The 144,179-nt window shown below is 45.9% G+C and overlaps 1 protein-coding gene across 2 annotated transcripts; it reads right to left on the reverse strand.

The window, feature by feature from the left end:
* Nucleotides 1-35,653: 35,653 nt before the first annotated feature.
* Nucleotides 35,654-72,041, reverse strand: Galnt15 (polypeptide N-acetylgalactosaminyltransferase 15). Of its 2 annotated transcripts, XM_028891265.2 has the most exons (10): nt 70,784-72,041; nt 54,533-54,699; nt 51,743-51,947; nt 47,447-47,614; nt 45,800-45,917; nt 44,298-44,492; nt 43,044-43,175; nt 42,548-42,652; nt 39,593-39,736; nt 35,654-35,841 (listed from the first exon to the last, which is right to left on the reverse strand). In XM_028891265.2, exons 1-10 carry the CDS (start codon nt 71,320-71,322, stop codon nt 35,695-35,697), a joined length of 1,920 nt encoding a protein of 639 aa, XP_028747098.1. In that variant the 5' UTR covers nt 71,323-72,041; the 3' UTR covers nt 35,654-35,694. The 2 variants fall into 2 exon arrangements, with proteins under 2 accessions (XP_028747098.1, XP_037064629.1); XM_037208734.1 differs by lacking the exons at nt 51,743-51,947; nt 54,533-54,699; nt 70,784-72,041 and adding an exon at nt 47,725-47,886.
* Nucleotides 72,042-144,179: the final 72,138 nt, after the last annotated feature.

The raw sequence follows: 144,179 nt of genomic DNA on the forward strand, positions 1-144,179 counted from the left end.
GCTAAGGAGGATTCCCTAGTGTCTACTCCACAGGTCTGTGCCCACCAAAAACAGTGATGATGGTTCTCCTGTCTTCAGAACATAAATTCTTAATCCTGGTGCCTGTTACAATAGAGGCCAAAATCACATCATGAGCGTTTTTGAGGATGGGACTCAACATTTTTAAGGATAAACTCATGACAGCTATATAAACTCTCCAAGGGCATATCTATATGGCACTAAGGTGCACACAGGCGGAACTGGAATGATCAAAGTGAAACTCCCAATGCTCACCACAGGTATCACCTGGGAACTGTGAGACAGGCAACTTCTCATGTCCAACCACAGACCCCTGATTGCAGGGTCTAGGGGAGAAACATGCACAAATGCACAAACACATAGACAGACACACAACACAAAAGGTGTGTGTGTGTGTGAGAGAGAGAGAGAGAGACAGAGACAGAGAAAGAGAAAGAGAGACAGAGAGAAAGAGACAGAGAGAGAGAGAATGCTGCCATTGTGATGCTAAATAAATGCATGCAGGTGTGTCATCTCAGAGAGGACCAAAAGGAGCAGGGATCAGTCCCAGGCTTTGCAGCCATACCCTGAGATGTGGGAACAGGCCTCTCCAGCTGATACTTGGAGCAACCAGCACACCATGTTTGCCAGGTAAGTAAAAAAAAATAAAATTACAGCAACTAACATCTCACATTATTCACCACTTGACAGGATCTCTCCAAATGCATGCTGGGAACTCACACACTACTGCATTGATCCCTGAGTTATGTGACTCAGGCCACAGGCTCTGGTTTTCATTTGGAATTAGAAGAATAGTCTGTGTCCCTATCTCACTCTTGCCCAGGTTTCAAGTTCTGCTTTTGGGAAACATTTAGAGACATGGTATTGAACAAAGGGACACCCTGAAGCATGTTGTTTCTTTGATTTCTTTCTCAATCCATTTATCATTTGTATATAGAAGGGCTACTGATTTTCTTGGGTTTGCTTTGTATCCAGCCACATCATTGAAGGTATTTATCAGCTGTAGGAGTTCCCTAGTGAAAATTTTGGGGTCACTTATGTATACTATCATACCATCTGCAAATAGCAAAAGTTTGATTTCTTCCTTCCCCTTGAATTTATATCCTCTTGATCTCCTTTTGTCTTATTGCTCTAGCTAGAAGCTCAAGTACTACACTGAACAGACATGAATAGAGTGGACAGTCTTGCTTGTTCCTTGTTTTAATGGAATCACTTTGAGTTTCTCTCCATTTAATTTGGTGTTGGCTGACAACTTGATATATATTGCTTTGATGGTGTTTATGTTCCTTGCATCCCTGATCTCTTCAAGACCTTTATCATGAAGAGATGTTGGATTTTGTCAAAGGCTTTTTCAAGAACCAATGAGATGATCGTGTGGGGTTTTTTTTCCTTTCAAGTTGTTTATATTGTAGATTATGTTGACTTGTTTTTGTATGTTGAACCATCCCTGCATCTCTGGGACGAAGCCTACTTGACCACAGTTGATGATTTTTTTTTATGTGTTTTTAGATTCAGTTTGCCAGTGTTTTATTATTATTATTATTATTATTATTATTATTATTACTATTATTTCAGATGCAAAAGCAAGAGGGTTTATTAGATACACGGGTACCCGGGGCGAAGTCTCTAGGAGGACTTGCGCCCCTTCCTAGGGCAAGGGGAACTTTTTATGGGATCCTAGGGGCAGAGGCGCGGTTACAGAAGCGAGAAGCATAGTTACAGGGTCCCTATTGGTTGTTTCAAAGAAGGCCAGGGTGAACTTGGGGTCGTATGTGTGTGGCTGATTTGGCCTTGCCCAGGGTATAGTGGGTGTTTTTCCAGCCCAGCTGCTTATTCCTCAAGGCCAGGGGGCCAGTCATAAAATATCCTGATTTGACTCAACTGTTTTTCTCTCAAGGCCACCGACCACAGTTATCTCTCTCCCAAGGCTGGATGGCTGGCCATAGTTATCTCTCTCAAGGCCGGGTGGCTGGCTATGGCTGTGAACTCCTGTTTTTTTGATTCCTTCAGAATGGCGTTTCTTAGGCTAAGTTATTGGGACCGGGGAGGGGGGGCATTTCATCGGCCCAACGCCCCATGTCCTCATAATGGAGCAGGGGTCTTTCATTCCCCCATTTTCTTTTGTACCAAATGGAATCTTTCATTTTAGGATGGAGAATAAGGGGTCAGCTCCATCTCTGACTGTCTGAGCCTCTGATATTGCTGGGTTAGGATCAAAGCCTGGACAACAGAAACCCTATCCTTGATGAATTGCACCAATCTGTTGAGGATGCATGGCCCAAACAATAAAATGAGCAGGGGGATGATTAGGGGGCCCATAATGGTGGAGACAAGGGTCGTAAACCATGGTGACCTTTGGAACCATCCTTCAAACCATCCCTGTTGAGACTCGAATAATTGTTGTCTTTGTTTTAATCTTTTTCTTAATTTAGCCATGTTGTCCCTGACTACTCCAGTATGATCTGCATAGAAGCAGCATTTTTCTTTGAGGGCAGCACTACTTCTGATAGGGATGTCAAGGATTTTTTTAACGCACTAACCGATTCCTCTAGAGCTTTGATGTCTGTATTTATGGCTACTTGGAGCTGTCTGAATTGGCCGGTCTCCATAAGGGCTGCGGTCCCTGTACCTACCCCAGCAGCTATTCCGCCCATGGTAATTCCTCCCAGTAACAGGGCCAGCGTCAGGGAAACAGGCTCTCTGGTGATGCCCCTCTAATGTCAGGAGGACTATGAGGGGGATTAAGGGGGCCCCCGGGTGAGTCTTATCTTTAGTGGGTTTGGAGAGCGTTGAACTAGATGTCTCGGTGCTCTCAGCTTCGTCGGGTTCCTTGGCAGCCTTTACATGCGACGCGTGGACCCAAGCCGCTATCCCGTCAACCTTGAGTGCGGTGGGAGTAGTTAACAGGACGGTGTATGGTCCTTTTTATCTCGGCTCTAGGTTCCTGGATTGATGGCGTCGGACCCAGACAGAGTCCCCAATCTTGAATGGGTGAGGCACCACCTGGCGGTTCAGTTGCTCCCGGTAGGCAGGGGTTTCCACACCATCTTTTGCACCAATTGGAGGGCTTGGAGGTGCGCCTCCAAGGTAGGGCTAGTGGCAAAAGAGGAGATATCAGGGTGAAGGAAATTTACAATTGGTGGGGGAGCCCCATACATGATCTCAAACGGGGTTAGGCCATGAGGCCCAGGAGTATTCCAGGCTCGGTAAAGGGCTAGGGGGAGTAGGAGCACCCAATCTCTAGTGCCAGTTGCAAGCGTTAATTTGGTTAAAGTCTCCTTAATGGTTTTATTTGCACGTTCTACCTGTCCTGAGCTCTGGGGGCGGTATGCACAATGAAGTTTCCAATCAATCCCCAGTAGCCTGGCCACCTTCTGACTTACCTGGGAGACGAAGGCGGGCCCATTGTCTGACCCCAATATCTGGGGCATTCCATACCTGGGAAAGATGTCATCCAGGAGTTTTTTGGTTACCACGTTAGTGGTCTTCTTCTTGGTAAGGAAGGCCTCTGTCCATCCATGATGTAAGCTTGTCACTCGGGGCTCTATTTCGCCCCCATTTTCTTTGCTAGTTCCTGGTCCTCCGGGCTTCCGCCATCTGGAGGGCATGGGTCAGCGCGATCAGCTCTGCCTTTTGGGCCGATGTTCCATGTGGCAGCGGTGAGGCCCAAACTACCTCCGATTGGTGGTGACAGCTGCTCCGGCCCTCTGTTCTCCTTCTTGGAGGAAGCTGCTCCCATCCGTGAACCAGATAAAATCTGAGTTCAACAGCGGTTGATCTGTTAGGTCGGAGCGGGTGCCATGGGCCTCCGCCAGAATCTGGAGGCAATTGTGCTCCTTGGATAGGTCTGGCAAGGGCAGCAGGGTTGCGGGGTTGAGGGAGACAACTGGTCCGAACACCACTCGGTCTGTGTCTAACAACAGAGCCTGGTAGTGGGTCATTCTGGAATTTGAGAGCCATCTATCTGGGGCTGTCGGACCAGAGCTTTCACCGCATGGGAGGATAACACAGTTAATGGCTGTCCCAAAGTCAGTTTCCCTGCATCCTTGAGTAAAACAGCAATGGCGGCTACCATGCGCAGACAGGGGGGCCATCCTGCAGCTACCAGGTCTAATTTTTTGGATAGATAAGCTACAGGTCTCTTCCATGGCCCCAGTCTCTGTACCAGCACTCCTTTTGCAAAGCCTGAGTTCTCGTCCACGAACAGTTCAAAGGGCTAGGACTTGTAGGGGGGTCCCTTTGGGTCCTGTCCAGATGCCAGCTGAACCTTTCTCTCGGTGGTCCATCAATACCTCCTGCTACCTGTGGCCCCCTGGACCAAAGCTGTGCAGTCACTGAGAGAGCCTCCGGTATGGGTCAGGACTGAATGTTGAGCCCTGGTGTCTACTAGGAAGGTCACTGGCTGCCCCCCAATCTTGAGAGTTATCCTAAGCTGGGGGGGGGGGCTCCTGGCCGTGACCTCCCTAATCCTCCAGATTGAGGAGGTCCTTGGCCCTTGGCTTGGTTCTCCGAGACCCTTGAGGCTTCTTTGATCAGTCACGAGCCCAATGTCCTCTCTGTTTACAGTAAGCACACTGGTCTTTGTCAGGCGGTGTCCTTCTTTGATCTCCCGTCCTAACTCCCTCTCTGACCTGTCCCTGAGACATTACAGTGGCCAGGACTTTTTTTTTCTTTTTTTTTTCAGATCTAACATCTCTTTTTTTTTATTTTTTTTCTCCCTCCGTGTCTCTGTTTCTCGCCCTCCCTTCCTCCTGCTCGCTCTCTGCTCTCGTTCTCTCGCTCTCTTTTTTTTCATTTTTTCTGTCTTTTTTATTAAACATTTTCTCTGTCTCTCTAAGTCTTTCCAAAAACACTGCCGGCATCTCTTCCTGGTAACCTGAGCCAAATTGGTAGGGGGCCTAGCGGCCCCTCGGAGACCCGCTAAGAGCAACTGGCGATAGAGACATAGGTGCTCCCTACCTTCGGGGTCGCGGAGTCCCAGTTCGGGCGGGTGAGGGGAAAGGCTGCATTAGGCAATTGGGTGGGTCTTCCATTGTCTCCTGGAACCTCCGAGCCTCCAGGAAGACTGGCTGTCTTTGGCTGGTTTGTCACGCCTTCCTCGTAGGCGACCAGCGCCTCATCCTCCCGCTCCCGCTGTAGAAGCTGTTGGGAGGCTGCGGCGGGGGCTGTCAGTCCCTCCGGCGCTGTCGGGGGGGCTGTAACACTCGGGGCGGGGTGACTCAGCATCCACGGGTGACGCCGCCCCCGAGCTACCTTCCCCACACCCGGCCCTCCCAGCCGTCCCGGAGCCGGTCGCGCGGTGCCCGGCGTGCCGCCAAGGTGGAAGTGCGCTTGGCGGCTGATTGCGCGGAAGTGCGCTCGGCGCCGGTCGCCGGCCGGGGGGCAGTCCCCCGCCGACCCCATCCCCGGCCCCGCCTGCGCGCCCCCGCCACATCCCGCGCCCGCCGCTGCCGCCGCGGGCCTTCGCGATCGGATTCCCCTGGTCCGCACCAGTTCTAAGTGGGCTGCTAGGTGCCGGCCGAGGTGAGGCGCCACACAGAAAACCGCGGCGGGGGGGGGGGGGGCAGACCCGGCGGGGGAAGACCGGTGTGGCCCCGACCCTCCGCCCGCGTGGGAGACGCGGACGGCCGGGGAGAGCGGGGAGCGAGTAGGGGAGGCCCCCCCAGCGCCGCCCCGGACCCCCGTGACCGCGCCGCAGCCGCGCGGACAGGAGGAGGTGCGGGGCGCACAGGTGCCCGCCGGGCTCCCCGGGTGCGGCCGCGACGTCTGCCCCAGCTGGGGCGATCCACAGGAAGGGCCCGGCTCGCGTCCAGAGTCGCCACCAGAGCGGCGGAACGCGGGGAGAGGAAACAACACGCTGGTGGAGGGGTCAGGAGGAACGGGGAGTGGGAGAGATCCGCCGATCCGGCTTCCTATGACTGTTTCTAGGAGGAGAACGGTTAAACAGAAAACAAAAAAACAACAGACAAACACAAATGAGACTAACACACGCTGCGCAGCTTCGGTTCCAAACCGAAAGCAAAACCAGAAAAACCGTGCCCCAGAGGGGACTTCAGACCGTGCCCCAGAGGCGACTTCAGAAAAACCGTGCCCCAGAGGGGACTTCAGACACCCGTGGAACGTCTTCCAGGGTCACGGTGGCGAAGTCCGAGCTCGTCAGCTCCTTCAGCTCCACTGCCACAGACAGATTCAGGCACGCAAACAGACAACACTCAACATTCAGACAAACAGACAACACTCAGACAGGACAGAGATGACATACACCAAGGCCGGCCGGCTTACCTCCTGACGGTGGGTCGGTGGTCCCAGGGAGGGGTCTCTTTCCCCGTACGGGCCACCAAATGAAAGATTCCCAGGGGAGATCTTCCTTCAGGAGAGACCCCAAACCCAAGGAACACACCAAAACCACCGATCAGATGCAAAAGCAAGAGGGTTTATTAGATACACGGGTACCCTGGGCGAAGTCTCTAGGAGGACTTGCCGTTTTATTATTTTTGCATCAATGTTCATGAAGGAGATTGGTATGTAACTCTCTTTGTTTTTTACACTTTTATGTGGTTTGAGTATCAGGGTAACTGTAGCCTCATACAAAGAATTTGGTAATGTTCCTTCTGTTTCTATTGTGTGAAAACAATTTGAGGAGTATTGTTATTAGCTCTTCCTTGAAATTCTTGTAGAATTCTGCACTGAAACCAACTGGTCCTGGGCCTTTTTGGTTGGGAGACTTTTAATGACTGCTTCTATTTCCTTAAGGATTACAGATCTATTTAAATTGTTTGTCTGGTCTTTATTTACTTTTGGTATTTGGTACCTATTTAAAAATAATTATCCATTTCTTGGATATTTTCCAATTTTGTGGAGTATAGGTTTTTGAACTGTGACCTAATGATTCTCTGTTAGGTCCCCCTTAGTGTCTGTTATGGCCATCTTTTCATTTTTTTATTTTTTTTAATTTGGATATTCTTTCTCTGCCTTTTACTTAGTTTGAATAAGAGTTTGTCTATCTTGTTGATTTTCTCAAAGAACAAACTCTTTGTTTCATTGATTCATTGTGCTCTTTTCTTTGTTTCTATTTTATTGATTTCAGACATGAGTTTGATTATTTTCTGCCATGTACTCTTCCTGGGTGATGTTGCTTCTTTTTGTTCTAGAGTTTCAGGTATGCTGCTAAGTCACTAGTGTGAGATTTCTCCAGATTCCTTACGTAGGCACATAATGCTATGAACTTTCCTGTTAGCATTGTTCTCATACTGTCCCACAAGTTTGGGTATGTTATGTATTCATTTTCATTGAATTCTAGGAGGTCTGTACCTTATTTATTTATTCCTTCACTCAGTGCTAATTCAGTTGAGAGTTGTTCAGTTTCCATGAGTTTGTAGGCTTTCTGTTGTAGCTAGAGTTTTCCTGCCTTGCCCACAGTCAGGACAAATCTCTGTCATCAGCCAGTTCCACAGCCGCTCAGACCCAACCAAGTAAACGCAGAGACTTATATTGCTTACAAACTATATGGCCATGGCAGGCTTCTTGCTAACTCTTCTTATAGCTTAAATTAATCCATTTCCATAAATCTATACCTTGCCACATGACTCGTGGCTTACCGGCATCTTCACATGCTGCTTGTCATGGTGGTGGCTGGCAGTGACTCCTCCCACCTTCCTGTGCTCTCAGTTCTCCTCTCTTAGTCCCACCCATACTTCCTGCCTGGCCACTGGCCAATCAGTGTTTTATTTATTGACCAATCAGAGCATTTGACATACAGACCATCCCACAGCACTTCCCCTTTTCCTTTTTTTTTCAGAAAGGAAGGTTTTAACCTTAACATAGTAAAATTACATATAATTTGGGAATTTGGGCATAGCTTCTCTTACTACTTCCTGCTGGAGGGGGGCACTGTATCTTATGGGGACACAAAGAAAATTTTAGGATCATGGAGTAGTTTGTCAGACTGTATCGTCTGAGCCAGTTGCCTTCAAACCATTCTGGATGTTGGACCATCTGGGTCATGGTGTCATCAGAGACCTTTCAGGGGGTCTTGGCTAGTCAAACCTGATGTATCTTAATCTGGAACAAATCCATTGCCTCTTGCTTTCTAGCAAAGGCCAAATCCACCACGCAGCTTAATGTACCACTTGCAGAGGCCTCATTCCCACCATACTGCAGGTCAAGCATGCACACCAGGAACCGGCCATAGTAGCTCAAACACACAGGCTGCCGCTAACTTGAGAGAAACAACTAGGAACTGTTTTTAGCTCCATTTTAGAATCTTTTTTCTCAGGTTTATGTGGAAACTCTTGCCACCACATTGGGTGCCATTTGTAGATGTAACCAACTGTCTTATTAAATAAGAAACACAGAACCAATGCAAAGGAGAAAGCCAAGAGGTCAGAGCTAAGAGCTAAAAACCTTACCCTTCCTCTTTCGGTGGTCCTACCTTTCTGAAAAAGAGCTACTTCCTGTGTGTTTGTCTTTATAAAGACTTTCTGTTCTGCCTTCTCATTGGTTGTAAACCCAACCACATGACTGCCTCGTCACTGCCTGTCTGTTTGTGTTGTTGAGCTTTAACCCATGGCGATCCAATAAAATACAGGAGGTTATTCCAAATTTTGTATCTGTTGAGATTTGCTTTGTGACAGAGCATGTGATCAATTTTAGAGAAGGGTAAATGAGGTGCTGAGAAGAAGGTATATTCTTTTGTGTTTGGGTGAAGTGTTCAAAAGATGTCTATTAAGTCCATTTGAGTCATAACATTTGTTAGTTTTCTTGTTTCTCTGTTAAATTTCTGTCTGGCAGACCTGTTCATCAGTAAGAGCGGGATGTTGAAGAGTCCCACTATTAATGTGTGGTGTTTGATGTGTGATTTAAGCTTTAGTAATATTTCTTTTACAAATGTGGATGCCCTTGTATTTGAGGCATAGATATTTAGAATTGCAACTTCATCTTGATGGATTTTTCCTTTGATAAATATGAAATGTCCTTCTCCATCTCTTTTTATTAATAGTAGTTTGAAGTCTGTTTTGTTAGTTATGCCAGCTTGCTTCTTAGGTCCATTTGATTAGAAAATCTTTTCCCAATGCTTTACTCTGAGTTAATGTCTGTCTTTCAAGTTGAGGTGTGTTTCTTGTATTCAGCAGAAGAATAGAACCTTTTTTTCACAGCTATTTTGTTAGCCTGCATCTTTTTATTGGCAAATTGAGTCCATTGATTTTAAGAGATATAAAGACCAGTCATTGTTAATTCCTGTTAATTTTTGTTTTGGTGGTGGTAGTGTGTGTGTGTGCTTCCCTTCTTTGGGTCTTGCTGGTGGGAAATTATCTATTGCATGTGTTTCATGGGTGCAGCTAACTTCCTTGGGTTGGAGTTTTCCTTCTAGTACTTTCTGTAGGGCTGTATTTGTGGATAGGTATTGTTTAATTCTGTTTATGTCATGAAATATCTTGTTTTCTCCATCTATAGTAATTGAAGGTTTTGCTGGGAAATTAGTCTGGGTTGGCATTTGTTATCTCATAGTGTCTGCAAATGTCTGTTCAGGACCTTCTGGGTTTTAGATTCTCCATTAAGAAGTCAGGTGTAATTCTGATAGGTTTGCCTTTATATGTTATTTGGCCTTTTTCTTTGTAGCTCTTAATATTCTTACTTTATTCTGTATGTTTAGTGTTTTAATTATCATGTAGCAAGGGGACTTTTTTTTAAGCTTGGGTTTTTTTTTTCATTTTTTTATTGAGAAATTTTCTACTCACCCTACATATCACCCACAGATCCCACCTCCTCCCACCCCCCAGCCCTCCCTTCCAAGCCATCCCCCATCCCCACATCCTCCAAATCAAGGTCTCCCATGGGGAGTTAGCAAAGCCCAGCACACTGAGCCGTCGCAGGTCTGAGCTCTTCCTCACCACACCAAGGCTGCGCAAGGTGCCATACTGTAGGCACCAGGCTCCCAAAAGCCTGCCCATGCACCAGGGATGGATCCCGATCCCCCCACCTGGGTGTCCCCCCAACAGTTTGGGCTAAACAACTGTCTCCCATATCTAGAGGGCCTAGTCCAGTCCCATGGGGGCTCCACAGTAGTTCCACTAGTAGGGGACTTTTGGGGGGGGGTCCTATCCATTTGGTGTTCTGTAAGGTTCTTGTACCTTTATAGACATGTCCTTATTTAGACTCAGAAAGTTTTCTTCTATGATTTTGTTGAATATATTTTCTGTGCCTTTGAGCTGGTGTTCTTCAGTCCTTATTATTCTTAGATTTGGTCTTTTCATGGTGTCCCAGATTTCCTGGACATTTTGTGTTAGAAATTTTTTGGATTTAACATTTTCTTTGATGGATGACTCTATTTCCTCTATCGTATCTTCAATGCCTGAGAGTCTCACTCCCATCTCCTGTATTCTGTCAGTGATGCTTGCATCTGTAGTTCCTATTCATTTACCCAGATTTTCCATTTACAGAATTCCTCAGTTGTGTTTTCTTTGTTGCCTCTATTTCAATTTTCAACTCTTGAATCATTTCTTTCACCTGGTTGATTGTTTTTTTTTTTTTATTTTTTTATTTTTATTTTTATTTTTATTTTTTTTTGCTTTCTATATGGGATTTATTGATTTTTTCCAATTTTTTGTTTGTATTTTCCTTGATTTCTTTAAGGAAAATTTTCATTGCCTCTTTAAGGACCTCTATCATCTTCATAAAAAAATTTTTTTTGGTTGTTTTCTTGTGCTTCAGCTGCATTGGAATGTTCTGATCTTGCTGTTGTAGGATTACTGGGTTCTGGTATTGCCAAATTGCCCACCCTAGAATTGAATGTATTCTTACACTGGTGTTTACCCATCTGGATTTCAGGTGATTATAGGTATGAGTGTTGTTTCTTTATTATCTGCTTCCTTTATTGTCTTCTGGATTGAGTAGCCAAGGGTTCTGGCAATTGGCATGTCTCCACGTCCAGTAGGATTGTCTCAGTTGAGGTTTGTGGAGGTTTGGGAGCCTAGATCTTGCATATCCTCCTGTTCTTCTGACTGGTGTGGGTTGTGCCTCTGCCTGGCCATGGGGAGGCTGATGAGGTGGGTGGGTGTCTTAGTTAGGGTTTTTTATTGTTGTCAAGAGACAACATGGCCGTAGCAACTCAATTAAAGTAAACATTTAATTGAGGTGGCTTGCCTACAGTTTCAGCTGTTCATTCCATTATCATCATGATGGTGTACAGGAAGACATGGTGCTGGAGCGAAGTCAACTTAAACACTAAGTAAAGCTTGAGAAAAGGACCTCAAAGCCCACCCACACAGTTACTTCCAATAGAAGGTGTGATGTAGGAGCCCACAAAGGCTTCCTGGTGAGATCTGAGCTTGTTTTGCACAGCAGGGCTGCATTTAGGTGATAGCTTGACCATGTGCATAGTCACCAGGTGTTTGGGGTGGTCTGCACTTGGCTGTGCTGGGGGGGGGGTCTTTTGTTCCACCCCTTGGCATTCCTTTAAAAGCCCTTTAGCAGAGACAGAAGGGGCTGGTGGGTTTTGACCCAGGCTCTCCCAAGGCTATCCTAAATTTCTAACTGTCTCTCTCTATATTTCTATCTAAATATTTCTCACTTCTCTCTGCTCAAGAGTACCCTGGGGGGAAAAGTGGGGGCAGGCTCCCCACGGTATGGCCCAGATTAAAGGTGTGCCCTCCAGCCTCAAGTTCTGGATTAAAGATGTGTGTCATTCAGCTTCCTCCAACAAGACTATACTTCCTTCGACCAGGCCATACTTCCTAATAGTGCCACTCCCTATGAGCTTATGGGGGCCAAATACAGTCAAACTACCACATTCCACTCGCTGGCCCCCATAAACCTTTAACAATATCATAATACAAAATGTACTTAGATAAATTTCAAAAGTCCCCATAATCTAGCGCATGCTTAAAGCCCAAAATTCAAAGTTTCTTCTTAGATTCGGACAATCTCATAACTATAATCCCCCGTAAAGCCAAATCAAAAAGCAGATCACATACTTCTGACATATAATGACATAGGTTATAAGTTACCATTCCAGAATGTAGGGAGGGAGCACAGTAAAGAAATATTGCACCAAAGCAAGACCAAAAACAGCTGAGAAAACTCCAAACTCTGCATCTCCACATCTGATGTCAAAACACTCAAGTCTCCAACTCTGTTCATCTTTGTTGACTGAAACTCACTCTTTTCTCTTGGGCTGGTTCCACTCCCTGTTGGCAGCTCTCCTACACATGTATCCCACAACTCTGGCATCTCTAACATCTTAGATAATTACAAAATTCCAATCATCCAATATCTGTGATCCACTCAAGATCTTCTGGACTCCTTCAAAGGGCTTTGGTCACTTCTCTGTCTCTGCCCTCTGGAGGATTTGCAGCTCATCTTCTATTCTCAGGCTGGCTCCACTCTATTGCTACTGCTGTTCTTGGTCATCATCTCATGGTGCTGGTGTCTCCAAAACACTGGGGTCTCTGCAACAACTGGGCTGCGCTTTCACCAATAGCCTCTCATAGGCTCTCCTCATGGTGCTAAGCCTTAACTTCTTTGCATGACCCCTTCAGTCCTCAGCCTTCAACTGACTGTACTGAGGCTGTACCTTCATCAATGACCTCTCCTGGCCTCTCACAGTTCCAAGTCTCAGTTGCTCTCCATAAGCCCTTCATGCCTTCAAAATCAGTACCACCTGGGTGATGCTTACACATTACCAATTCCAGCTGCCAGGACAAGGTACAACCTTGGCCACCTCTGGAACACAGTTTCTCTATGCTCTCAGGAAATACTTCCCAGAAAATTTCACCTCAGTGATGCTGGTCTCTTCTTAATCACTTCTAATTTCTTAGCTCCAACTGACCAGCATCAAGTATTCCAGCAAAGCAAAACTTTGCTTTGGTTGTTCTGGTATCTTGTTAATCACAGTTAATTCTTCAGCTCCAGCTAACCAGAACCACAGAATCTTAACTCTTTTCTTCTATCCTTAACTCTAAAGCCAGAACCACATGACCAAAGCTGCCAAGTTCTGCTGCTTGCTGGGGCTGGAACATGGCCCCCTTGTTTAATTACATCTTTACCAGTTTTCTGTGTTTCACTCCATAAGTTTGGATGTCCTGCAACTTTCTCTGTAGACCATGCTGGCTTTGAACTCAGAGAGATCTGCCTGCCTCTGTCTCCAGAGTACTAGGATTAAAGGTGTGCGCCACCATCACCTAACACCACCACCCCCTTTATTCCATTTCTTAATACGTTTATCTCCTTGAACAGAGCCTTTGGCTCCATTCCACTTTCTGGCTCCCCTTTTTTCCTTAAGTGTTTTTCCTTGCTTAGCTTGCTCCTTTCGTTATATATCTTTATTAGACTAACCACTAATATTCACAGGACAGAGTCTATACGAGGCTGTACTGAGATTTCTTCTGCCAACAGAATTAATCCAAAACTCTTTACTTTAGCATCAGGCAGACTCTTCAGACAAAGGTAAAAGGCAGCCACTTCCTTCACCAAAATATCACAAGAATTATTGGAGGTAATATACTAAAGTTCTTCTCTGAAACCTCTTGAGCCAGCTCACATTTGAAATCATTATCAGCACCATTGTCTTCCATGTTCTTTATAGTATGCCCCATTCAGCAGTGCTTAAAGCATTCCACTGCTTTCATAACCCAAAGCACCAAAGTCCATATTACTCCAAACAAAAACGTGATCAGGACTATCACAGCAATACCCCATTCCTGGTACAATTTTCTGTCTTAGTTTGCAATAGCTATGAGGAGACACCATAACCACAACAACCTTTATAAAGAAAACATTAAATTGAGGTGACTTGCTTACAGTTTCAGAGGTTCAGTCAGTTATCATCATGGCAGGGAGCATGGCAGCATGCAGGCAGAGGTGGTACTAGAGTTGAGAGTGCTACATCTTGCAGGCAAAAGGAAATCATCTGGCTATCACACTGAGGGAAACGTGAGAAAACGACATGAAAGCCTACCCCCAAAGTGACATACTTCGAACAGAAGATGTGGCTCAGATTAAAGGTGTGCCCTCCGGCCTTGAGGTCTGGATTAAAGGCATGTGTCATCCAGCCTCCTCTAACAAGACCATGTTTCCTTCAACAAGGCCATACCTCCTAAGAGTGCCACTCCCTGAGAGCTTATGAGGGCCAAACCCATTCAAACCACCACTTGGGATGCTGGGGATCAAACTCAAGCCCTCGTGTTTTGATGGCAAGTGCTTTACCAACTGAGCCATATCCCTGCCCCCTACAGCAGTAGTGCCCAACCTTCCTAATGATGCAACCCTTTAATACAGTTCCTCATGTTGTGGTGACCCCCATCCAAAAAATTATTTGGAGACCAAGCTTTCAAATATATGAGCCTCTGGGGGCCATTTTCATTCAAACTACCACAGAGAAGGATGGAGAAATAGATGAAGGTATCACTTCAGTTCAAGTTCATTAAGAATATATTATGTCTCTACCAAGGGCAGAAGAGGAGGCAGAAAGATTGTAAGCGCCAGAAGATGGGGAAATCTGCTGTGAGATTGTGTCTCCTAGAAAAGATGACAAAGTTGCACCTATGAAACCTCTACAACATGGTTGTCTAAACAAGACCCAAACAAGGATAATACCATAGACATGGTAATGTAGAAGCAGTGAAATCTCACAGGGCCCCATAGACAAAGAACTATAGGCAACTATAAAATGTTGGGAGTGAGAGAAATAGTCTTTCCCACAGATGAATTTCTAATTTATTATCCAATACCATATATAATTAACCCTGAAGTCATATAGACACAAGCAACACTAAATGGCCTTAGCAGTTTATATGTATAAGTTATGCATATATATGTATGTATGTATATATATATATATATATTATGTGTGTGTAACAATAACAATTAAAGTAAAAGAGGCCATGAGTTTGAGAGGGATCTAGGTAGGGTATGAAAAGGGTTGGAGGATGTAAACAGGAATTTCTCTGGTCCTGCCTTGCCCAGCAGTCTCTTGCCCAGACGAATCTCTCCCACCCACAGTCCCGCAACCACTTATAAAATAATTACATAGAGGTTTATATTAACTACAAACTGTATGGCCTAAGGCTTCAGCTTCTTGCTTGTTAGCTTTTATAACTTAACTCAACCCATTTCTATTAATCTATGTATCGTCACATGTTCTGTGGCTTATCTATGTGCCATTACGTGCTGTTCCTTGGGCAGTGGGCTGATGTCTCTCTGCACTCCATCCTTCTCTCTGTATCTCTGCTTGGATTTCCCACCTGGATGTAAGCTTTCTTGCCATAGGCCAAAACAGCTTTATTTGTTATCCAATGGTAGTGACACATATTCACAGCATACAAAAAGACATTCCACAGTAACCTGACAGCTACATTTGGTGCCCACCATTAGACATTGATCCACATAGACCTGAAAAACCTTTTTAAAAAATTATACACACAGAAATGGAGCCAACAGCAGCTTTCTAGTTTATGTCTCTCATGTGGGCTGGGCTGTAAGACAGAGACACGGAGGCATTCAAGCTTGAGCAAAGCATGGCGGATTCCCCTGCAGTACACTTTGTGGTGGACCAAAAAAAGAAAAATGTTTCTGGGCTACTTGCTCCTTGATGGAGGCATAGACCCGCTGCTTCCCAGAATTTGTGGTAAGCATGGCTCCCAGAGCTGGAAGTAAATATATCTCCTCCATGTTGGAAAGCTGAATGGGGCAGAGTCAACAGCTGAAGTCCTAGCCATGAAGCTTAGCAGTTTAAAATCTCTCATGGTCAAAAAAGGATTATAGATACACAATAAGACCAATTCAGATGAAATAAAACTAAATGGTTTATGTTATATGTAAAAAGGTACATAGGCTTGAGAGAGAAAAGAAAAAGGATATAGATAGTCATAAAAATAAACTCTTAAAAAATAAAATAATATATAAAAATATAATAAGCCACATAAAGTTGAAAATTACACAGAGAATCTGGATTATGTTGTCTTTGGGATTTTTAACTGGAGAGAGACATTTGATTATAAAGGCTGCTAAATTAAACATATATATATATACATATATATATTTAAAAGTATCTTGACTTCAAAATTTGGATCTAAGGATACATTGCTTTGGAAAGGAGGCTCTGCTTTTATTTCCATAGGAAGCAAGGGGTTATGGATTCATTCCAGGTTAAGATGGATCAGATTTGATCAAGCAAGACCTCCTGAACCTTGACAGATGATATTTATCAACAAAGGTTATAGCCGGTCTTCCCAGGACTTGACCATTATCTAGAATTTTCTCAGGATTCCCATAAGATTAACAGCACCCCCAATCAACAAAAAATAGCCTAGAGAACTACACCCACATCCCCTCAAAAAAAATGGATTATGGATGCTTGTCTTTATTAGACGTTTGGTTATAAATTGGTATTCGTCATAGTCAATATCTTTCTAAAAGAAGAAAGAAGGATAGGATATAAAAATGATGAGAAAAAGGTAGATTATTGAATCTACTTTAATCAAAAAAGCAACTGTTAATCTCAAAATACTTTACATTGGTATGGATTTTGGTTTATTAATACAAATTTAAGGTCAATTTTGTTATAATGTATATATATATATATATATTTCTACTCTTAAGATATTATGTTTAGGCAACTCATTTAAAATTGTAATGTATCATTAAAAAATACAGATTAATAGTCATCTATAATAATCAAACTTATAGTCTTGTTAAGATTTTTAGGTATATAAAGATATATTTCAATTAGATAGATAATCTCCAAACACTTCAAGTCCTACAAAATATGGCACTTAAAATGTTTCAAAAATTTAGATTTTTCTGAACAATGAGCCATGTCTGCTCCTGGCAGCACCAATTACTTCCAAAAGGATGATGAGCATCAAAGAAACTCATTATGGAGTTTGCTTTCTTTGTGGCAAAAGTTAGCCACTAGGCAAAAAGAAAAACATTGTCCTTGCCTCAACTGTTTGACAGGATGCTGTATAAACTGAGTATACAGGACCCATTAAAAGGTGACCATTGAACTTTATAAGGTGAGATGGTCCTTTAGGCTTTTGCTTCACAGAAAAAAGTGCCAGACCATTCTATAGGACATGGGGAGAAGCAACTGATGAACTTTGCCAAAATGGGTGGAATAGCCCTTAAAATTTCCCGCTTCACTGAAAGTTATGCCAGAGACACTAGGCCTGTAGGCTAAAGATAGCTGCCCCAACATTACAGAGGAACTTTGGATGACTGTCCAGGCAGCCAAATGTCTCTGTTATTTTTAGAATTATGGAAATTGCTTATAATACACTTCTTGCTTACTTAGGTAATATTATATTATTCTGGGGTCTTTGATGGAGTTAAAGACTAGATAATTATAATTTTAAATTATAATTATAAATTTCCTTAGTCATGATAAAAGATAAATTAGTTATAAAATTTTAGACTCACAAAATAAGATAGATGATAGAATATTTTCTTTAATTTTGCCAAATACAGACTAGATATTACAGCTGTAATTCTTGCTTGATAACTGTTTTGTTATATATAATTTTACTATGTTAAAATTAAAACCTTCCTTTTTGGTAGAAAGAAAAAGGAAAGTGCTGTGGGATGTCTTTCTGTATGCTGTGAATATGTGTGCCTCTCATTGGATAATAAATAAAGCTGTTTTGGCCTATGGCAAGAAAACTTACAGCCAGGTGGGAAATCCAAGCAGAGATACAGAGATAAGAAGAGCAGAGTGGAGAGAGACAGTTTATAATTAATAGATGCTTCTATGTAATTAAAATTTATAAAGAGCCACAGGAACACAGGTGGGAGAGATTCATCCAGACCATGGGGCTTGGTGGGACACAGAGAAATTTCCCTCTACAGAAGAGAGGAAAGGAAATGGGGAAAGAATGTTGTAATTACATTTTAATTAAAAATAAAATGTAAAAGGAATCATGCAAAATGTGTTTAAAGTCCAGTGGAGGAAGCACAAGTTTGATCATTCTAATACAAAATGGTGTATATGAAGACAAGGATATATACATAGTACTCTAGGAATGGGGCACTTGACACAGCCTAGGGGCTTAGGGAAGACTGAAAAAGACGAGGCATAGATGGACAACATCTTAGATACTTTTCTACTGCTGTGACAAAGCACAGCAACCAAGACAACTTACAAAGACATGGTTTCTTGAGGCTTACAGTTCCAGAGAGCGAGTCCATGGCCATCATGGTGGGAAGCCTGGTGACAGGCAGGGGCGGCACTGGAGCAGCAGCTGGGAGCTTACACACTGAAATAACAACCACGTAGTAGAGAGGGAGAGCGCTGAGAATGGTGTGGGCTTTGAAACCTCAAATCTTGTCACCAGTGACACATCTCATCCAACAAGGTCACTCCTCCTAATTTCTCCCAAACAGTTCCAGTAACTGGAGACCAAGGATTCAAATATATGAGCCTCCGAGAGTCATTCTCATTCAAACCACCACAGAGAAGGATGGAGAAGGAGATGGGGAAGGAAGGGAAGGACGCTATGGGCACAGGATACAAAACAGCGAGAGAGACAATGTTAAAATGGAAGGGAGTTGGTGTTCAGAAAAAATGCCATGAGATCAAGAGGAGAGTAGATATTGGGAAGATCTTACGGTTTGAATGTGGAATGTCCCTCTTAACCTTTTATTTTTGATATGTGATTCCTAACAACATATTCCTTTAGGAAACTGTGAGGCCTAGCAAGAAGTACGTTGTAGTAGGCTTTCTTTTGGGCCACCAAGCAGCTCCCAAATCAGGACACAAAGACTTCTTATTAGTTATGAATGCTCAGCCTTATCTTAGCTCTTATTTTAACCTGTTTCTATTTATCTACAGTTTTGCCTTGGGACCTTTTATCTTTCTTCCCGTATATCTTACTTTCCTGTTGTCTCCATGTCTGGCTGGCTGCTGCCTGGATTCTAGCCGTGGGTGTGCCCCTCTCTTTCTCCCTCATTCTCTTCTCTCATTCTTTCCAAACCTAGATTTTCCCTCCTATTTCTTATTTCTCTCCGGCAGTTCTGCCTATCCCTCTCCTTGCCTACCTATTGGCCGTTCAGCTCTTTACTAGACCAATCAGGTGCCCTAGGCAGGCAAGGTGAAACAAGTGCAACACATCTTTACATAATCAAATACAATATAAACAAATGTAACGTATCTTTATACAGTTAAAGAAATATTCTATAGCATAAGCAAATGTAATATATCTTTGCCTAAAGTAATATTCCACAATGGTAGGTTACTGGGAGCATGTCCTCAGGTGTTGTATCTTGCTCTGGTCCCCTTCTCTACCCCTTCTCTGATTCCTGTTTGCCATGAGGCAAACAGCTCTCCTCTGCCCCATGCTTCTGCCATTATGATGTTCTGCTTGAGAATACAGGACCAAGCAACCATGTGCTAAATAAGCAAAATAAATCCATTCTCCTTTAGGTTGTTCCTGTTGAGTGTTTTGCAATAAAAATTAGCTAATGCAGAAAGGAAGAGCATGTAGGAAAGCCAGGTCAATGAGCCCACACTGCTCTGACTGTGACGGGGAGTCATTAAAGACGTTTCAGCAAGGAAGGCTTCAATAGTCCATAAGGGGTCTACTCAAGAGTGGGGGTGCTTCAGCATGTGAACCTGAGGTTCAAGGGCAAGGTCCAAGCAGTACCTAGGAGCAATCAGCACTCAGGTAGACGGTTACATCACAAAGGCGTGCTTTAAGGCCACTGTACCTACGGGACATTCCCTCACAGTAACACTGGAAACATAATCGCTGTTTGCAAATCTAGAGCTACTCTCCATCTCACTTGGCAAGTGCATCAACATCCTTACTCATTGGCTTTCCTGGAACTGTTTTTGAAATGGCCCTTCCTTCCCAGAAACCAGAGAGTACACATTCAGCTCTGACTTTGCGCTGACAGAAAATGCAGCGAAGATTGAGATTTCACAATTTTCTGATTTACAGGTTACTCATTAAGTTGTCTAAGCCAATGGCCCAGAAAATACATAAGGCAGAGACCAAGGATCACCATTGGTACATAATAGACTTTCATAAACAGCTGTTGCTTTATAATCTGGAAAGCCATCTCAGAACTAGAGTTCATCCCAGAAAAACATTATAATCAGGCTGCTAACATTAAATATATCTAGAGTCCCGGCTTTGTGCTCTACAAACCGCCAAGTCACACCAGCAGGACAATTTGCACATTCCCAGGGGACTGGCCAGATGCTGTGTGCCCTGCAGTTCATGACAGTGACAGGGCTGAGAAGGGGAGGACTAAAATCAAAGGCTTGGAAGATTTTGTTTTAAGCAACCTGTCTTGTGTGAAAAACCTGAGAAAATATCAAGGCCCCTGGACGCTGTCCTGGAATGGCTTTCTCCACTGATGGATGCAAATTGTCCAAAAGGTTTGTCCTCCTCGTTTTAAACAGAATTCTCAAGTGACTTCCCCAGTCATTTGCTGTCATTACATACTTCTAAGGAAGAAATCTGTAAGAAATCCCAGTGAAACTCACTCACTTTTATTTCTTTTTTTTAATATTTATTTATTTTATTATGTTTACAGTGTTCTGCTTGCATATATTCCTTCAAGCCAGAAGAGGGCGCTAGATCTCATTACAGATGGTTGTGAGCCACCATGTGTTTGCTGGGAATTGAACTCATGAACTCAGGACCTCTGGAAGAACAGTCAGTGCTCTTAACCTCTGAGCCATCTCTCCAGCCCCTCACTTTTCTTTCTTAAATTTTATTTGATTTTTAAATCATGTGTACATGTAAGTGCAGGTGCCCTCAGAGGCCAGAAGAGGGCATTGAATGCCCTGGAATTGGAGTTACAAGTGTCTGTGAACTGCCTCATGTGGGTCCTGGGAACCACATTGGGTCCTCTGTGAGAGCAGCAAGTGCTCTTAACCACTGAGCCATTGCTCCAGGTCCTTCCCTATTTTATAAGCCCCTATTGCTTGCTTTCTATGTATCTTTTTAGACTCATATAGAAACAGGAATAGAGTTTGCCCAATTTTCATGTTTGGATTATGTCTTAGTTATGGTTCTGTTGCTATGAAGAGACACCATGACCGTAGCAACTCTCAAGAAAGAAAGCACTTAATTGGGGCTGGCTTACAGCTTCAGACATTTAGTCCATTATTAACATGGCAGAGAGCATAGCAGCTTGCAGGCAGACATGGTGCTGCAGAAGTAACTGAGAGTTCTACATCCAGATTCAAAGGCAGCAGGAAGAACCAGCCACACTTCCTCCAACAAGGCCACACCTCCTAATCCTTTTCAAGTAGTGCCACTCCTTGATGACTAAGTATTCAATATCTATGAGCCTGTGGGAGCCATTCTTAGTTAAACCACCCTCAAAGCAAAAGCTAACAGGAGGGGTGAATGGAAGGTTAATTGCCTAGCTAGGTACAGTGGCTCCTGTCTATATTCCAGCATTTGGGAAGGATCACAGCAAGTTAAAAGCCAGCCTGAGCTACATACTAAATCTCAGGCTAGCCTGAGCTACAGAGGGAGACTCTCAAAAAAAAAAAAGAATAAAGCAAGCCTAAATCACAGGTGTTGGTGAACCACTGAATGGAGTATACGGTTACTTATCTTTAGATTGATTGTGGTTAGGCACTGGTATTTCTGAAGCCCAGCTAGCCATTCTGTCACTTGCATCTAAACTCATCCAAATGGATGCACCTAATTTTGGCAGGCCCTAAAACAATTAACAGAAAAGGGGAAATGCTGTGGGATAATGCCCTTGTACACTAGTTTAGTAAAATGCTGATTGTCCAGTAGCCAGGCAGGAAATATAGGTGGAGTGAACAGACAAGGAGAATTCTGGGAAGAGGAAAACTGAGTCAGGATGTGGGCTGAGTCAGCCCACATCCAGGGAGCAGCATGTAATGGCACACAGGTAAAGCCGTGGAACACGTGGTGATATATAGAGTAACAGAAATGGGCTGAGTTTAAGTGTAAGAGCTAGTCAGTAGTTAGCCTGAGCTAATGGCCAAGCAGTTTTAATTAATATAAGCTTCTGAGTGATTATTTTATAAGTGGCTATGGAATCCATGGGGCTGGGCAGGACCAGAGAAAACTTCAGCTACAAATGGCCCATCAGCTTGAATTTTCACCTAAAACCTGAGAATACTTAATAAGTGATTCTAAATAGAGCCAAAAACAGGTTCCTGTTTCATGTCTCATGCAGGCAGCAAGACACCACAGCATACAGGCTTGAGCACAACATGGCGGATTTCTGCTGAGTTACACAGAGGTTTCTGCAAGCCATGCAACATGGTACGTGGTGAATATAGCTTTTACTAATACAAGGCGGGGGGGGGGGCTGGGCTACATGTTGCTTTAATGGAGGCATAGACCCCCTGCTTCTGAGAGTTGGTGGTACACATGGCTCTCAGAGCCAGAGCTGGTGGTAAACATCCAACCGCTATGTTGGAACACTGAGGCAGGCAGAGCCGGCATCCAAAGTTGTCATTTCAGTCCTAGTAATGCTGCAGTTTAAAGCAATAGATTCACAGTAAGGCAGATTCAGATAGAACAAGACTTTAAATGTTTTATAGTGTGTATAAAAATGGATGTAGGCTTAAAAGAAAGAGGAAAGGGAATATAGACAGTTACATTAAAGAAAGAGTTTTAAAAAATAAAATCTTTAAAGAGACAGTAAAGGTAATATAAAAAATAAGCCATGTAAAGATGGATATTACACAGAAAATCTGGATTATATTGTCTTTGGGATTTTTTAACTGCAGAGAGACATTTGATTATAAAAGCTGCTGAGTTAAATCAATATGTATATTTTAAAGATATCTTGATTTCAAAATCTATGTCTAAGGATATGTTGCTTTGGAAAAGAGGGTCTGCTTTTGTTTCCACAGAAGATGAAATCCTGTGGATTGCTTCCAGGCCAATGTGGTTTGACCAGCCAAGAACCCCTGAAAGATCTCCGATGACACCATGGCCCAGATGATCCAACATCCAGGATGATTTCAAGGCAACTGGCTCAGACAATGCAACAGACTATTCCAGTCAGGACTTGACTATAATTCTTAATTTTCTCAGTATCCCCATAAGAATATAGTACCCTAGCCGGGCAGTGGTGGCGCACGCCTTTAATCCCAGCACTCGGGAGGCAGAGCCAGGAGGATCTCTGTGAGTTCGAGGCCAGTCTGGGCTACCAAGTGAGCTCCAGAAAAGGCGCAAAGCTACACAGAGAAACCCTGTCTCGAAAAACCAAAAAAAAAAAAAAAAAAAAAAAAAAGAAGAATATAGTATCCTTTATCAGCAGGAAATAGCCTAGAAAACTATGCCCACATTCCCAAAAAATGGATTATGGATGTTTGTCTTTGTTTAGGTTGTTGGTTACAAATTGTTATTGGTCATAGTCAATCTCTTTCTAAAAGAAGAAAGGAGGACGCCGGGCGTTGGTGGCGCACGCCTTTAATCCCAGCACTCGGGAGGCAGAGCCAGGCGGATCTTTGTGAGTTCGAGGCCAGCCTGGGCTACCAAGTGAGCTCCAGGAGAGGCGCAAAGCTACACAGAGAAACCCTGTCTCGAAAAACCAAAAAAAAAAAAAAAAAAAAAAAAAAAAGAAGAAAGGAGGATAGGATATAGAAATATAGGATATAGATATGATAGGATGAAAGGGTAGATTATTGAATCTACTTTTAAAAGGCAACACTTGTTTGAAATGTTTTACATTGCTATGGATTTTAGTTTATTGATACAAATTTAAAGTTAGTTTTGTTATACTGTATGTACAGTTCTACTTTTGTTTAAGGTATTATGTTTGTGTAGCTCATTTGAAATTGTAATGGATAATTAAGAAGTACAGATTAATAATTAGTCTTCTATGATAATCAAACTTATAGCCATGATAGTTAAGTTTTCTAGGTAGGTATACATAGTTATATTTCAATTATGTAGGTAATCTTCAAACACTTCAAAGACCTATAGAACATGGCATTTAAAATGTTTTTAAAACTTAGACTTTCTGGACATTGAGATGCGTCTGTTCCTGGCAGCACCAATTTACTTCAAAGAGAAAAATGGGCACCAAAGACACTACATATGGAGTTTATCTTCTTCTTGGCAAAAAATAGCCATTTGGACAGGAAACTGCTCTTGCCTGGACTGCTTGACAAAATGTTGTATCGACTGGACATGTAAGACCATAAGAAGATGACAACTGAATTTTGCAAGGTGAGATGGTCCTTCAGGCTCCTGCTTTACAGAAGCAACTGCCAGACATTCTATAAGACACAGAGAGAAGCAATAGAGAGACTATAGACCTATGGGCTGAAGATGGATGTCCCAACATTGTAGAAGAACTTTGGGTGATTGTCCAGGTATCCAGCTGTCTCTGTCATTCTAGATTTTTGGAAGTTGCTTACAATGCTCTTCCTGTTTACTTAGGTAATATTGTATCCTTCTGAGGTCTTTGATGTTTGTTGAAGACTAGGTAGTTATAATTTTCCTTAGTTATGATAAAAGATAAGTTACATATGAAATCTTAAAGTCACAAATATAGTATATATAGAATATTTTCTTTAATTTTACAAAATACAAATAGACTAGATATTGTAACTGTAATTCTTGCTTGATAATTGTTTTGTTATATGTAATTTTAATAGGTTAAAGTTAAAACCTTCCTTTTGCTTAGACAGAAAAGGGGAAGTGATGAAGGAATGTCTTTCTGTATGCTACAAATATGTGTTTCTCTGATTAGTTGATAAATAAAGCCATTTGGCTTAAGGCAAGGCAGCTAAGAGGCAGGCAGGAAATTCAAAGGGAAAGACAGGAAGAAGGAGGGGGGGGGATATCAGCCCGCTGTCAACTGAGTTTAAGTGTAAGAGCTAGTCAGTGGAAAGCCTGAGCTAATGACCAAACTGTTTGAATTAATATAAACCTCTGTGTATTTACTTGGGGGACGCAAGTAGAAGGGATTTGTCCTGACACAGGAAAACTTCCAGCTACAATATGAGCCTTATTTTTGCCCATTTCTATTTGGATGGTCACTGTTCTGTTTTATTTTCAGATTTTCTTATATCTGAATGCAGAGGAATCATTTGAGTATGCAGGGTGTGCATAGTGTCCTCTGTGGGTGTCCTCACCACAGTGACAACCAAAGCATCAACTTTGATCTGTTAGTGCAATTCAGTCCCTTTGGCTTGGCTAAATGCTGACAGTTACTCACTGCTTCTTAGAAACACTTCCTTGCTAATGCTGTTCCTTGATATGCTGTATTTGTTTATTAGATAGGAATGCTAATCAGGGTTCTCTAGAAAAATAGAACTGATAGAATAAATATATTTTACAACGGTGATTTATTTATTAGGGGGGCTCACCAAGTATGGACTGTGCAATACAGAAGTGGCTGTCTATTCATTCATGGTGCTCCATGCCTCAGCAGTCCTAGTCTGGCACCAAAAGCCTAGATAGCTGCCACGGACTGGCCCACCGGGAGTACCACGACCGTAGGAGAATCAGGGCTTGGGTAGTCAGGAAGGCAAGGATTCGGCGACTGACAGACAGACAACACACTCAAAAGTGGTTTGAATCTGCTGCAATTTTACTTCTGCAAATCAGTAGTTTATATACAGAAAATAAAACTATCAAGTCATACAGGGAACAACAAGAGCTTGGCAATAATTCAATTACATCATCTTTAAAAACAGTAAACATATAATTATTAATCGGCGCTAGACATATCCCTTTACTCACAAGAACTTTATGACCCAAAGAGCAGTCTGTGTTTTTTAAACTTAGTACAGTTCCTAGACTTGTGTAGGCTTCTTGCAGCTGTGTCCTTCATCTTTATCTCAGCCGCTCGCTAGTTTATTATTCATTTTTACTTTTCTGGTTCTCATGACCCATTTAGCCAGTTTGGATGCTGCAGATCCTCCCTAAGTATTTCTTCAGTTCTTTACCATATATCTCTTCTAATATAAAACCTTTTTACCTGCTGGAATATGGACTCTTGTACTTTTACACCTGTAAGGGGAAGGGGTTCTGCTGTAGTCCTTAAGTTTTCCATGCTGAACTTCCTCAACAGAGCGGCCCACCATCTGCTTCCTATGAGATTATGTTTTCTGCCATAAATCACTTTAGCTGGGATTCCTAAAGGATTCCTAGTGAGTGAATGTTCATTCCCTTGAAGTGCCTGAACTATATTATACTTTCTATTATCTAGTGGCTTGAGGCTTGAGGTCTTTAAGGAATAATTCATTCTGCTATATCTAAATAAGGTCCATGTCCAGCTTCCCCTTTCCTCCATAGTTCACAACCCAAGCATTCATTAATTTTGGCTGTGTGTGGTGGTATTGAGGTGAGATAGCTGTGGCTTGTTCTGTCTCTCTGATCTACCAGCATGGACCCCAATAACTCGCCTCAGGTTTGATTTTATTAATAAGAACTTTTAAGATTCCTGCAACATCTGGCGCCCAACGTTCGTGTTACGATTTCATGAAAAAGCTGTTTGCCTGTGGCCTTGTGAGCCCCAGCTCAGGCCCAAGCTACACTCAGGTGGTTGTGGTAGCGCACGCCGGTAGGATTTGCTGAAGGAGGCAGAGGCAGTAGGATCCCGAGTTTGAGGCCGGCCTAGGAGGCTTGGGAGAAGCTTTGGCCCGGACTGAACCACAAACAGTGGTGGGACCATGGAAGCAGTGGCTACTGCTCCACGTTGCCAGCTCCTTCTCATCCTGTTGGTGACTGCGGTGATGCTGCTACCTGGGACGAAGGGTTTACTGCTGCTGGTTCAGAGAAGAATTGCCAGGACCATCATGTTACAAGAAAGCATCGGCAAAGGTCAGTTTGGAAAAGTTTGGCAAGACAAATGGTGGGGAAAAATTGTTGTGAAGATTTTCTGTTCTAGGGAAGAATGTTCATGGTTCCGAGAGACAGACATTTATCAGACTATGATTGCTCCAAACCACAGAGGAGGCAAAAAAAAAGTTGTTTTTTTTTTTTTATGACCATGCCTAACAGTGACTTTGAAATCTTCAAAAAGATGACAGGATCCTACAAAGATGATTCCACATGGACTATGATAAAGCCATTAAGCCAATTAACACCATGGAAAAATTGACTTTGGACTATAAACTGGTCAGGACAATTTCGAGAGGACTAGCTGAGATGATACAGCCTGACAGACTACTCGAACAAGGACTTGAAACAAGCCCTGAACTTTCCTTTTATGCAGAGAATGGACAAATGATACAGGACTTGACGATTAACCCAAAAATTTTCTTTTCAAGATTCCCTAAAGATATCTTCACCCCTAGAAAGCAAAAAGAAAAAGAGAATATAGATATGAGATAGATCATCGAATCTACTCTGAGAAAAAAGATAAAGAAATAATAGGATAAATAGGTGGATCATTGAATCTACACTGAAGAAAAAGGGGAAGATATAAAAATGACAAAAGGTAGACTACTAAATGTATTATGAAAAGAAAAAAGAGAGAATATGGATATGATAAGATAAAAAGGGAGATTATGGAATCTACTTTTAAAAAGGAACTACTTGTTTTAAATAAGATAAGTAATGAAAATTTTTTGGTCTGAGTTTATCAGATGTTACTGGACTGGACATTGTTAATATATATAATGGAGTTTTTTGTCTGGATCTGTCAAATGTTAATGGACTAGACATTGTTAATGTAATCTTGACTATATATTGCATATACTTATTGAAGATAGTCTTGTATTAGTTATAAGCTTTTTTAATTTTAGACAAAAAGAGAGGAAATGTGGTGGTATTGTGTTTCCCAAAATATTGTGTATTCTAATAAATTTATCTGGGGTCAGAGAACAGACAGCCACTAGATACAAAGGCTAGAAAATGGTGGCACTCACACCTTTAATCCTAGCATTCCAGAGACAGAAATCCCTCTGGATCTCTGTGAGTTCAAGGCCACATTGGAAATAGCCAAGCATGGTGACACACGCCTTTAATCCCAGAAAGCCAGCCTTTAATCCCAGGGAGTGGTGGTAGAAAACAGAAAGATATATAAGGCGTGAGGACCAGAAACTAGAAGCTTTTGGTTGGTTAAGCATTTGGCTGGTTAAGCATTCAGGCTTTTGAGCAGCAGTTCACCTGAGAGCCATTGGGATGAAGACACAGAAGCTTCCACTCTGAGGAAACAAGACCAGCTGAGGAACTGGTGAGGCGAGATAGCTGTGGCTTGTTCTGTCTCTCTGATCTACCAGCATGGACCCCAATAACTCGCCTCAGGTTTGATTTTATTAATAAGAACCTTTAAGATTCATGCTACAGCTGTGTTTTATAGATTAATTAGAACATTATCAGAAAAGCAGTTATACAGAACCCATAGCTCAGAGAGCTCATGATCTGTGAAGCATGTCTCCTTCGAGAAGGAGGCATAACACGGGCACTCTGCCAGGGACCTCCAGGGAGCTTAGTCCCGTGGGACACGTATCTCCTGTCTGCTATTATTGACATAATTGTTCATGTCACACGGATGACACTGGAGTTGGTGTGGCAGATAGCCACAGGTTTTGGGCTCATGGTGGAAAACTAAAGAAGCTAGGTTTTGATGGATGCAGCAGTGGCAGTGGCAGCAGCATCGATGTACTTACCAGCAAGAAGTGAAAGCAAGCAATCAGCTCTGCTTTTTCTGTAAAGACCAATGAAAGCCTTCACTGAAAATCTAGGCTGTGACAGAGGTGTTAACCACTCTGGTGGAGGGGCTTCCCCACTCAATTAATCCTTCCTGGAATTTCCTCAAAGATCTTCCCAGAACCTATCTCTTAGTTAATTATATATCCAATCAAGTTGAAAATCAAGAATTGGCTCTCACAAGTTGTTCTCTCACCTCCATACTTGTGCCATGGTCCACTTATGTGTGCCTGGGAGCTTGAACACACACACACACACACACACACACACACACACACACACACACACACACACACCAAATAAACGTAATAGTTTTAAAAGGTCAACTATCACAATGAGGTTCTGCCATGTAGCTCAGGCTTGACTCTACATTCAATCTTCCCTACATCAGCCTTCAGAATACTGAGGTCACAGGCATGGACCACTCTGTTGCCAGATGTTTCTCTAGTCCTGTCTGCCCCAAGGTGCAGATGAATCTCTCCCACCTGCAGCCACTTATAAAATAATTACTCAGAGGCTTAATATTAATTACAAACTATATGGTCTATGGCTTCAGCTTCTTGCTAGCTATTTCTTTCATCTTAAATTAACCCATTTCTATTCATCTATATGTTGCCTCATGGCCATGGCATTACCGGTTTGCTGGCATCTTGTTGCTCCTTGAGCGGTAGGCTGGTGTCTCCCTCAACTCCATCCTTTTTCATCTCCAGTTTGAATGTACTGCCTAACCTTATGCTGCCCTGCCATAGGCCAACACAACTTTATTTATTATCCAATGGGAGCCACACATGTTGATAGCATACAGAAAGACTTCCCACAGCACCACTCACTGTCATAGTTAGGTTTCTATTGCTGCAATAAATACCATAACAAAAAAGCAACTTGGGGAGAGGACAGTCCATCATGCAGGAAGGTCAGTGCAGGAACTGAAACAGAGACCATGGGAGAGCTCTGCTGATTGGTTTGCCCCCCATGGCTTGCTCAATGCTTTCTTATGCTTCTCATGATCACCTGCCCAGGAGATCACGATCACCCACTGAAAGTCCCAGAGTAAGTCTGAACATTAGCCCACCTTCCCAGCTTCTCCTATTGCTTGACCCTTGCCCTATATTCTCAGTCACAGGAAGAACGGTTGGTTAAAAATTAAGACAAAACCTCAGCTGTGTCAAGAGCTATGTTAAGATAACCACAGACTTGAGTAAGCAATCCCCTGTTAAGCTTATACAAACACTATGCTATCACAAGTTGTAAATTCCCAAAATGTAAAGTCGCCCAGGACTTAACCTCAAATTGTAAAAATTCTTATATTACCCCTGACCCCCGCCCCCACTTACAATTTTTGTTTTAAAAAGGACCTACTTCCTCTATTCAGAGTCACAGTGTCAGCTCCTGACCCTGCCTGTGGCCCTTGCTAGTTAGAAGTTCTGGTACCCCATGGTGATGGAATAAAGTTTACTTCTGGTTAATAGACTTCAGTGGTCTGTTCCCCAGTATTTGCACAACCCCAGGACCCAACACTACAGTGGGCTGGGCCTTTCCACATCAATCATCAATCAAAACAAATGCCTCTCATTAGGAAAGCTTGTGTTCCTTAACCTCTCTAAACAGAACCTGGAATCTGAAAGTCTTCTAAAGAAAGAAGGAAAGACATCAAGCTTCATTATTTTGATTTTTTAAAAAAAGATTTATTTGCTTGTTTCCACTTTGTGTGTGTGTGAGAGAGAGATGGTCATATATCTGAGGATGGCTTCAAACTCATGAGCCTAGATGATCTAGAACTTCTGATCCCCTGCTTCTATTTTCCAAGTGTTATTCCTGTATCTAAAATCAGAGTTCCTTGTAATGAGAAGAGTGTTCCCCTCATTATTGTCTTGTTGCTGTTTGTTCGGCTTTTTTGTTGTTAATAAGAACCATTTTAGTGCTTTTTCTTTTTTCTTTCTTCAAAGGTTTTTGTTTTTCTAATAGTTTTATTAAGGTAGAACACAGCATCCACATGTTTAAAGCATGAAATCCAGTGGTATTTTATTTATACCTTTTTCTCCTTCCTTTCTTCTTTCAGTCTTTTTTCCCTTCCTCCTTCCCTTATTCCTTCCTTCCTTCCTTCCTCCTCCCTTTCTCTCTTTCTTCCTTCTCCTCCTCTTGGTGTTTTTAAGACAGGATTTCACTCTGTAGTTCAAGCTGGTTTGGCCTCTCAAACACTGAATTACAGTCATGAGCCACCATACCCAACTCCATTCATGGTTTCTTTGGTAACATTTCTTGGTTTCATTTTTTAAAATATACATAATCCATCTTCTTCTGCATCTGGGTTAAATACCCCAGTTCAGGAGACAGCAAACTGCATGGGTCAGATAAGTCTGACCAACCAACTGTTTACACAAAACAACCCTGGTCACTTGTTTATTTTCATCCATGGCCCTTTCTGCACAGCAGTGCACAGCTGAGTATTTATGAGAGACCACGACCCTACAAGACACGATACTGCTATCTGCCCCGGTACAGAGAAGTTTCCAGCCCCACCTTGTCCACAGTCTAACATAAAGTTATAGTATTGGTTTACTGAAGTGCTTTATCCCAATTGGCAGCATTTAATAATATGTGGAAGGAACCTGTATTAATTCTCCCCTGTCCCTCTGTCACAGACTTTGTGGTCCTGCTTGCTCAAAATACTCAGTCTCACTGGTGTTAACCCAGTCTGCCCAGCTGCTGTCTTGCCTCCATGTCCTAATTCAGTCTTGGCTGTCACCACCCTCTCTATATAAGTCAGGAGGTCTGGGGTAAAAGTAGACCTAATGGAAATACAGCAAATAACTCTACAGAGAGGATCAGCCCCTTACTCTGAAAATTCCCATCCCAATGGCCTCTCTCTAGTTCTCTGTCCTAGGGACCATCCAGAAACTCTAGGGTCACAAGTTTCCACCTTGTCTCTCAGGTCTCATAGAGAGACTAATTTCTTACTAACAGAAGTCATAGGGAATGTGTTGATTAGCTCAGCATGGACCAGGTGTTCCCCAGGCCAATTTGCTGGAGAAAGGGGGGAATCCTGTGTTGGGAACAACCAGTCAGCACTCCCAATACTCACGTGGTTGTCACGTGGCCAGAGCTGGAGAGGACTGCAGGATGGATGGTGCTCCTGGCTAGCTGCCTCCTAAGACTTTCAAAACAGCTGGGCAGGATCTTCTGGATCAAATGTAGCCTGACATGACACCTACCATGCTAATGGCCTGTGCCTGAGGGAGCTGTAGGCAGCAGTACCTTCCTGGTGACCTCTCATTAAGGTCACACTTTGCTGAAAAGCTAAGAGCCTTTTCTAAATGTGAGCTGCAGTAAGACTGACCTGTCTGCTTTGTACATATCTACTTACTCCTGATGATCTATTAAAAGATGTTTTTTTAAAATGTGTTTTATTTTATTTTTAATTATGTGTATGTTTGCATGTCCGGGATGGGTATATACAGATACCCAGAGGCCAGAAGAAGGTGTTAGATTCCTTAGGGTTGGAGTTAGAGGTGGTCGTGAGCTGCTCAATGTGGGTGCAGTATATACTCTTAAACCCTGAACCAGCTGTTTTCCTTGCTTACCCAGCTCTTCTTATTATGGAAACGGCGTGTTTATTCTTTCAGGGCCCCTTCCAAGAGCAATCTGTTTGCATTTCTTTTGTCTAGAATTGGTGGGTCATTTAGTTAAAAATAGAGCTCCTTCAAGGTGAGTGTGGCTCCTTAAAAAATGCGAGTCCTGGTCAGCAGCAATATCCTTATGGATCTGACTTTGCTGTGGGATCAATGACATTGAGGCAAAAGAGGAAACACATCAGGCCCCTTCTGCGACAAGACAACATCTGTTTTCACTGTTGTCTCACAGAGGAGAGACTGCAGTCTGCTGGACTGGGTGTCTCTCCATCCACTCCAGTGGGATCCTTCATAATGGTGGTGGGCTTTGAGAGACAAATCACAACACCACCCCCATTTTTAAAAAAGTCATAAAATTCAGACAGACAAGCAAAATCAAACTGGGGAATCAGATCCCTCGACTGCCAAGTTTCTCCTTCTAACTGGACCACTGATAAGAATTCAAACACGGGCTAGAGAGATGGCTCAGAGGTTAAGAGCACTGACTATTCTTCCAGAGGTCCTAGGTTCAATTCCCAGCAACCACGTGGTGGTTCACAACCATCTGTAATGAGATCTGGTACCCTCTTCTGGCCTGCAGGGATGCAGGCAGAACACTGTATGCATAATAAATAAATAAATGTTTAAAAGAAAGAAAAAAAAAGGAGGAAGACATCCTTTCTCACCAAGGGAAGAATTTTCTTACCAAAAAAAAAAGGAATTCAAACACTAGTTACACTGTAAGAAGGTTGTTTTTCAGAAGCAAGCAGACGTGTCTGTGTAAGACAAATTGCTAAACGGTCTTATTAATAAAAACAAAAACAAAAAATCTGGAGCCAGATATTGGGGTAAAAAACTGAGAGATCAGAGGAACAGGACAAGCCACAGCCAACCTCACCTCACAACTCCTCAGCTTCCAAAGAGACCTACTTCCTGTATACCCATGCCTATATTCCTTTCTGTCCTGCCATCTCACTTCCTCTCGCCCAGCTACACACTTCCTGTCTGTCTTTACAGACCTACAGACCTACAGACCTCCGTGGTTAGTGCTGGGATTAAAGGCGTGTGCCACCATGGCCTGGCTCTGTTGCCAGTGTGGCCTTGAACTCACAAAGATCAGGATGAATCTCTGCCTCTTGAATGCTAAGATTAAAGGCATGTGCTACCATTGCCTGACTTCTATGTTTAATATAGTGACTGGCTTTTTCCTCTGATCTTCAGATAAGCTTTATTAGGATGCACAATATATTGGGGAACACAATATATCACCACATGTCTATTTTGTTTAAATTAAGGGTTTGTAAGTACCAGCCAGGGACTGAGTTGACAGCCATTCCTGTAATAAAATAATGAATCATGGGGATAGTCAAGGAAACAAGAAATACCACATTCTTTTTTGTTAGAACAATTAACCAATAAGCCATCTGGGTCCTTTTGTTAATCACCATGAAATATAACTCACACAACAAAATCTAGTCTTTTATTTAATTATATTAATTTATCCCAGTGGCTTCAAATACTCAAAATACTAATAACAGAGTTCATTTCAGAATAGAGATCTTTAAAAATGTTTGCTCTTCAATCATTACTGCCCTTTACAAGCTGGTCATTTGAAAATTTTAAGATCCATCCCTGCCTCAACATGTTAGAAGAATTTGTTTTTGTTTTTGTTTTGTTTTGTTTTTTTGAGACAGGGTTTCTCTGCATAGTTTTGGAGGCTGACTTGTAATTTACTTTGTAGACCAGGCTGGACTCAAATTCACAAAGATTCGCCTGGCTCTGCCTCTCGAATGCTGGGATTAAAGGTGTGCAGCACCACTGCCCAGCTAGAAGAATTGGTTTTAAATACAGACAGATCTGAAGTAAGAAGATGGTGGCTAAAATCTCTTCCCTACACAGGAATGTGTCTAGCCAGTGCTATTCAGTAATACTTTTTGTGTCTGTGGGATATTTCATAACTGTGTTCTCACGTTGGGTAGCCATTAGCCACAGGTGACTATGGAACTCTTGAAATGTAGCCAGTACAATCAAGGAACAGTTTGAAAATTTCCTGAATTGTAGTGAATTTCCATCAAAATGGCCACACTGGGTTTGTGGTCATCATACTGGATAGCGTTAGTCTAGAGCAATTCTAAGGCACGAGAAACACATGGGCAATGTGGGCATTGACGTGGAAGTTGGAGAAGGAATACATATTATGTCGGATATTTTAGGAACACAAACTTATTCCCCAGTTCTTATTTAAAACAATACCCCAAAGATCAAAGGCATCTTTAATGCAAAGTCTCTAAGCTTACCATAGAGAGAGCTAATTCCATCCAGAGAAAAATGAGCAAGAATTTTTTGTTTTTTCCTTAACTGCATCCTAACTCACTCAGCAACCCTTGTGGCCGTGCCTTGGTTCTGCTCTGCTTGAGGTGGATTTCCCTCAACTGTGAGCACTTAACTGGAAGCCACATTTAGGGGGCCCCTGACAATCTTGGTGGGTTCATAGATGGCCCTGGTAAGCATCAGGAACATTTAATAACCAAATCTATTTTGCTTTGTAAGGATGTTGGCTTTGATGCTGGCATTCCCCTCAAGAGAGGGTTGCCCCTTTTCAAACGTTGTTATATCTCATCAAGCCAGCATAGCTCTCCTAGTAGGGCATTAAGAGAGTTTATCTACCCTGATACCTTTGTTCATGAGAATGTGCAGATGTGTTGATCCTTCCAGAACTAGTGACTGAAGAAGGGCTACATTGAGAGGAAATCTGCTTGTGGAGGAAGAATAAGCCAGAGAAGGCTAGAGCAGGTGAATGGAGGTAGAGAGTTCCAAGACAACTATCCTGAAGATGCAAACGTCTTACCTAGGTCTGTTGACTCATCTGTGGGCCAACCGGAGCTGAAAGTGGGGACAAATCTCTCTTCCTTCTTCTTCCCATCCCCACCCCATTCCTCTCCACTCCCTTCTGCTTCCTGTTGAGCTAGGGTTCAATGAATGAATACAAAACATATTCTAGCAAGCCTAATCAAAATGTTGGGACTGCCAGGCCATTAAATACACTGTGCTCTAACTTTCATGACTGGCCACATACAGCATCAGAGTAAGTGCTGCGTGAGATTGAAGAAATTTATCTATTGCATTTGATGTCTCCGGGAAGTACTGTCAGACAATGCCTAGGCCTCTTTCCCCAGTCAGGGATAAAAGCAAGTGTTAATGCTCAGTAGGCAAAGAAAAGGCCCTGTACTACTTCACGACGATCATGTCTGGTGATGAAGACAATGAAGCCATTGCTTTTCTTTCTAAATAACAGCCAACAATCAGTGCCATAAGTTACATGGAGAAATGTTCTATGCTTTCTTTTATGGCACTTTCTTCTCTCCGACACCAGAAGCCCAGGCACAGGGGACTGGCTCGGGACACACAGAAGCAGAATGGTGATGCTCAGTGTTTATTTTGCTCTTCATCACTGTTACTCATCGTTCATCCACAGGGTGGACCTGGTCGAATCGCCACAGCTGGCTGCTTTTACCATCACATTGACTCAAGTACAGATTCATATCGTCTGGTTGAACCCCAGCTTCCATGCATTTCCCAGAAAGAATGTGGATGATCATTCCATCCTGAAAAGAGAAAGAAGGAGCCAATTCCTGACAAAGTCAGCAAAGGAGGACATTTTTAAGATTTCTGCTGAGCACTAAAAAACTAACAGAGGTGATAGGAATTAGCCTGGAAGGAATGGTAGGATTTTTAGTTAATAGAAAAATATAATTTAAATTACCCTAAAATTTGGATGTCATTCAACCCTAAGGAATCATAAACCCAATTATTTGTATTGCTGGTGTCATTTCTTGGAATGTTCTGGTCAGGTAACCCTGGATAGGGTGTGTTCACTTTTTGTGATGTATTGTCAGAATCATTATTATCACTGCATTCAGGAATCTCTGCTTTCAGAAGGGTTTCATTAGTGCCACCCTCTGCTAATCCTGCAATTTGAAATTGTGGCTACTGGGATACAGTAGAGAGCAAGACTGAGAGGCTATCCTAAAGATCTAATCAGACCATCCCTATGAAAGGTATGACTGGACTCAACCAGATTCAATACTGACCATAACATCTCCTTACAAGAAAAAATCTGATTTCATTACAAAATTAAACATCGTTAGCCATAATGTTATAAATTCCTGCTCATTATTGAGACATTCCAAAATACACACTGCTTCAATACACAAACTAGTTGTCTTTAGTCTATTCCAGAGCATTTCCATCACTTCCCAAAGACATCGCTACCCATTAGCAGTCATTTGCCCTTCCTCCCTTCTTCTGGCCACCCAGAATCACTAGCCTCCTTTCTGAGGTCATGCACTCAGTATTCTAGACATTTCATATAAACAGAATTGTGTAGTATGGTCCCTTTATAACTCTTTCATTTTGCATGTTTTTCAGATTTATTCACGTTGTAGTAAAAACTAGTAAGTCATTTCCTTTTTTTTTTTCTTTTTACTATGGTAAAAACACACCAAAATGTGGCACTTTTAAAGCATTTTCAATTATAAAGTTTAGAAAAGTTGAATATATTAGTTTTCCATAACTTTTTTATTGTAAAAAATACTTTCTACTCATTAAACAATAATTCCCCTTTCTTCTCCCCCCAGCCACTAGTAACCACCATGCATCTATGGCTTTAACTGCTTTACATAAAATGCATTAAGTGGAATGATACAGCTTTGGGATGTGTTTATGTGTGTGTGTTATTTAATCTAGTTTAATGGCTTCAGGGGTCACTCTTGTACCATATGACAGGACTTCCTTCTACTTTAAGGCTGAGTAATATTTCATTACATGGGATTACTTCTAGAAAGTAAGTAATTCTAAGTGAAAAGCTTTATGATAGTTGTGTGTCCATGTTTTCCATTTAGCTATAGAGAGATGTTCAGATTGCCTGTAATGCTTTTATATTATAAATGAAAATAGTGCCTCATTCTTTTTCTGGCTGAATGATTCCTTTCATAGATATTCCTCCTTACGCATCTGGACACCAGTCCCAGGGCCTTGCATTCAATGGGCAATTGCTCTAGATCACTGAACTAAAGCCCCAGTCTCATTTCATTTATTTTCCTTTAGTTTTTTCAAGACAAGGTTTCTTTGTGTAGCCTTGGCTATCCTGGAACTCACTCTGTAGACCAGGCTGGCCTCAAACTCACAGAGATCCACCTGTCTCTGCCTCCCCAGTGCTAGGAAAAAAGGCATGGGCCACCACCACCTGGCTCACATCTCATTTCTTAATGCCTGGAAATAGGCCATGTGTGTCTTACAGATCTTTTGGTTTTGGTTGCTTGTTGAAAATTCAGCTTAAATTTTCCATGATGAGATTTTCCTCTTCTCTGCTCTATGAGTCACCTGTACAAAGTTCTACTAATTTTACCCTCTTTACTCCCAATCAGAATTTGAAGAGAAGAAAAACTGTAAATGAGTCTATTTCTTAGTGGTACACACAGCTCAGGAAGCATGCGAATGGAAGAAACTGTATGGACACATATTGCAGATATGGTGACCTGTTGTGGGATGTTCTGTAAGCTCTGATTGGCTAATAAATAAAGTGCTGATTGGCCAGCAGCCAGGCAGGAAGTATAGGCGGGACAAAGAGAGAGGAGAAGTCTGGGAAGTAAAAAGCTGAAGAAGCAGACACTACCAGCTGCCGCCATTGGTAGCAACGTGTAGGATACTGGTAAGCCACAAGCCATGTGGCAATGTGTGTATATATATATATATATGGGTTAATTTAAGATGTAGGATCTAGCTAGCAAGAAGCCTGAGCCATTAGGCCAAACAGTTTAAATAATATAAGCATCTGTGTGTTTATTTGAGTCTGAGTGGCTGCGGGTCTGAGTGGGACTGGAGAAAACTCCAGTTACAGTGACCTTGGTGCTGAGATCGAGGGATGGTGGCCAAAGAGACCCTCACCAGAACAGAACAAGAGGGACTCACAGCAGAACTGAGGTTCTGGGACCTTCTCCTGATTGTTCTGTTGCAGCAAGAACTTGTCTCATGGTCAAGTCCACAGTCATGCTGCAGTACTGATCCTTTCCCAATTTTGTACCTGGGGCTAGCTCATTCACCCTAAGTACTTAAGTCCCCCTATTTTCTCTCTGTTGGTGTGTGTCCTCTGGGAAGGTTCTAGAACTTCCTTACAGGAAATATAGGACTAAAACTTCACAGAAATGACAAAATGTTCACAATGGAACATTCATTATAATAAAAAAATGACAGCCACATATTTATATTTTTAACTTTAAAAATATTGATTGATTTTTATTTTGTGTTTATGGATGTCTGAGTATTAATCTGTGCATCATTTGCATAAAGTGCCAGCAGAGGCCAGAAGAGGGCATTGGATCTTCTTGAACTGGAGTTTGCTTGCCTCCAAGTGGGGGCTAGGAATTGAACCTGGGTCCTCCGGAAGAGCAGCCAGTGCTCTTAACCACTAAGCCATCTCTCCAACCCAACAGCTACATATTTATATATCAATATCTACTTCTTTTAAATTTTGCTTTGCATCACTCCTCAATCTACACCACCAGTGATTGTTTCTGTAACATGCTCCACCACCCCACCTGTGATCCAATTGTTTCTGTAACATGCTCCACCTGTGAAGGGGCCCCAAAACAACTTGACTACACAGCAGCCATGACAGACTTAGGGGCCTAGACACAGCTTCTGTGACAGGCTTACTGGCAGGCAACACCCAGATCCAAGAAAAGCCGTAAGCTGATACCACCCAGGGATCTACACAGGGGTGAGGAAGTACCTGACATCCCAAACATTCCAACCATTAGATAAGGTGGCCAGATGTCCTTGAGTCTAGCACACACCTATTTTTTGTTTTACAGATACCCCTAGACAGTTGTCAGCCAATCAGGGTCCTGGACCCTGGACATCCCCTCCCCCCAACCTCTGCTATGATAAAAACTCGGCCTCACCTGAGCTCAGGGCTCTCTGCTCTCACTCCTGTGTCAGACAGACAGAGGGACCAAGCTCCATGCTTGAAATAAAGGCTTTTTGCTTTTACATGTGGGATTTGGTCTCCATGGTGGTCTTTTGGGGGGTCCCTGCAATCTGGGCATAACACACCATTCTACCTGTGGTCCAAGCTAATGACCTGTCAAGGTGTAGTGACAAATTAGTACATCTCCATAGGCTGGGTTGATTTTACTTTCACCAGAGACCCCAGTGTCAAGCCATTAAGCTTAACAACAGAAGTACTGTCATGGAGAGTACCTGATGTCCTGGAAGAGCCCAGGCTGCCATGCTAACAAGGTCGGCTGCCTGGAAGTTCCTTGCCTGTGATCAGCATTTCCGGAATGGATTAATTACCTCCTGGAGTTCCCAGTGCTGTTGATGGATGGCAGGGCCTTCCTCTGTGCAGTTCTGCAAAATCACCTGTTCTCCTCTGATGTCGAAGCACAACCGCTGTGGGCTGCCAAAGAGAATCTCCTTCCTGCTGGTGTGCTGCAGATTCTGGGGTAGAGGGGGTGGCAGTTAGCATAGCCCCAAAGACACCCTCTCCAGAGCCACGGGCAGACAAAGGAACACACAGCAGAGCTGCATTCTTCAGATTCCACAGAGGCAGCCAGCAAGGCCCTTCCTGGGTTCTGAAGTCCCAGCACCTTGGGCTTTCTCACATTCCTATTTCCACATCCTGGCATGCTTCTGTGGCATCCCTGCTATTGTCTGTATGCAGATAAGGCTGTTTTAAAAGGCTGCAAGTGCCAAGTGCGCACTGCTGGAAGGGCAAGTGAGGGATCCCTGAGGCCCAGGTTGATTTCTTTCTAGAGGAATCTTCGATGTCACTAATTTCCCTGCTGTCTATGGTGTCTGCAGACTCTTGGTCATGGTCCCCATTGCCTCCAGGATTTTAGAGAGCTGAATTGTGTGGACCTTTACATAGGGGCTTGAACTGTGAGGCTTACCAATTGGATGGCATGTTTTGGCAAAACTATCTTCTGTTCGTTCTTGCCAGATGCAGTCCGAACTGATTTCTATGTTAACTGTATGACTCTGAGACAGCATGGGCATCATGGATGTGCAGCCTGCTCAGACACGTGAGCCCTGTGTTCAGAACGGTTTCATGTTCTCAGTTCAATCTACTCACTCTAAGCATTGCTGCCACTGTCCTGAAATTCATAATAACTGTCGAATTAGAGACATCACATCTTCAATTTGCGTTAGGCCCTGCTAATCTGCAAATTAAATATAGTGGTCTTCCGTACTTGAAAATTCCCAAACAGCACAGTTAGCATAAATTTGAACCCTAAGGACATCTCAGAGGCTTGTGGGCGACTCTCAAGGGAGAGTAATTTTTTTTTCCTACTCCAAATCCCATCTGTAGTGACAAATGACTTCCTTGTTTCCTCGTGGTCATGCGGAGATATTTTTAGCACAGCTTTGCAAGCACCAGCTACCCTGTGATGGTCAAAGCCGGGTAATACAAAGTCTCATTCCAAACCTCATCTCTCCTGAGCTGAAGCCGGGCCCTCCTTGCTTCTCCCTGCCTGCAGCCATGCTACTGAGCTCCAGAGGTAGGTGGCCACTGAGCCCTGTCACCTCTCAAGGAAGCCCAGCTCACACAAATGGCTCTATTTTTGTTTGCCACTTGAGTTTTAGTTCTTGGTTATTTATTTCCTTTCTTCCTTGCAAACTCAATGAACTGTGCATGGAAAGGGGCATTTCATATTCTTTTTATCCAGCGCATATCTAGTCATCCTCCTGCCCCCCCACCCCCGCCTTGGCGAGGGAATCAAGCTTATTGACTTTCCAATATTGCAGGCTCCAGAAGACCTTACTAATTAAACACACACACACACACACACACACACCAAAAAAAAAAAAAAAAAAAAATTCTCTTTGTCTAAAGGAAGCCCATAGCACATGAAGAAACCGAGACTCAGAATGATAAAAAGCCTGCTAAGATCTCACAGCCAGCCAGTGGGGACTTGATTCAAACCTGGCTCTAGATGGCAGTGGAGATGATGACAGCTGGCACCCTGGCATGTGACTTCCACACTTGGCTCTTTATGGGCTCACCTCTTGTGTCTAGTGCTGTGGGTTAAACATGAAGCAACCTCCATGGGCTAATGCTTCACATGCCCCAGCTTATGGCCCTGCTTTGAAGGCTGTGGGGCCTTAGAAGGTGGGACCTGACTGCTGGAAGCAGATCACTAAGGCAAGTCTCTGAGGGATATGTGCACCTGGCTTGCTTTCTCTGCTCTTTAGTCTGCACCATGTGAGCAAGCTACCAGATGTCTCAGACTTCTGCCACCATGGACCAAGTCACTTCCAGGGCCATGTCCTTCTCACAGTAAACTGAAATTCTCCTGAGACTGTGAGCTAAAAAAATACACCACCACCAACAAAACAACAACAACAACAACACCTTTCCTCCCTTGTTTCTGTCAGGTATTTAGAGCCCAGTGATGTGAAAGCTCACTGATGTATCTGGTGTGAATGCCACCGGCATTTTAGGAAAGAATGGTGAGGTTCACAGATGGAAGAGACCAAGTGAATCCTGAGCCAACTCCTTCCCTGTGCTCTGTCCAGGCCCTGAGCCTGTCCCCAGCTCTCTAGGCTGGCACTGCAAGGCTGGACCCCAAACTTCCCATGGAGATGCTTCCCCCTTCTCCTCAGGCTCTCTGGGTGTCACTTAACTGTTGTTTGCTTTCATTAGGTAACTTTGAAGTATGACAGTTCAATTCAAAGGACCCCCCATGACAGCCTGAATCAGATCTGGGGCCAGTCTACACTGCGAAGTTATTCAAGTTCTGAAAAGAAGTGGACCTATGACCTCTCAGCCAGGATGGACAGTTTTCTGTTACCTTGGTCAGTTTTTCCTATGATGAAAAATTGAAGCAAATAAGACATACTCCAAGGATCACAGTGACCTTCCTAATGGCCAAAGAGTCCATGTGAATCTAGACCCCCCTTCTCCCGACTCCATTACTTCTTCTCTACTCAGACCCTTGGACTGTTCCTCAAGCCTGGAGGATCTAAAGTAGACATTCCTGGGTTGGTGGTTTTATGACAGTTTCCTCCTCTGCCAGATCCAAGGGCTGGCTAAGTAGCCTCGTCCTTCCTTATAACTGAGATGCTCCATTCTTTGATGCTGGTCCGGATCTAAGGTGAGGATGATGTGGGCAGAACTGTGACAAGTCATCACAGTGGGAGACCACAGCCTGTCATGGGACATGGGACCACAGAGAGGAGCTACTCTGAAGGGAATTGAAGAGCACCCTAGGAAACAGTACCCACTCCCAGCGAAGCATCATCACCCACCTGTTGCTGCCGGTTGTCACTGCAAGGAGCCAATGTCATGGGGCAGCCCAGGATGTCCCCATCTGCTTGGCAGTCTGCACAGAAGCCAAGTCCAGTGTTGTGGAGCTGAAAGTGAACATCCACAAAGATGTGAATCTGACCTCCACTGTGAAGAAGCCATGGAGCAGACTCTAACCCTCTGTCCTCTTTAGACCTTATCCCAAAGTGTGTGGTTCAGTCACAGTGAGTTGAGTCAAGCCCAAATCAGTTATCTTAAGACACAAGCCTTCAGGGGGAGCCGGGCCACACTCATTTTGGTGAAGTGATCTGGCATGGGTTGCAGGGTAACACTGCTCCTTTCCTCTGGCTGGCAGGGAGGCAGAGATGGGGAGTCCAAAGGCCTCTGAAACCCTGCTGAGCCTGGAACTGGTTGCCCAGTGTAAGGGATGAACATTCTTGTCTGGGCAAGTGACCTTCTCTCTCCTTTCTTTCCCACCTCCCCTGGGCCATGCCTTGCCTTTCCAGAGAACCTGGGTCTGTGCTCAGATGGATACAGCTCAGGGTAGACATTGGCCAAAAACCAGTGGAACGTCCGACAGCCCAGCCTCCTTTGCAGCTTCAGGCGTTCTGTGCAGTCTGGCTTTGCAACCTGCCGTTGGAGAAGGACATGGGGAGTGAAGCCAGGAAAGCGTATTTCCCCCCAAACCCACAAAGTAGGGGAGGAATAGAGGTAGACGTGAAGAGACAGAAGGATCAGGACAGGACTGCAAACAGGAGGAAAGGTCGTATGCTGAAAGAGGTTTAGAAGGTACGGAGTCAGTAACTTCTCTAGAGAGAGGCATGGAACCAGAGAGATTGGAAGCAGCATATCCCTTCTCACAGACCCCCAAATCTTCAGCCTACGAAGACCATGGTGTCTATGCCTTAAAGTCTTTTCTCTGGAATGTGAAGAAATGATGGGCTCTGTACCTGGGATGTGCCATGAGCTGGCCCAGGAGTAGTGGAGACGAAGTAAGTTGGGGCTGAGGAAAGGCAAGTTGACTTTTCTTCCTCCCTGAATGTCAGCTTTCTCCATCGATGAACCATTCATTCAGGCTACACTGGCCCCTCCCTTTATAAACAACTAGGAGGGTGGACACCGGCCCTCAACACTAGTTTAATGTTTTAGGCTGTGTTGGTAAGATATAAAGAAACCCATCTAGAAGGTTAGTATAAATTTCCTGGGAGAGAGAAGCTTTGAGGAGGGGTTGAAATAATCAAATATGGAGAGAGGGGTGTGGGAAAGGAGGAAGGAGGGAATGAGAAAGGGGAAATAAAAAAGAGATGAGGTGATGTCCATGTCAGTGTTCTGCCTTGCTGGTCTCTGGTTTTTAGTAAGACACAGTGAGGCCAAGCAGGCTGTAAATGCATGATGCATTAGATCTGTTCTTTGTCTTGGATATTCCTTAACCCTTGATTGCCACTCAGGATGAAAGACCGCTCAGAGATGTGACTCATCCCCTATCTGGACCCACCTCCCCTCTGGCTTTGTGGGGAAAGGTTGCCTGCAGTTCAGAATTCCATAGCAGTCAGGGAATTCCAGGCCAAGGTCAACTGTGGTACTCCAGGGAGGTGATGAGAGGGACAGAGGACAGCCCCACCAGGTAGAAAGGTCACTCCAGAGGGCCAACTCAAGCAAGTTCAAACCAGAAAGAAGGGAGAGGGTTCTTCTTGGCCGACTTTAACCTGGTGACCTTATGCTCGTCAAAGACCCCTAGTAGGCCATCCTTACCTTGCTCTGGGCAAAGGCCTCTGGGATGTGCCTGTAGAAGGTTTCTTTGAAGGACCCCAGCCAGGTCTCAGCAATTCGGACCTTGTTCCTCAGAATGACCTCAGGGTCAGCCCTGGAGCTGGCATCTTGGCTTTGGTAGATGTGTCCCACTCGAGAGCAGGGGAGGATTTCCACGGAGCCACCACAAAGCCAGGCCTGTCACAGGAGGAGAAGGTGAATGGCTCTTTCTTCTACTTCCCTGTCTGTGAGCAGCTGGCAGAAAACCAGGAAGTCGGAAGCCAGAATGACCAGTTCAGATCCCCAGATTGCAGTTCCTCCATCCACATCTCAGATGTGTGGGCAGAGGGCAGCAAGGGGGAGGGACAGAGGGCAGTTGTCCCAGGATGGAATTGAGGGGTGGTGACTGACACCCATGCACCTGCTTGACCATGCTGCCTGGAAACATGTGCAGAGTCAGCAAACAGAGAAAAGCAGGATCAGCACCGCACACACACACCAGGGGATGCTTTCCTAGGGAAAATATGTCGGCAGTGGCCAGGGAATTTCTAAAACCCCGTGATATCTCCTGCAAAGACACTAGAGATGAAAGCACAGCCCCCTTAGCCTTCTTCACTCCTTCTAGAAGCTTCTCCCAGGTCCCCACTGCTCACTGTCAAGAACCCTTCATTCTATACTTGGTGACAGAAATTACAATTGAATAGTGCTGGGACAGGCTGTGGTTCAAGAACTAAAAACACCCTGGGCGTGGGGTTCTCAAACCCTACTCCGCACGATACCTCAGAGGACTCAGCACTGCAGGCATCTTTCATTTCTTTAGAGAAATAGCAAACTTGGACATTATGCAAACTACAAGCTTGATGTAATTCCCACATTCACATTAGATTGGTCTACCCGTGTTAGATGATGGACAGCTTTGCTGGGTTGGGTTTGGGGCAGTGGGTGTGACTGAAAGGCAAGTACAATGCTAGAACCAGTGTGGAACAGAAGGTGTGAGTGGTGACTGTTCACATGGTTCCCAGGATGGAGAGGCCAACTAAGCCCAGCAGGTCCTAAATCAAGAGAATACCCATTGTTTGGATGGAACTGCTCAGTGCCAAGAATGGTCTCACATCTGGCTGGTGGGTGCTGTAAAAGATCTCCTAGATGCTAAGGGTACCCCGAATGGAGAATGTGCCAGGAGCCCTGGATTGCCTTCACTGAGATGTGAATGACTGATAGTGCATCTTCTGATGAGGATCTTGAAAGTCAAGTGCACAGAGGAGGCTGAGAGTCAAGTCAAGGTAGCTCACCAGAGACATGGCCTGGGAGGGGACGGGAGGCTTGACTTATCTTGTTGCAATGACTTTATATAATTTACCCACAAGTTTATTCCCAACACCTGCCCTTTCTAATGTCTGCCTCTGAGCTGATACATACGTACATACATACATACATACATTCACACATACATACATACATGACTCCAGAGATACCACCATGTTCACTGTTGACATAGAACCTACCTTGAAGGACATCTCAAGATTTTCACTACCCTGTAGTGACATGAGAGGATCATAAGCTCCAGTGTTTTGGAAGTAATGTCTGTCCACGGCCACCACCTCTCCAGGTACCACAGGGCTCCTGCACAGAGAAGTCATGTAAGAGACTACAGTGCAACCCTAAACTCAGAAACAGGGGCTGGGTGGGGCTTCCCAGAGGCAGGTCCAGCCAGTGAGACTGCCGACTCCGGGCTCTGGTGGAGTTCAACATCTTGATCCACAAGACTGGAGCAGAGCAACAATGTTTGAAATGCAAGAATTTTATAAAGAGAACTGGGAGCTGGAGAGACGTTTCAACAGTTACGAGTGCTTGCTGCTCTTCCAGAGGACCCAAGATATGTTACCTCTCTCCATTTGATTTCCTCACCTCTAACTGGGATAAAACAACCATCCATAAAACAACAAAAAAACAAAACAAACAAACAAACATAACAGTTCACAGTTGCGGTTTGTGGGGATTGAAGTAAAGAGTTACATACAGTGCCAGGCATCATACTTGCCGTATTTGGAATACAAAGCTGTACAGATCTGAGTTCACTATTCCTCTCTGAAATTCATAGTGCTGCTGTTTTTCTTTGTTGTTCTTTGTCTTTTCTGTTTTGTTTTTTGAGACAAGGTCTCACTGTGCAGTGCAGACTGGCCTCACACTCATGATCTTCTCTTGGGATATCAGGTGTGCACCAACACCTGGCTCCTGGTGAGTGTTTTAATTCAGAATTTTTGGGTTTTAGAAAGTGGCCTCCATAACATACTGCCTGTCAGCTTTAGTGGGGTGCACAGAAACTTCTTCAGTCAGCATGTAACTACTCAGAGTGGGCTCAAGTACCATGTTCCTCAGGTACACATCTGCTGCCCAGTGCACTGTGACAACAAACGAGGTTTTCAGAGGGCTTCGGGGTTTGTGGTTATCAGTTGTGGACTGTGGATGTGGACCAGCCACCCAGCCTAGCGTATCAGGGAAGTAGGTGGTTTTAGGAGCTGGCTACCCTGGATTTCCGTCGTCATGATGTTGGGAATTTAATCTGTATGTATCCTGACACAGGATTCTGAATTAAAACACTCACCAGGAGCCAGTGAAGTAGAGACGTCAGCCTGGCTGAGCCATTCCAGAACTCATGACCCATATAGTCTGTGAGCTCGGAGAATGCTGTTGTTTTACACACTAAATTTGAAATGGCTTGTTACCCAGCAGAAAATTTCTAATTAAAAAACAATAAAATAATTGTTTAGAAACCAAACACGGGAGTAGCAACTTTCAAAGCTGTTATCTATTTTGAGAATTATGGTGTCCCAGTGTTCGGCCAGCTAAGTCTTCATTCTCACTGAGCAGGAACCTGAGACCAAGGAGTTGTGCTATCTGGGGTCAAGGTCAGCTCAGCTTCTTCCTCATTCTCACCCTGGACAGAATCTTCTGCAAGACAGCTTCCCCGGCTCTCTTCACCCGACTTCATTGATATCACGATGACGGAAGCATTGTAGCTGGCTGAACGCTTTTTACACATCGGCTTGTTGGTTTCCATACCCACCCCACGCGCTAGGCACTGTCATCAGGAAACTGGGACTCAGGTGACGTGGCTTGCTCAGGGAAGGGCAGGCTGTGGCAGGGCTCACCTGATAGGGCTGATGGGGGATGGGCGGGCCTTCTGCTCCTGCTCCCCCAGGGGCTCCCATCGGAAATCCAACTTCCAGTCCAGCACCCCTCGATGCAGCTCCTTGGCTGGAGAGTACTGAAGTGTCTTCCAGTCAATCACGTCTATGACTGGAGACACCACTCGGCTCCTGGAAAGAGTGGAGGATCAAACTACTAAGCAGACCACTCACTAGCTGAGGGACAGAAGCAAGATCTATGTAATGTGTAGCCCAGTGCAGCAGCCACAGGCCATTCATACCTGTTAGCCTTGAAACTGTGCTTTGTCTCAGGTAAGAATCCCAATTTAGTAGAATTAATATGAAAAAAGGATGAAAAACTTTCAGTAAATTTTATATTGATTACATACTGATAATTATATTTTGAATATACTGGGTTTACACTATTAAAATTAATTTCAGCTGTTTTTACTTTGTAACATGACTGTTTTAATTAAACATGTAGCCCATGTTGTATGTCTTCTGTATGACACTCTACTATATCTGCATATAACTTGATATGCCTCAGACAGGGCCCTGGGCAGTCAGTTGTGGGAAACAACTTGGGATGACAGTCATTTAGCTCTTCCCAGAGAGCGCCCCTTTCCTTTAGACGTCCCCTTACTTAGAGGCGTGCTTCTCTGCCTTGCTGGGCTAGGCATTACAGCTGGCAGATGGCACAAGGCAGCTAGAAGGTGGGTATGGCAGATACCCTTGGCCTTTCACATCGCTTTCTAAGGAAGCTGCCGTCCGCCCGTCTGTCAGTATCCCAGGACCACCCAAAACCAGTTGTTTTTTGTGTAGGGTTGTTTTCTACAGTTATAGGGATAGTATACCACTCAGCCCTAAAGAACACCTCAAACACTATACATGTTGTAAAACTGCATATTTACTTTTACAATTTCCTTAAATAAAATAAGACACTGAAACATCTTACTCCAGCGTCGGAGAGAGGGCTCAGCTAAGACTCTTCCTTGTGACTCTTTCAGAGGATCCAGGTTCAGTTCCCATCACCCACGTCAGGAGCTCGCAAGGGCCTTCACGTCAACTCCAGAGGATCTGACATCCTCTTCTGGTCTCTGTGGTCACAGCACACTTGTGTTGCACACACACACACACACACACACACACACACACACACACACGAAATAAATAAACCTGTAACACTAGGAAAGAAAACTGCCTTCTTACAACATAACCAGTCGCCATGATGAATGTCTGAGGGCAGTAAAGGATGCTGAGCAATAAACGTTTCAAAGCTGCCCCATGGCTAGGGGCCGAGCTAGTCACTGTCAGGATCAGGGGACGAGGCTGGTAATGGACTCCAGATGCTCTGACCAGGGTGTGGAGGGAGCCATGGCTCTGCAGAGCAGCTGTCTGGGTGCCACCCTGTCCCCTCTGGACTCCCACTGCACCTGGGTAATGGAAGCGCCTAGAGATCTTTCCCTTCTTTGGAGACGCTGGGTCCACAGAATGTCTCCGACCCAGGCTCAGAGGCAGCAGCCCCACCCCCCTTCTCTCTAGAGCAGCACTTAGGCCGAGAAGCCTTCACTTCACTAAGGTGTGGTGTGGCGGTGTGTGTGGTGTGGTGTGGTGTGGTGTGATGTGTGGTGTGGTGTGGTGTGATGTGTGGTGCAGTGTGGTGTGGTGTGATGTGTGGTGCAGTGTGGTGTGGTGTGATGTGTAGTGTGGTGTGATGTGTGGTGTGGTGTGATGTGTGGTGTGGTGTGATGTGTGGTGTGGTGTGTGGTGTGGTGTGGTGGTGTGTGTGGTGTGTGTGGTGTGTGTGGTGTGGTGTGGTGTGGTGTGGTGTGATGTGTGGTGTGGTGTGTGGTGTGGTGTGGCGGTGTGTGTGGTGTGGTGTGATGTGTGGTGTAGTGTGATGTGTGGTGTGGTGTGGTGTGGTGTGGTGTGTGGTGTGGTGCAGTGTGGTGTGGTGTGATGTGTAGTGTGGTGTGTGGTGTGGTGTGTGGTGTGGTGTGGTGTGGTGTGATGTGTGGTGTGGTGTGGTGTGACGTGTGGTATGGTGTGGTGTGATGTGTGGTGTGGTGTGGTGTGGTGTGGTGTGATGTGTGGTGCAGTGTGGTGTGGTGTGATGTGTAGTGTGGTGTGTGGTGTGGTGTGTGGTGTGGTGTGGTGTGGTGTGATGTGTGGTGTGGTGTGGTGTGATGTGTGGTATGGTGTGGTGTGATGTGTGGTGTGGGATGGTGTTGTGTGGTGTTGTGTGGTGTGATGTGTGATGTGGTGTGGTGTGGTGTGTGGTGTGGTGTGGTGTGCTGTGGTGTGAGCAGGTATCAGGCGGCTCAGAAGAGCTGATGGACCCAGTCCCTGAGGAAGCTACACAGATTGGAAAGGGGATCCTAGACTTGCCCAGTGCCCAGTGTCGCTGTGTGGAGTCCAGAGAGGATCACTCAGATTGCGGAGGTGACTTTCTTTCAGGTTCTCAATGAGCTGGACAAGGTGGGCCAGAGGAAAGAGAGGGGCCAGGAGCCATGAGTCTGTGAGAGGATAAAGAGATGGTGGAATCCCAGAGAGCAGAGCAGCGGGCATGTGAGAAGGCCGCATCAAACACCCAAGACCAGAGGTTCTGGGGCATAACACACACACACACACACACACACACACACACACACACACACACACGAGGTGGGGGTAGGTTGGAGGGGAGGGAGGGAGGGAGGCAGGCAACATGAAGGGTAGAAGAGAGGCTACTGAAATTTCTGAGGGTGTCACTTGTATAACAGCCACGGACTGTGGAGGCTCGGCTGCATCCCTCTGCCTCCACCTACAATGAGCACAATGGAGCTCTGAGCTGGCACTCATGGAAGAAGCTGGCATGAAGGATGACATTCGTGTTTAACATGTCCCAGCACCAGGGAAAGAACAAGAGAGGCCATTTCTCTCTGAACGGCTTCAGGGGTTCTTAAGAAGAGATCACAGTTGGTACCAGACAGCCTGACCAGAAGCCTGTCCTTCACACTCTGCGCACAATTTCACCTCTCTGAGCCTCAGTTTCCCTCCTCCAGAAACAGAAGCAGAAAGCAGGGACACCTGCCTGAACCACTGCACAGGGCAGGGAGGGGGGTCACTGAAGAGTGGGACATGAGACAACATTAGTTAGTTCCCAAACAGGTTTGCAATGTGAAATCATGAGCAGGGCACAATGATCTCCAAGGTACCCTGAGTCGCCCATCTGCTACACCAGGGTGGGGATCACACACAGGGAATGGTCCAGAAACCTTCTGATCAGCAAGAGCTCCAGGATTTTGAGGGAGCTGGTACATGGAACAGAATCAAGGATGGCCTCCCTGTAGGCTTGCTGAACTTTCCTTGCCCTCAGTCTGGTGCTAGACTTAGCACACAGAACCTTTACTTATTGGAACGTAGGCCAAAAGCACGTCCATCATGGAATTGGGCCAAATGGTGGGTTGGGCCAATTGGGTCTTGGTTTAGAAATTTTTCTCTTCTGTGTGATTCTCCCCAACTTAAGCCATGGAGTGCAAGAGTAGGAACCATGAGGTCTGGTGCTGCCAGCTCCATCTGGCTGGGGGCCAGGAGGTCCTGTTGTGTCTCAGGCCTGCTTGAGTGGCAGGGGTGGTGAATGGCTGAGCCCCTCCCCACACTCCTAGGAGAGCTGGTTACCAGGGTTAGGTTTTCTGGTTAGGATATTCACATCGAGGGGCATGATGGACAGGTCAGACTCTGGAAGCAGAGGAGAGAAAGAGGGAGTGGGGAAGACAGCGTGATGAGGGTCAAAGCAATGCTGACCTATGGGATGTCGTGAGGTCCTCTCAATTCCACATTCCCCAGGGCTTGGCTTAGTTAGAAAATTAGGAGCACTGTGTGTACGACAGAGGAGCAAAGAACGTTATTACCAAGAAAGCTAGTGGTGGGGGAATCTAATGCCTTCTTCCTGGGCACGGGTCACCTGTGGCCGAGGCTAGTTTAGAAATTTGTTCCCCTACAGCGTGTTACAATCTCGGTGGGAGCTGTGTCAAAGTCCGGGTTAATGACAAGCATGGTGTGTGCTGCCCTTCCTGTGCAGCTTAGGACTGGCTGTATTTGGACCTTGCAGAAGCTGTTCTCTGGCCTCCCTTCCAACAGGAACTCCCCACATTTCCTACAAGGCTCAAGCGTCTGGAAACCCCAAGGAACAGCAGTTAGTGGAGACCAAGGCGCTTCTCAAACGGTGGGTGGGTGCTCCGTTCTCAGAGTGACTGGGCCGGGGTATCTCGCCCACACCCTGTCCCCGCTTTGCAGATCCCTGGTGGAAGGAGTTACCTGTCATCAGCTATTCTGCTGAGAAGGGGCTCCAGCCATCCAGGGTGGCACTCACAGTGGGCATCCATGAAGACCAGCACATCCCCTGTGGCCCTGGTGGCCCCCAGCATCCGGGCCCCGATGGTGCCAAGCCTCTTGTTGCTCCTGAGCAACTTCACGGTCTCCAGCCTGGCCACATAGTCACTGAGAGCAGACTTCAGCTGTTCTGGAATTGACAGGGTCCTGTCAATGGGGGGGTCAAGGAGGCCACATCAAACAGGACTGTGATGAGCATTACAGAGGTCACTCACTTAGAAACCCTAGTGGGAACCAGATTCTGAGCCTCCAATGTGTTACTAAGGTTTGGGATGGCGCACAGTTCTCTCTATTAACCACCAGGGGGCATGAGTGGAAAACTCAGAAGAAGGGAGGTCTTGCAACTGATCTCCAAATGAGAGTACGCCCCTCAAAAAACCACCTGCTCTTACATCCCAGCTTCGGCTCTCATCCAGAGATCCTGTCCAAAGACAGAAGACAAGGGGTCATGAACAGGGTCATGAACCTGCAGCTGGTAGCCAGCTGAGGTGTTGTCTCGGAGTTTCATCCCTGTGGCAGGCTGTCTGAGAAGAGGAGGGGGACGAGAAGCCAGGGGTACTTCCAGCTGTGGGCTTCAGGAAGGATGCAAAGGCTGTGGTTTAGCTGCTAGCCAAGGATCCAGATGCCCTCGGGTGGGAAGGGCTGCAGCTGAGGACTTGGGAGGAAGCCTGTCTTAGTTAGGTTTCTATTGTGATAAAACACAATGACCAATAGCAACTTGGGGAGGAAAAGGTTTATTTCATCTTACAACTCTCAGGTCCCACTTCATCACTGAGAGAAGTCAGGGCTTGAATTCACAGGAACCAACGCAGCTCATCAGCTGACAGGAAGGGACAACAGGCCTGCTCTCCGGAGAACTCTGCCCCAGCAGGGACCCAAAGGGACTTCAGAAACTTTTACCAACCAGCCCAGCCCACCGCCTGCCCATCAGAATCAACAAACGCTGGCCAAACGTGCCTTGCTAACCCCACACAATTCCAGTTCCTCGAGCTGCTCTGACCCTCTGCGATGGCCAGGCTGGCAAATTCAAGATGGGAGACTCTCAAAAGGCACTAACAGAGGCTCCACCCCTCCCTCCCATCCTCCTTTGTTATAGAAGGGCTGTGCAGACCTCAGCAGGGCTCAGTTTTGTACCCAATGCCTCTGCTTTCCCTTGTAGCCAGCGGGGGCTGCTAAATGTCATTGAGGTGAGGAAGAATGGAGGACTATGACCCCTAAGGAAAGACTATATCAGGAGTTACATAAATGTGGGCCCTCGGATGATGGCATCACTTCACCTGGCAGCTTGTTAGAGCTATGGATACCTGGGCACAACCCAGATCTAGAGACTCCGGGGTGATCCGGTGAAGGTACTGGGGGTGGAACCCAGGGCTTCACACAGGATAGGCAAGTGCTCTACTACTGAACTGTAACACAGCCCTTTGTTTATTTGTTTTCTTTTTGAGACTATAATTTAATTACAACATTTCTCCCTTCCATTTTCTCCTCCTAGACCCTCCCATGTATCCCTTCCCATCCTCCTTCAAATTTATGGCCTCTTATTTCACTAATTGTTGTTGCATACATATATGTATCTGTACATACATATAGATTTCTAAATACAGCCTGTTGAATCTGTATAATGTTTTTTGTGTGTGGGTTTCAGGGCTGACTGTTTGGCACTGAACAACCTGTTGATGAACTGTTCCCTGCAGAGGGCCACCTCTCCAGCTCCCAGTTTGCCTCCATTGCCTATAGTTCTTGGTGGACTATTTAGGCTTCGTGGGCTTTTGCCTATCCGGTTTGGCATGTTCATTAGAGGTCTCAATATGTAGCCCAGGCTGGCCTTGAACTCACAGAGATCTGATTGTCTCTGCCTCCAGAGTGCTGGGATTCAAGGTGTGAGCTACCACACACAGCTCATATTTTTAAACCTTTTTATAGAAGTTCTTTTTAAACCGCCCAAGCTGTCATTGAACTCCATCTATAGTACAGGCTGGCTTTCTCAAACTTGTGAACCCCCTGCCTCAGCTTCCTCAGTAGCTGGGATTACAGTCTCCTACTTCCACCACACAGCCACATTAGTGTTTTAACAAGTCTGTCTTTGGAGCGCCACTCACTTGGGGTTCAGGCCAGGGCTTCTCTGTCGCTGCCTTCTCTTGATAATTTTTCTTGGTCTGAGCTTCCTGCCCCAGGCAGCACCCAAGCACACCCTACAGTCTGGACTCTGGGCCCAGCTCTGCCCCAGTTAGCATGGCTCAGCTCCGGTCATGTCTCGTCTTCCGTCCTCAGTTTCCCATCTGGACAGTAGGTAGGTTTTGCTCAGCACCCAGAAGTGAGCACCCATGTCAAGACCACCACCTTCTTTAGACACTGCATCTTGGGGAGAGGCTAATAGGGCGTGTGGGGGTTGGGGCCTGGGGAAGAGAACCCCAACAGAACCAGACTGAAGTGACCCTCCCCAGGGGCTTCTTGGGTTTACCCTGTCCTGGGCGTTTCCTGTCCAGGGCTCTTCCTTGTTTGAGGATTCCTCTTTTGTGTCCTTCCTTGTTGTCTTACTGGGGTCCTTCAGGAATGAACTACTCACACTGGAGTACATATTTCCTCTTCACCCAAAGCTCTGCATCTGAGGGAACCTTGCCTAGGGGCTCAAACTCCCCCTCCCTCTGTCCTTCCCTCTTCCCTTCTGGTCCAAGGCCAGCCCCTCCCAGTGATCCGGGAGCCAACTTCAGTTACCTCTCTGGCTGAGGTCATCTACAAGGATGATCTCCTGCAGCAAGGCCCTGGGTGCTGTGTCCAGGATGCTGTGCACAGTTCTCAAGAGCGTGGGCCAGGCCTCATCGTGGAAGCAGAGGATGACGCTGGCTGTAGGCAGACCACTTGCAGGATGCTGCTGCAGACACCTGCAAGGGAAGAGTGTTAGGGAGCCTTCAGGAGGAGATGCTGCAGAGAAACCAGACCCCCCCCCAGACCCCCTCACTCCTCAAGCCTGGCTGAGTCACTACAACCACAGCGTCCTTTCAATTCAGTGGCTCTCCTGGGATTTCTTCAAGTAGCCACACAGAGATCCTAACACACACTAACTATAGGATCACTTTCTAACTCTCTTCCTTCAGATCACAAGAACCTGCTCTGCTGAACCCAGCAAGTTCTTTGTACTGGAGGCAAGCTGGTCACATTCACCAAGATGATGGCCCTCAACTGTACAGTGGGAGTGAATGACAATGTCACCATCTCAGGTGAGGGACCTGAAGCTCAGGGGGGGGGGGGCAGGCTACACCACAGAGTCTGAGACAGAATTCCTAGGCCGTTTCTGCTTCAGCCATCCCTGGCTGGATACTCTGACCCGGTCTTTTGCCTACACCCCAGGGGCTGTGTGAGCCCTTCAGAGCTGCCTGACTTGCTGTCATGGAGTCCACTGTGGAGGAACTGGGATGATAGGTCTGTTGCAGCACATCACAAAAAGACCCTCCCAAAATGAACTTCTTCCTGGGTCTCTCTTCAGAGGGACATCAGAGCCACCAGTCTGGCCCTGGCCCTGTCTGAGGGACACAGTCCCCCAGTCCTGCTGAGTGTCCTCTGCCTGGTCCCTTCCTCACCAGGGCAGAGGCTTTTAGTGGGCAGGGAAGCAGTGGTGACCAGTAGAGAGACATTGGCTCTAGGAAAGGGCTTCAGACCTCATAAACCTGCATGGGAGTGGGGGTGGGGTGAGATGGTCTAACAGGTAAGGGCTAGCCTTGCCTAAGCCTGAGGACTCAAGTTTGATCAGGCCCCGAGTTTGATCCCCGAGATGTACATGGTGGAAGAAGAGAACCAACTCCTCACATTGTCTTCTGCCTTCCACATGTGTTTGGGCACCACCACCCTTCACCCCACCCCCACCCCCATGCCCCACTGTAAATAAAAAGTGTAATTAAAAGATAAAACCGAGAGACAATTTGTTAGTTAATGAATTTCTTTCCACAAAGTTTTTAGCCTCTTACAAGAAATACATACAACAGGACTGGAGATGTATCTCAGTTTAGGGTTCTTGTCTGGTGTGTGCAAGGTCCTGAATTCCAACTCCAGGACTGAAAACAAAGTACAATAAATGGCGTTAAGACACAGAAGATCTGGGCGGCGGCGGCGGCGGCGGCGGCGGCGGCGGCGGCGGCGGCGGCGGCGCACGCCTTTAATCCCAGTACTCGGGAGGCAGAGCCAGGTGGATCTCTGTGAGTTCCAGGCTAGCCTGGTTCTACAGAGCTAGTCCAGGACAGGCTCCAAAACTACACAGAGAAACCCTGTCTCGAAAAAACCAAACCAAAACAAAACAAAAAGACACAGACGAAAAGCCAGGGAAACAGAAGAACGTATATTCATAAGCCATAAGGTTTTCTAGAATGACTGTAAAGTTTGATTTAGAGATTCCTGACAGCCAAGGTTTAAAAAAAAAAAGACTGATGTTTCATGGAATGATATCTATCTGAGAAGTCACAGATCTGATTTAGTTTGTAATTTTTTTTTTATTTTGTGATAATTTAAGATTCCCAAGAAGTTGCAAGCATTGTACAGGTAAGCCTGGTGTGAAAAAGAAATACATGAGCATAAATTATCAGTTTTGTAAGTTTTTGATGCTCTATTATCAGTTTTGAAGTCATCCCCAAGATAAACAAAATAATCCTCAAGATAAACAAAATAATGCTAAAATAACGTATGCAGAGGGAACTGCCTTCCCTATAAGGTTTTGGGAGTCATTTCTGTAGCTGGTAAGTGACAGGGCTTAGCCACAGAGGTAGCAGCCCACTAGGGGTAGGATTGAGGGCTATATATTGTTTGCTAGTCAGTACCATGTGAGAAGCCAGTGCTGTGTGGGAGCCATGGACCAGGCTGTTCCTGCCCCTGTGCCTTTCCAGCCGTGACTGACTTAATCCCACAAATTGTGAGCCAAAATAAACTCAGATATGTTCCTCTTCCTTATAGTGCTTCTGTTAGATATTCAGTCACAGAGATGAGAAAAGTAACCACTGTATCTAATATGTGTAGGGTTTTACAGTGTGTGTGTGTGTGTGTGTGTGTGTGTGTGTGTGTGTGTGCACGGTGCGCATTTGTGGAGGTCAGAGAACAACTTGTTGGAGATAGTTCTCTCTTTCTACCATGTAGGTTCCAGGGACTGAACCTGGCAGCAAGTGCCCTTACCCTGCTACACCATTTTGCTGGCCTTGCTCAATGCTTGGAAGTACCAGTTTCCCCATTTTAAAAATCAGGAGAATTTTCTTCTCCTTGAGCCTAGTGTGAAAAATATGAGCACGAATGCTCTATCATCAGTTTCGTAAGCCACTGTATGTATTTATTATTTAATTTGTCAGTGCTGCATTGAGCTCACTTACTCAGGTAAGTGCTCTACCACTGAGCTACATCTCTAGCCCTTGTCTGTCTGTTTATTAAGATAGGTCTTACTATGCAGCTTAGGCTAGTCTTGAAGCCCCAGTCATCTTGCCTCAGCCTCCCCAGAGGTAAGATAGCAGTGTGGATCACCATGGTTGTTGAATACTGCTGTGCTTGTTTTTTTTTTGTTTGTTTCTTTGTTTGTTTGGTTGTCCTGGAACTTGTTCTGTAGACCAGGCTGGCCTTGAACTGAAATCCACCTGCCTCTGCCTCCCGAGTGCTGGGATTAAAGGTGTGTACCACCACCACCCGACCAAATACTGCTATTTTAACCAGTGCTTTGCAGCATGGACACTCACTGACTACTTCCATGTAGGCTTTCTCTTCTCCTCATGATAGGGATGCCCACAGATGTCACTCCAGAGCTTTTGGGAGGAACAAGTCCTGTAAGTGCTTAGTATCAAGCCAGGCACTTGGTAGCGACCCCTTTGGAGAAGGCAGCCTTTCAGTTCTAGCCTCTTTTAGACAACTGTTGCTGTGGATTCCACAGTTTTGAGCTATGAGAGAGCTGGACTGTCAGGCCTCTGACTTCTCTTTGACCTCCCAGAACATTCTCTGTAGCACAGAAGTCTCTGTCACTCACCAGCTGTGCAGATGACCTGGACTTGTCACTTGTTTTAGATTCTGATGGTCTCCTAATGGGGACGACAACACCCACTTACAAAGGTCACTGTCAAGTTAAATGGCCCTCACAAAGCCCTAGGAAGAACACTGTTTGCTGCCATTCATCATCTCCAGACACGCCTCAACTGTAAGAGGTACCACAAAGGCCCTTTCCGGTCTTGAAATGTACTGTTCTTGATCCTTGTTCTGTTATGTTGTTTTGAGACAGGGTCTCACTATATAGCTCTGGCTGTCCTCGAACTCACTCTGTAGATGAGGCTGGCCTGGAACTCACAGAGATCCACCTGCCTCTGCCTCCCAAGTGCCAGGATGAAAGGTGTGTGCCACCACCACCTGGCTTTTGTTCTTGATTCTTTAGGGTCCCTTTCCATCAGGTGGACAATTGGAGGAACAGCAATTTCAACATCAAATCTGATGACCAGGTATAAGTGTGTTTTCCCATCACACTGAGAGAAATGGGGAGGAGATGGATGGGCAGTATAAGCGGCTATACCATACAGGCTGACAAGGGTTCTGTGGGTCTGATGGGCAAAGAGTGTGGGACCCCACACAGCCAGGGTGGTCTCCTGCAGCAGTGTGGAGAGGACCTACCTCCGCTCCCAGGGAGAAGCCCTCACAGCCTTCAGGATTCACACAGGCCATGTGGACCACCGCCTCAGGTAATAGGAAGCCAGAAGACCACCATGGAAATGTCTGAGTGTATCGGGAATGGCCAGCAGAACTCTGAGTGGCTCTGCCTATGGTGTGTGCACAGGCCCGGCACCCTCAACACACCTCCTCAGTGCAGTGCAGAACCAAATACTGTGACTTAAGGGCTGGCAACGCCCTGTGGCTCAGAGCATGTTAAATGGTTTTAGGAGGAGCAGGAATCTATTAATTTGCTCCTGGTGGGCAGAGTCTGGAGGAGGGGTCTGTGGATGATACAAACTGTACAGCTCCCACACACTGTGGACAGACGGAAGAGGTGTCAAATGTGTGTGAAGTTTGAGTGGGTTTATGGGCCTCTGTGGTCCTAGAGACGGGCGCCATCCACAAGTGGGCATTGAGAGGAGACTCACTATGCCCATGACTGGCAGTGCAGTAGATAGAGTGTGATATACCCTAAAGCCGGCCAGACAACACTTTCACTCACCTTGCTCCAAGATCTTAGCTAAGGGCATCTTGGGAGTTTACTCCAATATAGCAAGCCGAGAGGAGACCAAGAATGCCCACCACATACAAACCCTGGACCATCCCTTCTGAGATTTGGAAAAGTGACATGAAATCTCTGAGGACCGCCCTTCCTTCAATAGTTTCTAAGTCAGCTGTTACTTTTTAGTAATTCATCCCCCACATCCCTTCTTAACAATTCTTTTGATTCATTAGTTCTTTCTGAGCGTGCAATATATATAACCTCAACTTCCTCATCTGTAAAATGGGGATATGGGAAGGAGCCAGTGGATCACAAATATAAGTGCTTAGTTCATAATAGCTCGGAAAATGCTCATTTCCCGCAAGTCTCTCATGGGTCTGGATACTTCTCTAGGCTCATTTCCTCTGCCCAGTGAGGATACTAGAACTCCACTAGAGGGCTGTGTGAAGCGTATAAGCAAAGAGACCACTCTGTGCCTTGTCTAGAGCTTTTGCTGGCCAGCTGGGCATCACCTAAGTTCGTTACCCAGGTAACTGTGTCGGCTGTGCTCTGCTCCCTCTGAGTCCTACAGCACAGCAGGACTGATGTGGTGTTCTGGAAATAACCACTGCGTTTCCCTGTGTCCTCTCCATTCAGTCCTAGTCCCCACCACTGGGCTGCTGACTGCCCAACACTAGCAGGTGCTGTGCCCAGAGAACACTGAGCCTTAAGACTCCCCCTAAGTCCTCTAAAAACCAGTGTCTTTAAAAAGGTTCTAGAGCTTATTTAGGCCAACTGCCCCAAGGCGCTCTAACACCTGTTCATGGGCTAACAGCCAGAGCAACAATGACCCAGATCCTATTTCCCTACCCCCAAAGGGGCTGCTGTTAACCAGAAGAAATCCATCCCACTCTTCCCAGACCTCCATGATTTTCAGAAAATGTCAGGTGCACAAATTGTTTCTGTGTCTCTCCTGAGTCTTAAAGACTGAGTGTGCAGACAGTCAAGTGTGGCACTGCACACCTGTAATCCTCCCTCCTGGGAGGCTGAGCCAGGAGGTTCATGAGTTAATTGCCAGTGTGTCACACACACACACACACACACACACACACACACACGCACGCACGCACGCACGCACGTGCACGATCTCGTGTGGCCAAATAAGCACTTCTCTGTCGGGATGTGACCATAGCCACCATAGTCATGTGACACCTGAGTTACCCAGTTGTTCTAACCACCCTGGCTTGAGAGGAGAATTTTTCATGTGTGGGCAATGTTCTGCCCTTGACACCTCTTTCACTTTCTAGGAGTTGGGGTGTTTGTCCCAGCAGCCTCAGCCCTAGGAGTGGAGGGCAACATCTCCAGAGCTATGCACTGCACCGTCTTTCAGAACTCCCCAGCAAGCCGGAACACCTGGAAGACACGGCTTGCCCGGGCAGCCTTCTCTGCTCAGCACCTCGTCCCAAGCTCTGCCATGGGCTCCCCGGGACCCTCACCAAAACATCCTGTGTCAGGTCTGCTAACAACATGGAGCTTTTATCCAATCACACAGAAAACCAATCCCGTATGCAAGAACTATGCAAGTGCCCAAGGAGACCCGAGCGGGGAGGGTGTGGGGAGTGAAGAGGACAGTCAGACAGGATAAAGCAGAGCATGTCCTTCCCAGCAGCTGCTGCACCTCTGGAAGGGACCAGGCAGGGGAAGGGACTCGTGGACCTGGAACTGAGGAAACATATCCCAAAATACAAACTGCATCTATATTTAACTTACCTTACCAAACATGTACAATAACAAGTTTGTATTTTGAGATGCATCTTTTCTGAGTCATTTTCAAATCAACTGAACTAATAAGGCCATTGAACAACAGATTGACCCTGCAAGAGATGCCGGGCCGATAGGTCCCTTTGCCTCCTGAAACACCTGTGTGGAATGTGACACAAGTCATTCTTGCCTGGTCTGTGGCTCAGCCTTCTTCAGTTTGTTAGTGAGGGAGTAAGTTGCAAAGACCTTGGGATTTTGAAGGTGACCAAGTCCTCATGCTGAGGCCTTGAAAAACATGTGTATTGTTATTATTAAATGGTGGGACTTTCAAATTTCCATCCACTATCTGGCAATTATCTTACTAACTCAATTTTTAAGTGTCCACCCCCCCACCCCCGTTAACACTGGTTCACCTTCTGAGTGGATCACTGCGGAGCCTAAACAGAGGACTTTGGACTCGAGCCGACTCAGGTTTAGAGCCTGCCTTTGCTACTGACATCGCCAATTAGCCAGCCTAGGGACACCACCTTTCTCCAGGTCAGGAGTATGGCCTGAATGCAAAGGGATAGTCCCCATGCCAAGGAGCATTTCAGTGCATGCTCGCTGTCTGTATCACACTCTAAGATCTCAGGACCAGATTCTGGTGCATTCCTCCTCTCCCTGCGGCTCCAGGTCCCCCGTGAACTTGGCAAACACATTTGGATGGCGGTTCTGAAGAGGCTGAGTCACTGCATTGTACCAGATGGCCTGGCTGGAGCACTAGCCTCCTCCCGCCCACATCGCCTGGCCAGGGTAGAAAGCTTTCTGTCAGTTTCCTAAAGCTGTGTTGGCATTACTGATTGATTCCCTGCTCCCACTGCAGCAGCGGAAGTCCACATTAGGTGGCCTTCCATATTTCAGCTCTCATCTCCCCAACCCCCAGTTGCTAAGTCTGTGTCCTTCAGTGTATGAAGAACTCTTTGGCGGTAGGGCTAGGGCTGGTCCTGCTCCTCTTCTTACTTGTAATAGCTATTAAATAATATATTTTCAGGGGGGCTGGAGAAATGTCTGTGCACGTAAGAGCACTTGTGATTGCAGAAGACCCGGGTTTGGTTCCCAGCATCCACATATGAGGTGATAGATTGTGTACCCTAATAAAATTTGCCTGAAGATCAGAGGACAGAATAAGCCACTAGATTAAACATAGAGGCCAGGCAGTGGTGGCACACACCTTTAACCCTAGCACCGTCTGGATCTCTGTGATTTCAAAGCCACCTGGACTACATGAGATTAACTCAGTCTAGGAGAGAAACAGCCAGGCAGTGGTGGCACACACCTTTAATCCCAGTTCTTGGGAGTCATATGCCTTTAATCCCAGCACTTGAGATCTCTTGCCTTTGCTACCAATATTAGGGAAGCACACAGGCCATTAATCCCAGCACTAGGAAGGAAGTGGAATGGCTGGGTGGAGAAAGGCATATGAGGTGTGAGGAGACAGGAACTAGACCCTTTCAGCCGGGGACTCAAGGGCTTTCAGTCAGAGGATTCGTAGAGATAGGCTCTTGCCTTCCACTGGGACTGAGGATTTGGTAGTGATAAAAAGTTTCTCTAGTGGCTTGTTCCTTTGTCTCTCTGATCTTTCAGCATTTACCCCAGTATCTGGCTCCAGCTCCAGGGGATTTGATGCCCACTTCTGGCCTCCTCAGGCATATACCAGGCACATATATGGTGCACATACATGCACATAAGCAAACATAGACATAAAAGAAATAAATCTAAAAAATGGGATTGTTCAAAGAGTGAAGGAAGACTCTGTTCTTGTTCTCAAGGAGTACACAGTGTGAACTGACAGGGGTTAATATCATAAAGCAACTCCAGCATCATGAAAAAAAATCCTAACATTGTACCTTTCCTGTGGGTAATTGGTGGGAACAGCAACTTCCAGGCAAGGCCTGGGGATGCTAGGACTAATACATGGATGGAGAGAAACTCTCAGGGGAATGGACCAGATGCTCACAGATGGACAGGTACATGGAGTCTACGGAGTAAGCTGCCTCTGCCTCCCGCCATTTCCCACCAGGGCACACACTCTCTGAGGAAGTAGCACCCTTTCCCAGGGGCTCCACGGCGTCCCTTGTCACCTCTGACCCTGGTTCCTTGCTCTGGATCACAGATGGGCACTAAATGGGAGTCATGGGTCTGAACCCTGATCAGAGACCCAAGAAGTGTCCTAAAGCAACAGCTCCATCTGCCAGGGCCAGCCTTCCCTGGACAACATCCAGACAAACCTTCCAGAATGTTTATTCAAAGAGTTTGCTCTTCCGAAGTTCAGAGAAAACCAGCCTCGAGGGGAGGCCTCTGAAGAGGCAGAACACCCTGGGAGAGCTAGCCCAGAGCTCTCTGATGTCACTGGGCACCACAATCCATGGGATCTTGTTAAATGTAGGGGCACATTATGTCTGCATGGGCCCCTGAAGCCTTGCATTTCAAGCAAACTCCTGAGTGACATGGAAGCCCTGGGCCACAGCTGTAATTGCCCATAGCAGGACAGTAGCAGGCAAAGTGACAGGGCAGAGGAGTTGGACAGGAGTCAGAATGTCTGTTTCTGGGGTGTCATGGAAGCCAGAGCCTTGGCAATGGGGTGGGAGCCTCTAATATGTCCCTGCTCTCCAGTCTTGTTCATCCCTCATGTCCTCACTGTAGACTAACCTAAGGCCACTCCCTTAAGTAAGGCGAACATCTCTGTCTTTATACCTAAGAGGACCTTGTAAATGCTCTTGGCTGCTCACATATTAGAGTCACTCAGAGGGTGAGTTCCAGCCAGTCCTATTGGAGACTCATTAGGGTTTCACACATTAAAAAAAGTTGTATGTCCTGCTGAGGACACTGGGCACCAGGGTTGGGTCCAAGTCAGTGCTATTCATGCGCCTCGGTGACATATGGTGGTTGCCCATTGCAGAGGCAGTTTTCAGAAAACTAGTAACTGATGGAAATGTTTCAGTTAATTGGAGGATAGACAATGCAGCTACATCGACCTATGAAGTGGGAACCCCCTGATTATCGAGGGCAGAGCTGTGTGAGAAAACATGAACTCCAGTGAGCCCACGTTGCATGGCAGACTATGAGAGAGGACTTTGCCACATCTGATTATTATAAGTTATGTATGGATGAAAAAAATCCAAGAGATCTGAATAGAAAAAGTAATCAAGTTAAAAAAATGGAGAGCTAACATTGAGCTACTTGGGAGCGATGAGCCACAGAAACAGCTCATTGTTGAAGATCCCTGTGATGGCAATGACTGACTTCTGAGCTGGTGTACCAGAAATGCTTCAGGCCCTGCACACCTTCCTGTGGAAGACTCACTAGCTGGTCCCGCCCTCCACCATTGGCAGCTCACTCACCATGCCCAAGGGTGGTGGCAATCCTTAGCCCATGCTCCACCTGTCTTTTCAGCTGACTTACTGTATATCTTTAAAATAATTGTAGGTGGAAGTTAGGTGTACGCTCAGAAGGATAAAAGTATTTGAGTAAGACAGTTTGAGGTGTGGCTAAGCATTCTTAGACTAATTAGACCTCTCACTTTGCCCTAACCACAAAATAGTGGAACAAGCAAATATGGAATAAGATAGAACACAATAAAGCAAGATTGATCTACAGGGCCAGGTCAGCCTGCGAGCACAGAAAGACCCGGAGAGTCTGGTCTAACCAGAGTGTGTGCATGACCAACAGCCAGGGGGCCCTCTGCTTGCATCACGCCTTCTAACCTAGGCTCTTATTGTGACAATAACTTCATTCTGAGCATTCTCCATTTAACACCCTGAGAATACACATTTAAATATACTTTCATCAGCATTTTAAAAAACTGCAGCAAGCATAGGCAATTTTAGTGCATTTTCAGAAAAGTGACCTCAAATCATATGGATATATGTCAGAAAAGATTGTGAATTAAACTGAGGAGTTATCAAATACAACTGAGACAGAAGTCTGGTACTTGTCTGCTTTCTTACGACAAATGAAAAAAATTCTAAAAGAGTGTGTGTGTGTGTGTGTGTGTGTGTGTGTGTGTGTGTGTGTGTGCACATGTGCATACAGGTACCTGCAGAGGTCAGAAGACAGCAATGGCTCCTCTGGAGATGGATTTATAGGCAGCTGTGAACTACATGGCATGGATGCTGGGAACCAAACTCAGGCTGTCTGCAATAACAGTGCAGACTTAACCTCTGAGCCATCTCTCTGGCCCTCACATCCCTGCCCCCAGTACTGGGGGTTGATTCTTGGACCGTGCATGGGCTAGGCAAGTACCCTTCCACTGAGCTATGTCCCGAGCATCAGACTTTAACATGAGCATAAACACCCCGGGAATCCTGTTAAAGTAGAGATTTTTCATCCCACTGGTCTGAGTGGGGTCCCAGAGTCTGCAGGATTGATGCCGCATGTCCAGGGACCGCACTGGGAGTGGTACCAGGTAACTAACACTGGTGTAAACCTCCTCCTTAGAAACTAAAGGGAACATAGCCGGGCGGTGGTGGCGCACACCTTTAACCCCAGCACTCGGGAGGTAGAGGCAGGTGGATCTCTGAGTTTGAGGCCAGCCTGGTCTACAGAGTTAGTTCCAGGACAGCCAGGGCTATGCAGAGAAACCATGTCTCAGAGACAAAACAAAACGAAACAACAACAACAATTAAAAAATTTTTTAAAAAGAAATGAAAGGGAACAATGTGCAGCCTGACCTCCTCTCCTCAGATCCCCAAGGCCAGCTGGACTGTGACAGCACGGAGCAAGCCCCTCTCACACCGGCACCAAGTACTTTGGAACCGTGGCTTATATGGAGACGCTTCTGCCGAATGGCAGGGGAGGGATCAGAGGAGGCACTGTCCCCCATGGCCACACCACGTGGGCCTCAAGGGCTGGAGGCACGGTGCTTGTGGATTGCCTTCATGACGTGGCCAGCTAGGCCAAGGTGCAGAGATTTGCTGATGATGTTGGGTTTTGTCCCTCTATTTCAGTGGGAATGGGGAAGCTGAGTCCCTGCCTAGTCCTGTTTTCCCCCTCTCTCTGCTTCTCAGATTGCCTTCTGACTGACTGATGCTGTCGGCCATAGCTCCTTCTCTGCTTACAGGTCAGGCTGTTAAACTCACAAGATGGGCCAGGAGTCATCCCGTGACTCACTCACTGCCCGGCATGCCCCGGGCATCACAGGGAACTGAATGAACCCTGTCAATTGTACTGCTTTCTGCTCCACAACACAGCTACCAGAAAGATGCTTCCCCTCCCTGCTCTCATCCTGGCTCGGGCAAAGAGACGCCTCCCCAGCCCCCCTCTGGCCTTCAAAGCTGGGGAACACTAGAGCAATGTAGCCCTGGTTTCGGCCTGGCTGCGTGCTAGAGCCACCTCCCTTGGATGGGTCAAATATGAGGTCAGCACCAAGTCCAAATGTCACATGTGGTGGGTGAACCAGCCGTGCACATAGTTGGGACTCGGTGGTGTGACCCCTGGCTGCTGAAAGTAGGGCCCTTGGACCACTGGAGCTTAGCATCTCAGGCTGCAGCCCCCACCTCCTGAATCCAGCTCTGCCTGTCAACACACTGCTGTATGTTCACAGGCATGTTGAAGTTCGAGGATCCCTGCTCTGGCCGACCTGGCCCAGAGAGCTGACGTTGACCAGAGTTCCCATAGCATCTCAGAGCAGCGGCAGTGCCCAGGAGCCCTTGGAGGATGCCTGAACCTGTATTTCAACAAGCCTTCTGGGTGCTTGGAGGGCAGCACAAGTATTAAACCAGAGCACAGAGCCCCTGGACTCAGACACTCAAAACACTCCCTCCCTGGGGGCCTCTTTGATCTTGCCCCCCCTCCTTGTCTACACTGGAGGCCAGGGCAATCAAGGAGGGGTGGGGGCAGGGGAACTGGGAGAGCTTTGCAAGCTGTCAGTGCTGTGGGACCCTGGTGACCAGGACGTTCGTGACCCTTGGCCCCTCCGTGACAGCAGCTTCGGGTCTAGCTAACCCCTTGCCTCAGCTCCTGACTCCCATCAAGGGTCTTTCTCTTTATTTTGTCTGTGTATTCTAATTTGTGTGTGTGTGTCCCCTCCCCATAGTGAGTTTGAACTGTCCTATAAAGCATGGCAGTGTGTACAGTTTACACCTCCACCATGGATGTTGTCTTGGGGGCCTCTGTGTCTGGCTTCTCCCCTCAGCAGGGTATTCACAAGGGCTCTTTGAAAATGGATGTGTCTTCAGAGCAGCTGGAGTGCCCAGGAGCCATGGAGGATGTCTGAACCTGTAACTTCAACAAGCCTTCTAGGTGATAGGATGGCACCATAAATATTAAGTATTAAGCCAGGTGGGCATTTCGTAGGTTGTATCCAGCCCTCTGGTGTCCTGGGATGAGATGCTGGACAGCTTCAGCTCCTAGGTCCTACTGTGGATGCTGTGGTAGTCATCCACCTACGTGCACTCAGGGGCCGTGGGAGATGGCTGGCTTTAAGATTGGCAAACTTAAATGCTTTCAGCCTAGGTGACTTGCCCAGGTCTGGTCTGGAAATTGCCAGACTCAGAGCCTATCATGATGGTTAAGAGCTTGACTTTGGCGTCGAACAGGCTGTCGGGTCACACGGCACCAATCTACTCACCTTTCTACATCTTGATCTTTCTCATCAGTAAAATGAAAGCCACTGCACAGATCTGTGGAGCTGATTAAGGCAGTAAACCCACGTATTGAGGTCTCTAGTGTGTACTAAGGGCTCACTAAAGGCTCACTAGAATTTTACTTCTCTTTCTGGAGACATTTGTTCTGAGGCAGGGTCTCACTGTGCAGCCCAGGCTGTCCTCAAACTCATAATACTCCTGCCTTCACCTCCCTTCGCCAAGTGCTGGAGGCACAGGCATGTTCCATCGTGCCTGGCCCCAGAGCCTGTCTTTTGGCTCCCTTTACTCTAATATTTAACTATTTCAGTCTTGCATTATCAGAAATTCCCTTGAATGCCCCCTGTGCAAACTGACCTCCAGCCAATGCTCCTAGAGGAGATCTGGAACCCAGCAAGGGGGCTGACAAAAGCCAGCGTGGGGTGGGGTCAGGGTGAGGGTTAGAAGAACATATCTGGGTTAGGAGTCGAGGAGCTTGCAGGAAGCTTGGAGACTGGAAGAGTGTGGGACAGAGGACACCAGAAGCAGAGGTCTCCTGGCCCTGGTAGGAAAGCTCAGGTCCCTACACAGCACACAGATGTTTAATATGTGGGGTTTCTTGTCTTTGCACCCAGTGGAAGGTGTAGGAGAGGAGAGCACCGCCACCTTGGGTAGTGGATGGGGCCTGTGCCTGGCTTTGCAGGGACTCTTCAGTCTCTAGAAGCCTTCAGGAAGTCTGGTTGCATACGCAAGACGGCAGCACTGACTGCACTCTCTGGTGGGGACCAGCAGAGGGCGATGTTCACCTCTGCATAGAGCTGGTAACTGTGAGACCCATGGGATGGAGATCCCAACTATATGTTTCACTTGAGGTGGAGAGGTTTCTTGACTGCCAGAGTCTCTCAGTGTTAAAACGGAGCAGGTCCCACACAAGTGAAACACACTGGTTACCATGGAGGGAAAAAACAACCAGCAGAGTGGTCTGCCCAACATATACGCAAGTGTACAAGCTTGCTTACATCAAACACAACTGGTATATCTGTATCTGCTTATACCACCAACCCCTCATTCGCACATGCACATCACAATACAAGCATAACACAACATCACACTTGAACACAAGTACATGAATGACCATTGCAAGAAACATTTACAACGCATATGCTAAACACTTGTAACATATAACACACTTGCCCCATATATCATGAAAAATAAACAGTTTCATGACATATACATATGAATAGAGGCACAGTACATGTGCACATCACATCAAACACACAGCATATACTATAGGTATATGCAATATACTCATGCATCCCATACATAGTACATCTACACCTGTGCATGGCACTCATGCCACAAAATGTACCCACTTTGTACTGTACATACAACATATCCATGCACTACATAATAAATGCATAACACATGCACATGTGTCCTACATACAGTGCACTTACAGCACATATACAACACATACAATAATTACAACTCATACAATATATATCCTGGCACTGCACCCACAAAGGCATGTAATACATATGAAACAGTCACACAGCACAATACACACTACATAAACACATATAAGACAAACACACATCAACACACACACAGTTCCACATAATACAAGCTCCAATGTACAAGAGATGCACTACACACATGTATGTACTGTACACATCAGCAAACACAACATGCATATATACATTACACCATACCAATACAGCTCACTCCTGTACCCTACGATGGGTGGTATGATCCACATACACAACCTGCATATACCAAACCCCAAACTACTATACACATGTGCTGCACACAGCACTCATCTATTTAATATACACAGCATAATGTACACTCAACACACAGTGCATATGTGCACAAGCACACATGCAGTTCACCCACAAGTGTGTATATGCAGAGTGCTCTGGAAACCAGAGTCACATACACACACACACACACACACACACACACACACACATTCCCAAAGCCAGAGCCAGTGTTTCTGGTTTACAGAATAAAGATGTTCACTCTTGCTCTCAGCCAATGAAAATATGCACGGAAAGAACTGGAAAGTTGTTCCTTCATCCAGAGGTCGTTTCTGTACCGGGTAGTGTGTGCTGCATGCTGAGACATGCAGGACACAGTTGACCTTCTGCAGACCCTCGGCACAGTGGGGAAGCCGGCACTGCCCAAATGGACATGCTGAGGGCTAGTAGTGTCTGAGCTGTGAGCCCAGAGGGAGCCTGAAACTGGAGTGGGGAGGTTCCTGGGCAGATCTTTTAAACCAAGGTGTGAAGTCAGCGTGGCAGAGCTGGGACTATGGGCAGGCGAGTGCTCCAGGACACACAACCTAAGGAGATCTGTGCTCTCTGGTGATCAGTGGCTGAGCAGCCAGGCTGAGAGGGACCAAGGGTCCAAAGAGTCATGGTCCTGCTCTCAGCTGTCACTGCACGTGTGTCCTTTTGCTTCCAGGGGTAGAAGATATGCTCGCTTTCCAGAAAGCTCCATAGGTAGGACCCTAGACCACTCTAGCTTTCCAGCCACATTGCTTCTGGACTTGAGGAAGCAATCTCTTGTCTGTCTCTGTGGCTGTCCATGGTGGGAGGGGACCAGGGGCTAGAGATTGAGTTGCCACCTCCTTGGGCACAGATCTGCATGTCACATACACTTCCCACTCCTGGGGTGGGGCACCCGGCAAGCTGAGCTGTGGTCAGTACGTGAGCTCTCGGGCATGGGAACTGTTCTTCTCTTGCTGGGACTGAGAAGGGTGCTAGAGGGTGGGGCTTCAGACTCAACTGGTGCTGAAATGCCTCAACTTAAATTTCGACTTTGACCCTTATCAGCTGTGTGACAGTGGGCAAGTCAAGGGCCTCTCTGTTCCTTACTTTCCACTGAACAAACCAGGCATGAAACTAACCTAGCATAAGGCAGAGGACTCCCTAGGACTTTAGGGGCTGCACATGGAAAGCTTAGATTAGAACCAGGAACATGGCAAGAAGAACCTAAGCATTTCTTGCATTTTTTTTCAATGCATCTTTGATCCCAGATAAAGGCAAACACTAATAAGAAACCAGTGTGAAAAATCAAACTTCCAGCTGGAGAATTGGAAGAAGCCTTGAAGAACTTCTGCTTCCATCTCCCTATTAAAGCCATGTGATCCAGGGGGGATTTATGGTGGGAATAGAACCCAGGACTGGGAAGAGAGTCAACAAGTGAGATTTTTCTCTCCTTCGGGAGTTGTTAGCGGCAGATTTGTGGATCTGAGGCTTCTGACTGAACAGGTCTGAGATGGGATTTGAGAATCTTCAATTCTAGTGTTTCATCATCAAGGATGATGGGACCCTCGGGACCACATCTCAAGCAGCACTGTCCCAAGGACAGGAGAGGCAGACTACAGACAGTCAGCATGCCTGACTTTGCTACCACTGAATCACACACTTAGACCAGAGAAGGGAATGCAGGGGCCTTACTTACATTGGGTGCCGCACCTCAGGCAGGACTCTCCTCAGGGGCAGGCGGGCACTGAGTGCCATGTTGAGGCCATCTGAGTTCAGGCTGAGTGGGGTCAGTGTCTCTTCTGATTCCTCCCCATCCTCCTCAGACCTCCAATCCCTCTCAGGGGCTTCCTCATCCTGCCTCCTGCTCGGGTGTTTGATGAACTGGTAGCTGCCTCGTCTCCTGCCCTGGCTCTGATTCCTCCTAGCCCTGGGTGAGGCCACAGCCACCAGCAATTGATCCTCCTGCAGGGAGATAAAGGGCGGAAGACCATCCAAGAAGCTGTACTCCTCACTCTCATCCTCAGCCTCCAGAACCCATTCCTGGGAGTCTCCAAAGACCAGGGGATACCCAGTGTCAGAACTGTGTTTGCCAGTCTGGGCTGTGACAGCCTGGTGCAGGGTGGGTGGGGGAGGATGCAACATGGTCACCATCATCAGGACACATCCCAGTGTCAGGAAGAGCAGGAGGAACTGGAGCCTGCAACAGCCGTTCCTGGGCCGCTTCCTCAGGAGCATGTCGCAGCCGCTTGCCCAAAGCAACAGGTCCTGATCAGGTCTGCTTCCTTGTCATACTCCAAGTACCTTCAAGCTTGTCATTGAGCCTGGGCTGTTCATTCCAGCTGAGAGGCTTTTTGCCAGTCACCTGCTCCTTTTATCCCATCTGACATTTGCCAACAGCATTTGTAAGATCCACTTCCCTTGGAATCCGAAAGCCACAGGAGCCCGGGGCCACCCGGGGTGCTCTCTGGATTTTGTGAGTTGTCTTCTGAAAAGGGTCTGCAGTCAGTCGGTCGGTCTGTTGCTTGCTCCCCTCTCACCCTGCTCTTGTCCGTTCTGTTCTGGTGGCTAGTCCCATGTTCCTTGCCCCCTCTGCATGAGTGGCCAGGTTCTATGGGATGTCTGAGCTGCTGGGGATTCAGTTAAGCCAGGATGACAGACACCCTCCTTTGGACGACTTGAGTCAGGTCAGATCAACAGATGTAAAGCCAGCAGGCACTGCCCGATTTCCTTTCACACATAGCTCCCGCTCTGCACGAACCCTCTGCCAGACACAACGGGAGCCAAACATGCGTCTGGCTCCTGGTCCTAATGCCCTCACTGTTCCAGGCTTTGCACAACCACACAGCATCACCCCAAGAGCCAGTTAAAACAAAAACACAGCATCCTCCCAGGAGTTAGACTTGAGCTTCATTCACAGGGAGGCATCCTCTCCCCACCCAGAGGAGCAGGAAGGAGAATTCCCTCCTGGCTCGACAGGCTGCCAAGGTGACACAGATGCCAGGAGCCAGCTGTCTGTCAGCACCTGCAGCCTCCCACAGCAGTCCCAGCTCTGTTGTGCTCTTTCCTGAGGCCCACCAGCCTTCCCTTTCTAAAAGTGGTGGAGGGGGGGCTGGGGAGCCCTTGTCAGTCCAGCTAGTTGGATCCCGCAGAGCACTTGGAGGCAGAGAGGCATGCTCCAAGCTCTTTCAGTCTTCAAACTCCACTCAACTCACACATGTAATGAGCAGCGACTGTATGCCCCCAAACTGTCCCCTGGACCAGAAGCATAGCACAAAGAAAGCCAAGCTGAGACCTCATGGAGCTTTTATGACAATGAGGGAGATGAAGAGATGATTCATTAGAGTATGCAGCGGGTCAGACTATGTCAAAGGTCAAGAAGAAAAAAAAAGTGAGATAGAGATGGGAGCTGGGAAATATGGGCTGGGGGCTGGGAATCAATCTCCAGGTGCACTCCAGTTTTCCTGGGAAAGCCAGCATCTGTGTGAGGAGAGAGCTGGGCAGAAGAAATGTCAGAGGTGAGGTTCTGAAAGGTGTAGGCCTGATGTGTGGAACAGCAAAGAGCCAGTGTGGCCAGAACAGCACAGGCCAAGCACAGCATTGGGGGAGGAACAGGATGGGAGCAACAGGAGGCAGAGCATGATGGGAGGCGGAATAATGAAAAGTGAGGTGGGGCATGCTGGGAAGTGGGGCACAATGGGAAGTGGAACATCACTGGGGGTGGAACAATGGGAGATGACCCACAATAGGAGGAGGAGCGTGATGGGAGGTGGAGCGCAATCAGAGGCGAGGCAATGAGAGGGGGTATGAGGCAATGGGACTGAAGCAAAGGTGGGAGATGGGACATGGTTGTGTGACAGGCACATGTCCACTCACCCTAGAAAAGGAACCCACAACTGACCAAAGCAATGATTGCACCCAAGTCCGGCTTGGCAGGTCAAGGAGTCATTACTGGGGTCACTAGCAGGAGTATGGGTCAGGGATGAGGATGATGCAGAAAGGCAGCTGCACCACCGAGAAGCCCGCCCCAGCACGGGTGATGGCTCACCAAAGCTGCAATGCTGAGCTCTATGCACGCCATGCAGGCAGCTCGTCGGGTCCAGCAAATCTCTGCAGCTCTACTGGCCAGTCTCCTCCCCGAGAGGAATCCTCCAGAAAGCAGGGGAGGGGCCTCTGAGAATCTTCCAGGTTTCCACTTCCCCAGACATGTGACCTTTTGCTTCCTTTCTGAACCTCTCCTTCCCCTAGGGAATGTTTCAATTCATGAGATGTGAACATGACCGTAGGTAGAGCGTCGTGGAAACTGCAGACCATGGAGGTGAGGCGGGGTGGGAAGTGGAGTGATAGGAGGTCGGTCACTACAGATGATGGCAGAGAGTTGGGTGGGGATGAGGAAGGACATCTCAATAGGGCATGGAAGAGACCTTGAGAACCCTTGGAGGCCTATGGGAAGAAGGGAGACAGTTTGACGTGGGTTTTAACTGAATCCCTCTGCCTGTTGGATTGAGATGACGAAGGGTAGAGGCAGAGACACTGGTGAAGCTCAATGTGACGTCAGCAGAGACAATGAGAACTGAACATGACAGATGGATTTTAAGAAAGAGCCTGTAGCGTGTGCTAATAAATCTGGTATGTGAGAGAGACGAGTCATGGAAGGGCTCCACGAGAAGTCAAAAGACTAAAGTTGTCATCAAATGAGTGCTGAAGGCAGGGAGCAGGTGAGGGAGATGGACAGCAATGGCTTATCTGGGGAGAGGTGACATCGGCAGTTTCTGGCAGATGTCTGAGGGAAGATAAAGTGTCGGTTGTGGGAGGCATGCCCGCTCAGTTACCTGGATGGTAGCAGAGAGGGCCAGCTCCCCGCTGTGATGCTGTGTGCCCAGCCACATGGAGATGGTGATCCAGTCTGAGATCCGAGGCCACTGAGGGCATGTCCAGACAACAGAGAGAAGGGATTGTTCTAGTTTCCTTTCTGTTGCTGTGGTTAAATACCACGATAGAACGCAGCTTAGGAGGAAAAGGGTTTTTTTTTAAATTATAGTCCCAGGCTACAGATCATGGTGGGGAAATCAAGGCAAGAACTTCATTAGTCCTATCATACCACAGTCAAGTGGGAAATGAATACACACATACTCGCTTGCCTGTGCTAAGCTAGATCTCTTCACTCTTACAAAGTTCAGTGCCCCTGACTAGAGAATGGTGCCGCCCACCATGGGTCTTCCCACATCAATGAATTAAGACAATCTCCCAGACATTCCCCAGGCCTACCCAACATAGACAGTCCCACACTGAGATTCTTGCTTTTCAGATAATTCCAGGTTAGGTCAAATTGACAGTTAACATTAACCATCACAGGGATGGAGAATGCTAAGAGATCTTGGGTTCTGGGTCCAATGTTTGGTGAAGCGTAGCTGACTGTGCCATGAGCTGCATTTCTTTTCTTAGATGTAGCCATGATATGGGTAAATTGCCACTGGGATATTCTTGAAGTGAACTTGATCATTATTTTCTGTTTTGATTTTGATCTTAGAATGTTAGCTTTAAATTTTCAGGTAGAAATGTTTCTGCTTTTGACTCAATTTCTCCTCTCCAAAAGGTGCTTTGAGCTGGTGTTGAAACAATACAATATGGCAGAAGAAAACTGCACCCCTCATGGATGAGGCACAAGAAAGAGGAGGAAGAAGATGGGCCCACGCTCCATTACCTCCCTCAAGGGCACACCCCAATAACCTGTGACCTTCCAGTAGGCTCCACTTCTCAAAGTTTCTCCTACCTCCTCATAGTACCATGCGGGAAATCCAGCATCAAACACGTGCGTTTGGGGTGGGCACTTCAGTCCAAACTGTAGTGTGTAACTGCTAACTAAAACGTGATATTGACACATGAGTGAGAAGGAAAAAACAAATCAATGGATCAGAATAAGGAATCTAGATACAGACTAGCTAAACTATCTAAAAGTTTAAATAGTTAAAATATAATTCAGTCAAATACACAGGAAAAGGGACCCTTGTGGCTGTTAGCAGGAGTACAAGTTGTTGCTTGGTGAACATTTGGGCAGATGCACTGATGTCAATGAGGCTCTTATGTTATAGCTTTGAGTTGCCACCTGGGAGAAACTTCTGTGTGTGTCCACTGAGAGTTGCATCAGAGATGCTCACCGAGCACTTCAACAGCTGCCTCAAGGATTGTGGGAGCTTATTCAGAGGTTCTATGAAAAGAGCATATTTACTTGTATACCCTTGACCTAAGATCAGCCATCCTTACTGGAGAAGGCCATCCTTTCCAATCAAGCACACAGCTTCAGAAAAAATACCTCTAGAGTGCTGAGGAAAGAAGGGGACACTTGCCTAGCCAGCCAGGTCAGCTGGATGGACCCTAGTACTAAAAGGGATGACAGATGCTGCAGCTAAATCATCCCCACATCCCCCAAGGTTTATGAGATGTCTAAGGATCACTTTTTGTCATGACTTCTGGAAGTCTCTAGTGTGTGGGTCTTTTTATTCCTCAGGGATCATTGGCCACGGGTCCATGAGGGTGGAGGGAGCAGAAGTGGGGACCAGTGTTGGGACAGCTTTGGATACAACGAAGATAGCCCTTGAGGGGATGACTTCAGTGAGACAACTCTACTTGTCCTTCAAGCAAACAGCTGTCATCTTTATCATCCCAGCTGTGCCTGCTTGCAAGAATCTATCATGATTGGTTTTGTTGACTCTTGGAAGTTCCTGCAGAAAAGAGGAGTGGGGGAGTGCGGGGGTCTTTGACCTTCACCTAAGATCCTAGCCTCTCTTCCTGACCATTTATATGCAATTCTGCCTTAATTGCATGCGACTTCTAAATCATAGAAGGTGCTAGAGTAGGTATAGGCTAGGGAGGGTTAAGGGAGAGGGGCTCCATCTATGCGGGAACTCTTCATTCTCACTGGTGAAATCTTTTCACTGCAGCTGCTTTAGGGTCAGCTACACCCCCTTCAACCGCTCTCACCCCATAAGTAAGCCTAACATACTCATTGGTTCCCCAGGATGGGCTCCTACTTTGGTTTGTCATTGGGACCTTATTAAGAGGAGGATAGAAGATATTTATGTCTCCCCAGGGAGGAATTTTGGAACAACCAGCTAGCCCCCTGAATAACTGAGAATAGTCTGCCTCCCTGGTTTTCCACCTGCAGGGTGGACTCTTGGGAAGGACAGATGGATACACAGTGGAGATACCCATAAGCCCAAAGCAGAGCACATAAAGGTAGACTACATCCATGTTAACTCCTGTTGCTTCTGACAGTTGGAACAGGCATCGTGGAAAAGCTGAGGTACAGGGCCCACAACCATGGGAGCAGAGTGCTGTAGAAGTGGCTAGGGAGATAGAACAACCACAGTCCCTTCCTGCCAGTGAGGGGCATCATCAGTGATACTTGTGAGCTTCAGTGGCCATCATCTCCTCAGCCCACCTGCTTCTGAGGGCCTCTCCTGCATCTTACCTCAGAAGCTGGCAGAGCTCTCTGATTTCTAGGGTACCCAAGTATCTAACTTTTGACTCATCCCAAAGCAAGTATGGTGGAATCTGTAGGTTAAAGTCCAAAGCTCCTGCCATGCCCAGTGCAGCTTTCTCCAGTGGGGTTTGCAACCACCCGGCCAGTGTGACAGACGAGGCTTGCCTATGTGAGAACCACCTAGTGCTCAGCAGTAGATTTCCAGAAGCCAGGGTTCCTGGCACAGGCTTGCCTTGAACTTGCTGGGTGGCTGAGGGCAACTTTGGATCTTCCTCAAGTGTTGGGATTTCATGCATGAAGCACCATGCAGTACTAGTGATCAAACTCAGGACTTGGTGCATGCTAGGCAAGCACTGTAGCAGCTGAGCTGCCTCCCCAGCCCCTGGGCTGCATCCTTTGGTTTTCGTTTGCTTGTTTCCTTGTGTCCCTTGAGATAGGGTCTTGCTATGTAGACTAAGTTGGGTCAAACTTGATCCTCCTGCCTCTACCTCCAGTGAGCTGGGTCAAGGCTGTACACCACCATACACAGCTGGAAACTCTTTTTGTCTTATTTGAGAACTCTGTGGAACCTGGGAAGTCCTTTTGTCCTGGCTAGTCTTATGTTATATTGATACAAGCTACAATCGTTAGAGAAGGGAGCCTCAGTTGAGAAAATGCCTCCATAAGATCCACTGTAAGATATTTTCTTATTAGGAGTTGGTGGGGGAGGGCCCAGTTCATTGTGGGTGGTGCCATCCCTGAACTGGTGGTCCTGGGTTCTATAGGAAGTCAGTCCTTGCAAGCCATGTGAACAAGCCAGTAAGCAGTACCCCTCCATGGCCTTTGCATTAGCTCCTGTCTCTGGGTTCCTGCCCTGTTTGAGTTCCTGTCCTGGCTTCCTCTGGTGATGACCAGCAATGCTGAACTGTGAGCTGAATAAACCCTTTCCTCCCCAACTTGCTTTTGGTTGTGGTGTTCCATCACAGCAGTAGGCACCCTCACTAAGAGACCTTTCAAATATCAGAGACTGTGAAAATGATCCTCACTCCACATCTAACCAAAAACATACAGGAAGGAAATTCCCGAAAATCTGCCCAGCTAATTAACACATTGCAAAGTCAACCAGCTGCCCATGGGTCTTGGTGCTCTGTGGCTGCCATATTGGTACAGGAAAGTCTGTTTATGATTGTACTAATTACTTTTTCCATTGTTGTGACAAGACACTCAACAAAAGCTACTTAGGGTGGGAAGGGGTACTTGGGCTCACGGTTTTGAGGGTGTGGTCCATTAGAGTGGGGAAAGCGTGGTGGCAGAAGTGGGAGGCAGCTGCTCACATTGCATCCAGGATCGGGAAGGAAAGAGATAAATGCGGGGCTCAGCTCACTTTCTCCTTCTATTCAGTCTAGGATCCTACCCCATGGAATAGCGCGGCTTGCTCCGTCTGAAAACTCCCTCACAGATATGCCCAGAGGTATGTCTTCTGGATGGTTCTAGGTCCTATCAAGTTTACAATCAATATTAACCATCATGATGGCCCAGAGAGTGAGGACCCCAGACCTAGCAACTTCCAAAGAAACCGGTCCATAGGCGTATGAAGAACCCAGAGCAGAGGCACGGGGTAATAAAGACTGGCTGATGCGTCTAAAGCCATCCACTCTTGTGACGCTGTAGCGTCCGTTTCTGGAGGTGCAGCCAGCTGGGGAAGGCAGCTGGCTTATTGGTTATTAGTGATGGGCTGGTTCCTGCATCAGGGGCTGGAGATTCGAAGCCAGGGTAGAAAGCAAGCTGTCTGTGTGTGAGCTTCTCTCAGTCCTGAGGGGCTGCTCTAAATGGCTCTCCCAACCTGTGAGCCCTGCCTGCTTAGACCCACCAACCTGACCCGGAGTGGCCTCATGGCTCTGTCACCACTGAGACTGTTTTCTTGGCTGGGCTGTGGAGGGCTGGGCTGCTTGGGGCTGTGAGCTCATTGTTTACCGCTGCTTTGGAAAGCTCCTGCCTCCCTGCCACTGTAGGCTGGCTGAGAGCAGGAGTCAGGTGTGTGTGTGTGTGTGTGTGTGTGTGTGTGTGTGTGTGTGTGTGTGTGTGAAATGAACTCCAGCCAGCCAGCGTACTAGAATCTTGAACACCAAACAACCAGTCCTATGCCTGTAGCTCGTGACTTCTTAGAAGCGTGCCTGGGCCTGGGCTCTTCCACAGTCAGCTGCCTTTTGAGGTGGAGAGGCCCTGGAGAGACAATCTGAGCACTGACAACATGAAATCCAAGTTGATGCAGAGGAGATGAATTTGTGAATGCTGAAAGCTTACCCTCCCCCACCCACCCCAGGGGAGGGGCAGAGAGGAGACTGTCCCCAGTCTTTCTCACCTTTTCACCTGCTGTTGTTCCTACAGTGTCCTCTGTAAATACTCAGTGGGTGGGAAGTTTCGGTTCAGCAAGGCAGGGCAGCCACCCCCTGAATGGTGGACTGGGTCATCTCCTGGTATGTCATCTGCAAGGTCAGGCTGCCTCTGAAGAAAGCCTCGAAGAGTGATCTCTTCGAAAGCGTGATTGGTTCCTGATAGAAAATGATGTTGATGTGGGGTTTGCTATAAGCGGGAGCAGGCAGGCAAGAAGGAGGGGTTCCCTGACGACAGAGGAGACAGATTGGGGCCTGCAGAGAACTCTGCTTGCCTCCAAGAGTCCCCAGTTTGTGGACAGGTGGCCATGCATCCTGATGGCTGACACACAAAGGTGTTGCGGGAACATCTTGAATATATTGAATGGATTGGAGACACATGGCGACTGGAGGGAATCTCTTGAGAAACTGACACAGGATGCTAGATGTGAAGTTTCTGCACCTGATTCTGGCTTGATTGGCAATACCATGGGGACTGGATCCCAGTCCAAACACCAGGTGACCCTGGATAAGCCTCTTAATCTTTTATTCACAAGAAGAATTGCTACCTCTTCCCAACACTTTCAGCATGGATGTCAGACATATTGTCTGTAATATTGCAGATTCTGCCTGAGAAGTTAATTTTTTTTTTTATCATATTTGGGGTGTGTGTGTGCATAGAACTTATGGGAATTTTGTCATGGAGACTGAACTTGGGTTGCCAGGCTTAGTACCAAGTCACCTGCTGAGCCATCTCAACAGCCCATACCTGAGCAGTTCATACAGGACTTCTAAATTAGGCAATAGGAAAAAAGTGAAAAGATTTTGCCCATCTGTATTAGTTACTGTCCAGCCATTATAACAAATACCAAATAACAAAATAACAAAAAAGGGAAGCAGATCAAGGAAGGAAGGGTGTGTTTAGGGCTGTGGTTTGAGGATGCAGTCCTCCATGAGCAGAGGCAGGAGCTTGAAGCAGCCAGGCACGTTGTATCTGCTGTCAGGAAGCAGAGCCAGAAGGTTGCTGGTGCTCAGCTTCTTATGCAGTTGGACCATGAAGTGGAAATGTGTGTGCTACCCACGCTGAACGTGGGCCATCCCACTTACATTAACATAATCTCCATAATCCTTCAAGGACACACCCAGGGACTTCCTGTGGTAATTCTTCTGTCCAGTTGACAATTGGGAATTAGTGGTCACAGTGTCTGACACCAACTCCTTGCTCACTGAGTTCCTGGCATCTGTACACCTAGAGAACCAGGCTGTCTTCCCAGGAGAACCACTCCTTCAAGTGGTTAAGACTAGCCCACACGTCCATGTCCTTGGCTCAAAATAACCATTTAAAATTTAAATTACTTTTGCATTTTGATTTCAAAAAGCCCTCTTACAACCCTGCAAATAAATCAAATTAATTAATTAAAACAATGGACTGTGGCAGCACTCCAAGCAACAGCAAGGTCCCTCTCCCAGATTGTGGAGCGGAGCTTGTAAATCAGAGGAACTGTGTCCTCGATTGCGGAGGATAGAGGGCTGGTGAAAATTTGGATGTAAGGATATGTTGCTTTGAAAAGGAGTCTCGTGGTGACTACAACCGTCACCACGTTGTAGTGGTGGGGAGAGGCCAGAAGACAGGCTCAGTGGGAAGTCTGAGAGACACTCCCCAGCCTGGGTATTTGTGCTCCAGTGCTCTGGTAGGGTTTCCTAGAGGAGCAGGATGGGTAGAATGAATGTGTACTATAAAGGGAGTGGTGTTAGCTTGGTTTACAAGGTTCTGACTGAGTAGCCCACGGTGGCTGTTTGTACACTGGAGAGGTGGAGGACCAATAGCCGCTCAGTCCATGGGTGCCTCAGTAGTCCAAGTCAGGAACTAAAGGGCTGGAGGATTCTTAGAGAAGTAGATTCTTTAATTAAAAAAAACAAGCAGTTGAAGGAAGAGAGAAGACACTGAGAAGGTAGAAAGTTGTTGACTGAGAGGTGCCTCGGGAGGCAGAACTGGAGGCCACTCCACCCTGCCTATGCTCCCCTCTTTACACCCACATGGTCAGGGACTTGCCTGTGGTTCACAGCCAAAAGTGGAGGGAGAACCTCTCTGCTGTGATTCTCAGAAGCAGGGCCTTCAAGCCCTCTGCCCCAAGCGCCCAGTTCAGGTGACCTGGGAGGAGTCCCACACCAGCTCTGAGGCTTCATTCCTGGCTTGCAACCTGCTCAGGACTGACCAGCTCCCCAAGGCCCACCCTCTCCTCACGGCCTCCAGCAGGAGCTCTCCATCCTCGCCCCTGGCTTTGACTGACTCTTAGTGGAGTGTGAGGCGTTTACCCACCACCCCCACCGTTCCCCAGAGTTTTCTTGAGTGCGAGCAGCAGGAAATATTAGATAGAAGGATTTATAGTGGAGAATCTTGCGGAGATAAACAGACAGAAAATAAAGGATAGCCTCGAGAGGGCCTGGAACCTATTCCAACCGGCCCAGACTGTCTCTGGCCCAGGGTTTTTATAGAGACGCCAAGAGGTGGAGCAAAAGACCTCCTTCCCCAGCACAGCCAAGTGCAGAGCATCTCAGACACCTGCACTCAGGCCCGTGGTCCTGATCATCCTCTATTTGGACCTGCTGGGTAAAGCCACGAGGAACCCGAGAACGGGATCCCACAGTGGAGCCTGGCTGACTATTTTAGGCACCAGCTCAGAAGACGCTAGAGAAAACCCATGTCCTCTGGGGCCAAGAGGCTGGTCCACATAGCACCTGAGAATAGGAAAATGATCCCCTCAGCAAGTCTCACATTGGTCTGGGGACAGAGAGGCTGACTTCAGGCATGGCTGGATCTAGTTCTTGGACCCGCACATCTCCTGCCCTAGTGTCCTGTGGGAACTCCCTGGCTCTCTCATAGCCAGCAGGGACATGATTGACAGACAAACATCTCTCTGGGGTTGTCTGACCCAGTAGGAAGCAAAGGGTGTGGAAATGTTTCCCAATTCCATGATGTAAATACTTCCATGCCAGCATCACTGCTTATTTCAGGCCACTGATCTCTGGACACAGGGTTGGGAAGAAATGGACACTTACTAGTCTATAGACTTTCAGTTATACAAAAGTAATCAACCTTTGGATGATAGATAATTGTAAACAAGAAGAGAATGAAGAATTTGGGGGTAACCATGGTATTTTGGCATAATTCATTTAATTATAACCTCACAAATAAACTTTTAATCAATGTATTAACAACTGGCTAGCAATAGAGAAAAAAATCATTGGCCCTCATAAACTAGTACCAGCTGGAACAGCACGTTGATTCCAGAACTGGGTTCAGTGATGATTAGGCTATGATCTATTAATAATGTCTGCTAAGGCACAGAGAAGGGGATAAAGGATACATGTGCCACATATTACATGCCACACGTAGTGATTCATGAAAATAGGTTGTAAATCTTTTTGTGCTTTTTTTTGGGGGGGGCGTTCAAACAGTTTGGTGTCCCCAAAGGAGAGTGCATATTGCCCCATCCCTTGCCTGTCTCCAGTCACAAAGTTTTTGTGGTGTCTAACTCATTAATGTTGGCAAAGTCCTAGAAAGAAAGGATCATGAACCACCTGGAAAAGGTCCTTATTTTTGTCTTAAGGGGCCAGCACCTCCATAAATGCTGCACCATACAGAACAGTCCATGCAGAAGGACAGAGTGAGTCATCTTCTGCCTGATTTGCGTGCGTGCAGGGTGTCTGGACTGCAGGTAAGGTCAGAACTGTAGCTGAAAGCCTCATGAAGATGTTCCGCGATGGCTTTCCTGGCTCCTTTTCCTTTCTCCCAGTGGAATTGGCCAGCAGCTGAGCAGATCTAGGCTCTGACTGGTTCTCAAAGGAATGGGACGCAGCTGCCTCCATGGAAACATGAAGGAGTTAATGCTATTTCCCTGGTGCCTCAGTCTCCTAACGAGCTGTTAGCATTTGGCACAATCTGGCTCCATGGCTGTGATCTGAGAATTTCCAGAAACTGTTATTGGAGCTGGAAAGTCTCCCAAAGACCCAGGAAGTGGGGCTGCTGATCCCCATCCTCTAGCCCCCTGCATACTCTGATGCCAGAGCCTATGCTGTGCTTGATAAATCTTCCCAAACTGAAAGAAAAAAGTGAGGAGGGGGAGGAAGTGCTCATTATCCCCAACAGACTTTTATTTCAGTTCTTTGCTGAGATGCACTTTTACATGTATGTAAAATGCATATATCTTCAGCATGCCACTTGGTGCATTTTTGTGTAATTCTGAAAAAAAAAAAATACAGGAAGTTTCTATCTCCCTACAACGTTCTTGTCCATTCAGTAAACCCCTCACCTACTAGGCCTCTGCAACCGCTTGCTACTGACTTTCCCCTCCAGGACTTGTGTATTGAAGCCCCAGTGTCCAGCTGGATGGTGTTTGAAGTAGGGGTCCTTGTGAGAAGAGGTCACAAAGGTGGATCTCCAAAGTGTGATTCGTGTTCTTACAGAGGGAAGGACAACAGCACACTCCTTTCCAACAAGAGGACTTTCATCTGCGGACCAGGAGGAGAACCATCATCAGGCAGTTATGCCCATTGCTTGGCCTCTAGTCCACTGCATTTTTGTTACAGCTGCCTGAACTGACTATGACACTATTATTCTTACCTTGCTTCAGTCTGGTTTATTCATGCTTTCTTAACAAAATGCCACAGTCTAGCAGCTACAACTCAAAAGTCAAAGTTCCAGTCAGCTTGAGTTCCTCAGGACTGATCTCTCTGCATCTTGCAGATGGCTCTCTTCTCTCTCCATCCTCACATGGTATTTTGTCTTAGTTCCCTCTCTGTTGCTGGGATAAAAACACCCTGACAAAACAGCTGAGGGAAAGAAGGGTTTGGGCTCATAGTTCCAGGGAATAGTCAGTCCACCATGTCAGGGAACGCTTGGGGACAGGAGCGTGGGCCAGATGGCTACGTTGCAGCTATAGTCAGAAGCAAAGGGAGAGGAATGAGTGCTGTTGTTCAGTTTGCTTTCTCCTTTTTATATAGTCCAGGATCCCAGCCCAGGGAATGACACCAGCCACAGTGGACAGGTCTTATCTCTAGTAACACAATCAAGATCTATCCTGACGGGCATGTCCAGAGGCTCAGATTCTCAGTCTAGCAGATAATTGACAGTAACCATTGTGATAGTGCAATGAAAAGGGGTGAGTGGGAGCTTCCCAGTGTTTCTTTGAATAAGGACAGTAATCCCACGGGATCAGGTACCATTCTTATGACATCGGTTACTTCAATTACTCCTTTAGAACCTGGAGTTTTGAGTTTCACTGGAGACTAGGGTTCAAAGCATGAATTTGGGAACAAACACACACCCAGTCCACAACAGGCCTCTAGTGCATAGGTTAGTATCAGTGGTTCTAAAGCTTTGTGCAAATGGAAGCATGCAGTCTGTACTCTTGCATGTCAGGCAGGGTTTCTCTCTTTTTCACTCAATGGAATCATAGAGTCATCTATGCTGTTGCGTGGATACAATGTCAGTGGTTCATTCTTTTAAATGGAGAGAGACTCTGGCGTACAAACCATAGTTTGTTTATCCATTCTTCTGCTGCTGATCATTTTGGGTTGGTTCCAGATTGTCAAAAGCCATTTATTCAGTGTTGTACACTATGTTAGCAGCCAGACTATAAAGAAATGTAAAATATGGCCCGTGAGTAATGCATGACCTTGCAAAACCACCAAGAAGGCACCAACATACAAAATAGAGTATGACTGATTTATGGAACAGAGATCAAGTCGGGACTCAGAGGGAGGCATGCTTTCAGGAGCACCAGTAAGGTCTGTTTGTAAATACTTGCACTTAGAAGATGGACAAACATAAAAAACATCAGCTTCCATGGAAAAGAAAGGAGTGCCAAGGGAAGCCGGAGCTGGCAGGTGCTAACCCGCTGCATGGCGCGTCCGGGAAGCCTCGTAAAGGCTTCATCGTCTGTGCTCTAGGCCAAAGAGCTGCACAGTGCTGGAGAGGAGTGGAATCGTCCCCTTAGGTGGAAGCTGGCGCGGGCTTTGTTTTTGTGGTTTCTTCCAAGAGGGTGGGGAGGGAAAGGTCTGTCCTCCACAGAACAACCAGGCGCCACAGAGTTCCTGATGGGAGACGCTCTGGGCCAGCTCAGATAGGGGCACTCTGAGTGCCTGGGAGGCAGCTGGGTAGAGGGTATGAGTTTGGGGTTCCAGTTAGGGGTCTGGTAACTGCATATTTACCACTCTGGCCCAATGGTGTGTTGGAGTCAGCTAAATAGGATCTTTGGTACTGGGATTGGTGCCATGAAGTCAGAAGTGGGCGGATGGAACTCATAGGTGTGTCCCCATTCCCCCCCCCCCCCGCCGCCGCCCCAGCACCCGCCTAGGAGACTGTGCACAGCAGGTGCTGACATTCCCATCCCTGGTTCTGAGAGCTGAGGTCTTCTGTGTCTTCATAAGCCTTTGGAACCCCACTGTCCCAAATCCACTCATCATGGCAGGGTCCCACCTTTCCCGAGCTGCAGTCACCTAGAACCATAAAGCCAGAGTGACGTCGAGCTCACAGCCTTCAGAGGAGAGGGGTGATGGGCAAAGAAAGCATGAGGAGGTTTCAGGTCATCAGCAAAGGTCCTGGTTCAGGACCACATGGATCATAATCATCCATAACTGGTATCACATAAGAGTTCAAGTGCGGCTTCCTCCAGCTTTAAACTTCTGTTTTTAATATTTTTTTTATTGAAATGGTGAGCAATCTATAATTCCAAGATTGACTGATTCCTTTAGCAAAAGAATGTGTAACTTTTCATGTCAGGCCTGTGGAAGGGTCATTTTTCCCCTACGGATCTGTTTGTTTGGTTTGGTTTTTGATATGGAATCTTGCTACCTAGCCCACACTAGCCAAAATTCCCAATCTTCCTGCCTCTGCCTCCTGAATGCTAGGATTACAGGATGAAACCACTATACCTGCCTCAGAGCTGCATTTTTGAGAGTGCAAAGGAAGCTAAAAATGGCCAGGGAGAAGAACTGCAAAAGTCTGTGCTTTTCCAAAGATGCATAGTCCTCAGATAAATATACACATGAGTGCATAACTAAAAAGAAGTTTAAAATATTTGGAAAGAGTAAGCAGTAATTGTACAAGGAAGTCAATGTCTGTTAGGATTAACAGTGAAGATCATGCAAGTTTTTGAGTTTTTTCCCTTAACTTTTAGACTTTTCTGAAGGGAGACTCCATCCCAATATCACTTGTTCCTGTGTTCCTGGGATCTTCTGGATTGGAAAACTAGAAATTTAGTATCTCAGGAATCGCAGAGTCCCAGGAAACTGTGACCCCTGGGTCAGTGTGAGGCAGAGATAAGAAGTGCAAGCAAGGGGAACAAACGTGTTCTCACGTCCTGGAAGATGGGAGTCCAAGATCAAGACACCAGGCTGGCCAGCTTCCCATGAGCACCTCCCCTTGGCTTGTAGATAGCTGTCTTAGCACTGTGTCCTCACAGTGAGGTGGGAAGTATAAGAGGGAGAGAGAGGAGAGATGAGAAAGGGGGTGGGGGAAGGGGAGAAGAAGGAAAAGGAGAAAGCTGGAGAATGCACACTCTGCCTTCTCTTTTAAGAGCGCTCTATTCCCACTGTGGGAGCTAGCCTCCGTGTCTCCCAGGGGTTTCCCAGAGGTCCGCCCCCAAGCACAGTCACAACAGACATTAGGGCTGAAGCACATGAAGTCTGGTGTAGCTCAGTGCGTAGCAGCTGGTTACTCTAAATCCAGCCCCACTCTGTCTTCAACAAAAGTGAGGGCTGTTGTTTGAATCCCTTCTGGCTCCCAGCTATCTCCCTCTTCATGTGTCCCTCATAAACACCTCCTGATTAGGAAGGCCTGAGTCTCACACAGCATTTGTTTTCTTCCCTATGTGATTCATTCTGGAACAGAAATGAGTAGAACTTGTGCATTTCTGTTTTCCAGTGAGGAGATGTTTTCGGGCTTCTAAGGAGACGAGAGGAGCAGAGTGGGATGTCTGCTTTTATGCACCAGAAATGAATCATGTCACTTCCTTACAGAATTATAGGCTCAGAAAAGAAAGGACAGGAAGAGACCGTTTTGTAGTGCAGAGCTCCGAGATGAGTAATGACTCCAGAGTGGAGAGCTGGCTTCAAGAGAGGCAGAGTGGGCTTGGCTGGGCTCTTGAAGGACAATAGACCTGCCATGCTCATTTGTACCTGGACACTGTTCCCAAATGATCTCTTCAGTGCTCTGTCCCATTCTACAGTCTTCTAAAGAACAAGCTGATAGCCAGTCAAAGAGAAGGAAGGAAAGAGAGCACCGTGCTCATGTGGATGAGCGGTGTGTGAACTCACTCATGGCTGCAAACAAGAACTCTGAAAGTGAAGCAGCCAGTTTCCATGGAGACGGAACGCATTACTCAGAGAAAGAGGGACCAAATATTATGCAGTCTGGCGAAAGGTTAAAAAAAACTATTTAAAAAGTAAAAACATTTTATTTTCTTATAAAAACAAAAAAATCCACTTTTTCAGATGAAGGATTTGATTTCAACTGATGAGTCATCAGTGTGTGGTTTTTTTTTCCACTTAGCCAAAAAATGAGGTTTTTAAAAACATGTCTTGTGGCAAATTCTTCCATTGCTTGGCTTGCCATCCTCAGAGAATGGCCCCGTCATCGCTGTGCATCTCCAGAGCCAGTAGCTGCCCGAGTTCACATGAAAGACTTCAGGAGGCAAGATTGGTCTGTCAAGGTTCTTTGAGAAAAAAGCAACCTCAATTTAATAGTCATGATCTAAAAGCAAAAAAAAAAAAAAAAAAAAAAAAAAAAAGGGAAATGAAATTTAAAGCATAAATTTTAATGACCCTTGAGTGTGTTTGGAAGTGACACAGGGGACTGGAGAGGTGCTGCAGGAGACAGGTTTGCCTGACAAATACAAGGACCTGGGGGTCCATCCCCAGAAGCTATGTGAAGAACAAAGTTGGGCATGGTAGTGTCACGTGTAATCCCGGCAGTGAGGAAGTGTAGACAGGAGGGTCTCTGGAGCTCACTGGACACCCAGCCTAGCCTACTTGGCAAGTTTCAGGCAGGTGAGAGACTGTCTCATCCATCAACCAATCAATCAACTAAAAAGGTGAACAGTGCCTGAGAAATGACCCCAAAGGTTATCTTCCAGCCTCTATATGAACAGGCTCAAATGCACCCCATCCCCCATCAAAAAAGACACACTGAGTGCACATCTGTAATCCCAGCACTTGGAAAGCTGAGGCAAAAGGATCTCAGTTTTGAAGCTAGCCTGGGCTATATGGTGATACCATCTCTTAAACAAAAGACACAGCAATTGTCAGAAAGATAAAAGAACCAAGGGAGCTTGGTGCTCTTGATTGTGTGGACATCATAGTCCTACTGTCAAGAAATCTCTTCTGCATGAAAGGAGGCGGGGGGGGGGGGGGGGAGATAGGCTTCTGTGACTGCCTGAATGAGCATCACGTGATAGCACAACAGTGTCAGATTTTCAACCGTCTAATTAGAAAAGGTCTTTGGTTTGTGCTGGGATACTCGCTCTGGAAGTCATAACAAGTCTGACACATAAGAGCCGCCATGCTGGAGAACCTACAAGGATAGAGAGCAAGATCAACACAGAGAGAGAGGGAAAGAGAGGGGGGAGGGAGGGAGGGAGAGGGAGAGGGAAAGAGAAGCTATTCTAGCCTCAGCTAGGAAACTTCTCAAAGTACCAAACATGCAAATGAGGAAAGTTTTGAGGTGATGCCCCACCTAGCCACGGCCTACTATAAGATACCTGAAAGACCCCAGTCAACCACCAGCACCACTTTGAGCTGGTCTGCTATACAGCAGTAGATAACCTGCAGACCAAGTGTATGTTGGTTAAGCATGATGTGACATGATAATACTTTAAGGGCCCCCACTGGACACTTTGAAGTTGTTACAAGTTTTTTTTTATTATTATTATTATAAACCTTGATCAATGTTTGCAGGTACATGGGCTTCCTTATAGTTATTCCTATAGTCAAGCACCTTCTAAGCCTGGACCCACTATCTAGAATGTTCCTTTTGCTCATCACTCCTTCCCTTGACCCCTTCATCTTGTTAACTCTTACCCACTCTTCAGTACCCTACTAGTAAAACACTTGTGGGCTCCTTCTCTTGAGGTCTTAACTTTCTCATAGACACTTGTAAGATAATTTCTCAAAATCACCACAGACATACTCTTTGATCCTATGTACTGTTCTCACCTTGGCCACTGTCTTATCAACTTTGAGACTTCGTGAGTGAATTATTGATAGATTACGGCAGAAGTGATATTGTGTGACTGAGTCTAGATCACAAAGAGATCTGACTTGTATCACACTCCCCAGGACACCTACTCTAGGAACTCAGCCACCACATTGTTGGGAAGTTCAGGTTCAGAAAGGGGCCACAGATGTTCCATAAGAAAGCTCCCACAGACCCAGCAGACAGCCATTATCAATTACCAGACAAGTGAGATCATCCTCAATTGAGTCCAGTGACTAGCTATTTGGTACTCCAGCCACTGTCCTACAGAGAGGGATGAGCTGTCCCTCCCAAGTGATCCTCAATATTATGTGGTCTTAGTGACATTGTTTTGAGGCTAAATTTAAGGGGTGCTGGGCAGATGGCTCATAAACATGAGGGATTATAGAGTGATGCAATCTTAGTAGTGGAGGGTGCAGAAGGGACAAATTCTTGGGGCTTATTGGTCAGCCAGCCTGGCTTTAGGTTCATTGAGAAACTGTCTCAAAAAATCATGAAGTAGAAAACAATAGATGAAGACACATGCATACATGTGCACAACCAGCTGCATGCTCACATGCACATAAACAAGACTAGTTTACTTAAAATAACTAATAAAATATAAATTCTACACAAATAGTTGTCATAGTATATTATTTATGGAACAACAACAAAGAGAAAAATGTATACATATTCAGTACAGATGTAGTTTGTCACTGAATGTTAAAAATCATCTATCTATCTATCATCTATCTGTCTGTCTATCAGTCTGTCTATCTGTCTTTCTATCTATGTGTACACATGCTACAGAGCACACGAGGAGGTCAAAGGACAGCTTGGGGAATAGGTTCTCTCCTTCTACCACGTAGCTTCTGAGCATTGAGTGTGTTCTAGACCAGCCTGAACTGGAATATGAGACCTGTCCCCTGTGGACTGGAGAGAGGGCTCATCACTGACTGCTTTGCCAGAGGACCCAAATTCAATTCCCAGCACCCACAGAGTGGCTAACAACATCTGCAGCTCCAGTTTCAGGGGAGGTAACACCCTCTCTGGCTTCTGTGGGTACTAAATGTACATGGTATACTTACATGCGAGCAAAACACACATACACATAAAATAAAAAAATTTAAAGCAGTGAGAGAGACAAAGAAAAGGAAACATGAGGGAAGAAATTCTACATTGTAAGACATCTGTGGAGTTTGAAAACTGGGTGGCAGTTTGTTTTGCATTTACCAACCAATGCCGCACACCTGTTGTAACTGTATTAGTTTGGCCATATCCAATCACTCCTAAGTATTCACAACACTATCACAACAAAAGTCTTTCATCGGCTTTTGGCACCTGTTGGATCCGTTAAGTTCTTAGTTCCAGAAACTTCCCTTATTCATGTATTTCTAAGGGATATAAGTATAATTGCAAATACAAACAAAATAACCCTCGGGGTGGTGATTCTTCTGGGAGGGAAAGTTAAACTTTGCAGAGGAAAACATGTTGTCTCAAGGAGCTGATAAGTGCTATTGCAAAACACTCAACTATTATTTTTCAAGAACACGTGGGAGACTGAGGCCCCAGGGGGGAGGCGGGAGGCTACCACAGTGCCCATCCTTCCAAAAGGAAACAAGTTCTGAAGAAAGGAGAAGAACAGAACAAAATACCAATTTATCAATTTGCAAACTCCAGACAGAACTAGGTCCTGAGCAACCAGTTTGGCTGAAAGAGAATGGATGCGGGGCCAAGAGCGGCTAACGACCCGTGGGGAGGAGGAGGGTCCGCAGGCTGAGTAAACAACCGCGGATGGCTGTGGTGGGGCCTTCAGAGATCTTTCCATGTGATGAACAAATCAAGTGCCTCTTCTAAGAAACAGGACAGAGTTTGATAAATATCCTTCTCCTGAGAGTAAAAGTAAAGCTCATCTTAGAAACTGGAGCCACTCAAATTACACAAAATCTCCACGAGTCACTGTTAGGAGCCCTACAAAGCAGCAACACACACGGCGCGCGCACACACACACACACACACGCGCACACATGCACGCACGCACACAATACACACACACACACACACACACACACACACACACACACAGGTTTCTTCTGTGAGTTCACCTCTGTCTTGGAGCTTCTCACTTAGGATCTGGGTCACAGGTACACTGGCTGGCATTCCTGACTGGTATAAGAGCAGGAAGCCTGCTCGGCTGAGCTCTCCCTAACATCCAGGACCTGTGCTCCAGTCTCCCTTCTGTCACTGTGATAAACACCCTGACCAAAAAGCAACACAGGGGTAGGGTGTAGTTGGTTTACAAGTCCAGGTTACCATCCATTTCTACAAGGTCAAGGTGAGAATTTAAAAAGTCAGATCCACCATCCAGAGCAGAGAGAGACTGAATGCATGGATCCTTATCTTCGCTTGCTTTCTGCTTCCAGCAAGGTTACTCCTTTGTTACACTGCCCAGAGCCCCCTCACTCTGGGGAATGCTGCCTCCCACAGTGGGCAGGCGGCTCTTCCTTAATCAAGCAACAATTAAGACTATCCCCACAGACATGCCCACAGGCCAGGCCAATTTAGACAGTTGTTCAGCTGAGGCTCTCCTCTCAGACAGCTCTAGGCTGAGTCAAAGTTACAGTGATGGCTGACCAGGACCCTGGCGCTCAGTAAATATCTGAGGAATTGAATCCTTGAGAATACTCTGTCTTCTTTTTGGAAGACAGAGTATTTAAAACAAAACAACAGAGTCAGTCGGTGAGTCTTATTTTGGTCTCTTATGTTCTCGGTGGAAAACAAAACCACCGAGAAGGTTAGAGGACTAGGACATGGCCTGTGGAAGGTTTGGTGTCACCTCCGAGAACAGAATGTGATCTGGAGTTTGGGGCCAAGGGACAATTGTCAGGTTGGCTAGTTAGAAGGTACAAGTGAGGATTATTTTTTCTGGATATAATGTGTGTTCTCTGTAGTCAAAGAATGTAAAACCCAGCTTGGGAAAGGCAGATTGTAAGCATACAAAGAGTCACAGCAAATAGAACACTGACCAGCAGCTTTTAACAATGACAACAACAACAACACAGTCAAGAACAGGAAGTCACAGGGTTAAACTGCCCTGAAAAATACAGAAAGAAATATTTCAATTGACTGAGTGTCAAGACATTGATGCGCATTGACAAAGACGCTCTGTTGGGCACAGTGGCCCAGGCTGCTGTCCCAGCTCCTCAAGAGGCAAAGGGAAAGGGTAAGATCTGCCAGTGTGACAGTGAGATCACAGCCAGCCTGGGCAACAGTAAGACCCCATCTGAAAATAAAAGTTGAAAGTGGGAGAGGTTTCTGGGGGGAGAGGTCAGTGGTAGAGCTCTTTGCAAGACCACAAGTTTCAGTCCCCAGCAAGTGCTCGCATGTGCGCGCGCACGCACACACACACACACACACACACACACACACACACACGGTGGGGGATGGCACTCTGATCTTGGCCTAAATTTCATGTCTGGCTCCTCTGAACCCTCTCCTCAAACAGGATCTGGCCTTGACCTATAAAACTGCAGTCGCTTCTCAGCCTTTGGATCATTTCTCCCACTGGCCGTGCTAAGAGCCTGGAACTTAACAAGTGTTTAACAGCTTGGGGTCACATCCCTAAGATGACAACCCCAGGCCTCTTGAGTTCTTGCCAAGAAAGCTCAGTGCTGTTGAAAGAATTTACTGTTTGTCCTAAAATCCATCAGTTCCCGCCCTCCCTCTCCTTGAAATGCTTACTTAATAAACAAAATACTTCATCGTCGTAAATCACTTCGGTGTCCCTTTATGGCATGTCTTGTACATCTCAGAAATGTCTTTCCCAAGGAACCAGGAACCATTGTAAACACCAAATGAGATGGGGCTCCTGCCCCCATCTCCTAGGCTCTGTGGAGGAGTGGGAACCCACCGTTAGTGAGCTTCAGTTGGCAGATGTGAGAGGCAGAATCACACCAATGCCCTTCCTCAGAACTCTTGCTTTAGCTCACCCAGAATTTTGATGGAGAACACCCCTTCTGCCCTGTGTTTTGGTAGAGCTAGCTCAGGCTATCTCCACGATGGCATTTCCTAAGCCCCATCCTGGACAATTTGTCAGGCCTTGGTACATATCTCTTAAGGAGCTTCTTGAATGTAAGAAAAAGTAGAGATGACCCATTTGGTACCCAGTGTACAGACATGTGGCTCTCCCAGCCTTCCTCTGACTTCCTTCTGAGGGAACTTGAAACACAATTTCTTCTGAGCCTCAGTTTTCCATTCTAGAGTTCAAACTCTCTTCAAGCCCTGCTGTGGCTTCCAGGGCCCCCAGATTTCTGAATGAGCAGAGAGCCTGTTTAGCTAACCCCATAAGTGATGTTGAAATGTCCGTGGTCTGAATGCTCCAATGATGCTCCGATGTATGAGGCGCACTTCACTGGGCACCCGGAAAGAGCTCTCACCTTGCCCATGTGGCCAGAATCCCCCAGAAACCAGAAGCACACGAGATTGCCAGAGAGCCTAACTTTGTGACTCAGAATATGCCATCTGCGAAACAGCTTTTAATTGAAGCGCCAAGAGGCAGAAGCTGGCTGGAAAAAATCGAGCAAGTTGATTCAGTAGGATTATCATTGCTAAAAGAGGGTTTTCTGTGTTTAATTAGTTGGAAGCCATTTTGTCACAGTTGGATTATTTGGATGAGAGTTGTTTTGGTTTCCTGCTCAGTCCCCCTTCCCCCACATTTGGGCCTCACTGAATCTTTGGTTAACACCAGCCTCTAGCCTTTCCCACCCACCCTAAGCTACACTGTCCATCTTCTGAGGCATCCAGACTCACAGAAGCCTTTTTGACATCATTTCAGATTCAGGTGAGAGATTTTAGACTGGTAGAGGAGCCAAGTGTCATCTGCTCTCAAATCCGCCCTCTTAGTCAATCAGTGTGTGCTCAGAATGATCCATCCCTGGCCATATGAACTTACTCGAGAGTCCCTGGACAGGCATGAGTCGGGAAGTCAGCACCAAACAGTGGAAACCCAGTTATTATGGGGGTGGGATCAGGTGGAGTGGGAGGATGGGGGGTGTAGGGTGTGGTATTAACTTTTCTGTCTGGGACTCCGGGGACTTCCAGGAACCTAGCCAGCTCCATCTGCTCCTGCTGAAGGTGGCTGAAAGAGTTAGCATCTAGCTAGTGGCTGCTTTCCAGTGGGAATTTAAACTACTGTGATTCCTCATCTGTCCTCAGGGCTCACAATATGAGATTTCAGGTATATAGTCAGGAAGCAGGCTCGGTATGAGAACCCAAGGCACGTGTTTGTAGCAAATGAACATGCTGTTCAAAATTCTTCTAAGTTTCCAACTGTGTGAAATAGTTCAAGTAACATATTCATTTTACACGTTTGGTTTACCCAAACATACCAAGTATCAAGAAGCACTGAAGAATCCTTCTATGACTAACACCAATTTCCACAACCATCAAGTGAAGGCCACTCTTGGTTCCACACCTTTATGGATCCTGGCCCTGGATCCCCATACTATGTCCCCACACTTTACAGTTGGGAACACCGAGGCTCAAGTGTCAGTGGAGGAAGAATGATTTGACACAGTTATTCTCAAAAGATAGGATTCTCAAGCTGAGGAAAGGGACAGACATAGTATATCATAGTCTTTGTGGAAAAAGCATGGCCTATTATGCTCTCTTACCTTTTAAATTTTAAAAACTGGCCGGGCAGTGGTGGCGCATGCCTTTAATCCCAGCACTCAGGAGGCAGAGCCAGGTGGATCTCTGTGAGTTCGAGGCCAGCCTGGGCTACCAAGTGAGTCCCAGGAAAGGCACAAAGCTACACAGAGAAACCCTGTCTCGAAAAACCAAAAAAAAAAAAAAAAAATTTAAAAACTTACTTTTTAGTTAGCATACAAAATAATATTTTATATGACATTTCATATACTCATAACATTGCACCTTGCTCATATTTGCCCTCCTCTCTCTCCTGCCCCCATGCACTACTAATACCTAAATTGTATCTAGAGCATGAGAACTATAGATACTGTTTAATCTATGATATGATGGGACATGATATAAGGGACAGAAGTCAAAGTCAGGGAAGAGCTTCATCAAAGCAGAAGTCAAGGAATATGCAAAGTGTCTCACTCTGTGAGATTTCAACTTATTGGAAAGGAGCTACAGGCTGTAATAGGTTATAAAATACAGGACTGGAATATGCCCAGGTTCTTTTCCTCCTTCACCCCGGATTAGTTACTTTACTATGCTGTGATGAAACACCACAACCAGCTCACTTTATAGAAGGAAGGACTTTGGGGGACTATGGTTCTAGAGAGTTAAGAGTCCATTCCCATGAGTGTGGGGAAGCATGGCCCAGCTGAGAGCTTATATCTCAAACTGCAAGCAGGAAGCAGAGACAGTCCGTAGGAAATGGCAGAAGGAAGGCTTTGAAACTTCTGAGCGTGCCCCCCAGGGACACACTTCCGCCAGAAATGCCTAAACCTACCCAAATAGTCCCACCAATCGTGGACCAAGTATTCAAACATTTGAGCCTATGGGGGACACGCTCATTTAAACAATCACAACTACACAGGTCAACCCTAGCCCTGGGACCTGAAGGCCGTAACTAGTTTCCATTATAGTGTCTAGTTTAGTTCTCTATAACTAGGAGGCTTCAGTAACTGTCTGGAGAAGTGGCCTTTCTTGTCGTTTTAGTTAAAACATGAAGTTGTTCATAAGCATCCAGAGTGTGGCATTCCCAAATTGGAAAAAGACATAAAATAAGCAATCTTCGTGCTTTTTGAACTGTTCCTTGGAATCTCATGGGTACATAAAAAGTTGAGCAAGTGCTGCTCAGCCTTAAACCTGTCCCAGGAAGTTCTCTATCGTGTTTGATTTATTTGGTAGATTTTGTTGTAAAATTCCACTATCATTTTTTAAAGCATTTTGCTGCTGAAAAATCATTAGCAATTATTTCTTTTCATGGGGAACATCTGAGAGGATAAACGGGCTGTGGCTTGCCCTCATCATACAACAGGGTAGACTGATGGGACCAGAGCCACCATATCCTGCCTTCTATGGATGGCTGTCAGATCAGGATCTGTAGAAAGTCCTCATTTTAAGAAAAACACCTTTTGAGGGGCTGTCCATAGAAGCTCTTCAATCCCAAGACAACTCAAGTAACTTTTCAGCTATTTGTTCTGCAACAGTTCCTAGGGGTGAGAGGTGCTGTAGTCTATGAAAGTGTCCCTGTGGTTTCTGGGCTGCTGGTGAGACACACTGGCATGCTACAGCATCCAGCTCCTGCCAGAAGGTCAACTCTACTATGCTGAGTTCATCCTCTCCCCCAGCTAACACCAAAGAAGGAGACTATGGACATACAGCACCATTAAAGACCATCAGAGGAACTTCACTCTGGTCCTGGGAGGACCTCTACAAAGGAAGCCACTGTTGAGGACATGGTGCCATGATCAGAGTGTGGGGTAGTGGGTTCTTCTTGGTGGAACTCAGGCACACTTGAACTGTGGCCCTTGTAACACAACATCAGAGATTGTCGGTGAGCTGAATTCTATAGTCTGAGAAATTTTGTTTAGTTTGAGTGGCGCTTGAACAGCTTTTAAGTCACTAACATTTCCAAGATGGGATATGTGACATTAAAAGTGAGGGATGGCTGGCCACACTGGGACGGAGCAGCAAAGCATTTTGTTAGCATCAGCTGGAAGCCAGAACTTTGAACTGATCATACGTGCTCTCATTGGCTCCTGTCCCTGCCACTTCCTATTGGCTGGCATTCAGCCAGCTTCATTGGTTCATTTAATCCCTGCGATCGGGTAGCCATCTGAACTGTGACTTAATACTCCCTGACGGAGCTTCCAAGAAGGATTCTCATATATTATCAGAACAGTCCACGGTGCTTCCCTGCAGTTCTGCTCCAGACGTCCTGGTTCCTGGGTATCGTTGAAATTCAGCATTTTCATTTTAAACCAGTGGCCCAGAGATACTGGTGCATTTATGACCCTGTTTAAGAAATATTACCTGTAGGTAATGGTGGCTCGCACCAGTAAATCCAAGCTCCCCGAAGGCTAAGACAGAAGGATCACAAGGTCAAGTCCAGCCTGGGTGACATAATAAGACGCTGTTTCTGAAATAACAAAACAAAACAGCTATGTATAGAGTCAAGGCTCTTGGTACTGAGTGCAGATTTGAATCAAGAGAGTGAAACTTTATACTAATACTCAGCTTTTATTCCAAACTAATTGAAGCAGAGAACGCTGGAGGATTGAGCAAGTTTATTACTTACTCATTTATTTTGAAACATTTGTTTTGAAACAGTTCAAATCTTCATAAAACTAGGGAGGTGAGTGAGAGGTTGGGAAAGCCCCTTGGTGCTCTACAAACTGGAATCTTATAAACCACTCATCTTGTTTGCCAACGAAGAACATTTTCCTCTCCCTGCTCTCTCTCTCTCTTATTACATATGCACACACATATGCACACACAAACACACACACACACACACACATGCATGCACACACATATTTCAACCTACAGCTGGGTGGTGGTGGCACATGCCTTTATTCCCAGCACTCGGGAGGCAGAGCCAGGTGGAACTCTGTGAGTTCGAGGCCAGCCTGGTCTACAGAGGGAGATCCAAGACAGGTTCAAAAACTACACACAGAGAAACCCTGTCTTGAAGCCCCCCCACCAAAAAAAATTTCAACATACTTCTCATACATATATCACAGAATATAGAATGTTCTCTGATACAACCATACAGTATTGTCAAGTCTGAGAACATCTGTTTCCTCATGATTAGATTTAGTCACGTATTTATAGAGAGAAACTCCAATTAGTTGCTTTGTATGATGTCATGTTCCTTCCATTGCATACGATCAGGAGGAGAAAACAAACTGTCTCAGTTAGGGTTTTATTGCTGTGAAAAGACACCGTGACCACGACATCTTATAAAGGAAAATATTTGATGGGGCTGGTTTACAGTTCAGAGGTTCAGTCCATTATCATCATGACCAGGAGCATGGCAGCGTGCAGGCGGATGTGGTGCTGGAGGAGCTGAGAGTCCTTCGTCTTGTAGACAATAGGAAGTTGACTGTCACACTGAGGGAGCCTTGAGCAAAGGATACCTCAAAGCCCATCTCAGACAGGACTGTTGATGGTTGGGCCTGTGACTTCAGTTGGGGTTACTATTGCTGTGATGAAACACCATGACCAAAGGTATGTTGAGGAGGAAAGGGTTTATTTCACTCACAGTTCCATATAACAGTTTATCATCAAAAGCAGTAAGGGAAGGAACCTGGAGGCAGGAGTTTATGCAGAGGCCATGGACGGGTGCTGCTTACTGGTTTGTTCCCCATGGCTTGCTCAGCCTTTTTTCTTATAGAACCCAGGACCACAGCCCAGAGATGTCCCCACTCACCATGGGCTGGGCCCTCCTCTATTGATGACTAATTTAAAAATTCCCCTCAGGCCTGCCTGCAGCCCAATCCTATGGAGGCATTTTCTCAGTTGAGGTTCCCTTCTCTTTGATGACTCTAGCTTGTGTCAAGCTGACATAAAACTATCCAGCACAGGCTGAGTATATAAAAAGGACATATGGAGCTGAGTCCATCAATGCTTAGGTAAAACTGAGGTGGGGGAGATCTAGAGAAGGGGAAAATAGGTCAGAAAGAGAATGGTAAGGGCATTGTCTCCCCATCTAAGGGCATTAGATGAGATGGAACCATGATTTACTAGTGAGCACCCTATTTCAGAAGGCACCACTGCCATTGCTGGGGTGTTCAGGAAGGGCTGAATGGAAACTTTCTGGGCCAATGGGTAGAGGGAGGTTCATAAGAAGGTAGAGAAGACTACACAGAAATTACAGAGGTACACGGCCATGTGTTGTTTCTTAGGAGCACAGAGACAGCGTTGGCCATCTCACAACCCCAAGCTCACACCAGGCAAAGGTCTTCATAGTCAGTTGCATCACGGGCCACAGGCCCGCACCTCTCCCTGTATCTATGTCTTTTGTTGTGTAACTAAAGCGTCCTCCCACGCCTACTTTTGGTTCAGCCTTTGTCTGATAGAATGAGCAAGAAGGTACATGTGTGATGAAAGCCTGTCTCACCAAGGCTGAGGGTGTAAGTCCTGCACGTTTGAAAGAAACCTCTGGCTCCTCATGGTCTCCTCAGTCTGAATAGAAAGCTCCAAGCCTTCAGGGTCTCCTGCTTGACCAAGTGTCCCTGCTTATCTAGGGCTCTAGGCCATTCCAGATGGTCTAAGTCAACAATGTGATTTACAGTGGGGCCTTGGACTCTGTGTTATCAACCTGACTCAGAAGGGCTTATCTTAGTCAGTGTTCTATTGTTGTGAAGAGACACATGACCTTGGCAACTCTTATAAAAGAAAGCATTTACTTGAGGGCTGGCTTACAGAGTCAGAGGCTTAGTCCACTATCATCATGGTGGGAAGCATGGAAACAGGCAGACACGATGCTGGAGAAGGAGCTGAGGGCTACATTCTGGTATGCAGACTAAGAGAGAGACTCTGGATGTGGCACAGGCTTTTAAAACCTTAGAGCCCACTCCCAGTGACATACTTCCTCCAAGGCCACACCTCCTAATCCTTTCAAACGGTGCCACTTCCTGTCGACCAAGCATTCAAATCCATTAGGTTTTGGGGGTCATTTTTTATTCAAACCACCACAATACTTGAAACTGAGGTTAACTGCATGACTGTGTAACCAACTCAGGGCTTGGGTGAGCTTACCTGGCTGGTTAGGGAGAAACGGTTTACTCGGCTCATGGTTTGAGGAGTCACAGTGTGCGATGCTGGGGAAGGAGCAGCAGTAAGTCTGGCTGCAGGAGCACGAGGCTACCTGCTCACATACCAGCAGACAGGAAGCAGAGAAAGGAAGATCCCGTCAGTCAGCTAGCTTTCTCCTTTCCCTTATTCAATACAGGACTCCAGCCCACTGGATGATGCCACTCACTTTCAGGGCAGGTCTTCTTACACTCTGGAAATGCCTTCCTGAAACTTCCAAAGGTGTGCCACATTAAGGCACTAGATATTTCTGTGTTTCTTTCTTTCTTTTCTTTTCTTTTTTTTTTTTTTTTGTTTTGTTTTGCTTTGTTTTTTCAAGACATGGTTTCTCTGCATCTGTCCTGGAACTCACTCTGTAGCCCAGGCTGGCCTCGAACTCATAGAGATCTGCCTGCCTCTGCCTCCCAAGTGCTGGGATTAAAGTCGGCAATCAGAGTTAACCATCACACTATGTGTGCTGACACACATTATGGCTGGGAGGGTCAAGCACCGCAAGGGCAGCTGGAAGCTTGCCTCGAATGTCTCCCTGGCTGTGCACCTGGTTCCCATTGCTGCCTTCATCCGTTTTTCTTCTCTGAATGTAGGTGTGAGCCTAACATCTTTGTTGACTCTGTGAGACCTTCTTGCAAACACTGAGCCCACAGAGGGCTTAGAGGCCCGTGAACTGCAGATTGTGTACCTTGCAACTCTAAGCCACACAAACCCTTTCTTCACTAACTTGCTTTTGGTCACAGCAGAATGAAGTTAGGACACGACTCCTGTCTCAGTGAACCATATCCCCAGACCAGGAACCAAAACAGTCTCTCCTCCATGCAGCCGCCTCTGTCAGATATTCGCTCACAAAGCTGAGAGAAGTAACTAATATGGTTCCGTTTTCAAAAGGCATAGAAACCACACAAGGCAAAAGGTAGGAGCCTGGAGCTAGTGAACTCCGGCCTCAGAAAATCCTTCAGTCCCCCCATCCAACGCTGTCTACTCCACCCTGCTGTCTGTACACCAAAGCTCTTGTTTATGGCCACCACATCTGAAGGGCACATTCTTAAAGATTTTCCCACCCATTCCTGGCTGGCACTGGCTATTCTGTCCAGGTAAACCTCCTCATGTCCTCAGCTCCCTGACACAAAAGTGGAGAGACTTCTGCAGAAGAAAATCCATGTTCAGTTGGCACTGTGGAGACGGATGGCCTGGTGGCTCAAGTGTGTGAGTGGCCTGGAGGTACGGTTGCCTTTGCCAGGTGTGCAGATGGGTGGAAACACAGGGCCCAGGGAGGGGTATAGAGCTCTGTTCACTCTAGACCAGACCCAGGATTTGCACCTTCCCTGCCAAAGACAAGCCTTGACTGAACATCTGTCGTACGCCAGCAGAGACTCCATCGGAGGTCCCCAACTCTACCCATGAGGTCCAGAATGCCTCCCCGCAACCATTTAGGTCCAAACTGCTGAATCACTCCCTAAGGTCTGGCCCCCATGGTCCTTTCTTCCAGGTTCCATGAATGTATCCCTCTTGATAGCTAGTCTTGATTGGCATCTTGAATTGACTGAGACACCTGAGAGATTGATAACTGTCCAGGTATGTCTATGAGAATGTTTGTAGAGACAATTGGCATATGGCCCTGCAAATGAAGAAGGAAGATGCTCCCTGAATACAGGTGGCAGTGTCCCATAGGCAGGGACCTGAGTGGGAATAAAAGTGAATAAGAAAGAAGCTGAGAATGCAGGGCCCCCTCCTCTTCTCCCCTCCCTTCTGCTCTCTCCCCCCACTCCTTCCTGGCAGCCATTTGGAAAGAGCCCTGTTCCACTGTGCCCTTCCACCCTGGTACTCCTCTTCACAATAGGCCCAGAAACAATGAAGTCAGCCAACCATGACCTCTAACCTCTGAAACCATGAGCCAGAGTCATTTTTCCTAGTTGTCTTTATCATCTGATGAGCCAGCATCTCTGTCCTCGCCCTCACCTTGACTCTTGCTTGACAAATGCTAGCTGGAGGATTTCTTCTGCCTTGTTAAACTATTGTTGAGAATAGAGGCTCATGGTGACCCCAGTGGCTATGAGAGGGATGTAAACAAAGATGCTTGAAGATCAGAGGAAACTTAAACCCTCCTGTTTTCATCTCTTCCAACAGAGGTTAAGGAACGGCTAAATTCCCCACCCTCGCCCCATCTGTCCTGGTTAGCTTTGTTGTCAACTTGACACACTTGGGAACAGGGGACCCCAGCCGAAGGACCGCCTCCATCAGATGGCCTGCGGGCATGGCGGTGCGGGCATTTCTTTGTTTCCTGATTGATGTGGGAGGGCCCGGCCCACTGTGGGAGGCGCTCTGGCTGGGCAGAGAGGCCTGCACTGTACAGGAGGAGCAGTTGAAGGTGACCTGGGAACAAGCCATAGGCAGCACTCATCTACTGGTTTCTGCTTTACCTTCCTGCCTCGACTTCCCTCCACGATGGACCGTAACTTGTAAGTCGAATCAACCTTTCCTTCCCTCCGTTTGCTTTTGGTCGATGTATTATCACAGCAGCAGTGAAGCATCTAGATCATCTTTTTTGACCCTGCAAAATTGAGAAAGCCTTTCTCTGCCTTGCAGCCATCGCTTCCTCCCAGCCATTGACACGGTGGCCCATGGCCTACCATGAGGGAAACTTCGTTGGGAGAAACTGTAGGGAGGCGATTCTCTATTTACTAATATTAAGTGAATAAAAACTAAACTCAGGAATCTCTTGCATTTCTCAAGCCTTAGGGAGCTCTGTGAGTGCAGGAGCTTACACCCTCACAGGCTCAGTAGGAGACCATGGGCTCTGGGGACACACAAATGGAGCCACACTTACCAGCTTTTACCCAGGCTTCCTCATCTGAGGTCTCCATTCTTCTGAGTGGCAGTCTCTCCTGGGAGCACATACAAAGAGAGTGTCTCAGATACATAAGAGCCTTTCAACAATAACAATTTTTAAAAAGGAAACACTCAAAGAAGCTATGGTCAGAAGGTAGCCTGTAGCTAGAGTTTTCCTGCCTGGCCCACAGTCAGGACAAATCTCTCTCACCCGCCAGTCCCACAGCCATTCAGACCCAACCAAGTAAACACAGAGACTTATATTGCTTACAAACTGTATGGCCGTGGCAGGCTGGAAGCCCAAGGGCCAGCTAGCTTGAATTATGCAGTGGTAAGTAGCAAAATATCTGTTTTAAACAAGGTGGAAGGTGATGGCCAAGGTTGTACTCTGACTTCCACTTATATGACTTGGCATATGCCTTCACACTCACACACACACACACATACACACACACACACACACACACACACACACGCACGCACGCACGCACGCACGCACGCACGCACGCAAGCGTGCACACACACCACATAATTATCAAACATACATAAAGATAAAAAAATTATTTACAAATGAAGATTTTTGAGGCTGGCACATGCCTTTAATCCCAGCACTCAGAAGGCAGAGGCAGGCAGATCTCTGTGAGTTTGAGGCCAGCATGATCTACAGAGCGAGATTCAGGACAGCCAAGGAGACACAGAGAAACCCTGTCTTGAATAAATAAATAAATAAATAAATAAATAAATAAATAAATAAATAAATAAATAAATGATATTTTAATTGTTTAAAGCCACTGGTCTGTGATTTTTGTTACTGGAGCCCCCAAAATAAATACACAAAGACTCCTATGTGCTCCTATGCGTGATCCTCATCTTCAAGAAGGGGCCACCAACCTGGTCCAGCTTGACCTGTTTTCTGGGCAACAGAGGCTTGAGTGCCAAGGGCAAAGGCCATGAGGGCTGGAAGATTTCCCTTGTGGATCCTCTTTCCAGTGCCCCCTTGAAGATTTGTTTTGGTCCCTGGCTGCAGAGGCAGAAGAGGTGCTGAGAGGGTCCTGTGGAGACCCTGTACAACTTCACTGGGTTCCTCAGCCTTGAGATCCCACCCCCTTTGGGCAGTCTGGGTCCCAGTGTTTGAGTAGTGTCGGGGACATCAGCCCCTAATGTGGGTCTATATAAACCTAGCTTTAGCTGAGCTCAGCTGGCTACAACCTGAGTGGCTTTTCCTGGAAAGATTTGGGGCAGTAGTTCTTAAACTCTGGCATGCCTCAAAATCACCTGGCAGGCTTACTCAAGTGCAGGTGGCAGGGCCACCCCCATATTCCCATCCAGAGGTCTGGGTAGAGCCCAAGAATGTTGCATTTCTAACAAGCTGCCATGTGATACTGATGCTGCAGTGGCCCAGTGACGCTGATGCCACCAGTCCAGACACTGATTGGGCAAAAGGAAGCAGTATTCTAGGAAAAGTACCTAAAATATCCAAACAATGTAGAAGGAGACCCAGCTAGAGCTGGGATTAAAAAGTGACAGGAATGTGTGATTTGGCCAAAAAGTGTTCAGTGTGTGCTGAAGGAAGCCTGGCGGTAGTTACATAAGCCACGGGGCAGGGGATAGAAATGGGTGCAAAGACCTTCGAAGGTCGGATTTCAGAGCCTAGGTTCGGCAGCACAGGAATGGCTGCAAAGGGCAGTGGATGGACAGAGCTCATCCTCGTGTCTACAGGCGCTGCTGGAGGCTCCGCCACTTCCAAGGCTGTCACTGGGCCGGCAGCAATGAGGGGAGGAGCCACATGGAAGGCTTGGACAAGCACTGTGGGAGCGTCTGGTACCTGTGGAGGCCAGAAGATCGCATCCTAGTCCCTGGAACTGGAGTTACGTATGGTTGTGAGCTGCCATGTGAGTGCCAGGAATCATACGAGGGTCCTTCACAAGTGCTCCAAACCACTGAGCCATCTTGCCAGCCCATTCTGTTGTCAACAACTACATTGCATGGACATTTATCCCTAAGTTCCAGCCTTGGCCTTGGAGGGAAGGGAGAAAATATTATTACTCCGTTCTTCCAAATCAGGGGATGCCTATGTCAGCAGTGCAAAAGAGAGCAAGAGACTGAATTGATCTCATAACTCAAACCCTTCACCAATAGCATAGATCTGTTCATGAAGAAATGCCCTCAAAGATGGGGAGACACATTCAAACCTCAGAAGGGGGCCACCAAAAATTGAAAACCTTTATAGAGATTTTCATGGGTAGAAGATCATATGAGTTGTGATAGTGACATACCTTCTGAAAAACTTCACAGCCAACCACGTTTGATGCCAGCTGGTTTAAATATCGGAGACGATTTAGCAGCCCTAGGTTGTCCATTCTGTTTAATGCTCTGTGATGGTTAGTATCAATGTGACACAGTCAACCTTGGAAGAAAGAGAGTCTCAATCAGGGATTGTCTACCTTGAGTTGGCCTGAGGATGTGTGTTGTGTAACAGTTTCATCTGAGATTGAAATATCCCATCCTACAAGGAAGCTCCTTGAGCAGGAAAGTAAACAAGTCAAAACAGCTGCAGGAAGTTCCTAAAATTGACCAGATTCACTAGACCGTCTCTGCCAGAGTAAGCAATAAAAGCTGAGAGTCAATCTCAGACAAGCTAAGCTCCAAAAAAGAATCTGAGACTAGACCAGCTGCCTGGAAGAAGCAAAGACCAGCTGAGTTGCCTAGAAGAGGTTTAGACCAATTGAGGCACCTAGAAGGACACTCTCCAGCCTGTTGTACTGCCTGTGGGCTACGCAGTATATATTCCAGGTTCCCAGCTTTGTGGAATCTGTGGAGGCTTTGGTAATGCAGCTGTATTTGAGTCATTTCTGTGTGGTGGTATTGTGTTCCCCAAAATATTGTGCACCCTAATAAACTTATCTGGGGTCAGAGACAGAACAGCCACTAGATACAAAGGCTAGAAAATGGTGGCACTCAAACCTTTAATCCTAGCATTTCAGAGGTAAAAATCCCTCTGGATCTCTGTGAGTTCAAGGCCACATTGGAAATGGCCAGGCATGGTGACACAAGTCTTTAATCCCAGAAAGCGAGCCTTTAATCCCAGGGAGTGATGGCAAAAAGGAAAGATATATAAGGCATGAAGACCAGAAACAAGAAGCATTTAGCTGGTTAAGCTTTTAGCTGGTTAAGCTTCAGGCTTTTGAGCAGGAGTTAAGCTGAGAGTCATTGGGATGAGGACACAGAAGCATCCAGTCTGAGGAAACAAGACAAGCTGAGAAGTTGGCCTGGTGAGATTAGCTGTGGCTTGTTCTGTCTCTCTGATCTTCCAGTTCACCCCAATACCTGGCTCCAGGTTTGATTTTATTAATAAGAACTTTTAAGATTCCTGCTGCATTTCTGCTTCTTTAATTAACCCAAATAAAACTCATGAGTCACTAAGTAGGACGTTGGTGGTATCCATACTTTGGTCTGTTGTGGGCTTCCTATCTGGAATGAGTAGAAGTGTGTTGCATCTCCCCAAGAAGGGTTTTGTCACACAACAGTCACAAAGTCTATGTCGTATGTCAATTTATTGATGAGGGAACAATCCAGCTCACTTGGGCAGGACCTAGGCAAATGGGCATAAACTGTAAACGGGGAGACAATAAATTGAGAAGAAGCAAGCATGCATGTGGTCATTTCTCGGTGCTCTTGTCAGCAGATGTGTTGTGACAAGCTGTTTCAAGGTCCTGCCTTAATCTTCTCACAGTTAGAGACTGCGACCTTAAAGTGTAGGCTGAATGGACTCCGTTCTCCCCTCCGTCTCTTTTTGTTGGGATTTTATCACAGCAATAAACATGAAACCAGAACACCTACAGCATGATACAGTGACCAGAACCAGAACAGCTACAGCATGATACAGTGACCAGTACACAGTCAATAAACATGAAACCAGAACACCTACAGCATGATACAGTGACCAGAACCAGAACACCTACAACATGATACAGTGATAAGTACACAGCAAAAACATGAAACCAGAACACCTACAGCATGATACAGTGACCAGTACACAGCCAACGCTCGGAGGGAGAGAAAGAAACAATACCTTCAAAGTCAAGAAAATGATGAAGTCCTCCAAAGCAGGTCATAAATAGAATGACTGAAGACTTTGAGGACTTTTTTCTCGAAGAGAATGTGTGAGAAACAAAATGTCTTTGTAGTGACTGTTCTTGGTTGTCAACTTGACTACATCTGGGATTAACTAAAACCCAAGCAGCTGAGTACATCCATGAGACACTTTTCCTTAATTAAATAATTTGAAGTGAGAAGACCCACTTTTAATCCAGATCTTTAGAGGTGGAAAGATCCACCTTTAATCTGGCCACACCTTCTGGTGGCAGCCTATACAAGGACCTGGAGGAAGGAAGCTTGCTCTCTTGCCTGCTTGCTCTCACTCTCATTGGCAAATCCATCCCTTCACTGGCATTAGAGCCTACTTCTCCAGGATTCCAGTGTATACTGAACACCAGCTGAGACACCCATTCTTGTGGAATGAACAGCTACTGGATTTTTGGCCTTTCTGTTGGTAGACTGTCATTGTTGGTTACCTGGGCCACAGGCTGGAAGCTACTTAAATAAATCCCTTTTATAAATCAGTGTAGCTGATATTGGTCTTAATAAAAACCCAGAGCCAGATATCAGGGTAAATGCTGGAAGATCGGAGAGACAAGGGAACAAGGCACAGCCACCTCTCACTTCACCACCTCCTCAGCTGAAAAGAAAAAGCTCCTGTTTCCTCCCTCCTTTTATTCCTCTCTCTGCCCAGCCATAACATTTCCTGTCTCCACCTTCCTAGTGCTGAGATTAAAGGCATGCGATCCCAAGTGCTAAAATTAAAGGTATGTGCCACCACTGCCTGGCTCTGTTTCTCTTTTAGACTGGATCAATCTTGTGTAGTCTGGGTGACCTTGAACTCACAGAGATCCTCCTGTCTCTGCCTCCTGAGTACTGGGGTTAAAGGTGTGTGCCACCACTTCCTAGCCTCTATGGCTAACTAGTGGCTTAACTCTGCATTCTGATCTTCATGCAAGCTTTATTTGTTAGATCACAAACAAAATATCACCACATATCAGTTCTGTTCCTATAGAGAACCCTGACTAATACAGGTTTTGGTACCAGCAGGGGTTCTAGAGCAACAGAAGTATAAGGATGAAATTTTTGAGTATCTGGAATAGGCTTTCGAATTTGCCAACACCTACAGTTTCTAAGTGTGCCCAGAAGAGAATCTTCTCTCCAGCAGTCACAGAGCTTAGGTTGTAGAAAATCAAACCTAAGCCACCATTATAAGGTTGGCTGAATTACAAAGAAAATTCAAGTTCCAGTTTTGGAAGATATTGGTGGTTAAAATAAGGGCATTAACTGACAAAGAATGGGATCCTGTAATTTGGGATGGATGTGTGGAAGGACCCCATTGATGCTGAGAACTTTGAATTCTCGGATTTTTTTTTTGTTGGTGGTTTTTCAAGACAGAGTTTCTCTGTGTAACACCCCTGACTGTCCTGGAATTCACTTTGTAGAGATCTGCCTGCCTCTGCTGGGATTAAAGGCTGTGCCACAGCTGCCCATCTTGAACCCTCAGATTCTCAAGGGTTTTTCTCACCTGAGGAAGTGGTCTCTCCACCCTCAGCAGGGGTACTCCCACCCCTCAACCCTGAAATGTTGCCTTTCAGCCTTTGATTGAGGGAATTAATCCTTTATTGTCTGCTAAAGCAGCAGTAACTTTCTCTGAAGGAGATGCCAGGCAAGTCCCTCAGAGCCCAGCAATAGTTGCCTCTAGACCTATAACCAGACTTTAGGCTAAACAGCCTCTTAGAGTGGAGGTAAAAAGTGTGGTCCATGAGGAAGTACACTACACTAATGAGCTTAATGAGTTTGCTAGTTTGTTCGAGCAGAAGTTTGGGGAATGGGTGTGGGAATGGATTTTAAGGGTGTGGGATAATGGTGGAAGGAACATAAAACTGAATCAGGCTGAGTTTATTGATATTGGCCACTGAGTGGAGACTCTAGATTTAATATTGGAAGATCGCACAGTTTTAAAAAAAAAAAACATGTCAAAAGTTTCTTTGAATGGTTGGCTGAAGCATTTGTCAAAAGCTGGCCCACTGAAAAGGAGTTGGAGATGCCTGATATCCCTTGGCTTAGTGTTGATGAAGGGATTTTAAGGCTCAGGGAAATTGCAATGCTAGAGTGGATGCTCTGTGTAAAACCCAATCTTCCACAATGTGAAGGTCCAGAAGTCGTGCCCTTCACTAATCCTGTGAGATGCAAAATGGTGAGACAGCCACCAGCACATTTGAAGAGTTTTGTTGTCGCCCTTTTCCTTGTCCCAGACCTTAGGGTTGGAGATGCTGCTGTTCAATTGGATGAATTCAATGCAGTGGATTTAGTTGGGCCCAAAGTATCAGGATCCACATGGCAGCAGTGAATCGCCAAAGACAAGGTGATCATAGTTATCATAATGGGCAGCATAGACACAGCGATGTTCATAATGGCCTGGCCCATGATGTGCAGCACAGGCAAAGTGGATTTCATGGTGGCGTGACTTACATGAACCTTTGGTACTGGCTCATCAACCATGGTGTTTCCAGGTATGAACTACATAAGAAGCCTACTGCACATTTGTTTGATCAATATAAGTAGAAAAATTCTTAAATGAAAGAAAGACTACATTGTATTATAGCGAAAGGAAATCTTGGCCCTGAACCAGTTTCCAGACTTGAACCAGTTTGCAGACTCAGAACCCCTTGAAAGGCAGGATGTCAGGTATTGATAAAATACCTGAGTTTTACTGTCCTTCCTCAGAGAGACCTAAGGCCGTCTACAAGGGCAACAGTGCACTGAGGAAAGGGAAACCATCAGACTTTCCGAGGTCTGTTGGATACTGGTTCTGAACTGACGCTGATTCTGGCAGACCCCAAGAAGCACTGTGGTCCTCTGGATAAAGGAGGGGCTTATGGAGGTTAGGTGATTAATGGAGTTTTGGCTGAAGTCTGACTCGGTCCAGTGGGTCCCCAAATTCATCCTGGTTGTTTTCCCAGTTCCGGAAATGTGTAATTGAGACAGATAAACTTAGAAGTTGGTAGAATTCCCATCTGTTTCCCTGACCTGTGGGGTGAGAGCCAATGACAGATACTGTCTCAAAAACCAAGGTGGACAGTTCCTGAGAAACAACAGCAGAGGCTGAACTCTGGCCCTCACATACATGCACACATCTGTGTAATGCCACATGAACCTATACCCACAAGCATGCACCAGACACACACGTGCCACACACAATTCTTGGGTTAATATAAAGATGAAATTCAACATGGTTGAGTCTCTTATGCTACAAAAAGTAGCAAAGTATGAAAAGGTGACAAGAATGACCTAAGAATATGTCTCGTGTGTGTGTGTGTGTGTGTGTGTGTGTGTGTGTGTGTGTGTGTGTGTACGGACATGGACACCATGTATATGATCACACATATATGTTCAGTTGTAATGAAACATACTCTGTATCTTCTCCCACATTTTCAGTTAGCATTAATTCCACTATCCACCATGTCTAATATCAGGCCCAGCTTGTTCTTTTCTCTCCAGAATGAGAGAGACTCAAGGGTGAAACTTTGGCAACAGGAAATCATTCCTATGGGTACACTGAGAGAAACTTATGGAAGTTCATGGGGAGACAAAGAGGGACAGCTCCTCTGCAGTTTCTACACTGAGATGTCACTAAGAAAACAGCCCTTCCCCACCCCCCACCCCAGCTCCTCCATGTTGGCCATGCTTTCTCTGAGCTCACAGGACTTTCTTGAACATGTCTCTGGAGTTCTGTCCCCTCAGATTCCTCCATCCACTGAAATCAAAGAAGGACCAAGAGTTGACAAGGCCAGAGAACTGCAAGGATACTCTGAAGACAGGGTGGGTCCCTTGTGGGGCATCTGGGCTCCGTGATCTTTAGTTTTGAATGAGTCCCTATATTCCTCTCCCCATTTTTCTTCTCATAAAACTCCAGGTTAAGCTTAGGTTAAAGGTGTGTGCAAGACTTTGTAATCTCATCAATGAATAAAACATGGCAGGAAGCCATGCTGGGTGACTTCAGAGGACAGGTGGGAACATGCCTCCTGCTTCACCTACACTATCACCATCTTCTTCCCTGGTGACCTCAGAGACTGGCATCAGAGGAATGGATGGACCTGGATCTTTGTGTCACTCCTTGGAACAGAGCCACACAGCCATGAACAAGTATATGTCACATAGTCCAAATGATAAGTCAATGTTTATTACTTTACTACAGCCAAAGTGGAGCTGTTTGTTACAGCAATCAGCCTGCCCTGACTCACACAGGATTGTGAATAATTATAAAGGGCTTTACCATCTGTCTTCTCCATTAGAATGGATGCTCCTTGAGACCCTTTTGACTCAGGAGACTGTAGCAGGAATCTTAAAAGTTCTTATTAATAAAAGCAAATCTAAAGCCAGTTATTGTGGTAAATGCTGGAAGATCAGAGAAGCAGAACAAGCCATAGCCACCTCACCTCTCCAGTTCCTCAGCTGATCCTGTTTCCTCAGACTGGAAACCTCTGAGTCCTCATCCAGAATGAATCTCAGCTGAACTGCTGCTCCAAAGCCTGAAAGCTTAACCAGCTAAAAGCTTCTAGTTTCTGGTCTTCACGCCTTATATACCTTTCTGCTTTCTGCCATCACTCCCTGGGATTAAAGGCTCACTTTCTGGGATTAAAGGCGTGAGTCACCATGCTTGGCTGTATCCTTGAACACACAGAGATCCAGGTAGATCTCTGACTCTGGAATGCTAGGATTAAAGGCGTGTGTCTATCCTCTATGTTTAATATTGTGACTATTCTGTTCTCTGACCCCAGATTAGTTTATTAGCATGCACAATATTTTGGGGAACGCAATACCACCACAGGAGACTCATATTGACCCTATTGACCCTCATGCCCCATATGTTGTACCTGATTTACATAGAATAGTAACACTGAGCAGTTGTCTGTAGTTAGATTAAGAAAAGAGAACTACAGGCTGGGGAGATGGCTGTATGAGGGCCTGAGTTCAATTTCTGAGCACACATAAAGAGCTTAGCACAGAGGTATATGTCTATAATCCCAGCACTTGGGAGGATAACACAGGAGATACTTGGGGCTTGCTGGCAGCCAGTATAACTAAGTCATTGAGTTTCAGGTTCATTGAGAGACCTTGTCTCAAAAAATAAGGTAAAGAGCAATTAAGAAAGTCATATTTTTTTCATTTTTTTATTATCAAGAAATATTTTATTCATTTTACATGCCAACATCAGACCCCCCTCCCTCTTTCTGCCCCCCAGCCTTCCCCTCAACCCTCCCCCCACTCTCACCTCCTCCAAGTCAGGATCTCCCATGTGGAGTCAGCAGAGCCTGGTGCATTCAGTTGAGACAGGTCCAATCCCCTACCCCCTGTACCAAGGCTGTGCAAGGCGTCATACCTTAAGCACTAAGCTCCAAAAAGCCTGCTCATGCACCAGGGACAGATCCCAATCCCCCTGTTTGGAAACTCCCCCAAACAGTTCAAGCTAAACAACTGTCTCACGTATCCAGAGGTCCTAGTCTAGTCCTATGGGGGCTCCACAGCTATTGGTCTACAGTTCACACGTTTCCACTAGTTTGGCTGGCCATCTCTGTACATTTTCCCATCATGATCTCGATGTCCCTTGCTCATAACATCCCTCCTGTCTCTCATCGATTGGACTTCTGGAGCTCAGCCTGGTACCCAGCCATGGATCCCTGTATCTGCTTCCATCAGTAACTGGATGAAGGCTCTATGGTGACAGGATATTCACTAATCTGGTTTTCTGAGTAGACTAGTTCAGGCACCCTCTCAACTATTGCTAGTAGTCTAAGGTGGGGTCATCCTTGTAGATTCCTGGGAACTTCCCTAGCACCCTGTTTCTCCCTATTCCCATGATGTCTCCATTTATTGTGGCATCTCAGAAAGACATGATATTGACCTCTGATTTGCACACATATACATATGTACACACATAAAAGAGAATTAGCATCTGGATTCTTTACCATTAGGAAAAACTTTCTAAGGGAAAGCTCATTTATTTGGCCTCATTTGGCATAGAAGTATCAAACTGGCAAATTACAGTTTTACTGTTGTGTGTGTGTGTGTGATATGTGTATGTGTGTGTGTGCACGTATGTGTATGTGTGTGTTCTAATACCTTAATAACTATTAGAATAGCTACTTTTGATAATGAAGTGTTGATGTTACACTCTTTCAAACATTGGCCTTTTCTTTCTAGACTTGTACAGTAACGGTCCAACCTTCCATCACGTGAACCTTTGGGGGACACACTCATTTTGTTTATTTTCAAACAGGGTTTCTCTGAGTAGCCCTGGTGGGGACATGTTCTTATGGTATCCGAAACATAGCTCTGGTATTGTAAACATTCAGGAATGAGTGTGATTAGTTGTATGCTCCAGGGCAGCAACAGCAGCTTCATCCTCTCAGCAGTGACGCTCGAAGTAGTCACTCAAAATGGGTGCACACACACACACACACACACACACACACACACACACAAACACACAGAGACACACACATATACAGACACACACACACAGACATACACATACACAAACACAAACACACAGACACACACACACACAAACACACAGACACACACACACACACACACACACACACAAACAAACACACACACACACACACACACAGCAGTAAAGCTGAAATTTGCCAGTTTGATATTTTGATGCCAAATGAGATAAAATAAGTAAGGTTTTCCACTAGAAAGTTTTGAAAATCAATATTAATGTTTAAAGTTTCTTTAAGTTCACAGAGCTGTTATAATTAAATAATTGGCTTAACTGCTGATTCCCATTTTTCTAGAATTGGTTGTTTTACCCTAGGAAGAAACCTACTGTACACACACAAAGGAGTAGAGAGAACTATACCTTAGAAAAACCACACTATCTGCTACATCAGAGCTTTCTCTGTTTCACTAATGTAAACAAACATAGCCTGCATTTACATAGCGAATCAGGAAGAAATCAGTGATTGCTTTATTGCTCGCAGTGTGTTCTCAGAGTCCAGAGAGGTAGGACACATCTTACCATCATCTTCTCAATACTTGAAAACCCATGAGCCGGGTCTCCTAGTTCTCAGCATAGGACTTTCTCCCCACAGACCTCCCAAGCTGTGTGCATTCAACGTGGACAGCAGCCCGTCAGGAACAAAATCGAACAAACAAGCTGTTTGAGCACAGTCTGGCCAAATACTGATGATTGGGAGCCTCATGGGATAAAAAAGTAACAATAATTATAGAAGAAGAGGTTATGAATTCAAGAGGGGGGTGAGAGGTACTAGAGGAATTATCACATCCAATACAAGTAATGAGTGTTCAGAGGAAGAAAAGACTGTGCAAGCTTGGACAAGTAGGAGAGTGTACATGTGCTGGGCCCTTGGAGGTCAGAGGACAACTTTTGGAGGAGGCTCTCTCCTTTCACCAAGTAGGTCCCAGGGATGGCTCTCAGGCCATCAGGCTCGGTAGCAGGCACCTTTGCCCGCTGAGCCATCTCAACAGCCCTTGCCACATCCATTGTCTTATCTGCTCAGCCCCTTTCCTCATTCTTCTAGAAACATATCCTCCCTCCTGGGCACTTTTCTCTCGGGAATTGTCCCTTCCTTATTCTGATCACTTAAGATTAATTGTAAGATGAGGCTGCTAATGTTAGATATGGTGGATCCCCAGAGGTGAAATATGGTCAATGCAACTGCAGTGAAAAGAGCTCTAGACTCAGAGTGAGAAATATTTCCAATGAGGTAGGCATTCTGAATGTACTAAAAAGTGTGTAAGCTTCAGAGAAGGGTTGTGATTTGGAAGCCATTTGCAGAGAAGTAATTGTTGAAGCCGTTGCGATGAAAGTTACCAGGAAAAAGAGGACAGCCTTCAAAAGTTACTCAGCCATTCAAAGACAATAGGGGCCTCAAGGAACTGAGGAAGTCAGTTCACAACAGCCAAGTAGGCAGAGTTCGAAGAGGGTGAGGCTGAGCAAACAGAACCAGGAAGCAGTGTTTGAATGTACTTGACCCCCTCTCAAACTCACAATGAAGTTAATTGCTACTGTGGCAGGGCTGGGAGGTTGGACCTAAGTGGGAAATACTTGGGTCATGGGGAGCATCCTTCATGAAGGGACTGCTGTCTTTCTCACATGGATTAATTCTCATTCTTACAGGACTGGTCTCTAGATCATTGAGCCTCTTCCCTTTATAAAGTACCTAGTCTTGAGAATTGTGTCTCAGCAACAAAAGATAGACTAAGACTTAAGTCATTGAGGAAGGTGAATCTGAGCAGTAGAAAGATATTGGTGGACTTGGAGGTGGCCGAATGGCTGAATGAGAAGAAACCTGTTGTAGGTATGGTGGTGTGCCCACCCATGTCCTTCAGGTTCCTAGTGAGCTCTTGCTGACTTTCCAGTGTGCAATCTGCTTCTCTTGGCTCAAGGGATTTCACCTCCTTGAGGGCCAAAAAGGCCATTCTTCCTGAAAGTGGGAGGGAATCAGTGGTCTTCAAGGGCCAGCCCTTTGATTCCTCTGCCTGCAGGAGAATGATTTGGAGGCATGCATTTTGTACCTTTCCTGAGAGTCTCCTGATGGGGTTCATGCCAGCTTTCCCCTGTGGTTGCTTACTGAGTAACTCCACATCAGCTGTTCATCCTCCTGTGGGACTTGTCTAGTCTCTGTCTGTCTACTGTACCCACTGTGTTCTCTGCATGTCTCAAGTCACCTGAACTTAAATCCTTTTGCGCGTGCGTGCGCGCGCGCGCGCGCGCGCGCGCGCACACACACACACACACACACACACACACATATATATGTATGTATGTATGTATGTATATATTAGAGGGGATCCAAAGTAAGACAGACAGGTGAGCATGTCACTGATAACCCACACCAGGACATCCGTGAAGATGAGAAGAGAGGGGAGAAGGGGAGAAGAAGATGATGTTAACAACCGTGGTAACAACAACTGATGCACGTTATGACTTTGCCTGCCTGGAGGTGTGAACAGGCCATGAAAAAGCCTCTTCCAGGTGGAATGGGACTAGAGGAGGAAGATAGAAAACTCAAAAATGATTTCCTTGTAACAGAAAGCAAAGATATCAGTGTGAGTGTGCTTTTGGTTTAGTGAGCTTTGTGCTCCCTACGTCACTCCCTGGGGCCTGTGGGAAGGAGTATGTCAGCCGCAGAGCAAATGCTTATCTCAGGAAGACAATGGACCAGAAGAAGTATGTCACAGTCCAGCCCCCGGGGAAAACCAATCTTGTGCCTTCCTGAAGTCCTGTGATTCTTGGCTCCAGGGCTGTGCACAATCCATCAACCACATTCAATAAGACGACCATCTTAACTTTCCATTAGTGATATCAGGACCTCCCTTGCTATCAATGCACAGAGACAGCATGTCCTGCTTTGACAGCAGGTGTACACCCTCTCTGTTGTCTCAGTGGCACTGGGATACTCCATGCCAATATGGATCCCTACACCCAAGGCCTTTCCATCTCAGATGTTTTAACATCTCTCTTCTAGAGAGACTTTGCTCTCCAAGAAATGCTTTCAAGAAAACCATTCCGTTCCCTTGCATGGCTGGGTTGCCGCTGGTGCTCATAGGAGAGTCTGGGTGTGATGATCGGGAGATGTGAGGGACACTAGCTCTCCCTCCTTGTCTGTGCGTGAAATCATTCCATCTTGGATGATTTCCATGTGATGTGAGAGTGGCCGCAAGACTCTGCTCCCCAGCACCGGATGTCAAGTTAGCCTGGAGTCCTGGCTGTTTCCACCGACTTCTAGCTATAATCCCAACATTCAGGAAGCTGAGACAGGAGGATTGCTATGAACATCAGGTCAGTCTGGGCTACATAGTGAGTTCCAGGCCAGCCTGCGCTGGACTGTAAAGTGAGATCCTGTCATAAGAGTTAAAGTACAATGAGGGAGCACTTTACAGGGATTATTTCAGAATCAGATTTCTCAATTTCCTTTCTTATTAAAAGAATCAATGGAATTGTGAAGGGAAAACTCAAAGTATTTCTTACTTCTTTTTTCCCCCTCTCTTTATAAAGTGGTCTAGTACTGACTTGAGTCTCTAAGGTTTCTAGCAAGCTCTCCATCCCTCTCTTTAGAAGCCGTATACCTTCTGGAGCAGATTTGGGGGAGCATGACTAAACATAGTACCAGCAAATATCAGTGACAATTATAATAACCACCGGCCCTTTACAGAACAAATTAACCAATTCATTTTTGTTCACAAGCAGCAGAAATTACCTGTGGCTAATTTCAGTAGAAAAGGGGGGACCCAGGGACCTATGACCAATGTCACTGTCCCTTGACATTTGGCTCCTCTTTACATTTGCCACTGAGAGTTCTGGGTACAAACAACATACAGCTACACCCTTCTGCAGAAACACACCCTCTGCCAAAAGGGCCCCCTCCCTGGGGGCTTGGCCTCCAGCTCCCGACTGACAAATGGGAGTCAAAGCACCCTTCACACACCCACAGCAGCTGAAGCCTGCTGAGCCTACGTGCGTCCTCACTGGGCTTCACCTTGCCTAGCCTGCTTCGTCACTGTTTCACCCAAGGTCATGAAAAACCCTACATCAACAGTCCCCATCTCAGGGGCTGTTTCTAGGGAGTCCAACCTAAGATAAAAGGGCACTGGGGATCTGAGAAAGGACAATACCACAGCAGCCTGGGAGCGACCAGGGAGGAATGTGACAGGTCTATCTTTTCTGTCTGTAGTGCTCAGGAAAAATCAGCACTAGCTGTTTGCATTGTCCTCCTAGTCCCCAGCCCGACACCATCCTGTCCTCGTCCCATCCCATCTTCCCCCCACCCACCTTCACCCCCACCACTCCATGGAAGACCTGAATGTCTGTGAAAATGACCCAGCTGGCTTATCCTGGGTCACATGTCCATCCTTGTACTGGGAGAAGACAGGGTGTCTCCTTCAGCTCCTACCAAGTTACTCCACTTCTTCAAGGTCAGACTCGAGTGTTTTGTCAAAAGAAAAACAAAAAACCATCTCATCAATACCACACCACCCACTCCATAGGACGGTCTGTGGGGTATTTGCCACTACAGACATCATACAAAGGGAGAAACAAGGTACAATCAGGAAAAGCCAAGGGGTCAGCCTGAACCTCAATATTCCTTGTTTCAAAGATGCCACTTTGCAGGGTTGACTCTCCTCTAGGCCATTCCAGCTCCATGTGGCTCATAAAGCCATCAGGACTAGCCTATGCTGCTCTCGGCTGCCTTCTGCTGTACCAGAATCCCACAGGCTGACTACATTGCAAATGCAGAAATTCTAACCTCACCATGCTGGAAACTGAAATCCGACATCAAGGAGTCAACACCTGCTAAGGAAAGTCATTATTTTCGGGGGGGGGGGGGGAGGGAACAGAAGTTCTTGTTTTACAGGAACTGATTACCACTATGATGAATCTCATCTTGTAATAATGACTGGTGCTGTGGGATGGTCTGTATGTCAAATGTGTACTCTGGTCAATAAATAAAACACTGATTGGCCAGTGGCCAGGCAGGAAGTATAGGTGGGACTAACAGAGAGGAGAAAGGAGAGAACAGGAAGGCGGAAGGAGACACTGCCAGCCACCACCATGACAAGCAGCATGTGAAGACGCTGGCAAGCCACGAGCCACGTGGCAAGGTATAGATTTATAGAAATGGATTAATTTAAGATATAAGAACAGTTAGCAAGAAGCCTGCCACGGCCATACAGTTTGTAAGCAATATAAGTCTCTGTGTTTACTTGGTTGGGTCTGAGCATCTGTGGGACTGGCGGCAGGAAAACTCTAGCTACAGACTGGCCCTTTAACTCCATGCTGGGGACCCCCACAGTAAGCTTCACCTGTGGCCTCGAGGTTTCACCACATGTTTGGGGGGGGGCATCTTCAAACCATAACACAAAACCCTTAGAAGTTATCTGACCATGCCCTTGCCTTGGAAACATCAGAGAATTTTCTTGAACCTCTGGAAATATCTTCTTGTTCCCAAGAGACCCAAGAAGAGACCATTTCCAGCGATTTCTCTAAATGACTAAATCCAGGTCTAAAAAGGACTGTTGCCTCAGACTTCTGCCCTTCTGGCCCCCAGGTAGATGCAAGAACGGGATAAAGAGACCCGTAGAGACAGGCAGCAGAACCTCTCCTGTGTCCTGCCTGGAGTCCACTGTGGCCTCTCTAACAGACCAAATAGTTTCCTCTTGTTAAGATACAGCTGAGTGGGGATTGCTGTCACTTTTAGTCAAGGGCATCTGAACTGATGTCTTCCCTTCTCTGGGTTGAAGAAAGTGCCTTTTTTTTTTTTTTCAAGACAGGGTTTCTCTGTGTATCTTTGAGACTTTCCTGGATCTCGCTTTGTAGACCAGGCTGGCCTTGAACTCACAAAGATCCACCTGCCTCTGCCTCCCGAGTACTGGGATTAAAGGCGTGCGCCACCACCGCCTGGCCTAAAAAAGTAATTTAAAGACAATTGAAAATGGTAATTTACTATTTGCTCAACAAGGCACTGCATCTTCTGAGTCACAGATTCCTTGTGTGGGAAATGGAGATAGTGTCCTAAGGATTAAATAGGACCATGCATTCACAGTGAGCAAACCACGAGGACACAGTAAGTGCCCAATAATATTAATAACTGACTCTTAGATACGTCTTTGGGGGAATAAAATAAAACCAGTATATATTGTTTTAATACAGTGACTGCTTTTTCTGTCTCCCTCTGTATCATTTGTAGTATGTATTCATGTGGGTCCCTCCCTCTAGGCTGCACATCACTTCCTGCCCCATGACACAATTCTGTCAGCACATCCACTTACTAGTTTAACTATACTCAAAGATTTGAACGTCTGAAAGGTAGATTCCTTAAGTTCTCTTTGTTTGAATAGCCCTCAGCTTGACTCCAGGAACATGTACATATAATGAATTCTTAGCTCATTGGTTTGGTTTTTTCTTCCTTCCTTCCTTTCTTTCTTTTTTCTTCTTCTTCTTCTTTTTTTTTTTTTTTTTTTTTTTTTTTTTTTTTTTTTGAGTCAGTGTTTCTCTGTGTAACCCTGACTGTCCTAGAACTCACTTTCTGCAGACCAGGCTGTCCTGGAACTTGGAAATCTGCCAGCTTCTGGCTCCCAAGTGCTGGGATTAAAGGCGTGGACCACCACTATCCAGTTTGGTGGTTTGTAACTATGGATCAAAAATCAAATTCAATTGCAGTGTTTCTTAAATGTTTGAGGGTCATGAACCCTTTCTGAGAATCAAATACATGTTGTGGACCAATTCTGAGACAAAGCAGAGCCAAGCAAAATGACCAGACACTCACTCTCTCCCTACTCTGGCATGAGTCTCCCTGAATTAAAAATTTTAAAATAAACCAAAACAGTTAGAACATGAACTAAGGACTTCAGAGAACACATCAAATTCAATCTCTACAAAAATAGCAGGGTGAAGGGACTTGGTCATGTGAGGTTCGGAGATGGAAATATCACGAACTCACCCAGCCAAGTGGCTTCACTCTCCTAGTTCATAGCCCCCTTTGCTACTTCAGGACTTACCAACCATGGTCATAAGCAAAGACAAGCTTTCCCGTTGTCTGTATTGCCAGTGAAGAAACTGAGGCAGTGTGAGACGGCATCGTGAGAAGATGCTAAAACTTCTGAGTTTGGGAAGGCTACACTCACTGGCTCCTTTCCCCTTTCATTTGTACTAAGTATTGCCGTGTTCCAGGCACCAGGAACCACGTGGTGTGGCAGGGTGGAAAGAACCACAGCACAGGACTGATCTGAAACCTAGCTCTACCCATTGGCTGCTGAATTTGTGCCTCAACTTCCTTATCCATAAAATAGTGGAATTTTCTTTGCATGGTTGGCCACAAATCAGATAGGCCTTTGTAATGGCAGCAGCCTGCCCAGGACCTACATAGTATCAAAAGTACATGGGGGTCATTTGCCAGTAGACTTTATGTATTTTAAGTCTTCAAATGAGATCCCTTTAGAGAGGAAAATAATCAAAGTCTTGGGGACTAGGGAGATGGTTTAGTGGGCGAGACTGTTTGCTGCATACGTGTGAGGACTTGAGTTCAGATCCTTGCACCCACAGAAAACGCTGTGTGTGGCCGGGCATGGTGATGCACACCTTTAGTGCCAGCACTTGTGAAGTAGAGGCAGACAGACCTATGTGAATTTAAGGCCAACCTGGTCTACAAAGAGAGTTCCAAGACAGCCAGAGCTACACAGAGAAACCCTGTGATCATCAAAAACAAAGCAAGGAAAGCTGGATGTGACTGTCCATGTCCCTGCAACTTCAGCAGTGCGGGGCTGGGACAGAAGCTTGCTGGTCACCAGCCCAGCTCCGGGGTCAGTGAGAGATACTATCTCAATGGGATAAGGCAGAGAACACGAGAGCACCACGCCCACGGCCTCCTTGTGCCTCCTTACGTGGGCATGGGCACTTCACCTGCACACAGACATATGTGCATGCCACACTCATATATGTAGACACACATACAATTTTTAAAAATGAAATCCTACCCAGGAACATGGGCAGCCGGGGCTTGAGCTGCCTGTGGATCTCATGTCCTCAGACTTCTCAGGTCACACTCAGCTTTGCTTTCCTGGAAGCTAGGAGGAGAATCTTTCCCATCAACCCTCCCTTTCCCACTGTTTCACTGAGGCCTACACTACTACAAAACTAACCCCCAAACTTCACACCACGGAGGGCAGAAAGCACACATAAGCACACACAAGTGTGGTACCCTCAGAGCCCCTGAACCCACTCTTGAAAGTGAGCTTTATGAACTGGACTTTGCAGTTAAAGCCACAGATCTGGCAAATTAGGAATCTTGCCAGTTCTGGGACCAGCTGACCACAGAAGCCCTGTCACATAGTCTTGTACCCCTCCAGCCTCCATCACGGATAGGCCTCAGATTTTTTTAATTCCATTTCCTTCCAACTGGGTTCCTTCTGCTGGTCCAGCCTGAGAACCCTTCCACACATGGACCCTCTGATTCCTATGAACCCTCTACACACACATAGAACAAATAAGCAGGGAAAGGAGAAACAAATGTGGCTAGGACAGATTGGAATGGGCTCCGAAGCCTTCTTATGTTCGGTAAAAAAATCAGCCTCCTTGATCAATGGGGCGTTTGTTCTGTGTGGAAGAATGTACCATGGACTGTGCCAATGAGCTATTCCTTCCCCTCCAGAGTGGAACTGGGGGCTGGCAGGGCCAGTCATGGAAAAGGGTTCTTTCTAAAGAACCACTTTGATCAAACTACTTATTCTCTACTGCTTTGCCCCAAAGTTATGATCTGTAAACATTCAGGAGACAAGGTGGGAATTAAAGACCATATTACAGAGGATGGGGAGATGACTCACGATTAAGGGTGCATACTGCTCTTGGAGAGAACCAGAGTCCACAACAGCCTGTAATTCCAGCTCCAGGGCATTTGACTCCTTTTCTGGCCTCTTCAGACACTGTACTCACACGCACAGACCCACACTTGCATACCATGCTGACTAGTTTTATGCCAACTTGGTACAAGCTAGTCATCAGAGAGGAGGGGGCCTCAACTGAGAAAATGCCACTGTAAGATCGGGCTGTACACAAGCCTGTAGGGCATTTACTTAATTAGTGATTGATCAGGGAGGGCACAAGTCATTGTGGGTGGGGCCATGCCGAGCTGGTGGTCCTGGGTTCTATAAGAAATCAAGCTGAACAAGCCAGAAGGAGCAAGCCAGTAAGCAGCACCCTCCATGGCCTCTGCTTCAGCCCCTGCCTCCGGGTTCCTGCCGTTTGAGTTCCTGTCCTGTCTTCCTTCAGTGATGAACCATGAAGTGGAAATATGAGCAGAAGAAAGCCTTTCCTCCTCAACTTGCTTTTGGTCATGGTGCTTTGTTACAGCAATAGAAACCCTAACTAGGGTACATACATAATTAAAAATAGAATCTATGAAATGATGTTAAATTAATTAAATAAAATAAAATTCTATGAAGACTCTTGGCTACACAACTGGTATTATTTTAGAATAATTTGTTGAAATCACATGACATACTGTGGCTTCCTAGACTCTAAGCATCCTATGATAACCATTCCTCTTGATTTGCTCTCCTGAGAAAGGCTCTTCTTTACACACTTGTTAGAGCTAAGGAAACTATATGATCTGACCAGGATCCCCAGGAGAAAGAACAGAGTTAAGACTCAAATCTGGTTCCTTCTGGCTTTAAAGACTAATCAGGTGCCACCAAGCCTCTCTCATGCTGTTGAAGGTCTGGTCTTCTCACAGAGTCGTGAGTTCTGTACCCGGGACGGGCCTTCAGTGATCATCGCATCCAGCCTCCTCATTTCGTAGATGAAAACACTGAAGTCCAGAGGGGACGTTTTTTGAAGCCCCAGCAGCTTGTGGCCGAATCTGCTGTCTATCCTAATATCCCTTGCGCTATTGCAAAACAAGAACAAACAAACAACAAACCCCAGGCAACCAGAAAATGAAACCCCTCAATGGGACCTCAAAACTGAACTCGCCTGTAGTCACCAGCCATATGAAGAAAGAAATAGAATGTTCCAGCAACCTCCAAACCCTCTCTCACATTCCCTTCCCTGTTTCCCTTCCACTGTCCCAAATTTATCTGGCTTTCGTTGTAATATCATCAGCAAAGCATGTGTCGGTAAACACCACAGCTCAGTTCTCCCGGCTTTGAGCTTCATGACGTCACATCACACTTTATGTTCTTTTGTACCTTCTTCCACGGCTGTATTGTTTCATCCAGAGCATGTCATGCACTGTGGCTTACCACGTCCACAGCCCTCGGGGACTGTACTGAGTAGAACAGTACACCCCCAAGTTCCCGTTCAGACTGTTATCTTGTTTGAAAACAGGATCAGTTAAGTCAGAACGAGTTCGTGTTTGATTGGGGGAGTGGGGTCCTAAAGCTGGAAACCTTGTCCTGAGGGAAAGGCTATTTGAACAAAGGCAGAGAACGGGAGGTCTTAAGGGGCCGGGGGTGGGGCTCGTAGTGACAGAGCTGCAAGAGAGGGCGTCAGAGCTTGCCAGCTGCGGCCGGAAGGGGAAGGCAGGGAACAGATGCCCCTCAGAGGCTCCCGTCAGAACCAACCTGCTGATCCTTTGCTTCAGACTTCTAGCTCCCTGAATTGTGAGAGAACAAACCTTCAGGCTGGGGGTGTAACTCAGTTGGTGCAGTGTTTACCCAGCCTTGATCCTCAGTGCCACATAAACCAGGGATGGTGGCACACGCCTGTAATTCTAGAACTTGGGACACGGGAGTCCGAAGTTCAAGGCCATCCTGTTCCTCATAGAGACTTGGAGCTAGCCTGGGATAGAGACAGTGTCTAGGGGGAAAAAATGAATTTTTTTTTTAATTAAAATTTTCTTTTGGTTGTGCCAGGAGGTGGTAGCTCACACTTTTTAATCCCAGCACTCAGGAAGTAGAGGCAGGTGGATCTGAGTTCGAGTCTAGCCTGGTCTACAGAGTGAGTTCCAGTCTAGCCTGGTCTACAGAGTGAGTTCCAGGACAGCCAGGGCTACACAGAGAAATCCTGTCTTGAAAACAAAACAAAACAATTACCCAGTTGATAAACTTAGAAAGCATGAACTGACAGCATTTTACTGTAGAAATCAACCTTGATTGGCTTATAACTAATACACAACCACTTTCTGATCCATTCTGCAGTTGAGGTTGTTAGCTTGCTATCATGATCAGAGCTGTTAGGAATAATGCAATTTCGAACACTGTTTGTTGTCTCTGAATTGTGCACCCAGGGGCCTGGTTTCTCTGGGTAACACATCTTCAGAGTCCTGGTGGTGAGACACACTCAGAAGAAGGAAGAAGGACGATAGTCCACCCAGTCAGAGCCTCTGGTGAAGTACCCTCAGACCTGTCACAGCTCTGGCCCAAATTTCTCCTGCCCTGGCTCTCCTGCAAGCCTCCAACCCTCCCCAGCTGTGACCCTGACCCCAGCCATTGCTTCTAGGTCGCAGACATCTCCTACTGAGGGCCTCTGCTGTGGATATTGCTCTATATAAATAAAACACTGATGGCCAGTGACCAGGCAGGAAGTAGGTTGCCAGGCAGGAAGTAGGTGGGACAAGGAGAGAGGAGAATGTGGGGAAGCGGAAGGCTGAGGAGAGACACTGCAGCCACCGCCAGGACAAGCAGCATGTAAAGACTCTGGTAAGCCACCAGCCACGTGGCAAGGTATAGATTTATAAAAATGGGTTAATTTAAGATAAAAGAACAGTTAGCAAGAAGCCTGCCACGGCCATACAGTAAGTGTATGTATATACACTTACAGTTTATAAGTGATATAAGCGTCTGAGTGATTATTTTATAAGTGGATTGTGGGACTGCGGGGCTTGGGGAAGCTGGAGAGAAGCCCTCCAGCAACAAATGGCGTCCAACAGCTCGAGTTTCCACCTTAAACCTGAGATTATTTAATAACCAATTCTAAACAGAGCCAAAACCAGGTTCCTGCTTCTTGTCTCATACGGCAGCTAGACGCCGCAAAACGCAGGTTTGAACACTGGCGGGTTCCTGGCGTGTGCGTTTGACCAACAGTATGGCAAAAATGAGGCGTCTGCCAGCAGTACATTACGCTGTGTGGTAGATTTAGTCTTTACTAGTATTAAAAAAAAAAGAGGTTTCTGGGCTACACGCTGCTTTGATAAAAGCGTAGACCCACTATTTCTGAGACTTGATGACTCCCAGAGCTGGCAGAAAACGTACCACCGCCATGTTGAAAAGCTGAAGTGGGCAGAGCCAGCAGCCACAGTGCCGTTTCAGGCTTAGAAGGCTACAGTCAATAAGACTGATTCAGATAAAATAGTTTATAATACATGTAAAAATACACGTAGGCTTAAAAGACAAAAATATATATACCATTATATAAACAAATAGTATCTAAAAATAAATTGTTTAAAAAAACAGTAAAGGTAATAAGCCACGTAAAGATGACTATCACACACAAAATCTGGATTATGTTTTCTTTGATATTCGTAACTAAAGAAAAACATTTGATTATAAAAGCTGTTCAGTTATGCCAAAATGTAAATTTTAAAGGTACCTTGACTTCAAAATTTGGATATAAGGATATGTTACTTTGGGAAAGAGGTTCTGCTTTTGTTTCCACAGAAAGCCAGAGGCTGTGGATTTGTTCCAGATTAAGATACATCAGGTTTCACCAGCCAAGACCCCCTGAAAGGTCTCCGATGACACCATGGCCCAGATGATCCAACATCCAGAGTGGTTTCAAGGCAACTGGTTCACACAATACAGCCTCACGGACTACCCCATAGGCCTAAAATTTTCTTTGCGTCCCATAAGATACAACGCCCCCCTCCAGCAGGAAGTAGTAAGAGATGCTACGCCCAAATTCCCAAATATACCAAGCTGGCTTTAGAGGTGGAATTGGCTCACTCCCCTCTAAACCCAGACATATTGCTTTAAAAAAAAATGGTTAAGGGATTCTTGTGTCCCAAATCAGAAGAGCCCTCTGGTGTGGGACAGAGAAAAACCAATATTTTTATTTAAAACAGGTTGATTATAAATGTGATCTCTTTATAAAAAAGAAAAGGGGATATGATATAGATATATAGGAGGATATGGAGATGATAAGATAAAAGGGTAGATTAATGAACCTACTTTTAAAGAACAACTTGTTTAAAATGTTTTACATTGGTATAAATTTTAGTTTATTGATACAAACTTGAAGTTAATTTTGTTATAATATATATATATTTCTATTGTTTGAGGTATTATATTTAACTCATTTAAAATTGTAATGGATAATTAAAAATAGATTAATAATTAGTCATCTATGATAATCATATTTGTAGCCATGTTAGTTAAGTCTTCTAGGTATATACATAGATATATTTCAGATAGATAGGTAATCTTCAAACACTTCATAGACCTAGAGAATATAGCATTTAAATAACTTAGAATTCTGTTGACATGAGACACAATTGCTCCTGGCTGCACCAATTGATCCCGAGAGAATGTTGGGCTTCTAAGACATTTCCATTTAGAAGTTTGTCTTCTTGGCACACAATGGCCTACTGGACAAAGAACTGCCCTTGCCTTGACGGCTGACAGTACAAATGCAATGCTGTCCTTTCTGGACAAGTAGGACACAAGGAAAGCGACCACTGTACTCTGCCAAGACAGGGTAAGATGGTCTCTCAGAATTCCTGCTTCTGAAAATGGTCTGTCAGATACTCTAGGCCTGTAGCCAATTTGAATGCACCAACAATGCTGAAAAACATTAGGTGACTGTCCAGGCTGCCAGCTGTCTTGGTCTACTCTTGCAAGATTCCCGAAAGTTGCTTGCATCCATCTACCATTTCTCAGGTACCATTATGTTCCTTCTCAGGTCTTTGATGTGGTTGAAAACTAGATAGTTGTAATTTCCTCAGTTATGATAAAAGATAAGTTAGATATAAAACCTTAAACTCACAAATATAAGATAGATAGGACATCTTCTTTAATATTGTAACCATAATTCTTGCTCGGTAATTGTTTTGTTATATGTAATTTTACCATGTTAAAGTTAAAAACCTTCCTTTTTAAAAAAAGAAAAAAAGGGGAAGTGCTGTGGATATTGCTCTATATAAATAAAACACTGATGGCCAGTGACCAGGCAGGAAGTAGGTTGCCAGGCAGGAAGTAGGTGGGACAAGGAGAGAGAAGAATGCGGGGAAGCGGAAGGCTGAGGAGAGACACTGCAGCCACCGCCAGGACAAGCAGCATGTAAAGACTCTGGTAAGCCACCAGCCACGTGGCAAGGTATAGATTTATAAAAATGGGTTAATTTAAGATAAAAGAACAGTTAGCAAGAAGCCTGCCATGGCCATACAGTTTGTAAGTGATATAAGCGTCTGAGTGATTATTTTATAAGTAGATTGTGGGACTGTGGGGCTTGGTGGAACCTGGAGAGAAGCCCTCCAGCAACAGGCCTCCACCTCCAGCCTGGAACTCCAGATTTTTTTTCAATCCCTTCTTAGGCTGCCTGACTGTTTGAAGCTGTTCCATCCATAACTGCTCTGGGGGACTAGCCACAGCATGTCAGTCCAAACAGTGGGTCCTTCTTACAAAGGAGGCTCCTCATACTTTCTCCCCACATACCAAGAAATCCACTGATTTTAGAGCATGGCTACCCCTGAGGACAGTGGGATACCAAGAGCAAAAAGACCAGGCCATATGGAGCAGGAGAGGCCAGTGCCTACCCAGTAAACGCCAGAGCAGCATGCACATGGCTGCAGCAGCATCTCCCAGTGGCCAAGTCACAAGGGGAAAATAAAAGGAATGCTTGTGTCAGCCTCCAAAGGGGCTCATTCCTGACAATGAGTCACTTCCCAAACTTCCAGGTCTGTGGCTGAGGTTGTTTATCCCATGTGCACACGGAGGAGCTTGTTTTCATTGCTTTGAGACCACCTCCCAGTAGGCTGGGCCACCTCACTTCTGAGTTATGACATGCTGCTCTTGTTATGATTCTGTTCCATCTGACTCCATCTTCATAACATTGGTTTTGGTCTGTACAACCTGTTCTGAGAAATTATAAAAATAGCAATATTGAGGTAAATAAGGTTATTTTTCTCTTGTCTTTATAGGAAACTCCTGCTGCTTTGAATTTAAAATCGGATGACAAATCCATGATTAACCCCACCCATCGGTGCCCCAAAGCCGGGAATTGAATTTTTTTTTTTTTCTGTGATGATTTCATCAGTTAACACTCATTCTCTCTTGGTCAAAGTCCTCCCACAAAGAAGTTCTGAGAAGATGGTGGGGGTGGCTAAGGGTGGTGGCTGAGAGTCAAAATACTTACAGCCATGGTGAATGTGAAGCTTGACAAAGGCCTTTGCACTGTGAAGAGTTTCACTGCCTTGTTGTCCGGTTCCAGGCAACAGTAAGCATACCTGCAGGGCTGGCTCGTGGACCAGCTTGATGGGGAAGCGTTATTATAATGAGCAATTGCTGTGGAAATTGGACCTGAGAAATAAGGGAGCTGATGAAGCTGTACACGGCTGTCACCTCTGCACTGGGAAGGGTCAGTGCTGGAGCTGCTATGGCCGAGCATGAAGGACAGCTGAGCATGAAGGAGGGGGGAGCAAGGAAAACAACAGTCTGGGAAGATGTGAATTCACAAAGACAAACTAAAATCCATGAGTACTGTGGTAGTTTGAATGCAACTGGCCCCCATAATCTCACAGGGAGTGGCACTATTAGGAGGTGTGGCTTTGATGGAGTTGGTATGGCCTTGTTAGAGGAAGTGTGTCACTGTGGGGATGGGCTTTAAGGTTTCCTATGCTCTGCCCAGTGTCTCAGTGGACTTCCTGTTGCCTGTGAGATGTAGCACTCTCAGCTCCAGCACCGTCTTGGCCTGCATGTTGCCATGTCCCACCACGACGATGATAATGAACTAAACCCTGAAACTCTAAGCGAGCCATCCCACTTAAATGTTTTCCTTATAAGAGTTGCTATGGTCATGGTGTCTCTTCACAACAATAAAAACCTTAGCTAAGACAAATACCAACTACAACCCTAATCTAAATCCCTCTGTTTCAATGTCTACTACATGGGTGATCTTACAAACTGGACTTTTCATCACACTTACACAGACACCCCATCAGGACACAGAGGAGCTGCATGCATAAACAGGAAAGAATAAAATAAATATGGGCCAAGACGCTGCCTTGTACCAACAGGTGGTCTTGTATCAGTCAGTTATTGCTGCATAACAAAGCAAACTGAAATTCAGTGACATAAACTACAAACATTCACTTTTGCTTCTGGATTTTAGAGTTGGCTATGACTCTGGGAATGTAGGTTGATGGCAACTGGGTGGCTCTGCCCCAAGCTAAGGATCCAGCTCAGCTCTTCACTGATTTGGGGGTTCATTGTTTGCTGCATTTATGTTCATTGTGGGTAGAGGACAGCAGCCATCTAGATAAATCTCTTCTTGTGGTGGAAGAGATACAAGAGTAGCAAGTAGAACCAGCTTTTATCTCTTGAGATCTAGGATCCACTCAGTTATGCCATCAATTGTTCCTGTACCTCACTGGCCAAAGAACAAATCTAGGTTAGGAAGTGAAAATACACACAAAGAAATACAGATAGCAGAGGATATGGATAAAGAGCGGGAAAATATGTGGAGTCAATAATTCACAATATTCTGATTATTAGAAAAGCAAATAGCCATTCTCAGATTCTCTTTTAAATATATTTCTAGATCTCAGAATTCTACCTCTTAGCACATACATAGGGGAGAGTGATTGCTCAGATCAGAGAGCTGAGTGGATGGCAGAAAAGAGCTTCAGCACTTTTGCCTGCTCTTTGCTTTATGCCAAAGCAATTTCTGCCTGTAGAATCCATCCTAAACTCCTTTGACCACTGACATGGGTCCAGTCGCTGGCACTATGTGTTGCAATCCTTTCCAGTAACAATGCCAACTGTGCCTCAAACATGAGTTGGTATACTTAAAGCCTGACCTATGAGGCAGTAAGCCTGTCCTAGATTCCCTCTGTCCTCCATCCTAACCAAACTTCTCACTCAAGGACATTTTATCTCCATAAAAAATAAGTCTGGACCATGATTCTTATAGACTTCAGGGACAGATTGTGTCTCAAGAGAAAACCACACTCACTCCTGGTGTTTGAGGTATACCAGAAGTCCGTGGTTTGAATTCCCTAATTTCCAAGTATCTGCCTCCTGGATCTTCCTGTTTATTCGTTAAGTTAATGTGCTATTTGTTTAAAAACATGTTCTGTTCCCATGGTGGGGACACTAATATCCCATCTATATTTAAGCTCTTGGGTGTGCTTTGTGCATTGTTTTTCTTCAGAAAAAAAATATAAAAATTTCTTGGAACAGACTTGACACTGGTTGGCTGAGTTCCTGAGTCCTCCCTCCAAAAAACCCTTTACTTCCAGAGGGCTTAAGTAACAATAGCATCAAATCAAAACCAAACCCCATTACCAAGCCCCACCCTACTACAAGCCCCTTGGGGAAAACAAGCCATGTCTTCATGTTTAAATATGCCCAAGGCTCAGCCCAGTTGGAACTTAAAATATCCTTGCTAATTAAATAAATTCCAAACTCTGTGACACACAGTCCATGGTGGCAACACTTCTAAAATCAGTAACAACAACATGCTTAGTTCCTGTGGATTTAGATAGTCTTGGGACCCCATTTTATAGAGATCTATTAATTTTAGGTAAAACTATCACATGAACATAAAATCATCTCCATGTCTCCATAACGTGGTCCCCTCTAAAAGCCCAGCCACCCTACCTTTCTCTGATTTCTTCCCTTGGTACAAAACATAGATGGAGTTTAGGGAGAATTACAGTTTTGTTCTGTTTTGGATAGGGTCTCATGCAGCACGGGTTGGCTTTGAGCTTGCTATGTGGCTAATAATGAGGAGCTTCTGATCCTCCTAACTCTGCCTCCCAAATGCATCACAAAGCCCAGTTTATGTAATGCTGAGGACTGAACTCAGAGCTTCCTGTGTGCCAGGCAAGCATGCTACCAACTAATCCACATCCCCGGTCCAGTTTTTTCTAATTGATAATGGTTTATTAAACGTCAATGATAAGCCAGGTGCTCTGTGTTAGAGGTTAGGAAAACAGAATTGAAGACAGCATTAGGGACATTAGGGACATTACTGTTGAGGAGGAGATAGACTTGTCCCCTGATGACTATTCTACATCATGACAGATTCCCAACTGCTATGAAAGGTATCTTTTGTCCTTCCTGGAAGAGGTGATGTGTGCAGTGGTTCTTGGTGGACAAACAAGAACTGGGGCTAAGATGCAGTTCCAACAGAAAGAACAGCCTGTACGAGGACTTGGGCTAGCGAGGGTCAACATTCTTGCAACACCATGGAGTCAGAACGACTGGGAAGGGCCGGGGGTGGGGGTGGGTGGGGGTGGGACAGGGACAGTTTGGGCGTGGTTAGAGATGGAGCCAGGGAGTGAATGGGAACCAGATCAAGTCTGTCAGCTCTTAAGGATGCTTGAGGTGTTGGTTTATTCTGAGGTCAACGCAGACACACACAGAAGGTTTACCAATAAGAAAATGACCTGATCATATCTGGGATTTAAAAGCTACAGACTTGAATTAGGGAAGCCACATACAGTCCATTGCAATCACCCAGCCAAGAGATAAGGGTCTACCTAAGCATGCACACTCTACAGCTGGAGGCCCCTGCCCAGAGATCAGTCAGGTGAGATGCATGGTGTCGCCCACCAGTACCCTCTGAATGCTAGGCCTGCATGAGCCGAATATACTACAAGTGTGGCTACTTTACTGACCTTTGACTCATATTTCCTCCTTTGGTGACCATTTTATCCATTCAAGTTTGAAGCTCACTGTCAACATTTGATAGCGTTTTGGCACATAATGCACAGGCTTTTATTTCTCTTTAAGTGGAAAACTGGGGATTTTTCATACTTGAAATCCAAATTTGCATGAATAGCTTAATTCAAAATTCTCCTAAAAGATTGACTTTTGGGTAAAGACCAAATCTAAATTTCATGCTGGAGTTCAATAACAGGTTTGGACAACTTTGTGATTTCTTCTCTTAAAAATGAAGATGGGGATGAGGCTGGAGAGGTGGCTCAGTGGTTAAGACCACTGGCTGCACTTCCAGAGGATCTGGGTTCAATTTTCAGTGCTCAGTGGTGGCTCACACCCACCTGTAACTCCAGTCCCAGGGGATTTGACACTCTCTTCTGGTTTCCTGTGGGCACCAGGCACAGATCTGGCACACAGACATACATGCAGGAAAAACATCCATACACACACAATAAAGTAAAAATATAAATTAGCCTGAACAGATAGTTCAGCACCTCAGAGCACTTGCTGCTGCTCTTCCAGAGGACCTGAGCTCAGTTCCCAGCACCCATATATAGCAGCTCACAACCATCTGTAACTCCAGCTCCAAAGGACCTGATACTCTCTTTCTGGTCTCTATGGGCACCTACACACATGTGGCATACACTCACACAGGTACATACACTATACATAAATAGGAATTTTTTAATGGGGCCAGGAATTCGGGGGATGGCTCAGTGGGTAAAGTACTTGAACCTCAAGCGTGAGGCCTTGAATTCAAGCCCTAGAATCCACATCAAAGCCAAGCATGGGCACAGAACTGTAATGCAGGACTGGGAGGTGCAGCGGGGGTAGCCTGAGGGCTTGCTGGCTGTCCAGTCTGTCCAACTGGTGAGCTGAAGGCTCCGCTTGAGACCTGTTCCCAAAAATAAAGTGGATCAAGATAGGGGAAGACACTCACCATTTACTTCTGGCCTCTACAATGCGCATGCGTGAGCATGTACATGGGTGTACTCAACATGCATGAGTGTACACACTGATGAACGTGTAAGCTCCTGGAAAAAGAAACAAATGCCTCGTTTTCCCCAAATAAAGACAAGCCGAAGGACATTTGATCCCTTTCAGTGAACATCACTGGTCAGTTTCCATTCACACCTAAGCAGGGAAGCCAGAATATTTTCTTCTCCTAGGTCCTCCTTCCCTCAACAACTCAGTGCCCGCCCTCCTATTGCAGTGGGCTCGCATCTTGTCGGACTGCCGAGAAGTCAGAATGGAGAACGATGTGTTTCCTGCAGCAGGGAAGGACAGCACCGGAGCTGCTTCCTTCCCTGAGCAGACAGAGTGTGGAGAGATTACCTGGGGCGCCTACACAGTCACGCGAGAAAGCTCATTAGGTGGGCGCATTCCTCAGCAGGCCCAGTTTGAAGTGATAGTTCAAGAAGGAAAGATGGCAGACATGTTTTTTTCAGACAGGTAGAGCTCAAAGTCAAGAAGAGTTTGGGCATGCTCAGTTTGCCTCATAAAGATGGAGGACGAGAACACTTTCTAGGTGCACATTTGTCTTTCTTCAAAAATTTTAGCTGCAAAAAGAAAAGGCTGCTTTGAAGATGCATCCACAGAAGAGTTTGGGCAGGGTGGATGGCACATCTTTTATCCCAGCACCTGGGAGATAGAGGCAGGAGGATTTCTGTGAGTTTGAGGCCAGCATGAAAAGAATCACACTACTTTTAAAGAACTCCAAAGCAGACTTCTCCACAGCCTGTTCTGGTATGTTCCTATCTCCTTGAGATCTGACAAAATTCTCCTCATGAAGGCTCAGGCCACCTAACCATGGGAGCCAGAGGAAACTCCAGCCATCTAGGAATGCTTCTTCCAACATTTTCCAAGACTGTCAACAAGCCATGAGGGTCCCCATCATCCTGTTTTCCACAGCTTCCACTGGGTTTTGGAGCCTGGTGTTGTGAAGGTTCAATGCTGGACTTTCTCTCTCAAAAAAAGTGGTCTCTTCACCAGCTGGGAAGACCAGGGAGGTGGCTGCAAGCATGTGTCTCAAGCAACGTCAGTTTGGTGGGTATGTGAGTGAGTGAACCCGCATGAGCATGCCTGTTCTGACACACTTCCAGCTGCTCGCCCAGCACACTGCTTGAGAGAAAGGCTCTCCTTTCTTTGGGTCTTCAAAGAGTCTTGGCTAAAAATGCCAAGAAAGGGGAGCCTAACCTAAGATGAAAAGGAAACTCAAAAGATAGGTCAGAGAGTTCGCCGTCAGGGGATAGGATGCATCTGGCCACTGTGTTTCAAAGGAAGGAAGGAAGGAGCTCAGATGTTGGTGGCTTTCTCAAGGCTGCCCAGGTTTTTCCCCCCATGGCTCTGGTTGCCAGGCTGAGATTCAAAACTGGCTTGCAAAATGTCTTCCAGCTCACACCCTGATTCTAATGTAAATGTAACACAATAGGGGCTGGAGAGATGGCTCAGCCTTTAAGAACACTGGCTGCTCTTCCAGAGGACTCAATTCCCAGCCCCTACATGGCAGCTCGCAACTGTCTGTAACTCTAGTTCCAGAGGATCTAACACCCTCACACAGACATACATGCAGGTAAAACACCAATGCACAGGGGAAAAAAAAATTATTTTTTAGAAAAGAGCCATAAGGATTAGAAAGGAAAAGATAACCAAGAAGGACTGTGAGTAAGCAAAAACTGTGTGAAGATGGATTCTCCCTGAAAGAAAGAGTATCCCCCCGAATCAGTGCATAGTTAGGTCCACAGAATCCCCAGGGATGGCATGGAGGCTGGCCCTTAGAATGAAAGGCATGCTAACTTACACAGCTCTGAGATGAAGAGCATTGGTCTTGAAGCAGGAGTAGTGGGCTCCACCTTAATCTCTGGGACCCCCTGAGTCTTAGCCTTTCTAGGCTAGCTTGGTGCTTCCCACAGAAGTTTCTCGTACTGTGTTAAGATGTTCACAAACCTTCTACCTGTGGGCTAGTACCTTCCATGGTGAGCTGGTTTAAATATAAAAATATAACTCGGGAGGCAGAGGCAGGTGGATCTCTGTGAGTTCGAGGCCAGCCTGGGCTACAGAGTGAGTTCCAGGAAAGGCTCCAAAGCTACACAGAGAAACAAAGAAATTCTGTCTCAAAACAAACAAACAAAAGATAAAATTATTCCCCATATTCCCTTTAAAGTTCTTTAGGCTGGGGAGAAGGCTTAGTTGCTAAAGTGCTAGTCACGTGAGTGCGAGAGCCTGAATGTGGTACCCAGAACCTACGGTGAGAAACGGGGTATGATGGCACACACTGGTAACGCCAGTGCCAGGGAGGTGGCAACACAGGATCCCTAGGGCTTGAGAGCCAGGCAGCCTAGTCTACTCTGTGAGCACGAGGCCAGTGAGAGATCCCGTCTCAAAAAACAAGGTGGAGGGTTTGAGGCCAGCCTGGTCTATATAGCAAGTTCTAGGCCAGCCAGAGATACATAGTGAGATGTTGTCTCAAGAAAGGAAGAGAGGGAGGGAGGAACGGAGGGAGGGACGGAGGGAGGGACGGAGGGAGGGACGGAGGGAGGAAGGAAGGAAGGAAGGAAGGAAGGAAGGAAGGAAGGAAGGAAGGAAGGAAGGAAGGAAAAGAAAAAACCAAGATGGGCAGTAACTGAGGAACAGCATTTGAGGTTGATCTCTGGTCTTCACACATGCACACATGTGTAAATGCACTTGAACACACAAGAACATACACATACACATAAACACACACAACAAAAAATAAAACCCTTCAAACTACCCAGAAGCAGGAAAACACACCGTATTTTGAAAGGCTTTTGTAAGATTTGAGGCCCACCAAGGAGAGCATCACATCCAGATTCAGCCTAAGCATCCTTTGATTGCCTCTAATCAGCAATGCTATCAAATGAATGTGGATTTAGTTTTGTTTGCCACGTGCGAGGGTTTGAGGAGTCTGTTTCTTTGTTGTTCTTGCTGAGACTGCACAGTCCAGTTTGCGTAGGTTCAATATGCGTATAATACAAGTATATCCAAAATGTTTTCCAATATTTGTTCATTAAAACAATACACGGGGATGCGACTAGACACTAAGAGTGTTGATGTGAACTTGGCTCTTGTCGGTTGCAACAGAATCTGTGAAGTTTCCAGGTAGAGGAGACGCTGTGGGCGGGCGGATGAGCTGGCCAGGCAGTCTACCTGAGATGACCAGGCGGGAACAGAATGGTTAAGACTGCCTCAAGCCTCCCCGGCTTAATGTCCCATCACACATCCGTACCCACTGACCAGCAGGGATTCACTGGCTTCGATTCATGTTAGAAGAGGGAGATGGGAGCTACTGCTATTTAGCTCTCTAATTCAGATTATGGTTTTTCAGTTGCCTCGGCATTTTACATTTTCTGGTTGTTTATTTGCTTTACTGTCCATGGTTCTCAAAGCGCTCCTGAGAGACAAAGGGCATCATACCACCCATTTGTCAGATTTTCAAACTAACCCTACCCAAATCCGAATCTTATCTGAAATCAGACATGCTGAGTGACGTTAAAGCTGGAAGCAGAATCCGAGCTTTCCAAGTTCAAAATATTCACATGTTTCAACTTTGTAAAACTCTAAATATCACCATGCTTCCCTGGGAGGATTCGCTTAAAATCCTTGTTTCCAACAGAGGCCTCCGTGACCACTGGACGGACTTCCCTGCCAGCCTAAAATAATCTTGAAATCTACAGCCCACAGTTCTTCTGGAGGGCTGGAATTCACTGGACGCTGTTCTGTTGCCCTCTGGCGGTCATTGCACACATAACACATCACACAGTCCTAGGGCAATGGTGCCTTCTCTTTGGTTATTTGTTCATTCCTGCAATGACAAAGGGGTGCCACACTCTGCATTGGGACACGAGGAAATAAAGATAAGCCATGCATGATGGTGTATGCATGCCTGGATCCCAGTACTTGAGAGGCGGACAGTGACGGCGGAGCCAGCCTGAGTTACATAGTAAGACCTGTGTCTGGAGAGAGAGAGAGAGAGAGAGAGAGAGAGAGAGAGAGAGAGAGAGAGAGAGAGAGAGAGAGAGAGAAAGGGTAATTGTTTTAAAAATAAAGACAAAAGATAAGCTAAAGCATGGTCCTCAAGGTTAGTAGGCAATCAAATGTTAGATGATAACAAAATCATGGGACCAATGTCTTAAAGGTGTATGCAGAAAATAAACCCAGCCGGGACGTCTGGAATGCTCTCATCAGGATAAAGGGCTGAACTGAGCTCAGAAAGGCAGGCAGGAGCAGGGGTGGGTGGGGAAGGTTGGGAACTCAGGGACCTATCAGCATACATGGTCACTGTGGTGGAATTCAGAACATAGGTGTTGGTGGGGAGGGGGAAGGGGGGGGGCCCGGCAGCAGACACGGACACTAAGATCCAAATGTAGTTGGATCAGATAATGAAAGCATTTTTATGTCACAGCTGCGTTTGGGCTTGTCCATTAAGCTAATGTCACCTTTTTTTTTTTATCATGTTCCCATCAATAAAAATATTTAGGTATCCATCCTTAATGTTCATTTATACATTTTATTTGATATATTTTATTTTTAGTGTGTATGTGGGGGGGGGGTTGGAGACAGTTTTGGGGAGTCAGTTATCTCTTCACACCACATGGGTTCTATTGATCTAACTCAGGTCATAGATCTTGGCATCAGGTGCCTTGACCAGCTCAAACATCTAATGGTTCTACCTCCAAGAAATATCACGGCACTGAGTCCTGAGCTTCCAACAGCTGGACCTTTGGAGGACACCCTTGAATCAGATCCATCCCGGCAACACTCACGATCTCAGCACTTGGAGGAGGGTTACCAGTTCTAGGCCGGTCCTACTCACTCACACGCAAAAGTCTTAGCTGCAAGAGTTCTGATGCCAGCTAGCTGATCCTGTAAAATAATTTGAAGGCTTTATCTTTTCACAGTGGCAACAGGTTAGTTCATTTCAGAAGATTTTTGTACAGTGTCTTGGTTTGGTTTCTATGTTGTGATAAAACACTGAGCTAAACCAATTTGGGGAGACAACAGGGTTTGTTTGGCTTACAGGTTACTACAGTCCATTAAGGAAGGAACTTGAAACAGAAGCCATGGAGGGATAAACACTGGTTACTGGCTTGTCCCCAGCACACGCCTAGCTAGCTTTTCTATGTAGCCCAGGCCCACCTAGGGATAGCACCATGAGCTGGGACCTCCTGCACCGATTAGCAATTAAGAAACTGCATCATGGGCCAATCTGATGGAGGCAATCAAACTCAACTTCAGTTGAGTTCCCCTCTTCCCAAGTGACTCTAGGTTTGTGTCAAGTTAACAGCTGAAGCTAACTATGACATAAAGTTAGAATTTCTTGTTTCCAGCTCTGGTTTTTATAGAAGGTACACTTACATCATCTTCAGCCTCAAATCACCTACCCATTTTCAGCATCCTCTCTCCAAAGCATGGGTTTATTTTGAAGGGCTATTACTCTCTCCCGCTCTGTTGCAACAACGGACAAGCATTGTCTTTTTAGGTGCATTTTACTGGCCCCACTTTTACCAGGGTAAATGTCAGCAAACTTGAAATACTGTCTGTTCATAAAGGGAAAGTTCATGCTCACTCTGGAAACCACAAGGTTTACCACAAGGAAACCCTCTTCACCTCAGGTAGCACTGAGGTCGAGACAGGGTGTGTTCTGCAACCCATTTATTCTTGTGTTCCCCAAAATATTGTGCACCCTAATAAACTTATCTGGGGTCAGAGAAAAGAACAGCCACTAGATACAGAGGCTAGAAAAAGGTGGCACTCACGCCTTTAATCCTAGCATTCCAAAGACAGAAATCCATCTGGATCTCTGTGAGTTCAAGGCCACACTGGAAACAGCCAGGCATGGTGACTCACACCTTTAATCCCAGGAAGTGAACCTTTAATCCCAGGGAATGATGGCAGAAAGCAGAAAGGTATATAATGCATGAAGACCAGAAACTAGAAGTTTTTAGCCTGGTTAAGCTTTCAGGCTTTGGCAGTACAGTTCAGCTAGATTCATTCTTGATGAGGACTCAGAAGCTTCTAATCTGAGGAAACAGGATCAGCTGAGGAACTGGTGAGGTGAGGTGGCTGTGGCTTGTTCTACTTCTCTGATCTTCCAACATTCACCCCAATACCTGGCCTCAGGTTTGATTTTATTAATAAGTACCTTTAAGATTCATGCTACAACTTGTGACTGATCTGATACCCTCTTCTGGCTTCTTTGGGCACGAGGCACATATGTGGTATACATATACATGTGCAAACAAACATACAAATAAAATAAAATAAAATTTTAAAGGAGAAAAAAACAAACAAAAAACCAAACAGATCTTACTCTGTGGGGTCCCCCACCAGTGCTGGAGTTTGGATCTTGAATGTCTACAAAGCACACATGTCACAAGCTTGGCTGTGCATCTGGGCAAATGCTGGGAGGAGGTAGAAATGTAAGAGGCGGGGCCCAGTGCGAGGCATTCAGGTCATTGGAGACATTTAATGGAATTTACACTAAACGAACAAAACGGGGGGAGGAAGAGAGAAAGAGAGGAAGGGAGAGAATGTGATCGAGCAAATAACATTTAATTCCAAAGAAAATGTTTTATGTGACTTATCTAATACAGTAAAATTTCGAAGTTAAATAATTTTCTTAAGAGAATAATTTTAAGGGCCGGGTAATAGTTCCGGTGATAGAGCACTTTCATAGCATTAGGTCCTGGGTTCAAATCCCAGTGCTACAAAACAGAGAAATAATAATAGCAATGTGGTTGTATTGACCAAAATATTAATTTATAGTATTTATAAAAACACCGTAATACATATTGTAACTCCAGTAATCAGGATGCTAAAGCAAGAAGTCCTGAGTTTGAGGCCTAGTCTAGGCTACACAGAAAGTCCCTAGGATAATCGGAATGTTAGAACAATAATTTCCAAGTTATAAGTGCGCATGTCACTCCATGCGTGCATTCTTTCTCTTTGCCTCTCAATAAAGATTTTGTGTTTTCCTTGTACTGTTTTTAAGTGTACTGTTTATTAATACATAATTCTGATTGCCATGGTGACTAGAATGTGCCTTCCCCTGATATTTCCAAACCACCTGACGTTCTACACAAATACCATTGCTTTTAAACATGGATGTATGGATCCTAGATTGGCATCTTTTGAAAAAGAGCTGCTTTGCCTGTAAAGCACAGGTACGGAACAAACGGCCTTTCTGCCTCACCCAACGCCGCCACTTAACCTTCCTGGAGCCAGAGCAGTTTCCTTGTCTGATAAATAGACAGTGACAGATGCACCTCACCAGAGTCTTGGGGTTTGAATGGAACCATGCCAGTGAAGCTCTTAGCAGAGGCTTGGCAGCCAGGATGCACCGAGATGGTGCGAGAGTTACTACGGAGTCTTCAGCTTGCTGTGGGAACGATCACACCCACGGACAGCGATACTTTAATAAATGTATGCTCCTTTGTAATCCCTCTCTTTCTCTCTTCTTCTTCATTTCCTGTTGAACAGAACTGACCTGGCCCGCACTTTAAGTGTGAATGGTAACCACACTGCAGGCCTCGTAGCCTCCTGCTTGACTCTATCACATGCTGCAGCTCACTTTCCTTGCTAAATTTAATCCTCGTCATACCGCGGGAGTCTCCATCCTAGTTATCGTAAAAGTTTTTTTTTTCTTTTGACAGGACTTTCCTCTACAGGTCGCTGGGAGGAAAAAGGATGGGGTCACCAGCCAGACACGGAAGAAGCACCATGAGCAGTACAGAGAGATGAGGTAATGTGCCACTTGACAGAGCATACATTAAAATATTAAAATATAAAGATTAAAATGAGTTAATTTAAGGTATAAGAGCTACTGGGACAAGCATAAGCTAAGGCCAAGTTTTCATAATAAGTCTCCATGTAGTTATTTGGGAACTGATGGTACAGAGAAAGACTTGCTACAGAGTTGAGCATAATATTCTGCTAATGTAATCTGTAAAAGGGAAGGAGCAGGGTGGTGCGCACCTATAATCCTGGTATTTACAAGACAGAGACAGATGTTCACACGTTCAAAGTCAGCCCGAGCAAAACAGTTAGCTAAATCCTGTAAATCTATAGTATTGCCCTCATTCCAATTGTGTGTGTCCGTGTGTCCGTGTGTCCGTATGTCCGAGTGTGTGTGTGTGTGTGTGTGTGTGTGTGTGTGTGTGTGTGTGTCCTGAACTCGATTTTCTCTTTTCTAACTGTCCATTTCTGCTTTGGCAGTTCCTTCTTTTTAACTTGGTGATATTCTCTTGTCAATCTTCTGAAGTTCCAATTAGCCATTTCTTTATAGTCTTTCTTTCTTCATGTTCAGTTGCTAAACGCCATGCTCTTCTTGTGCACAGCGTCAGCCTTCTCACTGTGGAATGTTCTAATCATTCTTTCCTGAACAATCTGTAGTTGCAGTCTCTATTTCTCATCCACTCAAAGACTATGCTGTGTGGGAGGGTGTTGGTGTTTGGTTCTCCCCTCCTCCCCCTCCTCCCCCTCCTCCCCCTCCTCCCCCTCCTCCCCCTCCTCCCCCTCCTCCTCCTCCTAAGTTTTGGCATTGATGTTGTTTCTCTGCAGTATAATCCAAGACTACAGGCACTATAATACTTTTTCTTGGAATGTATTCATTTTTCCCATGAAGACTGATAGCAGATCACTCGTTGTGGTGGTTTGGATGAATATGGCCCCCATAGGCCCACAGGGAGTGTCACGATTAGGAGGTGTGGCCTTGTTGGAGTGGGTGTGGCCTTGTTGGAGGAAATGTGTCACTGAGGATCGCCTTTGAGGTTTCAGATGCTCAAGCCTGGCCCAGTGTGGCACTCTCTTCCTGCTGTCTGCCAACCCAGATACGGAACTCTCAACTACCTCTCCAGCACCAGGTCTGCCTGCATGCCACCATACTTCCCACCATGAGGATAATGAACTAAACCTCTCAACTGTAAACCAGCCCAAATTAAATGTTTCCTTATAAGAGCTGTCATGATCATGGGTGTCTCTTCACAGCAATGGAAACTCTAACTAAAGCACTCACGGTGTTTAATGACCTAGAACAGAGAACATCTAGACTTGGAGAAAGATTTTGATAGAACTGTCTTCATGTAAGTCAACTAGATTGCTAAGTGGAATTTCAAGTTCATGGGAGACAATGTGTTTTCCTATTGCAAGGGCCATTCTGTTGCAATTTTAGAAGTCAAAGGTGACAGACATGGAGAAATAAGCGAAGAGACAAAGGGAAGGTAGGGAGTTAGTCAGCTCAGAATTACAGAACCAGGGTTCAACTCTCTAATGCCCTTCTTAGCAGACAAGCCAGTTACTGAGATTTCCATTTGAAAGGACACAAGAAACAATAGAAGACAGGACATGAGAAACAAGAGTGGGAAAAGCACAGGAAATGATGGTGGAGGGGACATAAGAAATGATGGGAAAACAACTTCCATATCTGAGGAGGCGAGGACATAATGCAGACAGGACAAGGCTGGAATGGAGAAAAGCCAGGGAAAGCGTGTGTGTGTGTGTGTGTGTGTGTGTGTGTGTGTGTGTGTGTGTGTGTGTGTGTGTGTGCGCGCGCGCGCATGCGCGCGCTCCTGTGTGCTCTTTGCACTGCTGATGTTGGTCACTTGATGCAGGGAGTGAGTGAGGTTTGAGAAACCTCTGCCTCTACCTCAGAGCCCTTCAGAGGAAAGAAACTGAGTGCTCTGTGCCAGCACAGAGTGACAGAGGGAAACAGCGGCAGGGCTGAGGTACACCAAGAAAAGATCTCGTGACTTCAGAGGACCTTCAGCACCATTTTCATTCTCCATATCTATTATGATTTTTTTCTTGATGGAGGAAGGGCAGTGCTAAGATTAACCCCAGCGCCTCACGCATGCTAAGCAAGTGATCTATCCCTGAGCCGTATCCTCAGCTGTTGGTGTTTTTGAAACAGGGTCTCACTGTATATCTCAGGAAGACCTTGACTTTAGTAGTCCAGGCCGGCCTCAAACTTGATCTTCCTGCTTTTACCCCCTGAGCATTGTGAAAACATCAGCTTCCGTGTTTTATAAGCTGCTCCTGGATGTGTTTACTACAAGGCAAGCGTTCATGATTGGCCCGTGTCCATGTACTGAGCCAACCCAAATGTAAACAGCCAGGACTCTTTCTTTTCCTACCGATGGCCTCACAGAGCCCAACATATGACCATAGATGTGTGATGAGGGAGGAGCCCTGGTACAGCTGTGGTGGGGCCCGTGGGGACCGGGGTGCCTGATCATTGGTCTATTCACCAAGTCTTTGGTCCTACAGGGGCTTGTGTCCGGGTGTCCCATCTCCATCTACCAAGAGATTGCTGCTCAGCCCACCCAAATGTATGACTTAGCAGGTCTGATAGCTTTCTGTTGTGGGCTATTTGATCGCACTGTGAAAAACTCCAAGACTGTGTTAATCAAATTAACCTTGGATCAGGGAACTAGTTGACAAGAATTAGTCATAGAGAGTACAAAGGACCCAGGAAGATGGATAGAGAGACACACAGGAAGGAGTAGGGAGAGACTTAGAGATTTGCAGCTCTTTTTTGTTTGGGACAGGTGGAGAGATGCTCTCTTGCTGAGTCTCTGGTCAAAAAGGAAGGTCAGCTCGTTGTTTCTCGGCTTCTCTGATCTAGCAGCTTTTCACCCCAACATCTTACTTCTGAGTCTTTCTTGGTAAATAGAACAATTTAGATAAAAACAGCTTTCTGTGGGAAATAATCCCAATATCAAGTCAGGAGTCATTGGGAGCTAGATGGAGCTAGATGTACTCCTTCTTTGGTTTTAGGGTCATTTTAGGCTTAAAAAGATTCCCCATATATGTATATTTAGTTTTTTGAGATTGGGTTTCTCCGTGTAATAGCCTTGGCTGTCCTGGAACTTGCCTTGTAGACCAGGCTGGCCTCAAACTCACAGAGATCCTCCTGCCTCTGCCTCCTGAGTGCTGGGATTAAAGG

Source organism: Peromyscus leucopus, chromosome 9 (assembly GCF_004664715.2).
Source record: "Peromyscus leucopus breed LL Stock chromosome 9, UCI_PerLeu_2.1, whole genome shotgun sequence".
Classification (NCBI taxonomy): domain Eukaryota; kingdom Metazoa; phylum Chordata; class Mammalia; order Rodentia; family Cricetidae; genus Peromyscus; species Peromyscus leucopus.

Bases quoted from the DNA above. Each gene is read 5' to 3' on its own strand.
- Galnt15 (XM_028891265.2), bottom strand. From the start codon at position 71,322: ATGCTCCTGAGGAAGCGGCCCAGGAACGGCTGTTGCAGGCTCCAGTTC. The intron at 47,615-51,742 runs GTAACTCCTTCC...CACTCTTTCCAG, and splicing joins AGCAGAATAGCTGATGACAG to GAGCCGAGTGGTGTCTCCAG. The intron at 44,493-45,799 runs GTAGGTTCTATG...CTCCTGTGACAG, and splicing joins ATCTTGAGATGTCCTTCAAG to GCCTGGCTTTGTGGTGGCTC.